Source organism: Hemiscyllium ocellatum, chromosome 15, assembly GCF_020745735.1.
Source record: "Hemiscyllium ocellatum isolate sHemOce1 chromosome 15, sHemOce1.pat.X.cur, whole genome shotgun sequence".
Taxonomy (NCBI): Eukaryota; Metazoa; Chordata; class Chondrichthyes; order Orectolobiformes; family Hemiscylliidae; genus Hemiscyllium; species Hemiscyllium ocellatum.
Window position 1 is genome coordinate 59,054,214 of NC_083415.1, and position 144,179 is coordinate 59,198,392.

The window sequence follows — 144,179 nt, forward strand, 5'->3', positions numbered from 1 at the left end:
TCTTTCACGAAAAAAAAATACAAACAGGGGATCATGTTTGGGCCTGGGTGACCCCGGAGAAACAGCATGTGGTGCCCACCAATACCCTCGAGGTTTTCAGGGAGAAGTGGGCACTGCGGGGTGTGGAGTGTTTTATTCCCCGCTCTGATTTAATCCCTACCCTCCCCTTCACTTTTTCATTCACTTCGGCATTGCCCTTGAAGAGAAGGGCACTGCTTGTCACTGGCCGCTCGGGTATTTTCTCTTTGTCTGGTGGTGGAATGTGAATGAAGTTTTCTGAAAAAAATACATAAACAAGGGATTTTGATCGGGCCCAGGTGTCCCTGGAGAAGGAGCATGTGGTGTCCACTAATACCTTCAAGGTCTTTAGGGAGAGGTAGGCACCATTAGGTGTGCAGTGCTTTATTTCCCTCTTCCAACTCCATTTTGATTTAGTCCCTCCCCTCCCCTTCACTTGTTCTTTCTCATGGGCATTGTCCATGGGGTTCTGTCTGTCACTGGTTTCTTGGCCACATGGGTGTTTTTTACCTCATGGTGGAGTGTTCATAAAATTATTTACACTTGGTGTTTTCACTGTGTCTCGCACCTAGACAAAAGATAAAATAAAGAAATAAAAAAGTAAAAACAGGGGATTTACAATCTCCTCAATTGAGGGGACTGACTCTGAGCTGGCCGGGCACAACCAGTGTCCTGTGCAGAAATAAATAAAAGGTGACTTGGTGAGGGGATGCCATCCTCTGTGCATTACTTCAATGTCAAAGTTTCTGCAAATCCAGTCGCACCCCGTCCCCCAAGGGCAAATCACTAATGTACATGAAAAACAAAAATAAAACATGTTGTATATTAATAACGCTGTGTTGCTTGTGCATTGCTTTTGTCAGGATGGCCTTAATCACTACTTCAGGCCCTTCTTTAGTTGTTGAAACTTCTCTCTGATTGCGAAGTTTTGTACCAGAGCTGATGTCACATGACCCAAAGACCAATCTTGATTTACAGCAAACCTCCAGCTAACACACATCCATTCACTGGTGTTTCGAAATGGATGATTTCAGACTGCAGTTTGAAAGGAACTGAAGAGTGAGTTATTGTTAGGATTACAACAGGAAAGTAATTACTCAAGATGTTAATTATGGGGCTTCCAAGTACTGAAATTGTTTCAGCTGTAATGCTTCCCGTGAGGTTAGCTACAAATAATCAAGGCCTTACATTATTTTGGTTTTGCAATCAAAGCTGGTTTCTTAACATTATGAAAAATGTTACACAATCATATGGAATTAGTTACATGTCATATGAGATTACGAATAGCACACTTTCTTTTTACGAACTTTTTGTCAGTTAACTTAAAGAAGTGTGTTGTTATCACATCTTTAATAGGACTGAAGGTCAAATAAGGCCCAAAACTGATGGCAGATATGATACACACTGCTTCAGTATTTATTTTGATTTAATTTAGCCTCTCATCTCACTTGAAGGTTGTAATCAGAACCCAAGCGGGTAAACAGGGCCCAATGCCTCTAGGGACCTTTGCTGTGTTTCAGTTTGGGTGTGGTGCAGGGATCAAGGGTCAGTAGCTGGTGTTGGGAATTGCCATGGGGCCTGTTACCTTTGTCCCTGTCCCTCGCTGTGGCGATATTCATCTCCTCCCAAAGAGGAATCTATCCAATTTCTCAATTGTTATTGCAAAATTATAAAACCTTAGTTGATGCAGAGGTAAAGTCCTGACCTTTCAGCCAGAAACTGTACGTTCAAGTCCCACATGCTCTGGAGGTGGTTCATAGAATATCTGAGCAAATTGTTTAAATTATATATATAAAGCTGTGGTGAGATCGTATTGTGTCTATTGAGTACAGTTCTGGGTCTCAGACCGTAGAAAGGATAAATTAGCCCTGGAAGGCATGCAGTGCCAGAACTTACCAGGAGTGTATCACATAGATTAGAGCAAATAATCTCAAAAATAGGTTTGTACAGCATTCCCTGGAATATGGGTAAATACAATGGATTGATTTTCTAATGGTGCTGCAAGAATAGAATCTTAAAATAAGAGCAGGCCTTATAGGGAGAATAATAAATACTTGGTCACAAAGTACTGGTAAAAATGGGAAACTCACTCTTATGAAAAGCAGAAGATGCTAGTACTTATTTTAAATCTGAGTTTGATGAAGTTTGCTGGATAAGGGCGGCAGGGAATGTAGAATAGGATGGAAGGCTGATCACATACACAGCACAAAGGAAGGTGGCTGTGGTTGTTGGAAGTCAATCATCTCTGCTCCAGGTCTTCTCCGCAGGAGTTCCCCAAGGTAGTGGCCCAAACATCTTCAGCTGCTTCATCAATGACCTTCCCTCCATCATAAAATCAGAACTGGGGATGTTCGCCGATGATTGTACATTGTTCAGCACCATCCACACCTCCTCAGATACTGAAGCAGTATCTGATACTTTTAGACTTGGACTGATAAGCAGTAAGCCACATAAATACAATGAACACCTCCAACACCAGAGAATAAAACTATTGCTCCTTGAAATTCAATGACACTACCATTGCTGAATCCCCCACTATCAACATCCTGAGGGGTGCCATTAACTAGACATGGAATTAGACTAGCCATATAAATGCAGTGGCTACTAGAGCAGGTAGGCATCTACCAAACCTGTGCTCACTACCATGTAGAAGGACTAAGGTAGCAGATACATGGGAACACAACCATTTATAAATATCCCTCCAAGCCACGCACCATCCAGACTTGAAAATATATCGCCATTCCTTCAAAACCCTGGAATTCCTTCCCAAACAGTGTTGTAGGTGTCCCTTCATCCCCAAGGACTGTAGCAGTGCAGGAAAGTAGCTCACCATCACCTTCTCCATGTTAATTAGGGATGGGAAACAAATGCTGGCCCAATCTGCAATTCGGAGACAGTGAGGACTGCAGATGCTGGAGATCAGAGTTGAAAGTGTGTTGCTGGAAAAGCACAGCAGGTCAGGCAACATCCGAGGAGCAGGAAAATCGACGTTTCAGGCTGGAGCCCTTCATCAGGAATGAGGCTGGTAGCCTCGGGGTGGAGAGATAAATGGGAGGGGGGGGGGCTGGGGAGATGGTAGCTGAGAGTGCAATAGGTGGTTGAAGGTGGAGATAAAGGTGATAGTCAGAGAAGAAGATGGAGCGGATAGGTGGGAAGGAAGATTGACAGGTGGAACAGGTCATGAAGGCTGTGCCGAGCTGGAAGATTCCAACTGGGGTAAGGTGGGGGAAGGGGAAATGAGGAAACTGATGAAGTCCACATTGATGTCCTGGGGTTGGAAGGTCCCGAGATGGAAGATAAGGCATTCTTCTTCCAGGCGTCGGGTAGTGAGGGAGTGGCAATGGAGGAGGCCCAGGACGTGCATGTCCTTGGCAGATTGGGAGGGGGAGTAGGAATGTTCGGCAACGGGGTGGTGGGGTTGGTTGGTATGGGTGTCCTGGAGATGTCCCCTAAAGCGCTCTGCAAGAAGGCATCCAGTCTCCCCATTGTAGAGGAGACCGTATTGGCAGCAACAGATATAATGAGTGACATATGAAAATGCAGGTGAAACTTTGATGGATGTGGAAGGCTCCTTTAGGGCCTTGGATGGAGGTGAGGGAGGAGGTGTGGGCACAGGTTTTACAATTCCTGCGGTGGCAGGGGAAAGTGCCAGGATGGGAGGGTGGGTCGTAGGGGGGCATGGACCTGACCAGGTAGTCACGGAGGGAACGGTCTTTGTGGAAAGTGGAAAGGGGTGGAGAGGGAAATATATCCCTGGTGGTGGGGTCTGTTTGGAGGTGGCAGAAATGTTGACAGATGATGTGATTTATATGGAGGTTGGTGGGGTGGAAGGTGAGGGCAGGGGTGTTCTGTCTTGTTGTGTTTGAAGAAGTGGGGTTTGAGGGCGGAGGTGTGGGATGTGGATGAGAAACGTTAGAGGGCATCTTCAACCACATGGGAGGGGAAATTGCAAAAGGAGGCCATCTGGTGTGTTCTGTGGTGGAACTGGTCCTCCTGGGAGCAGATACGGCAGAGGCGGAGGAATTGGGAATATGGGATGGCAATTTTGCAGGAGGTAGGGTGGGAGGAGGTGTGATCCAGGTAGCTGTGGGAGTAGGTTGGTTTGTAAAAAATGTCAGTGTTGAGTCGGTCCTCGTGGATGGAGATGGAGAGGTCCAGGAAAGGGAGGGAGGTGTCAGAGACGGTCCAGGTGAACTTAAAGTCAAGGTGGAATGTATTGGTAAAGTTGATGAACTGTTCAACCTCCTCATGAGAGCACGAGGTGGTGCGATACAATCATTAATGTAGAGGAGGAAAAGGTGGGGAGTGGTGCCGGTGTAACTACAAAAGATGGACTGTTCCAATTAGCCGACGAAGAGACAGCATAGCTGGGGCCCATACGGGTGCTCATGGCTACCCCTTTCTTCTGGAGGAAGTGGGAGGATTCGAAGGAGAAATTGTTGAGGTTGAGGACCAGTTCAGCCAAATGAATAAGAGTGTCAGTGGAAGGGTACTGGTGGGGATGTTGGGAGAGGAAGAAACAGAGGGCTCGGATGCCTTGGTCATGGCAGATGGAGGTGTAGAGGGATTGGATATCCATGGTGAAGATGAGGCGTTGGAGGCCGGGGAAACGGAAGTCTTGGAGGAGGTGGAGGGTGTGGGTGGTGTCTCGAACGTATGTGGGGAGTTCCTGGACTAGGGGGGATAGGACAGTATCGAGGTAGGTGGGAATGAGTTCAGTGGGGCAGGAGCAGGCTAAGATAATAGTTCGGTACTGTCCTTCCCCACCCCCCCCCCCGGTCCGGGAATTCCCCACATACATCCCACTACCCACACCCTCCACCTCCACCAAGACTTCTGTTTTCCTGGCCCCCATCGCAATTCCCATATCCTGAGAATAAATTTTTGTAAATCCTATAAAATAGTCACATAGGCTCAAGTGGCGAAATGGACACCTTTTTTTGGTATGATCCTACATCTTTTATAAATGCTTTGGACAGGTTCCTGTCTTATGTACTGAGAGTTCCAATTTCGCTTTTCCCTACTGAACTGCAGGATCCCCAGGAATCAAAGATTTCTCTCCAGAGAGAACTCTGATCAGGCTGCTGAAAAATGCATTCACTCTTTGAACGCTTGTATTTACTTGTAAAAAGAAAAGGGGAAGAAAGGTCTTGTGAAAATGGGAAACTCACTCCTATGAAAGGTGCTGGTGATTATTTTAAATCTGAGCTTGACAGCTTTCTCTTAGATCCGGGTAGTCAGGGATATGAAATGCAATGGATGACTGGACAGGATAGAACAAATGGGTGGGGCTAGACCTTCTGATGCAACCTCAGGAAAATACCCAACCAAAACTACTTTCCTGAAATCAGTGACTAACATGCATATTTTATCAAAAATGAAAATAATTTATTGCATACTTGATATTGTTGGCAACCTTGCATGAATGATTAACGTGTTGTGCAACTCTGCACAGTTGAAGGTTACAGATTCATGATACACTTAATTTCATTTGAATTGGTTTTCTTTAGAAGTAGAAGGTTTAGTTACTAAGATACCACCACTTTGGTTAACAGAGTGACTTCCCTCTACTGTTTTATAGAGCTCCCAGTCATCCATATTGATATATTACCAACCACTGAGGTTGGATTACAGCCAACGATCATAGTTATGCTTACTTGATTATCATTTAATACATTGCTGTTAACAAAGCATTTGCTGACACAACAATAATTACCAACTGCACAATCACACATTGATTGCACATACACATGTGCAATTAAAAATGTTTTTTTAAAAAATGAACAAAAATAACTACTTTGCTTGACACGTATTATCATCGAAAAGTGTGGCGCTGGAAAATCATAGCCAGTCAGGCAGCATCTGAGGCGCAGGAGAGTTAATGTTTAGGGCATAAGATCTTCATCAGAAAAATTCAATTCTTTGTATTTTGATTTGCTAGGTGGGGATGTTAGCAGGCTTTATTTTTGTAACCATTTGTTCCCAGGATATGGTCATCATTTACTGATCATCCATATTTGGCATCCAGAAAGTGATGTGAATAACCTTGTTGAAGTGCCGCAGCCCATGTGAGGTAAAATTAGAAACCGCACAACACCAGGTTATAGTCCAACTGGTTAAAAATCATAAGGCACCAGGTTATAGTTCAACAGGTTAGAAATCACACAGCACCAGGTTATAGTTCAACAGGTTAGAAACCACACAACACCAGGTTATAGTTCAACAGATTAGAACTCACAAGGCACCAGGTTATACTTCAACAGTTTCCTGATGAAGGGCTTATGCCCGAAACGTTGAATTTCCTATTCCTTGGATGCTGCCTGACCTGCTGTGCTTTAACCAGCAACACATTTTCAACTAGAAATCACACTACACCAGGTTATAGTTCAACAGGTTAGAAACCGCACAACACCAGGCTATAATCTAACAGGTTAGAAATCACACTACACCAGGTTATAGTTCAACAGATTAGAAATCACAAGGCACCAGGTTATACTTCAACAGGTTTATTTGGAAGCACTACCTTTCAGAGCACTGCTCCTTCATCTGGTGGTTGTGGAGTATAAAGCCATAAGACACACAATTTATAGCAAAAGATTGCAGTGATATACAGAGGAATTTTGATTATCTGGCATTTGATTAACCGTACTTTGGATTATCCACACAAGATCGCAAGGTCCCGATGCTTGGCTAAACTATGTTATCCGGCATATGATTATCTGGCATTTGATCAATGGAACAAAATACAGGGGAACCTTGATTATCCAAATACCAATTATCTGAAAATTAGATTATCCAAAGGAGATCTCTAGGTCCCAATGGAAACATTACATCAAAGACGTGTTTCTAACAGAGATTGCGTCTTTGGTTTACAGTGATTAAACAGGTACCGTCTCCAAATGACTGACCTCCCGCCCCCGCTCTCTCACCCCACACTTTCCCTGCAGTTCCGCAGAAAGGTGTACCCTAAACCCCCCCTTCCCTACATAATCTCTCCAATTTTGTCCTGTCCTGGGCAAAGGTGGAATCTGTCAAAATGTTGCAGTAAAACGTTGTGCATGTTTCTGTGGGCATGTGTGTGTGTATGTGTGTATGTGTATGTCTGTATGTGTGTATGTGTGTGTGTGTATGTGTATGTCTGTGTGTGTGTGTTTGTATGTGTGTATGTGTGTGTGTGTATGTGTATGTGTGTGTGTGTGTGTGTGTGTTTGTATGTGTGTATGTGTGTGAGTGTGCGCTAAATGGAGACTCACCACACAAAGGCAACTGCAGTAGCAGTCCTGGAGTACAGTCCAGCTGCCCCAGACAGGGGGCATGTGGGGAGGCGGTGTTCGATGGGCTTGGGGGGGGGGGCGGGGGTCAGTGTTGGGGCTGTAGCTTGGGGGCACTGTGGGGTTGGGGGGCAGTGTGGGGTGGTGTTGGGGGTGGGGGTCAGTGTTGAGGTTGCGGGATGGAGGCATTGTGGGATTGGGGGGTTGTGTGGGGTGGTGTTGGGGGTGGGGGTTGGTGTTGGGGTTGCGGGATGGGGGGCACTGTGGGGTTGGGGAGCAGTGTGGGGTGGTGTTGGGGATGGGGGTCAGTGTTAGGGTTGCAGGATGGGGGCACTGTGGGGTTGGGGGGGCAGTGTGGGGTGGTGTTGGGGGTGGGGGTCAGTGATGGGGTTGCAGGTTGGGGCGCACTGTGGGGTTGGGGGCAGTGTGGGGTGGTGTTGAGGGTTCGGGTTGCTGTTGGGGTTGTGGGATGGGGGCACTGTGGGATTGGGGGGCAGTGTGGGGTGGTGTTGGTGGTGGGGGCGGTGTTATGGGCAGGGGGCACTGTGTTGGGGGGGAGGGGCAGTGTTGGAAGGTGTTGTGGACGGGGCAGGCAGTGTTGGGGATGGGGGCGGTGTTGGTTGGGGTTGGGGGGCAGGAAGACAGTGTGGGGGGGGCGGAGCGGTGTTGCACGGGGCTAGGGGGGGCGATACCTTGCGTGTTCTGTGCTGCTGCGTTGTCTTCTGAACGGGGAGCAGACTTTAAGAACTCCGAGCCCCAGAGGAAAGGCATTTAACCAATTAACCAAATAATCGATTATCCGAATGAAGTAGTGCCCGGCCATCATGTTCCGATAATCGAGGTTCCCCTGTACTCCCACCCATGTCCTCTGGAGAATTGAGGTTTCTCTGTATTGAACAAACTTGGATTGTTAATTCTTTCATCTTTTAGAATGCAGGTTTTGGTTCATCAATATGTAAATCCCAGAAGGTCTGTGATTTACGTACTATTGAGCCAAAACCTGCATTCTAAAAGATGAAAGACTTAACAATCCAGGTTTGTTCAATATATCACTGTATGACACTGTAATCTTTTGCTATAAATTCTGTGTCTTACAGTCTTATACTCCACAACCACCTGATGAAGGAGCAGCGCTCCGAAAGCTAGTGCTTCCAAATACACCTGTTGGACTATAACCTGATGTTGTGCAATTTTTAACTTTGTCCACCCCAGTCCAACACCGGCTCTTCCACATCATGTGAGGTAAGTGCCCCACAGGGCAGTCAGGAAGGGTGGCACTGAGGGAACAGTGATATATTTCCAACTCAGGACGATCGTGGCTTGCAGGTGGAAGTGATGTTGCCATGTATCTGCTGCTGTTGTCCTTCAAGGTGGTAAGGGGCATGGATTTGGAAGGCATTGTTGAAGGAGTCTTGGTGAGTTGGTGCATCGGGTAGATGGCACACACTGCTGTGCCTGTGTTGGTGGTCAAAGGAGTGACTGAGTGAGTAAGGTGGTGAATAGAGTGCCAATAGGATGGTTGCTTTGTCCTGGATGATGCTGAGCTTCCTGAGAAGTACTGGAGCTACTCTTATCCAGGCAAGTGGGGAGTATTCCAGCCTACTCTTGGCTAGCGCCTTGCGAATGGTAGACAGGCTTAGGGAGTCTAAAGGTGCTTCAGAATACCCCACCTCTAATCTGTCCTTGTAGCCACTATATTATTATGGCTGGTCTAGTTTAGTTTCTGATCAGAAGTAAACCCCAGATGCTGGCAGTTGGGACTTCAGTGATGGTAATGATACTAACTGTCAAGCAGTGATGGTTAGGTTCTTGGTTGTTTGGTCTGTTACATCTAAAACTTCAGGAAAGCAAAAGCATAATGAGTTTAAGGATTTTTCACAATTTACATGAGCTAATCTTGAATAAAACAAAGAACTTTGAACACTGGAGACCTGAAATGAAAACAAAAATTGCTGCTGAATCTCAGTGAGTATGGCAGCATCTGTGGGGAGAAAGCTGAGTTAATGTTTCGAGTCCAGTGACTCTCATCAGAATTAATCTTGACGTCTGTTCTTTCAATGTTGCAATGCATTATTTTAACCACAGCAATAATCTGTGATGATTGAGATTGTTAAATGTTCATATAAGGCGTAAGTAACTTTACAGAGATGCATCCAAGTAAGGAACATCAAACTAGGAGATGGTAACTTAGTGGACAAAGAGATTAGATTAATGCTTCCAAAAGAGGGGGGGGTAAGTGAAATGAGTGGAGAGTTAAGTAGTCATAGAGAGCAACACTTGGCTCTGGCCAGTTGAAGACATGGGTGCCAATGGTGAAGGGGACAGATGAACGAGGAATGAATTCACTTGAGCTTCAAGTTGAAGGATATGAGAGACATAGAGTGCCAAGTTGGGTGGTGGTTAATATTGTGCCAGAGGTGGTTATGAGAGTGAGGGAGAAGACTGAGAGTGAGAGAGAATGAGTGAGAAAGAGAGAGAGAGAGGTGAGCCCAATGAGGGATCTAAACACAATGGTAAAATATTAACACTTAAGACCTTGGAGAACTGGCAAAAGACTTGAGAGGGTACTCCTGATTGAGGTGCTGTCTTTTTGGTGAGAAGTTAAATCGAGGCTCCAATATCTTTTGGGTAGAGGGAGACGCATTCCATGGTGCAGCTTTGAAATGAAAGGTGCCATGGAAAGCCAATACTTTCCAGGTTCCTGTTGCATGGTTAAAATCATTGAGGTGCACATTCTACTCCAACCACCCAACCCATTTTACATTTTAATAAACAGTCACTTCTCCATATAAAATAGCAGAGCCCAGTAAATACATGATTAAACCATGTGATTGGCAGTGATGTGTGCATTTGAACATTGCCAGTCAATTGGTCATTAGGAATTGATTAACTCTATGGGTCCGTTTACTTAAAACAACAAAACATATTGTAAGTTATTAAAGAAACACTACAACAAAGGGACAGATTTCTCTGAGGGCAGCTTCTAAACCCAGAGATAATTGTCAGGCAGAGTGACAATATTGTGTACTTAGAGCACATGGAGTCCTTAAAGGTGAACTCTCTTAAAGGTAAGGCACACACATACAACAATGATCACATTAAAATGTATAAGGTTGAGGGAATTTGACAGAGGAGATGCTGAGATGCTATATAAAATTCATTACTTTTCCACTTCTCTCTTCAGCTCTGAAATGTTAACAGCTTCTGCCTCTCCACAGATGTTGCCTGACTCAATGTGTTTCTCCAGTATTCTGTTTTTATTTCAGATCCACAACATTTGCAGTATTTTATTTTTGTTTGAGATGCTGAGATGACAGTTCCTTTATGGGGCATCGAGAATGAGAGGGCTCCCATTAAGACGGAGACAGGAAAGAATTTGTTTCTTGAAAGGTTGTAAATGCTTAGGACAGTCTTATCGTGTCATAGAATCATGCAACATGGAAACAGGCCCTTCAGCCCAACTCCTCCATTCCGAACAGCATGCATTTCCCAGATGCCAGTCAGCATTACCCAGGCGACTGAGAATTGCACACTGTGCCAAATACCAGCATCTGCCCTCAAAACCCTTCCTATGTATATATCCATCCAGATGCTTTTTAAATGTTATAATTGTACCAACCTTCACCACCTCCTCTGGCTGCTTATTCCATACACGCACCACCCTCTTTGTGAAAAGGTTACCACTTAGGTCCCTTTTAAATCTTTCCCCTCTCACCTTAAACCCTCTAGTTTAGGACTCCCCACTCTGAGGAGAGGATCTTGTCTATTTACCCTATCTATGCCCCTCATGATTTTATAAACCTCTACAGGGTTACCTCTCAGCCTCTGACGCTCCAGGGAAAAGAGACCTAGCATATTCAGCCCCTCCCAATAGCTCAAAGCCTCTAATCCCAGCAACACACTTGTAAATCCTTTTCCGAACTCTTTCAAGTTTAACAACATCCTTCCTATAGCAGAGAGGCCAGAGTTAGATATAGTATTGTAAAAGTAGCCTCACCAATGTCCTGCAGCAGTAAGGTGACATCCTAACTCCTATACTCAATGCACTGATCGATGAAAGCAAGCGTGCCAAATGCCTTCTTCACCACCCTGTTGACCTTCAACTCCACTTTCAAGGAACTGTGCACCTGCACCTCTGAGTCTCTGCTCAGCAACACTCCCCAGGGTCCTACCTTTAACCGTATAAGTCCTACCCTGGTTTGCCTTATTATTATGCAAGACTTTACATTTATCTAAACTAAACTCCATCTGCCACTCCTCAGCCTGGTTGACCCATCTGATCAAGGTCCTGTTGTACTCTGAGGTAACCTTTTTCACTGTCAGTTACACCTCCAATTTTGATGTCATTTGCAAACTTATGAACGACACATCCTAGATTCACATCCAAATCATTTATATAAATTATGAAAAGCAGTGGACCCAGCACCAATTCTTGCTGCATTTGAAACATTCTGAAAAACGAGGGTGGAAACATTGTATTAATGTCTAACAGAAAATTGACATACCTAGTTGCTTAGTGAAAAATGTGAGTTTGATTGGGGGAGTTTAGGAGTTATTCTGTGGGAAGTAACCACAATATAATATAAGAGTCAAGTTCTCCTCACACTGAGTTAACATTTCAAAAATTGAAGTGTCATTAACTCTATTTCTCCCTCCACAGACGCTGTCAGACCTGCTGAGTTTCTCCAGCAATTAATGATCTGAAGTTTGCTGCTGGACAGCGGGCTAAACAATAATTTTCAAAACAAAAAGAATTAGATAAAGAGGAGGAATAATTGCAAGGCTATAGGAAAAGCACAGGAGAGTTAGATTAATTGGACAGACTTTAAGAATATTCTTTATGCTGCAATCAGAATTGAAGTGTTCTCTGTAAACAATAATACTTCACTCTTCAGCTTGGCTTGGTATTTTAAATTCATAGAATCCCTATAGTGCAGGGAGAGGACATTCAGCCCATACCAAACCTCCAAAGAGCATCCCACCCCATCTGTTTAACTCCAATGGCAAGTCCACACATGATGGGCAATTTAGCATGGCCAATCCACATAATCTGCACATCTCTGGATTGTGGGAGGAAACCACGCAAACACAGAGAGAATATGCAAACTCCACACAGACAGAATAGAACAGGGTCCTGAGTATTAATGCATGTAGCCACCCAAGGCTGGAATCAAACCTGGGTCCCTGGTGCTGTGAGGCAGCAGTGCTAACCACTGAGACACCGTGCCATCCTAATAACTGCTAATAGGTTTAACCAGTGTGAATGAAGTGTTGGATAAAGCAGGTTACTGATTAACAGGGCTGACTGTGCAATAGGTTCTCATCTGGGAAACCGTCACAGCTCCTCATTCTTCGCCACATGAGACAGAGCTTCCTCACATCCTGCCCAGGGGCGACTCAGCCCTGTCTCCTCCTGGGAAACTTTGGCAACTTTCCAAAGGCAGAATCTTTCTCTGGTAAATCAGTCTCGGGTCTCTCCGCTCTCCCACTCCCTGCACACTCACATCCTCTTCCCAGATGCCTGTCAGCATCTCCCAGGCCACAGTGGGTTACACAATCTGCTGTGATGAAACGTTAAATCTGTGTACAAACCATAATCACAGGAAGAGGCTGTGTTTACTGAGGTGCACAGCCAGAATCCTGCCTTCTCAGACTCGACGTAATACCTCACCCTCCAGTCACTGCTCACTTGAGAGCAAAAGGAGGCTTAAAAATAACATTCTCCAAAATCAGGAAGGGTTTTGAGAAGTGAAATGTTTCCACCATGGTGGAGTGTCGGTAACTAGAGAAGACTGATTAAAAAACAAACAAGATGGGGGGTGGGGGGGGGGAGGGTGGCGGTTGAAGAGAATTTTTTCCCGCACAGTCAGTTCTCATTCGTAATGGTCAAATTCAAGCAAGATATTGCAGAAATCTGAAATAGAAACAGAAATTGCTGGAGAAATTCTGCAGGATTGGCAGCATCTGTGAAGAGAGAGATTTGGAGATGGTCTACAGCATGGGTTTAATTTCTGCACTGACGAACGGTACCATGAAGGACTCTCCTCAACCTCCTCCCTTGCCTGTGGTGTGGTGACCCTCAGGTTAAACCACCATCTGTTGTTTCTCTCTATGAGAGTCATATCTCTCTAATGACAGTGCAGCCCCACGGTGTGGTAGGACTATGACAACTTCACCTTTTGCAACACAGAAAAAGGCCCTTCAGCCCGTCGAGTCCACGCTGATCAAAATCAAGCACCTAGTTATTCTCATCTATGCTATTTAATCTACTATATCCCTAACAGAATTAATGTTTCGAGAACTGAAAAAGAGTAATTGATTCTGTTTCTCCCTCCACCCTCTGAGTTTTTCCAGCAATTAATGATTGATATTTGCTGCCTGACAGCTGCTTAAATAATAATTTCAAAAAAAGATATTGGGCAAATACTTAAACAGTGGAGGAGGAACAGTTGCCAAGGTATGGGTAAAAGACATTCCTGAAGAAGGGCTTATGCCCGAAATGTCGAATTTCCTGTTCCTTGGATGCTGCCTGACCTGCTGCGCTTTTCCAGCAACACATTTTCAGCCCTATGGGTAAAAGACAGGATAGTAAGATTAATTGGAAAGATCTTGCCTAGGGACAAGATAGGCACATTGGGCCCAATCACTGCCTTTTTCTCCGGGTCAGACTAAGATTCTCAGTGTGCTCAGGCTGCACTCACAATGGAACATTTATAGTGAAGTCTGTCAGCCAGTTCAGTTGCACTTAGTCTAAAACAAGGTTATTGATATTGCCACTTAAGTGCAGTAAACGAGATTTGGCACAACGGTTCCTTTAAGATATGTTTATACAAGATCACATGAGAATTTTAAAGAGACAGTATATGGGTGGACACGGGAAAGAGAAATTAAAGGGATCTTTGGTGGCCACAATAACTTTCATCAAAGTATTACTGAAAAAAGATGCATTTTGTCAAAAGTTTTCATCTTGCACTGATCAGGACATTTTACAATAATACAAAATCAAGAGGAAATTAGAATTTATACTTCATCAGGGGAGAGTGCAAATCGCTTGACAGGTGGACTATAGACGTGTTGCCATTAAGAATGCAGCCGTCAGTGCTGATTGACAGTTAATTGTCAGGTTTTGTTCAATTTATAAACCAAGCAGGTTGACTCTGTTTGGATAGGGCATTGCCAGAGAAACGAACCAGCAAATGCTGTCCCTTATTTAACTGAGGTGAAAGGGGTGAAGTCTGTGTACATGTTCTTTCTGACTGAATAGAACAGGGACCTGTGTATTAATGAATGTAGCTACTCAAATTCAGGTTACCACAAACCTCACTGACTAGATTGCTTGCCAGTGCAATTCCTAACACTTTCAGCATTATCCGCAAATACTGGCCAATTGCAGAATCACAGAGTGATTAGACATAGTGATATGAGTTTTGCAGGTGTATGCCGTTGGGTGTAGTCAATACCTTGTTTGTTACCAACAGCAGAAGGTACACTCTTATGCATTTGTATAGCATCTTCTAACACAGCGAAGCTTGCCAAGGAACATCATGGAAATCAATTTGATGTCGAGCTATCGGAAATATTAAGGTAAGTGAGCAAAGGTTATGTCGATGAGTTAGGAGTGGGAGTGAAGTCAAGGTGCTGAGAGAGTTAGAGGCAGAGAATGTTGGGGGGATGGTGCGGCAGTGAAAGAAAACACCCTTGGCAGCCGAAGACACAGGTCAGAAACAATGGCTGAATGGTACTTTTCTCGACTCAGTCATGAGTTTATTGGAGAGATTCTTGCTGAGAGGCTGAGCAAGATTTCTCATTGCACCTTACTGAACTTTAGCCCCATCTCTGCATACACTCTTCCCAGAACCACTCACAACTCTGTGGATATCTGCCAAAAGGCCAGTACCCTCACCCTGGTGCACACATAGCTAAGCACTATCAATCTGTAATAACAACAGAGGTTGCTGGAAAAGCTCAGCAGGTCTGGCAGCATCTGTGAAGAGAAATCAAAGTTAATGCTGTGGGTTGGGTGACCCTTCCTCAGAACACAGTCAGTCTGTGGCTGTTTCGCACAGGTATACCTGACAGATGGAAATTGGTGACATTGGTGCCTTGCTTTGTAAGCAGGGACCTGGATGTCCTGGTGGAAGGGATGGTGCAGATGCAGGACTTCCTCATCCCCCAGGACCAGAAGTGGACATCATGACACCAGACCATGCAACCTGGTGAGAGGTCGCCATCAAGGTCAGTGCAGTCTCAGCTGTCTGGAGGAATGCCCAGCACTGTAGGAAGAAGGTCAAAGCTCTCCTCCATTTTGCCATCTTCTCTCTGATATCCCACACTCACTCTATCTGTGCCCACCTCCCAGCAAGGTTTCTGATCTACCATTCTCTCTGTTGTCAGCAACATTGTCCTCAATTGATTTCATTCATCCCAACCTTTGACATCACGAACCCTGCATCCCCTCCACACTGCCTACAGCTCCCCGCTTGCAGTGCCAATAACTTTCACCCCAAGGAACAACTACCTCCCTCTCATTCCAGGAAGAAGACCACCCACAATAGGATGGAAAGAGTCACATTGGATTCTGTAGTGCTCAATATTTGGCTCCCCATCTCTTATTTCAAGAGGATCCTGGACTTTGACTGCTCCAAGGGGCTCACTGTCAATGACTGGTATCAGAGGTTGCCGTTGTCTTCCTGTGTTGGGACCTGAAGGCTTTGCCCTTGATTTGAATGAGGACTGATGACGGTCCTGCCACGTGTCCTGGTTTTGCGTCTGTGCTCAGTGGCATGGCAATCCAGCTGTACTCTGAGCCTGGTATCTCTGGCTGAGGGGGCAATGAACACAAAGGCAAATCAAGGCACAGGACTATAGGGACAGGAGAAGGTCATTCAGCCCCTTGAGCCTGTTCCAACATTCAATGAGATCATGGGTGATCTGTGGCCTAACTCAATATATCTCCCTTTATCCTATGTTCCTTAACACCTTTGCTTGACAAAGATTTATCCATCTCAGGTTTAAAATTAACACCTCCTTCACTGCTGTTTGTTTGATTAGATTAGATTTCCTACGTGTGGAAACAGGCCCTTCAGCCCAACAAGTCTACGCCAACCCTCCGAAGAGTAACCCACCCTGACCCATTCCCTTACATTTATTAATGCACCTAACACTATGGGCAATTTAGCATGACCAATTCACCTGGCCTGCACAGCTTTGGATTGTGGGAGGAAACCCACTCAGACACAGGGAGAATGTGCAAACTCCACGCAGACAGTCTGCCCGAGACAGGAATTGAGCCTGGGTCCCTGGTGCTGACAGGCTGCAGTGCTAACCTCTGAGCCACTGTGCCGCTTACAGAAGAGAGTTTCAAATATCTACCACCCTTGTTTATAGAAGTGCTTCCTAATGTTTCTCCTGAGCAGTCTGGCCCTAATTGTTAAAGTATACCCCTAGATCTAATTTGTCTTCATCTACCCTGTCTTTTCCTGTCATATCGGGAAGACTTTAATCAGATCACACCTTAACCTTCTAACTTCAAGAGAAAACTGGCCTAATTTGCATAATCTCTCCTCACGACTTAACTCCTGAAGTATAGGTGTCATTCTTGTAAACTGTACTCCCCCTCCAAAGCTGATATAACCATCCTGAGTTGAGGTGCCCAAATCTGCTCACAGTATTCCAAATGGGGGTCTAACCAGGGCTTTATATAGCTGCAACATAACTTCTGCACCCTTGGCAGGGAAACTGTGAGCATCCAGGTTGGCTCAGAGGGTGTGAGTGCTGTGAGAATGGGTGAAGAGTCCAGAGATGTAGCCTGGCCGAATCCATGAGCTGGTAGAGTAGTCCTTACTGCAGCATTACAATGACCGTTTGCAATGCAGCCCAATGTAAGTAGATCTGAGATGTGCCCTGTGGGTTCCGAGATACTGGGCTGCATGTAGCTGGTGCCCGTAGAGTGTGGCCCGAGAAGGAAGTGCTCAGTGTCCCACATGGAGGTCACAGTGGCGAGCTGTCATTGCCAGGTACCTACTCTGAGTTTCTTGTCAAGAATTCTTGGCGTTGAGCTTGTTTGGTGAGCTTGGAAAGCTGAGTTGCATCATTAAAAAGACAATTAACAAGCAATAACGCCCCCTAAATTAACAACACTGTGTTGCCTAATGAGAAATTTGCCACGGTGTTCATCAAAGTCAAGATTACATGAGATATTCCTAACACCAAGATGGACCTTGGTGGAAGACTCATCTGATTTTGCTATAAATCTGGCCAGAGTAGTCAGGCAGGAGGCTGGAACAACACGGCAAGCCAGGCAGCATCTGGAGGTGGAGAAGTCAACATTTCAGGTGTAATCCAAAACGTCAACTACACTACCTCCTGATGCCACCTGGATTACTGTGTTTTTCCAGCCTCCTGCTTGTCTACAAATCAGGCCAGAACCCACGTCGTTCAGACTCCTGCAAGATTTCACTCACTGGACCACTGACTGCAGAGGGTCAGCCCTGTCTTTTCAGAGAACAGGGAATAACTGAATGCTAACAGAAACTCCATTGTTCCAAGATTAATCCTGATCTTCAGCCAACCTCTGGCTCATCGCACTTTCTGAGAAGATGGTTGTGAAATCTCATGTTTACACGGACGACCAGAGAATAGTGAGTTAATGCCCATGCTCTGTAATGGATTACAACAGTAACATCATTACTCAAGAGGTTAATTTGGCTTCCAATCCCTGAAACTATTCTGAGTAATCAAGAGCTTGCATTATTTTGATTTTGCAATCAAATATAGCTTCTTATCATTAAGGGAAAATGTTACACAATTAAGGACATTGCAAAAAGTCAGTTTTCAAAATGATGTTCATGCTTTATTTAACAAATGCATTTTTGCACATAATTAATATGCCATCTATATTCACGAAGTTGTTTTTTTGATGCTAGAATTCCAGGACTCGGAGAGGCCACTTTTAGAAAACTGCGTACAATTTTGTTCACTCTTGTATCGGAAAAATATTGTTAAACTTGAGAGGATACAGAAAAGAATGAGGGGCATGGGTGAGGTAAATAGACAAGGTCTTTTTTCTGGGGGGAGGGAATCCAGAACTAGAGGGCATAGGTTTAGGTTGAGAGAGGAAGCACTTAAAAGGGACATAAGGGGCAACTATTTTTTGCAGAGAGTGGTGTGTGTATGGAATGAGTTGCCAGAAGAAGTGGTGGAGGCTGGTACAATTACAACATTTAAAAGGTATCTGGATGGGTATGTGAATAGGAAGTGTGTAGAGGGGTATAGGCCAACTGCTGGCAAATGGGACTAGATTAATTTAGGATATTTGGTCAGCATGGACGGGTTAGACCGAAGGGTCTGCTTCCATACTGTACATCTCTCTGACACAATGACTCTATTTACAAGGATGTTGCTGGGACTGGAGTGTTTTGGTACTGGGGAGAGGCTGAATAGTCTGGGGCTTTTTTCCCAGAGCATCGGAGGCTGAGGGGTGAGCCTTTCGAGCTTTATAAAATCATGAGGGGAATGGACAGGGTGAAAAACCAAGGCTTTTTTCACAGGGTTGGAGAGGGCAAAACTAGAGGAAATAGGTTTATGGTGAGAGGGAAAACATTGAAAAGGGACCTAAGGGGTAACATTTTCATACAGAGGGTGGTGCGTGCGCTGCCACAGGAAGTGATGGAGGCTGGTACAATTACAACATTTAAAAGGCATCTGGATGGCTATATGGATAAGAAGATGGACAAGAAAAGTGATTGGAATGGAAATCTGTTGGAGAGAGGAGCAAAACGTTTTCAAGGTGGATATATTGATAGAGAGATGTGGCAATGAGTTAATTACAAAATAACTGAGGATGCTGGAAATCAGAAACAACAACAGAAACTCCTGAAAAGGCTCAGCAGGTCTGGCAGCATCTGTGGAGAGAAATCAAAGTTAACATTTCAGGTTCAATGTTACTTCCTCAGAATAGATCAGTATGGATGTGGAAATGTTTCTCTGTGTGGGAGAGTTGAGGGCCAAAGGACATAGTCTCAGAATAAGGGCTTACACATTTGTGACAGAGATAAGGAAGAATTTCTTCTCTCAGAGAATAACGAATCAGTGGAATTCTTGACTACGGAGTGCTGTGGAGTTTGGGTCATTAAGTGTATTGAAAACAGATTTTTTTGACCATGAAGGGAAAGCAATGGCTATAGGGAAAAGGCAGGGAAATGCAGTTGAGGATTATCAACTCAACCATGATTCTGTTGAAAGGCAGTCCAGTCTTAGTGGACTGAATGGCCTGTTTCTGCTCCTATTTCATACGGTTTTATGATCTGCAAATGGTAGCAACGGATTGTGTCAGCATACATGTCCCAGAGGAGTTAAATACGTATCTTTTTAAATATCTGTGTCAGCCTCAGTCTCAAGAGAGCTCACAGCACGGTCCCTCAAGCCATGAATGAATATACAAATGAAGTATGAATAGGGAGGAGGTGGATGCCAGTGAATCTCTCACACATATTCCCTTCCAGAAGTTAAAAGAAAGACATGTATTTATGCAGAGATTTCCACAACCACTGGATGTCTCCAGTCACCTCACAATCCAATGGAATACTTCTGAAGATGATTTGAAATATTAACTGTATTTCTTTCTCCACAGACGCTGCCAGACCTGCTGAATTTCTGCAGCACTCAGAGCGTAATTACTGTTGCAATGTAGAAAAGATGACACCCATTCTCAAACAGCAAAGCTCCCTCAGACAAGTGTGATACTGACCAGATTAACAAGTCTTTGGGATATTACTTGAGGGATACATCTTTTGGCCAGGTGTAACTTTCTTCTGTGGATTTGTAGCTGGGGGACCTTTCATACCCACCTGAGATCGCAGTCAATGGGGAACGATGACAGAGTCTTCAGTTTAATGTCCCCACCCAAGAAATAGTACTTCCAGTGAAAGCAGCACTCCCTCAGGACTGCATTATGTTTGTACAGGATGTGATGCAGAGGGAATCGACAATATTCCCTGTTAATAATGTTGGGGAATCTCAAAGGTGTGTGCTGACTAACACAGCACACCTGCCATTATGTCACATGATAATTCAATACATTTACAGTCAGCGGTGAACTTTCCAAGCATAACAAAAAGCAATGATATAATGAACAAGTTTCTATAGAATAGTGACTGTGAGATCTTTTACATTCACGAGAGTGGGTACATGGACCTTTGGTTTAATATCTCATCTGAAAACCTGTAGCTGGAGCTGGTGAACATTTATAAACCATTAAACAAATTGGCGCTGTCTGACTTTACTGTCCATAAACTACACATGGTGGCCGTCACAGATTTCATTGTTTGTTTGCATCTCCCTACAGTAAAACAGAGAAGCTCAGTTAATCAGGACTGCAATGTTTACTCCCTCTCCCCCTTCTCTCTAGCTGTGTTAGAAGTACTGAGTCTTCAGGTTAGCATTCTGTGAGTACCAACAGCCCATTTAAGATTGCTTCTATGTCAGTACACTAGCTGGATACCCAGGCTTTAGGAGTTCAAGTTGTGAAATCCAACATGATCATTTACATCTACGTAAAGGAGCAGATGGATCCACAGTTTAAAGTCTCATTTAAAAGAGAGTATCTCTGACTGTGCACCACTGCTCTGGAGAGTCAGCATAAACTCAGGAAGGATCAGTCCTTACCCAGCTATTACCATTGCTCTGGTATATATATATATATTATATATATATATACAACCGATCTGGCTGAGTAAACCAAGACCAATTCCAAGTTTGCTGATGACACAAAACTGAGCAGGATTGTGATTTGTCAGGAAGTTAAAAGTGATATGGACAAGTTGAGTGATGGACAAACACAAGGTAGATGCAGTACAAAATGGTTTAGTGTGAAGTTACCTGCTTTGGTGTGAAAAACAGCAAGGAAGAAAGAAATATTGGGAATTGTGGACATACAAAGGCATTTGGTTGCTGTACACCAGTCAGTGAATGTAAACCGATGCAGCTAGCAATTAACAAGGCAAACTGTATATTGGCCTTTTTTGCAAGAGGACTTGAGTTCAGAAACAGGGATGTTTTACTGTGGTTATACAGGGCCTTGGTGAGTTTTGCTGCGGTTTTGATCTCCCCACCTAGGAAGGGCTATTGAGGGAGCGCAGTGGAGATTCATTTGGCTGAATCTTTGAATGGCAGCATTGTCCTATGAAGAGAGATTACTTCAACTAGGTAACACCAGAATTTAGAATTGTATAAGATTCTAACAAGGCTGGGCAGACTAGATGCCGGGGGAAGGTTATTGGTTGGGAAGTGTAGAAGTAAGGCACACACAGTCTCAGGATAAAGGGTGGACCTTTGAGGACTGAGATGAAAAAAACTTTCTTCACTTGAAGAAGAGTGAACCGTCGAATCCTCGACCACAGAAGTCTTTGGAGCTAAGCTACTGTTTATATTCAAGAAAGTGATCAATACATTTTTGGATTTTAAAGGCATTAAGAATTATGGGAGAAAGCGGGAATATGGCATTGAGGTAGAGGATCAGCCATGATCATAACATTTAAATACTTGAAGGGGAAAAATTACAGGGGAGTAGCATTTATACGAACACGCAAACCAGGAACAGGAGTGGGTCACTCAAGCCTGCCACAGTATTCAATAAGATCTTGGCGGATCTAGTTGCATTCCCACCAACTTCCGATAACCTTTCAACACCTTGCTCACCAGGAATCTATCTATCCCTGTCTCAAAAATATGCAATGACTTAGATTCCGCTAGTTTTGGAGAAAGAGAGCTCCAAATACTCATGACCTTCTGTGAGAGAAAAAAAATTCACCTAATCTCAGTCTCAAATGGGCAATTCCTTATTTTAAAATAGTGACCCCTACTTACAGAGATTTCATGAGGGGCATGGATAGGGTGATTAGTCAATGGTCATTTCCCCAGAGTGGGGGAGTTCAAACCTCGAGGACATAGGCTTCGGGTGAGAGGGGAAAGATTTAAAAGGGACCTGAGGGGTAACGTTTCCACACACAGGGTGGTGCATGTATGGAATGAGCTGCCAGAGGAAGTGGTGGAGGCTGGTACAATTGTAACATTTAAAAGGCATCTGGATGGGTATATGAATAGGAAGGTTTGGAGAGATATGGGCAGGATGCTGGCAGGTGGGACTAGATTTGGTTGGGATATTTGGTCAGCATGGATGGGTTGGATGGAAGGGTCTGTTTCCATGCTGAACATCTCTATGACTCTATTTGCACAGAGATTTTAAGAAATGTTTAAAGTCTGGTTGAAATGCCTGTAGCGCAGGTGGGACTTGAACCAAGGCTACAGGTATGGCCACTACCATGTACCACAAGAGCCCATCTGCTTGAGTTAAGTAATTCCCATCGAAACCTTTCCACCGCTCTCTCCTCCCTTTGGATTCTCTTTAAAACAATCCCTTTGTCCACATTTTTTTGTCACTCGTCCTGGTCACATTGTGTCAAAATAATTATTGACGATATGCTCGTTGATTAGCTTGAAATATTTTATGTAAAACCCAGCACAAATTCAAGTTGTTTTGAACTTGATGATACTTTTTTAAAAAATGTCTCAATATGAATGGTGTGGGGTCAGGGTAAGGGCAAGGTGGAAATTCACATTTTCACTTCTCCCTTCACCCACCCAACCCACTGCTTCCCTTCTTTCGTGTCTTGCTTTCGTTTTGTGCTGTGCTTATATGCAGCACGGAGTCCGTGCTCAAGGGAGGGAGCAGGATGCAGCAGAAACCTCCCAGATTATCCTCTGGGAGCAGATACTTGGTTCGTGTGAAAGTTCCATGGGAAAGCAAGTTGAAAGAAAATGGGAAAAGCCACCAACACTACCCCCTCCTCCTCGGAACAGAGGTCAAAAGAACCACACTGAGGATATCAAGAGGGAAGCAAACAAAAATACATGCCAGCGGCAATTTTCAGAGTCAGAAAAGCAGTATTTTCCTGTGAATTTAAGACTTTTTTTTTAAGCTCTTCACCTAAAGTATTGCAGCAACATGAAAATCACATCTTAGCATCAATTGTTGCCTCTGTCACTGGCCCTGCTGGCTATGGCTCAGTAGGAAGCAGTCTTGTTTCTCCACCACCAAAACATGAGTTTAAATCTCACTCCTCAGAGCTACATCAGTCCTGGCACGCCCAATGCAGTTTTGAGGCAGGTCCCATCTCTCAGTTGAGATGTTGAACTGAGGGTTCTGCCTGTCCTGATGGGTGAAGGTTAAAAAGATATTTAGCTTCCACTGGGTTAAAGAAGAGCAAAAGAGCTCTACCTGGGCTAATATTTGTCATTCCAACAACACCGCACTGCTGTTTGTGAGCGCTCACTGTGCTTAAATTGGCTCTGCATTTCTTACAATGGTGGTTTACAAATCAAAATACAATATCGTTTTCTTTTTCAAGCTTAGAAGTGAGGTAAAGGAAACTGCACTTACCTAGCACCCCTTGCAAGCACTCAATGACTCAAAGCCTTCATGGTGAATGGAGCACTGTTGAAATGTCGCTACTGTTGCTAAGTGTCATGACAACGGATCGAAGCTGTGAACTACTTATGAACATCTCGGTCTTTTAATTCCAACAGGTACTTTTAAAACAGAGCTTTGGTCCAGACGATAACTGACTTCAAATAGTAAATTCAGTGACTGGCATGCTCCTGTTTGGTGAAATATCACACTTGCACAGAGTCAGGGAAATTCAAACCGAAATAACGAAAAGGAAGAGATACCAAGAGAACAGCTATTTAACCCCTTTCCTCCCACCCCATCAGGAAGCCATCTCTTGCAGACGTGATTGTGTTTTATCCTTCCAAGGATATCTAGAAAGTTTGGCTAAAAACTGACTACAACCCCAAATCTGTCTGTTAGTGGCCTAATGTACAGGTGTGCAGATTACTGTACTGCAAGGATCACAGTTTGAGAGCAGCCATTAATCACCCCTGCAATGCAGGTAAAAGAGGAATTATCTATGTTATGCTGAGTGTTACCAGTTTACTACCATCAAAAGAAACCAGGACAAAAGCATTTGAATCAACCTGCAAAGCTAGACTGGTGAAATCAACTGCTCAACAATCAATAATTTTTTATTCTTTCATGGGATGAGGGCATCACTAGGTAGGTCAGCTGTTATTGCCCATCCCTAATTGCCCAGGGGCAGTTATAGGGCATGTAGGTCAGACCAGGTATGGATGAGAGCTTTCTTCCCAACAGGACCAGACGAGAGTTTTCCTGGCAATAGCAATGGATTCATGGTCCTCATGAGAGTCTTAAGTCCAGGTATTTATTGAAGTCAAGTTCCACCATCTACCATGGTAGGATACAAAGCCAGGTGCCCAGAACATTTCCTGGGTCAACAGTCCAATGGTAATAACAGTCCAATGGAGTCCATTGCTTCCACAACATGAATGGTAATGATGCCATCCAATGTTGCAATGTTCTATCATCTACTCTTCACAAAGACTCAGAAACTGATTGTTAAAATCATAAGATTATAAGACATAGGAGCAGAAATTAGGCCATTTGGCCCATCAAGTCTGTTCCACCATTTGATCATGGCAATCAAGAAGTTACCCACCTCTGTTTTAAATGTACTCAATGACCTGGCCTCCACAGCCTTCTGTGGTCATGGATTCCATAGACTCACCTCTCTCTGGTTAAAGAAGTTTCTCCTTATCTCCGTTCTAAAGGGTCTTCTCTTTACTTTAAATACAGTAGCGCCTCGACATACAAACGACCCCGTTCATGAACAAATCGGTTTACGAACAGGATTGCAAGTAAAATTTTGCTTCAAAGTACGTACGAAATTCAAGGTACAAATGAAGGTACGACGCAAAAAGCCTGTGGTTTCATTGTCATTGTTCTGCTTTTCTACACGCGCTTTGAACGCAAAAGCTCTCGGGCCCAGCGTGATCTCATTCAGTTCATCTTTGGCGTGTGCGCGCTGTGAACATCCAACATCCAAGCATTCTTAGGCTTTTTTTTGTTTTTTGCATTAAATTAGCCCTCATTATGGCTGCCAAGAAAGTGAGAAGTGGTAGTGTTAGTGGGGTTAAGAAGCCTAAATGTATTACTGTAGAAGCGAAGAAGGAAATAATAGCTAAACACGAGAATGGTGCTCGCGTATCTGATCTCGCTATGCAATACGTCATGGCGAAATCGACTAACTGTACTATCCTAAAGAACAAGGAGGCACTAAAGGCAGCTGACGTGGCTAAAGGAGTGACTGTTTTAATGAAGCAAAGGCCTAAATTGTTAGATGAGGTTGAAAAATTATTATTAGTTTGGATAAATCAAAAAGAGCTTGCTGGAGATAATGTTAACGAGACTATAATCTGCGAGAAGGCTCTACACATACACTGTGATTTGTTGGCGACACCGCTGAGTACAAATACTGCTAGCGTTGAAGAATTTAAAGTCAGCAGAGGCTGGTTTGATAAATTTCATTGATGAACTGGAATCCATAGTGTAATAAGGCATGGAGAAGTGGCTAGTTTGGACAAGAAGACAGCGGAGGACTTTGTCAAGGAATTCAATAAGTTTGTCGAAGATGAAGGTTGTGCCTCACATCAAGTTTTTAACTGTGATGAAACTGGACTTTTCTGGAAAAAAAATGCCCAAAAGGACCTACATAACCCAAGAGGAGAAGGCACTACTCGGCCACAAACCAATGAAGGATAGATTAATGCTTTTATTGTGCGTGAATGCAAGTGGGGATTGCAAGATTAAGCCTCTATTAGTCTACAACTTTGAAGATCCTCGTGTTTTTAAACCTCGCGTGCTGAAGGCTAAACTCCCGGTAATGTATAGGGTGAATAGCAAGGCTTGGTCATGCAAATGATTTTTATGGAATGGTTGATGGAAGTTTTTGCACCAGCTGTCAAGGAATATCTTGAAACAAATAATTTGCCACTTAAGTGTCTTCTAGTAATGGACAATGCTCCTGCCCATCCTCCAAGTTTGGAAGAAGACTTGAACATTGAACACAACTTCATAAAAGTGAAGTTCCTTCCTCCCAACACCACTCCTCTCATCCAACCCATGGACCAGCATGTCATTGCAAATTTCAAAAAAATTATATACCAAGGCTCTGTTAGCCAGGTGTTTTCAGGTCACCAATGACACAGGTTTGACCCTTGGTCAGTACTAGAAGGACCACTTCAATATCCTCCACTACATAAGCCTTATTGATAAGACATGGAGCAAGGTCTCTTTCCGTACGTTGCAGTTGGCCTGGAGGAATCTTTGGCCAGATTGTGTACCTGAGAGAGACTTTGAGGGTTTTGAAGAGGAGACATCAGTAAATGTAGTGAACGAGATTGTGACCCTGGGCCAAAATATGGGCTTGGAGGTCGATGAAGATGATATGGCGGAGCTGGTGGAGAACCACAGACAATTACTCAGCACAGAAGATCTTGTTGAATTGCAACAGGAGCAGGTGAAGGTTATGCAGTAGGAGCATTCTGGAGAGAAGGAAGAAGAGAGGGAAGATGTATTGAGTGTTCAAGTCAAAGACATTTGTAGCAAATGGAGTGAAGTGCAGGCTTTTGTTGAGAGGCATCACCCTAACAAAACTGTGACCAACAGAGCAGTGAACATTTTAAATGACAATGTGATGTCCCACTTTCGGAAAATTCTGTAACAAAGTAAAAAACAAGTTTCTCTGGATCGTTTTCTTGTGGCATCACCAACCTCCAAGAGACAAAAAAGAGAAAGGACTCCGGAAATATCTGAACAATGGGAAAATTGATTCAGTTCGCGAACTTTTCGGTTTGCGAACCGGGTCCCGGAACGGATTAAGTTCATAAGTCAAGGTGCTACTGTATATCCATTTTCAATCTTTATCTTTTTCTATGGACTCAATTCTTCTTGCTAAAGTCACTCTTTTGTTAACACAAGTAAATCTGGTTAAATTGTTCCTTTAAAAGCAAACATTCATTTGGTCTGGGAGAAAGATATCCACAAGGGAAGGACTCTATCTCAAATTAACCTTGTCCCCAGTGAAGGGGACATGTGCATAAAGAAAGGGATTCAATTCACCCATCCTCAAAGGGGAATGTAAAGATTTGACAGATCCTGCCTGGACCTGTCACACCTTGGGGAACCTTGCCTGCTGACTGGTTGGAACAGATGTGGGTCACTTTGTACAGAGAAGGATCCCACAGACAGCAGCATGATAATGACCGGCTGATTTGTTTCCCCACTGTTAGAAATCGATCAGGAAGCCGAGAAAACTCAGAACAGGAGCAAATACAAACAACGTCTCTGCATGTGCCGATTGATATCCAAAACACCTAGAAAAGGCCATTTGAAAAGATATGATCCCTAGGATTGGTGTGTAGACTTTAGGGCTGATTGCCATTTAGTTTTGTTCAAGTCCAAAAGTTAAAGTGAATAGGCAAGGTTGAATTTCCCATAGTGTTCAGGAATGCATGGGTTAAGTGGATTAGCCATGGACAATGCAGAGTTATAGGGATAGGGTAGAGGGATGCTCTTTGGAAGGTTGGTGAGGACACGATGAGCTGAATGGCCTAGTTCCACACTGTAGGGATTCTATGATTCCAAGTGTGTTCTTTTGCTTTTTCAGGCTCTGTATCAACAATTTGGATGCAACGAAGAATTGCAAGTTCACACAGATTTTTTATTTTTCTTGTGGTACAGAAATAGGCCATTCAGCCCCACGGGTCAAAGTTTGTTCTGCACATGGGCATTCTCCCACCTTATTTCATCCACCCCTGTCAATGTATCTATCTTTTCCTACTTCATGTACATTGCTGGCTTCCCCCACAATGTAATGAATAGAAGTAGGGGAAGGACCTTGTGCTGACTCCACTATTCAATTAGATGCTGGCTGACCTTCCATCTCAACTTTACCTTCCCACCTGATCCCCACCTCTCTTATGGCTGAACGAACATCCATAGTTTTTCGTGATAGAGAATTCAAAAGATTCACAACTTTCTAAGTCAAGAAATTCCTGTGTTTCAATCTCAAAAGGTGCATCCCTTCTCCTGAGGATATAACCCCTTAGATATCAACAGGGAAATGTCTATGCTATTTGTTCTCAGCTAGCTCTATGTTCCCACACTCACTGAAGTTTACACTTGACACAATGGTTTCTGTGAGAACTAGGGTATTAACCTAAATAAATATACTACAACCAGAACTAGATACACTGGGGCAACAGGTTCATGTACAGCAGGTATGTTGCAACATAAATAGCTTCAGCATGATGTATTTAGGTTGGAATCATTGCAAACCTATGTACACCAAACTGGCCTGTACATTTAAGTTTGAGTTTGTAGGTCATGAAACATTGAACATTCTTTTCACACAGAAGGTGCTATGTATACGGAATGAACTGCCAGAGGAAGTGGTAGATGCATGTACAGTTACAATATTTAAAAGACATTTGGACAGGTCCAGGGATAGGGATATGGGCCAAATGCAGGGAAATGGGACTAGTTTATTTTGGGAAACTTGGATGGCATGGACAAATTGGACTGAAGGGTCTGTTTCCATGCTGTATATCTTTATGACCCTGTGATTCTATCTGAAGCCGTACAGCAAGTGGGTGAGACAATAGCATGCGAGGCTAGAATAATCCAATATCAAATTGGAAATGCAATCTTACCATTGCATCATTCTAATGATATTGTGTAGTAACTCTTACATAGTCTCAAGGCACTGCACAGAAGTATGAGCAAAGATTGAATATTAAATTCCAAACACTGGGGCACCGGGAATCAACGTAGGGGACAATACTTATTGAGTTGGGAATTAGTTTGGTATCAGAATTCTAGAAGAACTGGAAGTTGATGGAGTGTGTAAAATAGGAGTCTGATTGGGAGAGTTCAGGAATTGTTATTTCATACTTCAGGAAATAATTCTTCTTGAATTAGATCATGGATTGGTTGGTGTCAATTCCAGTAAACAAGATCTTTTAGATGCAATCTTCTATTCACTTACTTATCGGGAATTTACACTGAAGCATTGCTAAGAGCCTTGCATTGCACAATAATTACAGTGAGTGTGGAGGTGACATACAGTAACATGCATGAGGCTGTAATCTTCATTGAGAATCTTGTCACTCGCTCCCCATAATGGTCCTGTTAGGAAGTGCAGCAAATTGTGTGGGGCAGACAAAGGCAGCCTCATGTTGATTATCAGTTGGTGGCTGAGTTAGCTGTTCACCTAGACAGTGAAAGAAAAATTTACAATAACTTCATTGACTCGGCTTGATAAAAGAGCAGGTCAACCAGAGCTCAGAACTTATACACAGAAACTATAGCAGAAACTCAGCAGGTCTGGCAGCATCTGCAGAGAGGGAAAGAGGGTTAATATTTTGAGTTAAATTCTTTCCTGAAGAAGGGCTTATGCCCGAAACGTCGATTCTCCTGCTCTTTGGATGCTGCCTGACCTGCTGCGCTTTTCCAGCAACACATTTTCAGCTCTAATATTTTGAGTTCCAAAGTTTCGAATTCAGAACAGACTCGAAAAGTTACAACTCTATTTCTCTCTCCGCGGATTCTGCTCGACCTGCTGAGTTTCTCCAGATTTCAGATTTCCAGCATCCGCAGCATTTTGCTTTTATTTGAGAGAGACTCTGTGTTCTCCTGACACTATTGTTTGAGAGAATAATGCTACTCAGGTACTGCCCAGGGTGTGGACACAGTGACTTGTCATTGTAAATGCTTCTTTCATCTTCAGATGGATGTATCCAGAAACATAGCACTTGCTATTTTTTCACTGTTGTTTTAAATCCATACCTTGCTGTTTATTTTTGAAAGTTGCCCCCTAATAACATTGCCCTCACGCACTCGCAGTAACAGCAAAGACGAATACATTGAATTTCAGAAACGACCCACATGTAGGTTCTGCCAACCCATAATTGTACTACACCGCCACCGCTTGGCGAAACACGAATATTGCAGATTGCATTGCATTTCGTCGACCTCTGTCATTGATCAAAACTAAATTAAGACGCAGAGTTTTCCATTTGAGAATGTGAGCAAACACAAAATGCCGTGCCTCAGACTTTGTTAAAAGTTCTTGATTGTTTTATAAAAGTCAGATCTTGTTTCCTCAAATCATGAAAACAGCTGGAGACCTAAAATGTTAATTTATGCAGTCTTATTGTTATTTCTGCAGACATACCACTGACAGCACATCAGATTATACAGATGGTACTGAGAATACACCAAGTAAAACACTTCAGTAATTGACCAATGTAAATGCTCCCTGTGTCCCCTCAGAATTATAAACAGCATTGCATACGACATTTGGGACTTGTTAGTTCAGTTGGCTGGATTGCTGGTTTGCAATACACCACTACACCAACAGCATAGCTTCAATTCCCACTCCAGCTGAGGCTACCATGAAGGAATTTCCTTCTCAACCTCTCTCCTCAACTGAGGTGTGGTGACCTTCAGATTAAACCACCCTCAGTTTGTGTGTAGTCTCTTTCTCTAATATGAGAGAGATTCCCACACAGTCTGGAAAGGCGTTAGTGTCTTTGCACTTACATACATTCCACACATCAGTATTGATCTATGAGCTCAGGCCTAAGTTACCTGAGGGGCAGCAATGTGGAGGACATGCCTCCAATGTTGAGGACATGTCTGTATCAATGGTGCTGAGGTGGAGATGGTTGATAGCCTCAAGTTCCTAGGCGCAATGATCACCAATAATCTGTCCTGGATATCCATGCCAACGCTATGGTCAAGAAAACACACTCAAAACCTCTACTTCCTCAGATGGCTCAGGTAATTTGGCATGTCCACAATGATTCTTACCAATTTTTATAGATGCACCATAGACAGCGTCTTATCTGGATGCATCAGAGTGTGGTATGGCAACTCCTCAGCCCAAGATCAAAAGAAATTACAGAGAGTTGAGAACACAGCCCTGTCCATCACGAAAACCATTGACTCCCTCTGCCTCAGTAAAGCATAATCAAAGACCTCTCTGACACCAGTTATACTCTCTTCCACCATCTCCCATCGGGCAAAAGATACAAAAGTTTGGAAACATTTCAAAACAGCTTCAACAATAGCTTCTTCCCCACTATTATCAAATTTCTGAATGGACCCTTCATGTATTAAAGCTGATCTTTCACTGCACCTTCTCTGTAGCTGTAACACCACATTCTGCAGTCTGTTCTATGACCCTGGTGTACTTATGTAAGGTAGGATTTACACACAAAACAATACTTTTCACTGTATCTAAGTACATATGACAATAATAAATCAAATCAAATCAAATGTTCCTTGTGATAAGATGAAGAAGATGCTCATCATTCTGCAGCATTCTGTAATTCACGATTTTTAACACATAACCCAGAGAATGCTGGAGAGCCTCAGTAGGACTGGCAGCATTTGTGCAGAGAGAAATGGAGTGATATAGGACTCAAAACGTTAACTTTGTTTCTCTGCACAGTTACTGCCAGACCTGCTGAGTTTCACCAGCATTCTCTGTGATTGTTGCAGATACCCAGCTTCCTTGTAATTTTGCTTTTATTTGTTTTTTAAAATGACTGCCCATGGACTGACCTGATTTTAACTCTGCCTAACCGAGGTTCCAGCATGGAATCCTTCATAGTGGAGTTTGATGCTATGTTCACTCAAATTGCAGCAGACTGAAGGGCAGAATCTGCATTTACGTAGCACCATTTATATATTGAGGCATCACAAAGCTGTTTGCAACCAAAGAAGTGTAATTACAAATACAATTTTGGGAACACAGTCATAAAATTGTGTACAGCAAGCTCCCATAGAGAGCAATGTGACCACGACCAGATCATCTGATTCACTGATTGGTCACAGGGTAAATGTTGGCCAGAACATCAGAGAAAGCTCACACGGCATTGCTTTGAATTATGAATTGTGTGGTCTTTTAGATCCACTGCAGATGGCAGACAGGATCACAGAGGAACACTGTATTGCTTTAAAGGACCAACTTGGATCTTGTCATGTTGCCCCTGTGGGACTCTGCCCTTCAGAAGGGTGAGACTGGCAGAATGCCCAGCAGTGATGTAAGGATGATTCTTGACTGAATTGCCTCTCCTGAGAGGTGCTGAGGCTAATGGCACCAGCCTGATTGCTGCTCTAGCTGAGTTGAATGGGCTCAAGCAGGGGCTGACATTTAAGAGGGGCACCTTCATGCCTTGTCTGGCTCTGTATCACCCGGGTTGATATGTCTGAGCTTGAGTTGTGTGGTCATACTTGAACACATCCAAAATAATGCCAACGGCAAATAGACACACAAGGGGCAGATAATGTGGAGAGGTCCAAGCCAGAGAGTAGACGAATTCCCCTAAGTGTTCAAGGTTTGTGCGAAGATTTGTAGCTCGGGTGCTCGTTGTTGTGGTTCTGTTCGCCGAGCTGGAAGTTTTTGTTGCAAACGTTTCGTCCCCTGCTAGGCGACATCATCAGTGCTTTGGAGCCTCCTGCGAAGCGCTTCTTTGATGTTTCTTCCGGTATTTATAGTGGTCTGTCCTTGCCGCTTCCGGGTGTCAGTTTCAGCTGTCCGCTGTAGTGGTTGGTATATTGGGTCCAGGTCGATGTGTTTGTTGATGGAGTTTGTGGATGAATGCCATGCCTCTAGGAATTCTCTGGCTGTTCTCTGTCTAGCTTGCCCTATGATAGTAGTGTTTTCCCAGTCGAATTCATGTTGCTTGTTGTCTGCGTGTGTGGCTATTAGGGATTCCCCTGTCAATCATTCCCTGAAACATCACAGTTGAGATCACCTTTATACCCATAATATGCAAGGGGATATGCTGGCCTAGGGTATTATCATTAGACCATTAGACCCAAGACCCTGCAACTTTAGGGAATCAATATGGATTTCACCAATTTCCTCATTTCCTCTGTACCCACATTATCCTAGTCTTAAGCCTCCACACTCTCGATTTGTCCACCATCTTTCTCACTTATCCGCACCACTCTCCTCTCCAAACTATCACCTTCTCCCCCTCCTTCTCTCTATTGCATTGTCAGCTACCTTCCCCCCAACCCCACTCCCCTCCCACTTATCTCTCAGCCACTCGGCTCACAAACCTCATTCCTGATAAAGGGCTTATGCCCGAAACGTCGATTCTCCTGCTCCTCAGATGCTGCCTGACCTGCTGTGCTTTTCCAGCACCACACGATCGACATTAGTCTCAAGACCCAAGAAATGCTCTTGGGACCTGAGTCCCAATGATTGAATTTGAATTAAACAAAAATACTTGGGAATTAAGAGATTAATGATGACCATGAAACCATTGTCGATTTTTGGGGAAATGCCCATTTTGCTCACCAATGGTGTTTACTGAAGGAAATCTGCCATCCTTACCTGGTCTGGCCTACATGTGACTCCAGACCCACAGCAATGTGGTTTACTCTTAACTGCCCTTTGGGCAATTAGAGATGAGCAATAAATGCTGGCCTAGCCAGTGACGTCCTCATTCCATGAATGAATAGGAAAAAAATATAACTATCCTCCAACTGCAATTTGTTGGGGAAGTTTTCTTCCCCTGCGAGATGCTACTGCAGTTTCAGTCCCGAGTTCAGTTTCCTATTGTGTCAAAGTGTTCTTTTTAAATAGACTGTGTAGACTGTTTGCAGAGTAAATAGACAAATTGCTGTAAAGTGGACTCCTTTTGTTGGAAATTCCCTCCCTCTTCCTTCAGATTGAAGGCAATGGACACATCCTACCCTCTCCATTCTTTTACTCAAATGGACAAGGCAAATAATTTGGTTCTTGCTCTCTAGAAATGAAGTTATGGGAGGTGGTGGTGACTGGGGTCCCAATCGCACGTGGTCATTTTCAAGCTTATTCTTCCAGTGAAACCTCAGAGTGGGGAATAGTTACATGATATTGTGGATGCCTGTGGAATCCTACACACTTACAGCAGTGCTGTGTCAGGACATGAGTGACAGAGGATTTACACAAGAGTAAGTATAACATCTATTGTAAATCCCCCATACCTCTCCATCCCTCCTCCCCCCCAGCCCACTGTCAGCTGCCTTGAATCTGAAGGGAGAGATGGAATAACACAGAAAGAAAAACATGGAAATAGGACTTACAAACAAGATTAGGGAGAATCCTAAAATAGTTTATAAATACATTAAAAGGAAGAGGTTAACCAAGGGTTCATTAGGCAACGTGTGTGTGAAGCCACAGGATTTTGAAAGGATTGACTAAATATTTCCCTTTGATTTTACACTCTGGAAAAGGAGAACGTAGGTTCTGGAATTCAGGAAAAGGGACTACGAGGAATCTACACAGTTTGACAGAGGAAATTGGAGGCTCTGTTGGGCTTAAAAATGGACAAATCCCCTGGCCTTAATGAATTGGAGAGGCTCTAACACAAATATTTAATTCCTCTCTGGCCACAGTGCAAGTTCCAGAGGACTGGAGGACAGCTAGTTGGTTCCACTTTGTAAGAAGGGTGATAGAGGTGAACCAAGAACTGACAGACTGGTGAGTCTCACATTAATGGTAGTGAAACTATTGGAGAAATTCCTGGAGGAGAGAACAAATATCCACTTGGAAAGGATTGGGATAATTAGTGATGGAGTCAGCGTGGCTTTGTCAGAGGGAGGCCATTAGATTTTTTTCAAAAATGTGGTCAAGTGTATGGATGAGGGAAGTTCAGCTGATGTAGTTTATATGGATTTTAGCAAAGCTTTTGACAAGTTTCTGCATGGGAGCCTGATTGAGAAGGTTAAAGCACATGGAATTCTGGGAAACACGGTGAGCTGGATCTGACACTGGCTTAGTCAAAGTGTAGTGGTAGAAGGCTGTTTGAGTGACTGGAGGCTGGCGTCTGGCAGGGTACCACAAGGATCAGTACTGGGACCCTTATTGTTTGTTTTATACATAAATGGTATAGATGAAAATGTGGGGAGAATGTTAAGCAAATTTGCAGATATCACCAAGATTGGTTAGTAGCGAAGAAGACGGTTGTAGGTTACAGGAAGATGTGTTAGATGAGTTGGCAAAGCAATGGTAGATGGCATTTAACCCTCGTAAGTGTGAAGTAATGCACTTTAGAAGAAACAAGATGAGTGTGCATTCAATGAATGGCAGAACACTTGGGAGCTGGAAGGAACATAAGGATCTTGGGGTAATTACTCACAGATTCATGAAGTTGACAGACAACGTGAATAGGATAGTTAACAAGGTATATGAGACACTTGCTTTCATCAGTCGTGGCTCAAGAGTTTAAGAGTAAGGAGGTCATGTTGGAGTTATACAGCCTGCAATAAGTGTACTGTGAGCAGTTCTGGTCACCTCACTGCAGAAGAATGTGATAGTGCTAAATAGAGTTCAGAGGAAGTTCTCCAGGATGTTGCCTGCGTTAGAGTAATTGAGCTATAAGGAGAGACGAGATAGGCTTTGATTATTTTCTCTAGAGCAGAGAATACTGGGGGTGTGGGGGCATGACTGGGATGATTGAGATTATGAGGGATATGGACAGGGTGGATAGAACGCAGCTGTTCCCCTTGGTTGAGGGGTCAATCACGAGAGGGCATAGTTTTAGTGTAAAAGACAGCAGATTCACAGAGGATTTGAGAAAAAATCTTTTTCACTCAGCAGGTGGCGGGAATATGCAATGTACTGTCTGAGAGAGTAGTGGAGGCTGGAAACCTTACAACCTTTAAAAGATATTTGGATGAGTATTTGAAATATCATAATATTCAAGGATAGGGGATAAATGCAGGAAATTGGGATTAGTGTGCCTTTGTGGTAGTTATCACAGACTCAATGACTGAAGGGCCTTTTCTGAACATTTGAATCTGTCTTCATGAAAGTTCAAAATACAAGTGGAACAAGGAAAGAGAACGATAAATAAATGATTAAATCTCAGTAAATGTTCACAATGAAAAAAAGACTCTGCAGTCAGCAGCAACACAGTTATTTTTATTTTATGTTTATTTTCATGAAGGTATGCCAAGAGCAATTTTAGAATGAAGGTGGAGTCTGTTGCGATTGGTTTGTTTAAATACACCGTCTGTCAGGAGGTGGGTTATCAATGAACATCTCTAGCTGAGAATTGGTTTCCCTTCATGGAACAGGTCAAGTGGTGAACCCTGAAAGCAGCTGTTTGGATTATACATGCTGCATTGATCAGAAACCCATTTAATTCAGGTTGCCTGAACATTTATTGAACTCAAGGCAGCCCTGAGGTGTTTAAGGTTATGGGGATATGAGATACAGTGGGAAAAAATGGAGGTGATGTAACATTGTGCCTCTAGAGTAACAATCTTCCAAAAGTGTCTGGGGGGGGGGGGGGGGGGGGGTGAGGGGTCCAGGGACACTAAAACAAATTAACACAGAAAACAAAATTCTGAATGTTTTTATTTCTTAAACTGTAAGATATGGGCAATTGATGGCAGTTTGACTGCCTAATTGAACCTGGAATGATCCGATCAGATAACGAAGAGTCTTCTTTGCTTTCCAATTGGTTTGGGAGGATAGGATGTCACAAAGAGGGATATCTCAGGCAACCAATGGTGGGAGAGTGAGGGTAGGGCTGTTGACACCTGGAGGTCATGTGATGACATCTGCATGAATAAATTGTGACAAAATTGGTGACCCAAATATGCAACTCTGTTCTGCAACTATATTTTCCGTCAGTGGGTCCATTCTTGAGATGAGGGGGTGTGTCTGATGAAGAGAGTTTGTGCAGTTTGGGCCTACTCTTTCCGGATCTAATTGAGACATATATGGTGCTAAAGAGGATTGACAAAGAATATGTAAAGTAGATGTTTCCCCTTGTGGGGCAATGAGAAGTCATTGTGTTAGGATAAGAGGTAACAGCTTGACAGTAAATGTTGAAGAGGATGTTTCCTCCAATGGGAGAGTCTGGGACCAGAGGACACAGTCTCAGAATAAAAGGACACCAATTTAAGACTGAAATGAGGAAGAATTCCTTCTCTCAGATGGTTGTGAATCTTTGGAACTCCTTGTCACAGAGAGCTGTGGGAACACAGTCCTTGTGTATATTTAAGGCTGAGATAGGTTCTTGATCAGTCGTGGAATCAATGGTTATGGGGGAAAACACAGGAAAATGGGTCTGAGGAATGTCACTGGATCAGCCGTGATCCTATTGATTGGTGAAGCAGGCTTGAGGGCCTACTCCTGCTCCTATTTCTCATGGTCTTAGTTAAAACAGAGATGAGGGGAAATTACTTGTCTGAAAAGATTATGAATCTGTCAAGGTCACTGCCCTAGAGTATAGTGCATGCTGGAGCATTGAGTAAATTTAACGAGGAGATAGACAGATTTTTAATTAGTAATGGGTTGAAGGGTTGTGGAGATCAGGCAAGAAAATGGAGTCGAGGCCGAGATGAGATCAGCCATGATCATAATAAATAGCAGAGTAGGCTTGTGGGGCTGAATGACCCACTCCTGCTCCTAATTCTTATGCCTTTTTAATTCTTTTTGTCTTCTAACCAGAATGAGAAACTTTCTTGAGGTGAAGGAAGTTCACACAAACACACTGAGATGGGGGAGCACATAAGAAATAGGCCATTTGGAGCCTGCTTTGGTATTAGTTAGATCGCAGTAGATTTGATTGTGGCCTTAACTTCACTTCCCTGTCTATCCCTCATAAACCTTGACTCACTTATAAATCAGAAATTTGTCAAACTCAGCCTTCTACAATCCACTTCCATTACTATCTGTGGTAAAGAATTCCAACCACGCTTGATAATCTAAGAGGAGGAGTTTCTCATCTCTGTTTTAATAGGGAGACCCCTTATTTTTAAACCATGCCCCCAGTTCTAAATTTCCCATAAGGGAAGCCTCTACCCTGTCAAGGTCCCTTGAATTCTTACATGTTTCAATATGATCACCTCCTGTTCTCCCAAACTCCAATGAGCATAAGCCTAACCTGTTCATCTTTCCCTCATAAGCCAACCCCTTTAACTCAGGAATCAGTCTTCCCAACCTTCTCTGAACTGCTTCAAAAAATGGAGAAAGTTTCTAGTCTCCTTGCCTTGACTTATTGGCTATCTTGGAATAATGAAGGGACAAAGATTGGATGTGAGTAAAGGGCACCATAATTAGATTAGATTACTTACAGTGGAAACAGGCCCTTCGGCCCAACAAGTCCACACCGACGCGCAACCCACCCATACCCCTACATTTACCCCTTACCTAACACTACGGGCAATTTAGCATGGCCAATTCACCTGACCCGCACATCTTTGGATTGTGGGAGGAAGCCGGAGCACCCGGCGGAAACCCACGCAGACACGGGGAGAACGTGCAAACTCCACACAGTCGCCTGAGTCGGGAATTGAACCTGGGTCTCAGGCGCTGTGAGGCAGCAGTGCTAACCACTGTGCCACCGTGCCGTCCACTAAAGTCCAATTTTGTGCAGTCTAACTTTACATCCAGTTTGGTGACTTGATGGTGAATCGGACAAGCTCTCTGCGATGTTGGGAGAACCCATTGGAATTTTCTCTGTGTCAAAGACCCTTTAGTGCAGGAGCTGGAAAAGAAAAGTCTCAGTTTTCACAAACCGATCAATAGGAAATTGCAACCTTGGAGAAAGGGTGCAAAAGATACCTCTGTGACATTTGTGCAACTTCAGTTCCATAATGAGACGAGAAAAGAAGGAATTGTTCCCTGCATGGAAAAGTTGGTGAGGCCACAGCTGAGACCGTCGTTCAGTTCTGGAATCCACATTATAGGAGGGTTGTGACAGTACTGGGGAGGATGCGGAGGAGATTTACCAGAATGTTGCCTGGACTGGAGAATTTTAGTTATGTTGAGGTATTGGAGTTGTTTTCCTTAGAGCAAAGGAGACTGAGGGGTGACATGACTAAGATGTATCAAATTACAATGGGTGTATGCAGGATAAACAGGAAGGAACTTTTCCCATTGATAGAGCCATCAATGACCAAGGGCATAGACTTATGGGCAGGAAGTTTCGAGGAGAAATTTTGTTCCACTCAGAAAATGGTGGGAATTTGGAACTCACTGCCTGTAAAGCTGGTAGAGACAGAAACCATCTTAACACTTAAGAAATATTTAAATGCGCACTTGTGATGCATACAATACTATGGGATAGAAAATGGGATGAGAATAATGAGGTGCCTGTTTTTGGCCATTGCAGATGCGATGGGCTATTGGGTCTTCTTCGGTGCTGGAAACATTAATGACTTCAAGCAGGGCTACTCAAAGTTGTGTGGGTTTTCTTAAGAGTGTATCTAAAGAGGTGTTTCCACCGGTGAGAGGTCAGTAATCACAGAGAGATTTCAAATCAAAACAGAGGGACGATGAAGACTGTGTTTTAAATTGTGAATTGGAATGAGCTGCTCAAAAGCAGCACTTCCAAAGGGAATTCAATAAAATAACAAAAGGGGGAATGAAATCACCTCATAATATTGAGATGGCCTCTGACACAGGCCTCAGAGTTGACAACATGTTTAGATTAGATTAGATTAGATTACTTACAGTGTGGAAACAGGCCCTTCGGCCCAACAAGTCCACACCGACCCGCCGAAGCGCAACCCACCCATACTCCTACATTTACCCCCACCTAACACTACGGACAATTTAGCATGGCCAATTCACCTGATCCTGCACATCTTTGGACTGTGGGAGGAAACCGGAGCACCCGGAGGAAACCCACACAGACACAGGGAGAACGTGCAAACTCCACACAGTCAGTCACCTGAGGCAGGAATTGAACCCGGGTCTCTGGCGCTGTGAGGCGTTCTGATCTAATAAAGGGCACAGTCAGTTCAATCCAATCATTTCTTCGATAGATCTCCACATGCCTCACAGTTTGTTCAGATGAGAGGGTTGCACATGTTTGTTCCTTAGTTCTGGTTTATATCACTGCTGCGTTGCTGGAATATTCAGCACTCTCAGTGGTCACTCATGCTGAGGAAGTGATATGTCAAACTGCCACCATCCACGCAACAGTTCACTGAGGTGAGTAAACGTTACACAGGATGCCAAGCCTAATCATCTCTCACATGGCACAAGATATGTAGTAACTTGGATCTTCACATGCACAGATCAAACACTTTGAACAGCAGTAAGTGCTCTGAAATGGAAAACTAGTCATGGATCATGGAATTCTGGAGTCATGGAAGCAGTGAATAACAGACAAAAGGAGGTTACTCCATCCATCTTGTCTGTGCTAACACATAAATATAGAGTAAGGGATTGCACACCTAAGACAGAGATAAGGAGGAAAATCTTCTCTCAGAAGGTAGTGAATCTGTGGAATTCTTTCTTGCAGAGGACTGTCCAGATTAAATATATCCAAGACTGAGACAGACAGATCAATAATCAGCAAAGGGAATGGAGAGTTATGGGGAAAATGGCAGGAAGTGTTGAGGGTTATTGGAATAGCCTCACTGGACGATGGTTCAGACTTGATTGGCTGACTGGGCTGATCACTGCTCCTGTGTATGTTTTAGGAACAGTTTGATTTGACCCAAACTCCTGCTGTTATCCCAGAGCCCTGCAAATGTCTCTCTTTCAATTATATATCCCATTCCTTTTCCCAGAGAAGTAAACAGAATCATTCCAAAATTGGACTCAATGCTCTTGCTCGCTGAGAAAATAAATTTATCCAGAATCCTTTATTGGATTTCTTAGTAATTATATTTATGGTAATCAAGTTTTTGGTCACCCAGTCCAAATGAAAACATTTTTGGAAAATTACAAATTAATCTGCTTCCACCATGTTTTCAGGCAGTACAGTCCAGGTGCTAAGAGATTGATAGATTCTTGTTGTCTCGAGGAATTAAGGGCTACGGGGAGAACGCTGGTAAGTGGAGTTGAAATGCCCATCAGCCATGATTGAATGGTGGAGTGGACTCGATGGGCCAAATGGCCTTACTTCCACTCTTATGTCTTATGATCTTATGGTCTTTAAGGGCAAGCCTGTCATTGATCCAGAGCAGCATTGTTTTATCATTCCAAGCCACTTGCTTGCATTATGTTGTGTCTTTCCCAAAATTTCTATTTGGAGTGGGGAGGGGAAGAGATGTATTAAAGAATCTGAGGCTCCCAAGCAAAAAAAATCTGGATATATTTCCTGATCAACTTGTTCACAGATGCTCTGACATACTTTTGAAACAGGTGGGACTTGAACCTGGGCTTCCTAGACTCAGAGATAGGGACACTACCACTGCACCACAAAGCCCTCAGCAAAACCCAGACTACATTTTTCTTGTCTCAAAAGCTAACTGATTTGCCAATGGATTTAGTTCCCATTTCTGTCTCCTGAATTACCACATGGGTAGCAATTACAACTGGTAATTGAAGAGGGCAGCAGCTTGTTAAAGGCTGAGCTAAGTTCCCAGAACACTCAAGGAACATATGGGAATGTCATGACTCAGAGTGTCATTATACTCTTCTTCTTGCCAAAATCTTCTCCTCAACAATGTTGCTGACAGGAACTAAGGAAATCAGCAGCAACAACACTAAGTTCTATTATGTAATGTCTTAGCATTGTTAAAATTCCTGAAGCATTTCAAAGAAGTCTGATTGCAACAAGATTGAACACTGAGGCACATAAGGAGATATGAGGACAGGTGCTTGAAAACTTTGCCCATGAGGTAGATTTTAAAGCAATGTTGTAAAGCAACAAAGGTATGTGGAGATTTTTAGAAAGGGAAGTCCAGGGTTTAGGAGAAAAAAGAACAGAGAATGTTGGAGAAACTCAGCAGGTCTGGCAGCATCTGTAGTAAGAGAAACAGAGTTAATGTTTCACGTTGTGAAGAAAAGTCATATTAGACTCAAAATGTTAACTCTATTTCTCTCTTTCAGGTGCTGTCAGACCTGCTGAGTTTCTCCAGCACTTTCAGATTACCAGCATTAGCACAGGCAGTGGAAGGAATGAGTGTCAGTGGTGGAGTGATGGAAATTAGAAATGCACAAGAGGACAGGAAAAGACTCAAGGTGGCAGGTTTTACTGATATAGACCTTCAAATGAAACACCCCTGGATAAGTAAAATGCAGGATTTTGGGTTAGGAAAGGGCTGGGGCCCTAAATATTCAGATCAGCCAGAAATCTTTTCACATCAGTAAGGAATCACCTCTTAAAGCCAATCTATGGAAGTGGGACCATTTGATTAAGACTTCACACTGGAATTCACATTATAAAGGAGACCTGTTTCATAAAGGGCTTAGGCACTGGTCCCTCAGGTTCCCGTTTTGGGTTGGATACTCTGTACTCTTGACAAGCTAACAGGGATTTGGGCATCCCCTGGTGACCCAGTTGTTAGAGACATTTTGTGCTTTGTTTCAGGTGGGCCTCGTTTCAGGATGGGTGAAAATTGTCTCTCTTCATCTTTGGGGGGATGCCTGGAAAGGGTCAGAACCAGAATGCATGCTGCAATTGCTGTTCCTCCCACGCTGAAAAGGATGGCGCCCACCAGCTTGCTGACCTCCAGCGCCTCATTGTACTCGATGGCACGCCTGTCCACCACGAGGAAATCAGCCTCCCCGATACCTTCGATCTTCGGGGGCACCAGGTAACCAGTAGTGACTGTTGCTAGGCCAACGAGGAAAAGGATGGTCCCTGCTGACAGACCCACCTAAAAATGCAAACGCAAAGAAGTCTTTGAGCTATCAGACAATCTGGTTAATGTTCAAGGAGAAACAATGAGGCTAACTTCCACAAGTCGGCCTCCCAAGCTAGAGCTTTTCCCAACAGGAACACATTCCCAGCAGGAATTCATGTCCTTTCTCCCTGGACGAATTTCTGCCCATAATGAATATAAATTGTGGAGGGGAATGAGTGAGTCATGTTCTCCAATAGACTCACTTCACTCTGGGAGCAGAGGAATGAAGGAAGCATGTGGAATCAGAGGAACCCTAACAACTTGGCGAACATTGTTCCCCACCAGTCCCCTGCTGCTGCCTTATGTCCTGGGCAAGCTTCTCCAGCAACAGGGAAGTGTCAGTGCATGCAACATGCTTGGGTGATGTTGTTGTCTTAGCAGAATAGTTGGAAGTGTGTGGAGGCTGTGAGATGTGGGTAGGAGTGGTAAATGTGCAAGCTGAGCTTGATTTCTGACTACTGACTGATGGAGTGTGGTGCATTGAGCAGCATGTGAAACTGATGGTGTGGTAGTGGGAGATAACAGTTGAAACTACATCCATTGACCATGATGACTGAAGAGAGGTCTTTTAAATTCCTGCAGGCAAGATTACCAGATCAGGTTAATGACTCACATTGTTTTTGGCAGTCTGAGTCTTCAGGGTCTCCTGGCCTTCTATAGAAACATCATTTCCCTCTGCCTTTCTACCTCATGGACTCAGGCCTCCACTACAACCATCTTATTTGGCATTACGATGGCAATTTATTTAGCTGCAATGTCTCTTTTAATTTTTTTGCATGGTCATGGAAGTAGTAACTTGAAAGGGCTGCGTTGTGCATGACCAACTTACAGTAGCTAACTATGAAACAACTTAGAGGAAACACTGTCCAACATCACAGCAAAGATTAGATTAGATTCCTTACAGTGCGTTAACAGGCCCTTCGGCCCAACCAGTCCACACCGACCCTCCGAAGAGTAACCCACCCAGACCCATTTCACTATGACTAATGCACATAACACTATGGGCAATTTAGAATGGCCAACTCACCTGACCTGACCTGCACATCTTTGGACTGTGGGAGGAAAGCGAAGCACCTGGATGAAACCCATACAGACACGGGGAGAATGTGCAAACTCCACACAGACAGTCACCCAAGGCTGGAATCGAACCTAGGACCCTGGTGCTATAAGGCAGCAATGCTAACCACTGAGCCACCATGCCACCCCTCTCTCACTATCTGCTACATCATTGTCCATCCAAATTGTGCTCTGACGTTGACAGTTCCAGCACTTGCTGCAGTCTGAATGTACCTTCTGTTTAAGAGATACGGACTATTTTTAGCAAACATCAGCAAATACATTTGGATCTCCTGCTGAGCGTGCAGCCAGTCAGTAGTACATTTCACACTGGGGTCAAGCTCTAATCTGGAATATTGTGCACAGCTTTGGGCCTCATATCTAAGGAATGATGTGCCGGTGTTGGAGGAGATCCAAAGGTTTACAAGAATGATCCTGGGAATGAAGGGTTTGTCATATGAGGAGCAGTTGCGGAGTCTAGGACTGTACTCCATGGACTTTAGAAGGATGATTGAAACTTACAGAATACTGAGAGACCTGGATAGAGTGGACATGGAGAAGATGCTTCCATTAGTAAGAGAGACTAGGACCTGAGGGCACAGCCTCAGAGTGAAGGGACAATCCTTTAGAACGGAGGTGAAGAGGAAGTTCTTCAGTCAGCGTCATAGAGATGTACGCACAGAAACAGACCCTTCAGTCCAACTTGTTCACGCTGACCAGATATCCCAACCCAATCTAGTCCCACCTGCCAGCACCCGGCCCATATCCCTCCAAACCCTTCCTATTCATATACCCACCCAAATGCCTTTTAAATGTTGCAATTGTACCAGCCTCCACCACATCCTCTGGCAGCTCATTCCATACACGTACCACCCTTTGTTTGAAAAAGTCACCTCTTAGGTCTCTTTTACATCTTTCCCCTCTCACCCTAAACCTATGGTTATTCTGTGGAATTCATTGCTACAGAGAGCTGTGGAAGCCAAGTCATTGAGTGTATTTAAGACAGAGAAAGATATATTTTTCATTAGTAAGGGGACCAAGGGTTATAGGAAGAAGGCAGAGTTGAAAAATATATCAGCCATGATCGAATGATGGAGCAGAAGCGATGGGCTGATTGGCCTAATTCTGCTCCTAAATCTTATGGTCCTATGTGATGAGAAAGTGCAAGGAGTGTATGTGCTGCCTGCATCATGTCAATCGAGCATATGGCAATTGTGTATTATGATACCCATGCTGCAAGGGGTTTGATTGAATGGAGGCAGGCTATCCCATAATTCATAGCTGCAGTGAAAGCCCTCTACCATAGCTGCAGCTAATCCACTCATGTGTCCACTCGTTTAATTCCACTCACACATTTCATCATTGGGCCACTGTGAAGAGAAACAGCAAGATACAGAAGGAGGAAGTGAAATGAATGCTGAAGATAAACAGAAAAGTCTACAGCCATATAAAATATCCACAGAGAATGTAGGTGAAAATCTGAGAACCGGCAGCATCTGTGGAGACAGAAACAGAGTTAATGTTTCAAGATTCATGGAGGATACCATTAGCCATCTCTTGTGTCTTGTACACTAGTCATAGAGTTTAACTACATGTCCTCAATGTTGCTCAAGTTTCCAGGTCCAGCAAAAATGACAGTCATTATATCAGACATGGAATCATGGAATGATTTCAGCACAGGAGGCCATTTGGCCCATCCTGTCCCTACCTGTTCTCTGTCAGAGTTGCTTTGCCTATTCCATTATTTCCTCAAAATTCTGAAAGCCTTATTTTCTCTTTGGATAAGTATCCAATTCGTGTCTGAAAGTGCCAATGGAACCTCTCTCCACTGCACTATGAGGCACTGCATTCCAGACCCAAACAATTTGCTGTATAAACTCACCATTGCTTCTTTTCCCAGTCCCCTTAAATGATATCCTCTGCTTCTCCATTTTGCTGCCAATGGCAACAGTTTTTGTTTCGATTTACTTGTCTAAACCACTCATGCTATTTTTTTCTTTTATTCTTTCACAGCGCATGGGTCTGTTTAGAAAGACCAGCATTTATTGTCCATCCCTAGTTGTCCTTGAGCTAAGTGACTTGTCAGGCCATTTCAGATAACAATAGAGAGTCAATCACATTGCTGTGTGTCTGGAGTCATATGTAGGTCAGGAGGCAGGAGGCCAACTGAAGAACCCTCCAGGAATAGACAAATCTCCCTCCATTCTCCAGGAATTCTACAAGAATTCTAGACTTAGGACTTTGTCTTAGGACTTGATATCAAATTTCCTTTAACAACTGTCCCTGCAGAATGCCCAGGAAAGTTCCACTAAATTATATCTGCCAGATAAAAGCACTTTGTTGTCGTACAGCTGCCTGACTAATGTCAGCAATTTGTAGTAACGGCGTCTTTTGGACTCTGAGCTGCATTTTAATTCATTGCAAGTACCATCTCCTCAATGAGATGAGTCATCGTGGAACACTGTGCGTCTGGAACTGAGGGCCGTTCACAAGTGAAGCTCACCCTGTCAAATGCTCTTTTGCCCTTGGATCTGTTGCCAGCGATTGCAAATGGCTTCACCAAATTATAAGCAGACACACCTTCCCATCTCCCCATCCTCCACTGTCTTTGCCGCCACCCTTCCCCCACTACCCAGAGGCTGGACCCTGTCTCTTCCCTTCCCCCCGCAACAGATCTAGAAAGCTCTATTTCCATGACGTTGCCTAGCAGCCGAGCTGCAAGCTGACACATCCCATTATGTGAATGATTTAATGGTCCTTTCATCTTTAAAAGCGCAAACAATGAATGCGTGACCAGAAGGCATCAGTTAAGACATCATTTGACTTAGCACTCTTAACTGTCCTTGCTCTCCGATTCGGAGTCCAGGAATTAGTGCGACTCCCTGGTGAGGGTAGAAATAGGAGGATAGAGCAGATGAATGCAAGGCTGAGAAGCTGGTGATGGGGAGAAGGATTCACATTTTTGGATCATTGGAATATCGTCTGGGGTAGAAGTGACCTACAAAAGAAGGATGGATTGCACCTGAATTGGAAGGGGGCTAATATACAGGCAGGGAGATTTACTAGAGCTGCTCAGGAGGATTTAAACTAGTAAGAGGGGTGGGCGTGATGGGAGCCAGGGAGATATTGAGGAAAGATATCAGTCTGAGACTGTTAATGAGAAAGAGTAAGTCAAACAGACAGGGCAGGAGGGAACTAAGTAGAGATCAAAACAGCACTGATAAATTAAACCGCATTTATTCCAATGCAAGAAGCCTAACAGGTAAGGCAGATGAACGGAGGGCATAGTTTGAAACATGGGACTGGGAGATCATAGCAATTACAGAGACATGGCTCAGGAATGGACCGGACTGGCAGCTTAATGTTCCAGGGTTTGGAGCTATTAGAAAAATCGAAAAGGAGGGCAAGTAAGGGGAGGAGGCATGGTGTTTTAGATTAAGGATAACATTACATCAGTATTTAGGGAGGATATTCATGGGAATAAGTTCAAGGATGCTATTTGGGTGGAACTGAGAAATAAGAAAGGGATGAACACCTTATTGAGATTGTACTATAGACCCATCAATAGTCAGAGGAAAATTCAGAAGCAAATTTGTAAGGAGATCTCCATTATCTGTAAGGAAAATAGGGTGGTTATGGTAGGGATTTTAACTTTCCAAACATAGATTGGGACTGTTAAGGGTTTTGATGGAGAGGAATTTGTTCAGTGTGTACAAGAAAATTTTCTGATTCATTATGTGGATGTAGCAACTAGAGAAGGTGCAAAACTTTACCTACTGTTGGAAAATAAGGCAAGGCAGGTGACTGAGAAGTCAACTGGAGAGCACTTAGTCTAGATTAGTGCTAGTGCTAGTCTAGACTAGCACTTAGTGGGCAGTGACCATAATTCTATTAGCTTTAAAATAGTGAAAATTCTAGACGATAAAGTTCTAAATTTGAGGAAGGCCAATTTTGATGGTATTTGGCAAGAACTTTCAAAAGTTGATTGGGGCAGATGTTCACAGGTAAAGGGATGGCTGAAAATGGGAAGCCTTCAAAAATAAGACAATGATAGTCCAGAGATAGTATGTTCTTGATAGGGTGAAGGGCAAGGCTGGTAGGTGTAGGGAATGCTGGATGATGCCAAAAGTAGAGGTTTTGGTCAAGAATAAGGAGGAAGCATCTGTTAGGTATAGACAGCAGAGATTGAGAGATTCTCTAAGAGAGTATAAAGGCAGTAGGAGTATGCTTAAGGGAAATCAGGAGAGCAAAAAAGGACATGAGATAGTTTTGGCAAATAGGGTTACGGAGAATCCAAAGGGATTCTACAAATACATTAAAGGACAAAAAGGTAAGAAGGGAGAGAATAGGACTCCTTAAAGGTCAGCAAGGCAGCCTACATATAGATTCGCAGGAAATGGGGGAGATACTAAATGAGTATTTTGCATCAGCATTAATTGTGGAGAAGGAAATGGAAGACAGAGAACGTGGGGAAATAAATAGCAACATCTTCAAAAATGTCCATATTACAGCGGAGGAGGTGCTGGATGGCATAAAGATGGTCAAATCCCTGGGACCTGATCAGGTGTACCCAAGAACTCAGTGGGAAGCTAGGTAAGTGATTGTTGGGCCCCTTGCTGAGATATTTGTATCATCAATAGTCACAGGTAAGGTGCCGGAAGACTGGAGGCTGGCAAACGTGGTGCCACTGTTTAAGAAGGGTGGTCAGGACAAGCCAGGGAACTACAGATCAGTGAGCCTGACGTCAGTGGTAGGCAAGTTGTTGGAGGGAATCCTGAGGGACAGGATGTACATTTATTTGGAAAAGCAAGGACTGATTAGGGATAGTCAACATGGCTTGTGCGTGGGAAATTGTGTCTCACAAACTTGATTGAACTTTTTGAAGAAGTAACAAAGAGGATTAATGAGCAGTGGACGTAATCTATATGGACTTCAGTAAGGCATTTGACAAGGTTCCTCATTGTAGACTAGTTTGCAACATTACTTCACATGGAATACAGGGAGAACTAGCCACTCGTATGCAGAACTGGCTCGAAGGTAGAAGACAGACGGTGGTGGTAGATGGTCAATTTTCAGAGTGAATTGTAAGGTCCTGGGGAGTGTTGCTGAACAAAGAGACCATAGAGTGCAGGGTCATAATTTCTTGAAAGTAGAGTTGCAGGTAGATAGGATAGTGAAGAAGACATTTGGTATACTTGACTTTATTGGTCAGATTATTGAGTATAGCAGTTTGGAATCATGTTGCAGCTCTATAGGACATTGGTTCGGCCGCTACTGGAATACTGCATGCAATTCTGATCTCCTTCCTATCGGAAGATTGTTGTGAAACTTGAAAGGGTTCAGAAAACATTTACAGGGATATTGGCAGAGTTGGAGGTTTTGAGCAATAGGGAGAGGCTGAATAGACTGGGGCTGTTTTCCCTAGAGCATCAGAGGCTGACGGGTAACCTTATAGAGATTTATAAAATCTGGGGACATAGGGAGGGTGAATAGACAAGGTCTTTTTCCCTGGGTGGGGCAGTCAAAAACTAGAGCTTTAAGGTGAAAGGGAAAAGACTTAAAAGGGACCTAAAGCACAACTTTTTCATGCAGAGGGTGGTGCGTGTATGGAATGAGCTGCCAGAGGGAGTGGTGGAGGTTGGTACAATTACGATATTTAAAAGGCATCGGGATGTCATTTAGGAAATGTCGATACAAATCTCTCCGCAATAAACACAAACATTGAGCAGGGGTAGGCTACTTAGTGCCTCCAGCCTCCTCTATTTACTAAGATCGGATTTTAGTCTCAACTCCATATTCCTGAATATCCCTGATAATCTTTCATCCCCTTGGCCATCAAGAATTTATCTACTTCTGCTTTAAAAAGATTTAAAGTTTCTACCTCTCAAGGAAGGGAATTCCAAAAACCATAACCCTCTTTGAGAAACAAAAGCTTCCGAATTTCTGTCTTATATGGGTAACTGATCATTTGTAAATGATGACTTCCTTGTTCTCGATTCTGCCAGTAAAGGACATCGCAGCGGCTATGTGAGTTCCTTTAACTCCTGCAATCTCAACAGGTAGCAATTAGAATCACACAAAGAAAGATACCCATTGAGTGACCTCCCCCATGATGCAGTTGGTATCTGGGGGAAAGTGGTTACAACAATGGGAAGACTTGTGGATGGCTTGCCCACCGCGTCATTAATTGTGGACCTTAAGTGCACTTCATTAATACCCACGTAAAGTCCAATCCCACCACGACACCTCCTGATGCTGCCTGGCTCGCTGTGTCCCTCCAGCCTCAGGCCTGTCTACTTTGGATCCCAGCATCTGCAGTTTTTTTGTCTCTAATCCTGCAGTGGGCCAGATGCCTCACCATGCGGGAAGCCTGAAGAAGAAACCCCTGTGGGGTTGTTTGCAGACTATCAGGGTGTTGTGGGGGGGGGGGGTGGATTTGGTTCCTTGACCACAGGCCTATCGAGAGAATGGGGGAGCCATGCTGATTCCTTTCCCTTGCTGTTGCTTCCAACCACTCCTTGATCACCCCTCACCACTGCAACGCAACCCGTTACATCCCATTCTGCCATCACTGTCAGCTGTGGCCTGGTTTTAACCTGGCTCCTATGCCTGAGCTCGGTTTGTTAACAGCAGCACTTTCCTGGTGATGCTGCCATTGAATATTCCAGCCTCTGATTTGGTCAGTTCTCAATTGGTGGAACTTTGACCCCAAGGCCCTGTCGACCAGGGGTAAGTCAGTCACTGCTGCAAATGTGTTGCTGGTCAAAGCACAGCAGGCCAGGCAGCATCTCAGGAATAGAGAATTCGACGTTTCGAGCATAAGCCCTTCATCAGTCACTGCTCTGTCAAAGTGCCTGAGACTTCTCAAAAGGCTATTGCTGACTCTCTAATCAACAGGTGAGACCCTCATCACCTTCAGGTGGGGAAGCAATGGCTTAATGATATTATCACTGGATTATTAATGCAAAGATCCAAGTAATATTCACTGGACCCAGGTTCAAATCCCAACAGGGCAGAGGATGGAATTTGAATTCAATAAAAATCTGGGATTAAAAATCTAGAGATGATCATTTGATTGACAGAAAAACCCATCTGATTCACTAATGTCCCTAAAGGAAGGAAATTTGCCACCTTTACCTGGTCTGGCCTACATGTGACTCCAGACCCACAGCACTGGGGTTAACTCTCAAATGCCTTCTGGGCAAATTAGGTTTGACTGGCAACATCCAATGTGAATGAATAACAAAAAATGCCACTCACAATCAAGATTCAGACTTAATCAAAAACATTGACTCATACACGCACATTCTCTCATTATTATATTTTGACTGTGTTTGATTGTCTGTAGGAAGTGAGCATTAACAGAGGATTGACTTGTACTTTTATATAAGGAAAATTGGGAACTCTTGTGGGTGCAGTGGTAATGTTCCTACCTTTGAACTCAGAGACCCGATTCAAGTCCAAACCTACGCAGATGTGTTTAATAATGTCAGTGAATAGACTGATTATAAAACATACATAAAGGAATGGTTTGAAATTAAGCTAGCTGGATTTGAAATGTTTGTAATGTCTACATTTGTAAGTAAATGCTTATACTTACTCCGGATTATTGTTTTTCACCCTGGCTTTCTGGTGTACAACATGCATGAATTCTCACATGCCCACGCTTGTGTATAAACTCACATGAACACACACACATACATTTGCACATTCACACTCTCATATGTGTACTTACACAAACTTCTGCAAATAGCACTTACACATATGAACAGACTGGCTTAGATTAACAATGAGGCCCATGTTCAGAAGAAAGTATTTGGAGGAAAGATTTGAATAGTATTGGAGAGAGTACAGAGGAGAATTCCCAGTACATTACTGAAACTCTCCAGACCAGGCAATGTAGAGAGATTTGACAGTCTGGGGTTGTTTTCCCTTGAGCAGAGGAAGCTGAGAGGAGACATGATCGAGATGTATAAAATTACTAGGGGCAGGGATAGGGCAGACAGGAAGTAACTTCCCCTTTGGTGGAGTTATCAATGACCGGCGCCATAGATTTAAGGGAAGGGGCAAGTGGTTTAGAGAACATGTGAGGAAAAACCAATTCACCCAGAGGGTGGTGGGAAACTGGAACTCAATGCTGGTCAGAGTGGTAGAGGCAGAACGCCTCATTACATTTAAGAAACATTTAGATATGCACTTGGGATGCCAAGGTACCCAAGGTTATAGGCAAAAGCTGGAAAATGGGATTGGAATAGTTAAATGGCTGTTTTTGACTGGCACAGATGTGATGGGCTGAAAGGCTGTAGATCTCTATGATTCTATGATAATGAACATACACACACTAGGCTATAGATCTCTATGATTCTATGACAATGAATACACACACACACACACACACACACACACACACACATGCACAGACTCACTCAACTCAGGACACGAATGACCCTTTGTGATGGTTCTGCAGAGAATGGGTTTAATCTAAGCAGAGCCACACTCAACACAGGTCTGGAAATTGACTCAATGAGTGGGAACAAAGATGGGAAGGAAATTACCCCTTTGGATAGCAAACCTGGCTATAGAAGTAAAGCACCCAAACCCCTAGAATCTGACAGACTCATTGAACCAGCAATAAGTTATTTAGAGACGAAATTATCCAGATTCATGACCATTTCCTGGAATGATAAACGCTGTGTGTTTGTGCACAGCCATTTGTATTTTCACATCATGTTTTGTTGCCTGAGATAATTTGTCAGATAAATTGTGCTGATGTAATATTTAACAGGCAATGTCTACAGTGTTCTAAAATAGAACTGACTGAGAGACAGCTCAGTTTAGTACATCAGGAGCAAAACTGAGTAGGAATAGTAAATAACAATCACATTTTCCTGACATTCTGTCAACAGGAATTGATGGTTGCGTTGTTTACCATCCCAAATTGCCCAGAGGGCATTTAAGATTCAGCTGTACTGCTGTAGGTCTGGAGTCACATGTAGATCAAGTTCTCATCCAAGCCACTCGTCATCCTGACTTGGAAATATATTGTCGTTCCTTCACTGTCGCTGGGTCTGAATCCTGGAATTCCCTCCCTGATGGCATTGAGGATGAGCTGTGAACTGCAGCGGTTCAAGATGGCAGCTCAACACCACCTTCTCAAGGGGCAACTAGGGACAGGCAACAAATGCTGGCCCAGCCTGTGGCATAAATGAATGAAAGAAAAAGGTCAGACCAGGTAAGAACTTCAGATTACCTTCCCTAAAGGGCTTTAATTGAACCAGATGGGTTTTTCCCTGATAAATGATTCCTTGGGCACCATTAGACTCTTAACTGCAGTTTGTGTTTTAAAAAGTGAATTCATGTTTCACTGTTTTTTAATGAACCAATGCGCCCTGAACATTTTCTGGGGTTCTGAATTACTCGCCCAATAACATTATCACTTGGCCATCACCTCCCACTCTCTGCTTCAACATACCAACTTTAGTTTAATAAACATTGCCAGGCACTTCACAAAAGCAAATACCAGCAGGCAGGCTTTGGCACAACGATATTGTAGCGATTGGAACCAGGTTAGCCAGGTGCATCTCACTGGGGCCAATTAGGGATCCCAAACTCAGAGATCCACCTGGCTCTCATTCCAATCGCTGCAGGGATCAAGTGAGTTATTAAAGGAGGTGACCACAAGATTGATTTAAAGGAGATTCTAAAGTAGAGGACAGCAAGGCAGAGAGGTTTGGGGAGGTAGTTCTAGCAGTGGACTCAGACAGCTTACTACCAATGGAGGAGTGATCAAAGTCACTGATACCAATGAGGCCAGAATTAGAAAAACACAGTGGATAAAACAAGCTACTCTAAAATGTTATAATGCTAATCTATTGTGAGGAAGAAATAGTTTGGTCATGGTTTGCGAACTAGAGTTTAGTGCAGATGTATAATAGTTCCAAAAAGGCACATGCTGTTGAGGGGCCTAGGTGAGATCCTAAATCCACCAAAGAAAGGTTGCTAGTGTTTGTGCAATAATTCAAGTAAGGGAGTCTTTTGACTCTTTTAGGGGCTCCTGGGTAGACCTGAATCTCAGTCTGCTCTCACAATTCACACCTCAGCTGGTGCACAGGCAAAATCAGGTTTTACAAACCCACTGACTCCCACAGCTAACTGGATTATACACCTCTTCCCACTCTACCTCCTGCAAAATGCCATCCTGTATTCCCAATTCCTCTGCCTCCGCCGTATCTGCTCCCAGGAGGAGCAGTTCCACCACAGAACACACCAGATGGACTCCTTCTTTAGAGATCACAATTTCTCTTCCCACGTGGTTAAAGATGCCCTCCAATGCATCTCGTCCACATCCTAACCCTCCGCTCTCAAACCCCATCCCTCCAACCATAACAAGGACAGAACGCCCCTGGTGCTCACCTTCCACCCTACCAACCTTCGCATAAACCACATCATCTGCCAACATTTCCACCACCTCCAAACAGACCCCACCACCAGGGATATATTTCCCGCAAAGACCGTTCCCTCCGTGACTACCTGGTCAGGTCCACGCCCCCACAACAACCCACCCTCCCATCCTGGCACCCTCCCTTGTCACCACTGGAATTGCAAAACTTGCGCCCACACCTCCTCCCTCACCTCCATCCAAGGCCCCAAAGGAGCCTTCTACATCCATCAGAGTTTTACCTGCACATCCACAATGTCATTTATTGTTTCCGTTGCTCCTGATGCGGTCTCCTCTACATTGGGGAGACTGGACGCCTCCTAGCAGAGCGCTTTAGGTAACATCTCTGGGACACCCGCATTAATCAACCCACCTCCCTGTTGCTCAACATTTCAACTCCCCCTCCCACTCTGCTGAGGACATGGAGGTCCTGGGCCTCCTTCACCGCCGCTCCCTCACCACCCGATGCCTGAAAGAAGAACGTCTCATCTTCTGCCTCGGAACACTTCAACCTCAGGGCATCAATGTGGACTTCACCAGTGTCTATCTGCCTGAGTTAATATGTATCTGCCTGTGTGTGTGTATTTCTGTGTGTGGCTGCCTGTCTGTGTTAATGTGTATCTGCCTGTGTGTGTGTATTTCTGTGAGTGTGTCCGCCTGCCTGTGTTAATGTGAATCTGCCTGTGTGTGTGTATTTCTGTGTGTGGCTGCCTGCCTGTGTTAATGTGTATCTGCCTATGTGTGTATTTCTGTGTGTCTGCCTTCCTGTGTTAATGTGTATCTGATGTGTGTGTATGTTTCTATGTGTGTCTGTCTGCCTGTGTTAATGTGTATCCGCCTGTGCATGTGTGTCTGCCTACCTATATTAATGTGTATCTGCCTGTGTGTGTTTCTGTATGTGTCTACCTGCCCATGTTAATGTGTATCTGCCTGAGTGTGTGTATTTCGGTGTCTGCCTGCCTGTGTTAATGTGTATCTCCCTTGGTGTGTGTTTGTGTGTGTGTGTCTGACTGCCCATGTTAATGTGTATCTGCCTGTGCATGTGTGTCTGCCTGCCTGTGTTATTGTATATCTGCCTGTAAGTGTGTGTTTCTGTGTGTATCTGCCTGCCTGTTTCAATGTGTATCTGCCTGTGTATGTGTTTCTGTGTGTCTGTCTGCCTGTGTTAATGTGTATCTGCCTGTGTGTGTGTATTTCTGTTGTGGCTGCCTGCCTGTGTTAATGTGAATCTGCCTGTGTGTGTGTATTTTTGTGAGTGTCTATCTGCCTGTGTTAATGTGTATCTGCCTGTGTGTGTCTGCCTTCCTGTGTTAATGTGTATCTGCCTGTGTGTGTGTGTTTCTGTGTGAGACAGCCTGCCTGTGTTAATGTGTATCTGGTGTGTGTATGTTTCTATGTGTGTCCGTCTGCCTGTGTGAATGTATATCTGCCTGTGTCTGCCTGCCTGTGTTATTGTGTATCTGCCTTTGTGTGTCTGTCTGCCTGTGTTAATGTGAGTCTGCCTCTGTGTGTCTGCCTGCCTGTGTTAATGTGTATCTGTTCGCTGTGCTAATGTGTATCTGCCCATGTATGTGTTTCTGCGTGTGTCTACCTGCCTGTATTATTCTGTATCTGCCTGTGTATGTCTGCCAACTGTGTTAATGTGTATCTGCCTATGCGTGTGTGAACGTGTCAGCCTCTAAGTAAGTGTGTGTATATCCGCCTGTGTGCATGTGTGCCTGTGTCTCAATCCTAGAAGGGAACTGAAACAGTAACAATGTTTGTACAATGATGACAACAGCTTGGTTGAATGTGGCACCATTAAGAGTTAGCTGTATCAAAGCACCAGGCCACAGAAGTCACTAACTTGGACAAAGATGTATGTTTTAAGGAGCACCTTAACTCAGGTTGCTTGCACATTTGAGTTCAACTACTCCACCAACATCGGTTGTGCTTTCACCCAGGGTCTAAGTCTTGGAATTCTTTCCGAAGCCTTTTTGCGTTGCTGCTTATCACTCTTCTCCTTTGACAGGCTCTGTCAAATCTATCTCTCTGAGCACGCTTTTGATGGGCCCTTCTAGGATCTCCGACGATGCATCACTTGGATGTGGACGTACCCTGGGGGGTGTTTCCCTGTTTTAAAGGCAAATTGTTGATGATGCTATATTGGGGTCAGATGGAGCACATTCTAATGAAGCATCTTACCTTCCAGAGGGCTGACCGCCAGCCACTGGAGGAGCGCTGCCTGTTCAGCTCATCCGGTTCATCATCCTCCAGCATTGAGCCAGTGCAGTCCTCATAGAATAAGTGCAGGTAGGATCGTACCCCATAGCGCTGCTGCTGCTGCTGCTGCTGATCCCCTCTCATTTGGGTCATGCACAAATCTCCGCAGCCCGCCATGGAGTTGGTCTGGAAACCAAAAAATATTAACAAGCTATTTGATCTGCACAATAAAGAGAGAGGGGCAAAGAGACATCAAGGCCACTCCGTGTGCGTAGTGCCTACTATTGCACACACCACTGCCTCTTCTGTTTAACTGTGTAAGGAAACAGGCTGGGGATTTTCTCCTTCATTAAAAACTCGAAAACGCTCACTCACTCACTCACACTCACACACACACTTTTACACTAACACACACATGCACATTTTCACACACACACACATTCACACTCTCGCACAAACACACACATTTACACACACACACACACACACACACACACACACACAATCATAATGAGCATTAAAAATCACTGCCTTTTATGCAATGTTCAACTGGACCATGAACCTTAGCCTGAGCTCCATGGTCACACTGATCTCTCTGCATGTGAAGAAACATAGAATGATGTAGTACCACAGCGTCCCTCCAGCCGGGGAGTCTGTACCGCCAAAGTTACACTGCCACCTTCACTAGTCCCACTTCCCAGCACTGGGCCCATAGCCCTGAATTTTAAGACACCTCAAGTGCTCATCTCAAATACTTTTTAAAATTGTGAGGTTTCCTCAACTACCCGCCCGGGCAGTGCATTCCAGATTCCCATCATCCTCTGAGTGAAAAGTTTTTTTCCTCAAATCTCCTCTAACTTCCTGCCTTCCACTTTAAAATTTTGCCCCTTTGTTTCTCTTCTCTCTCTCAATTGCCTTTCATCACCTGTCCATCACCTCCTTTGATGAAGTCTACTCAACAATCAGAAGCAATGTGCACCAATCAACTAATTTCGTTATTTTAGTTGCTTCTACTATATTGCCACGCAGTATTGGCCCAATTTACTTCTTCATCCCAGGCAACCTCTTCGTAACTCTGTGTTGTGTCCTCAAAAACTCTCAATATCTTTCTGATAACATGAAGCTCAATATCTCGGACAGTGTGTCAACTGCAGGCTTCCCAAACTCAGAGATTTGACTTTCTCGCTTTCCCACTTTCCCATTCCAATTAAAATTCACAATTCCTGTAGTGTGGCCTATTATAAAACCCTTCTGTTCAAACACAAAGGCTCCATAACAACCTTCCTCCCCACTTCCATTGCCATTAACCCAAGAACTGAGACACAAAGTTGGACACAGGGAGTCTTCAAAATTAATTTTCACTTGTGGGCATTTAGCATTACAATTGCTTTATTTTATTCAGTGCACCATCATTATTTATGAAGAGCAGCTTTTCCGGGAGTGCTAAATGTACTCGGCCAAGCCTTGCGGTTGGCAGCCATTGATGGTTACAGAAGAGTGAGGGACATTTTCTTTATTGTGGAAAAAAACAACACGGTTTTGCATTCATTCTTTATAAAATCTTCATATTCATCTCTAGTATTACAGTTGCCACTCTGTAAGGTGGATTCAGCTTACCCTTTCTTCTATGCATTATAAAACATAGAAAATAGGAGCGGGAGGAGGCCATTCAGCCCTTCGAACCTAGCCCCCATTCAATGTGACCATGGCTGAGCATCCAACTCAGTCTTCTGTTCCCACTTTCTCTTCAAACCCTTTGATCCCTTTAGTCCTGAGAACAATATCTAACTTATTGAAAACTTTCAATATTTTGGCTTCAACTGCTTTCTGTGGCAGAGAATTCCGGAAGGCCACCACGCTCGGGATGAAGAAATTTCTCCTCATCTCAGTCCTAGATGGTCTGCCTAGCATCCTTAAACTGTGACTCCTTGTTCTGGACTCCCCAGTCATCAGGAACATCCAAAAAGAGCAATCTCAGTGAGGGCATTTAAGATACAGATGAACCGAAAGTCCTGCAGGCAGAACGGAATAAGAGGCCTTTTGGCCCCTTGTTCTCTTACCTTGAATGATTCATTCTGCTACATCTCCCCCTACCCTCCCAAACATTCCCAGGGACACCAGGGCCTTCCATGCTCCTGTATACCTACTCCACATGCCCTCTCCAGCCACAAGCCTCTGTGCAGAGGCTAGTCTTGTGGCTGTCCCCTCCCTTGTGCTTGTGGAGTTAAATGACTTTGCAATTGCTCACAGCCGACTGGTGCATGGCTATTTCAACCGATTATGAACCGGGGTGCTGTGAGATTCGTGTGTTTGGTTTCCCTAATGCCCCGAGGAAGGATTCTCATTTACGGTTCATTCTGCATTTCCATAGAGCCAAGAGGAAATATGGCATCAGTCAGGCTGGAAGAATGACATAGCAGGAACAGCAATCCCACAGGTACATACCTGGAGGGTTCAGACCATTAATTCAGCTCCTCTGTTACTGAATTTTTTATTCAGTAATCTGTTGCCTCCAGACTGAATAATTCCACTGCAATTCTACTTAGTCTTCCTTGCATAAACCCCGAGTCATCCAAACAGCCAGATTTTAATTTCCTCCAAATCTCTACACCACCCCCGCACCCCATCTTCACTGACCCACAAGCCGGTTTCAAACACACTGGGACAGTATTCCAACACATGGTGCCAAGCCTGTGGGAGGTTAGACCACAGTTCCACCACTCTCTCTACTCCCTCGTTCCGATATTAATCATTTCAAGGACATGGCCTCTGGTTGAGCTGGAATGGTATAACTATAGTGCTCTTTTGTGATCTGATGTCCTCTCTATGGTTTCTTGCTCTATCCCGTGGAGTACTGTGAGCAGATCTGGGCACCACAACTTTGGAAGGATACACTGGCCTTGAAGGAAGTAGAATATAGGTTAACAAAAATGATACCTGGACTTCAGAGGTTATGAGGAGAGGTTACATTGAACTTAGAACAATATAACATAGGACAGGCCCTTTGGCCCTCGATGTTGTGCCTGCCTTTTATCCTACTCTACGGTCAAGCTAACCTACATATCCTTCATTGTACTATCTTCCATGTGCCTATCCAAGAGTCGCTTAAATGTCCCAAACATATCATTCCTGAAGAAGGGCTAATGCCCGAAACGTCGAATTTCCTGTTCCTTGGATGCTGCCTGACCTGCTGTGCTTTTCCCGCAACACATTTTCAGCCCCAAACATATCTGACTCTACTACCACTACTGGCAGTGCATTCCACATACCCACCACCCTCTGTGTAAAGAACCTACCTCTGACATCTTCCATAAACCTTCCTCCATTCACCTTAAAATTATGCCCCCTCATGATCACCATTTCCACCCTGGCTATCCACTCTATCTATGCCTCTCATCATCTTGTACACCTCTATCAATTCACCTCTCATCGTTCTTTGCTTCAACGAGAAAACTCTTAGCTCCCCCAACCTTTCTTCATAAGACATGTCCTCCAGTCCTGGCAGCATCCTGGGAAATCTACTCTGCGCCCTCTCTAAAGCTTCCACATCCATCCTATATGAAGCCTTTTTTCTCTAGAATTTAGAAGATTAAGGGGTGATCTGATTGAAGTCTTCAAGAGATTAAGAGGCAAAGCCATGGTAGATAAAGATAAATTATTTCCACTGGTTGGGGATTCTAGAACAAGGGGGTGTGGTCTGAGAAATAGAGCCAGACTGTTCAGGAGGCATGTTATGTAGCTCTCCTACACACAAAGGAAGGTAAACTCTCTTCCACAAACAGCAATGTTGGATCTGTTGTTCATGTTAAGTCTGAGAAATTAAATATTTTGTTAAGCAGTAATATTAAGGGATATGGGCCACGCTTTATGGAGTTAGGCCACAGATCTGCCATGATCTCATTAAATGGTGGACCAGGCTGGAGGGGCTGAAGGGTCTACTCCCTTTCCTATGTTCCCATGTTTACAGTATCCCTTACTGTAAGATTATGGAGTGTAGGGGGTTAACAGCTATGGCACTGACTGTTGGAGTGCATCATCAGTGATGTCAAGTGATGTCAGATCCACTGGTAGCTAGGACCTGAGACTTAAAGGTTATGACGAATTCCTCGAATATTCTATCCTGTCAATCATATAAATATTCAATGTTCAACTCTTTGCACCAGAATGAATCATAGACATCACAGAAGCATAACAATGCAGAAGACAGAACTCTGTGGGAAGCTAGGGAAGTGATTGCTGGGCCCTTTGCTGAGATATTTGTATCATCAATAGTCACAGGTGAGGTGCTGGAAGACTAGAGGTTGGCTAACATGGTGCCACTATTTAAGAAAAGTGGTAAGCACAAGCCAGGGAACTATAGGCCAGTGAGCCCAATGTCTGTGGTAGGCAATTTGTTGGAGGGAATCCTGAGGGACAGGATGTACATGTATTTGGAAAGGCAAGGACTGATTAGGGATTATCAACATGGCTTTGTGCATGGGAAATCATGTCGTACAAAGATGATTGAGTTTTTTGAAGAAGTAACAAAGAGGATTGATGAGCGCAGAGTGGTAGACATCATCTATATGGAGAAGGTGAGGACTGTAGATGCTGGAGATCAGAGCTGAAAACGTGTTGCTGGAAAAGCGCAGCAGGTCAGAAGCATCCAAGGAGCAAGAGAATCGATGTTTCAGGCATGAGCCTTCCCTCATTCCTGAAGAACGGCCCATGCCCGAAACGTCGACTCTCCTGCTCCTTTGATGCTGCCTGACCTGCTGCGCTTTTCCAGCAACACATCATCTATATGGACTTCAGTAAGGCATTCGGCAAGGTTCCCTATGGGAGACTGATTAGCAAGGTTAGATCTCACGGAGTACAGGGAGAACTAGCCATTTGGATACCGAACTGGCTCAAAGGTAGCAGACAGAGAGTGGTGGTGGAGGGTTGTTTTTCAGACTGGAGGCCTGTGACCAGTGGAGTGCCACAAGGATCGGTGCTGGGCCCTCTACTTTTTGTCATTTACATAAATGATTTGGATGTGAGCATAAGAGGTACAGTTAGTAAGTTTGCAGATGACACCAAAATTGGAGGTGTAGTGGACAATGAAGAAGGTTACCTCAGATTACAACAGGATCTTGCTCAGATGGGCCAATGGGCTGAGAAGTGGCAGATGGAGTTTAATTCAGATAAATGAGAGGTGCTGTATTTTAGGAAAGCAAATCAGAGCAGGACTTATACACTTAATGGTAAGGTCCTGGGGAGTGTTGCTGAACAAAGAGACTTTGGACTGCAGGTTCATAGCTCCTTGAAAATGGAATCGCAGGTAGATAGGAGAGTGAAGAAGGTGTTTAGTATGCTTTCCTTTATTGGTCAGAGTATTGAGTACAGGAGTTGGAAGGTCATGTTGCGGCTGTACAGGACATTGGTTAGGCCACTGTTGGAATATTGTGTGCAATTCTGGTCTCCTTCCTATCGGAAAGATGTTGTGAAACTTGAAAGGGTTCAGAAAAGATGCAGAAGGATGTTGCCAGGGTTGGAGGATTTGAGCTACAGGGAGAGATTGAATAGACTGGGGCTATTTTCCCTGGAACGTCAGAGGCTGAGGGGTGACCTTTTAGAGGTTTATAAAATCATGAATGACATAGACAGGGTAAATAGACAAGGTCTTTTCCCTGGGCTAGGGGAGTCCAGAACTAGAGGGCATAGGTTTAGGGTGAGAGGGGAAAGATATAAAAAAGACCCACGGGGCAACTTTTTCATGCAGAGGGTGGTGCGTGTGTGGAATGAGCTGCCAGAGGAAGTGGTGGAGGCTGGTACAATTGCAACATTTAAGAGGCATCTGGATGGGTATATGAATAGGAAGGGATTGGAGGGATATGTGCCGGGTGCTGGCTGGTGGGACTAGATTGGGTCGGGATATCTGGTTGGCATAAACGAGTTAGACCGAAGGGTCTGTTTCCATGCTGTACATTTCTATGACTCTATGTCTGCAACAGAATAATTTCCAAATCTCTCCTATCAAAGACACCCAGAGCCCAGTCATGATAATAACACAGATAACACTCACTTGATCATTCAATTTGTTGGTCCTGCAGGCTGCGAATCACAAGAATTTATACTAATCTCCTCTTACAATATTAATCATACAGATTCTGTATCTACTTCTTTCATATTTACTCATTCACTGAATCTAGCAATTAGAAATTCAGTTTTCACCACCGATATTTTCTTTTGACATTTCATACATCCCTCTGTCTCTTGCAGTTTCCCATCCCTGGGAGACGGTGAAGGTTTGGAAAAGGATAGGCAGTATCTGACCTGTGTCCCTTATAGTGTTGTATCATTAGCCACTTAGGAAATTAAGGGAACAACAGTATTTGTCTTTATCAGATACCATCTGGGATATCCCAAAGTGCTTTGCGTTGAATGATGTGTTGTCATTATTGTGTAGTGTGAAATGAAGCAAACAATTTGTGCAGGACATGAATCAAACAGTGAGAGAGACTACAGAATGTTGTGGTGCAGAGGGAGTCAGGTATTCCCAACAATTAATTAGAGAGTTAGTGTGCAGCTATGTTTCCTCATTTCCCTTCCCTTTGTGGGACCTCCAAGGTCTGTCTGTGGCAAAGACTTCCGAAACTGGAAATCAGTGCTGGGAATGGCATCAGCACAGACCCTTAGAAAGGCTGCACAACTGCATGGAAGGTATGGCAAGGAATACAAGCAATTTAGATTTGGAAACAAGGGTGAGAATTTTAAGATTGAGAATTGAGCTGATATGGATCAGTGAGCCCAGGACGGATAGATGAATGGGGTTTACTTTGAGTTAATAAGACCATGAGATCATAAGATATAGGAACAGGAGTAGGCCAATCATCCCCCTGAGCTTGCTCTGCCCTTCAACAGGATCATGGCTGATCCAACACTTTCCTGCCCTTTCCCCAATAACCTTGATTCCCCAGCTGATCAAGAATCTATCTATCTCAGCCTTAAGTGTACACAAGGACTCTAACCCTCCACCCACCCACCTGCACGCACACGCACACACACCCACCCACCCACCCCTCTCTGTGGCAAGGAGTGCCAAAGACCCAACCCTCTGAGAAAAGAAATTCCTCCTCATCTCAGCCTGAAATTGATGGCTCTTTACTCTGAGATTTTATCCTCTGGTCCTACACTCTTCCGTGTGGGAAAACATCCTCTTGGCATTGACCCTGTCAACTCCCTGAAGAATCTGATATGCTTTAATGAGGTCACCTCTCAATCGTCTAAACTCCACTGAGTAGAATCCTTGTTTAGCCTTTCTTTGTAAGACAATTCCTCTATACTAGGATCATCCCGGTGAAACTTCTCTGAACTTGCTGCAATGAAAGTGAATGCTTCCTTAAATGTTAGGAGATAGGCAGTGCTAGATGGAATTATGCTAAAGGAGAGAAGAAGGAGGGACTGGCCATGAGATCAATCCAGTGGAATAGTCAAATTCAAAGGTACCAAAAGCATGGGTAAGGGTTCCAATAGCAATTGTGAAGAAGTAGCTGCATAGACAGGCAACTTTTCGAAGATGACAATCTTGGTGATGGAGCTGATATGGGGTTGGATGCTCACTTCAGGGTCTAGAACTATGGGTTGACTAATTCAGCCTCAGTCATTAGCCAGAGAGAGGGGTGTAGTTGGTGATTAGGGGAGAGGAAGTGATGGAGACCAAATACAGTCACGGATTTGGACGTCTCTTTTGGTTTCTTTCCAAAATCCTAATCTTGTTCCATGAGGAAGGCAGCACCAAGGGTGTGACCAGGCTGTGTTAGTCACTCAATTCAGCATGAAAACAAGAAGGCGCACCCCCCCCCCCCCCCCCCCCCCCACCCCCACCCCCCAGGATGAAGAAAAGATTGCAGGGTCAGGAAAATTCCCATCTCCCAACATCGGTCTCTAATGAAAGTCTCTGCACAGAGGGTTTGTGTTTATAGAGCAACATTAATGTTAGAAAATCATCTCAATGTAATTTGTCAGACACAAACCTATCACTGAACTCTGTTAGCAGATGACAGAAGAGCTTGATCCAAGGTAAGTTTTAAGTAGTGGCTTATAAAAGGGGACTTTCTTTGGGTGTACAATTTGACTTTGGACAGGCATAACCTGGACTTGTGTTGATACACTGCCTCAATTAGGTCTCTTGTTCATAACAAGGTCCCAGCGAGCTGCAGCCATTATTTACTCATCAGTTCCTTTGGCATCTCCTTTGCAGACAAATCTAGCATTCTAGAACATTTGTACACCTGTCTGGAACATGTGGAAACAAAGAGTTTGGAAATTACTGTAAGTGATGTTAACGCACGATTACTTAATAAATTAATGTGCGATGACTTTGTCAGTTCTTTGATTCAAAAAGCTGTGCATTTTATTTTACAAGCTGGCTAATAGATTCAAATTAATTTACCAAACGGAACAGCAAAATTAGTCATTGCAACACATTCATTTGAAAACTAATTTTAGAACCAAGGGCAACTAAACATGCTACATGGACTGGAAGCAGAATACTAATACTGCCCAAGAATATTCTACATTTTGTAAAGCATTGCAGATTGAGCAATTAAGATTTGCAAGATGATATCAGAGATGAGAGGTGCTACTATTCAGATAGATTCTTGTGGTGTAGCGGTAGTACAGTCAAGATTAGAGTGGTGCTGGGGAAAAAAAAAGGCCTTCATCAAGATTTTGTTGATTTTTACTGCTCCTCAGATACTGTCTGACCTGCTGTGCTTTTCCAGCACCACTCTAATCTTGACTCTAATCTCCAGCATTTGCAGTACCCACTTCCAACCAGGGTTTTCAAGTCCCACCTGCTCCACGTAACAAGCTTGGGACAGGTTGACGTCTACAACAAAAAAACATAAAGCTTTCAGAGGGAGAGACACTGGGGCTATTTTGTCGCGGGGATAGAAGGTTGAGTGGTAACCTGATACAGGTTTTCTAGAAATATGAAGGGATTCAATAGGACAAGCAAAGTGAAAATTTTGGGAGAGGTGAGGACAATGTCAAGATATCCATGATCAAATTCAATAAGTAACTCAGCAAAATCTTCTTTACAGCAAGTGGTTGGATTGTGGAGTTCACTACCACAAGTTCAGGCAATGCATTTGAAAACTAGGTAGGAAATTTAGGGAGAAATTACAATGGAAGGAGAGTTGTGTGAAACTTTTGGGCCAAATGGCCTGATTCTTCACTATAAACTCTAAGTAACAATATCTGATTTTACGGCCTTTGACATTGTATTTATATCTTTCTGAAGCTTCGTTCTTTCAAATTTTTGTCCCTTCTCAGACCTATAGTCCTTTCAAATAGCTACACTCCTACAACTCAAGCCTCTTGAATGTCCACCACTTTCTTTGCTCCAGTAGATATCCTCCAGCCCTTGAAGGAACAAGCATTGAAATTCCATCACTAAACCTCTGTCTCCCTCACCTCTTTTTAAGCCATTTCTTAGAAGTTTTACCAAACTCTTGGTCACCTCTCTTGATATCGATTTTGGCTCAGTGACGAATGTTTGTCTAATGAAACAGGTTGGCATAATGTTGTAACATCAAAGGTTCTATATAAATGCAACTCTCAGTGTCATATATTTATCAAGGAGGTAGATATCCAGAGTCAGAAGCTTTCCCAACCTTGCGCTGTTCCCTCCATCCTGGAGATACCTGTCTCTTCTATTTTCATGTCAGAAAGACGACTATGGGCTGGAGATGGGCACAAGTTGGCAATGGAAGTAGACAGCTGAAAATGTGTTGCTGGTCAAAGCACAGCAGGCCAGGCAGCATCTCAGGAATAGAGAATTTGACGTTTCGAGCATAAGCCCTTCATCAGGCATTCCTGATGAAGGGCTTATGCTCGAAACGTCAAATTCTCTATTCCTGAGATGCTGCCTGGCCTGCTGTGCTTTGACCAGCAACACATTTTCAGCTGTGATCTCCAGCATCTGCAGACCTCATTTTTTACTACTTAATGGAAGTAGACAGGTGGGCAAGCTGACATGTTACATGGTTCCATCTCCATTTATTGGGACATTGGACCAGTTATTCATTGTTTTGTTGTTGATACAGTTGCCTCATCATGAATGCTTGGCTAAGCTCTGAGACTAAGAGCAAGCGAGGACTGCACATATTGGAAGTCAGAGTTGAAAGGTGTGGCGCTGGAAAAGCACAGCAGGTCAGGTAGCATCCGAAGAGCAGGACAGTCAATATTTCGGGCATAAGCCCTTCGTCAGGAATACTGATGAAGGGCTTGATGAAGGGCTTATGCCCAAAATGTCAACTCTCCTGCCCCTTGGATGCTGCCAGACCTGTTGTGCTTTTCCAGCACCACACTTTTCAACATAAGCTCTGAGATTGATTAACAAAGTTAGTTTGTGGGATAAATTGATCCATCTTTCAGGGGAGTGATAGTCTTGCCTGACTGACATCTTCATTACCTTGTAATAACTTGTCTTTCTTTGAATAGTTTCTTTTTCCCCAATGTCTGCATGTTTATGTGGTTAAGACTAAGATTTGTGAAGTCTGATGGATGGAGGTTTTGTTAGTAGGTCTTAGATGCCTGTGGTAAGTTGACAACTTTATGAGAAGATCAGGGAGATATTCTTCAAAGAGAAACCTCAACATCCTTTTTTTTGAGGGGGATAAAGGAGCATTCTGCTCAGGGCTAAGCTGGTTCAAAAATCCTCTGGGGTGGTGTGAACCATGCCTGCTCATCAAATGGCTCCATTAACATTGAGACAGGAGGGGAGGTTGGTGGGCATGATGAATCACCAATCCCGCCCAGAGCTGGCAAATGTGGAAGTGCAGCATGGGCACACAATGCCCGACCCTGGGAGGAAGTCCTGGAAATGGGAAGGGAATCCTGGAATCGAATCACACCCACCCACCCGATTCGACGTGACTTCCCGAAAATCTAAGCCTTTCATTCTATCATTACTGGGTCACGTCCAAACCAGAATCAAATATCCTCCTATCTCTTTGGTGTTTAGAAACCTATAAGGATGATATCATGTCACACAGATCAGACTATTATGATTGTACACCCATCCAGCGAGAGAGCAACTCATTCAATTTTTTATGGTGCATTAGTAATTCAAAGTTTTTCTTGCTGCTCTCCCTATAGCTGTGGGTGACTGCAGTAAGTGAGTCAAAACACAACTCGTCTCAACTGTGTCGAGTTGAAGCTACAATCTAATCTGTCATGATCTTACTGAATGGTGCAGCAGGCTAGAGGGGCTGAATGGCCTACTCCTCCTCATTCATAGGAATGATTTTAATTGCTCCACCAATGCTGGCTATTCCTTCAGCTGCTTCAGCTCCAGAATTTCCCCCAAACACCTCTTCACCTTTCTTTCCTCTTTCGATCGAATGTTTGAAGACTTTAAGCCAGTTATTGGCCAGCTGTCCTTATGCTGTTCAGTCCCAAATTTATACTGCCCCATATTTTACAATGTCCATCCTTACCTGGTCTGGCCTAAATGTGACTTTAGACCCACAGCAATGTGGTTGCCTCTCAACTGACCTTTTGAAACGGCCTAGCAACTCACATAGTTCAAGGACAATTAGGGTCAGACAACAAATACTGGACTAACCAACAACACCCACGGCCTGTCTGTCAATAAAAGACATAGCGACCAATGGTAAAGCAATTACAATTGAAGGTGCTGTAGAGACCAGAAACAGAGGGGCACACATACCACGGAGGATTGTGGGTCTGGAGGACAGTGCAAAGGTCAGGAGAGACAGACAAACCAGTAAGCTTAAAGCTAATTATAGTATCTTCACCAGAGGAAGGGAAGAGAGCCAAGATGCTTTATAAACTAGAGATTGGGTGATCCACAAATGGAAGGAGAGAATGGCAGAAAGAGAATGGAATAAAGAGAGAGAGAGAGGTTAGGGTTACAGAGAAGACATGACCCTGTTCCATCCCTTCAGGTCACTTACAGCACAGTTTAGATACATCTCCTCAAAGCTGTCTCATGAATTGTTTCCCAAGTGGATCTTGATCACCTGGGCCAGTGGGCCAAAGAATGGTAGATGGAGTTTAATTCACATAAATGTGAGGTGTTGCATTTTGGTGAAACAAACCAGAGCAGGACTTATACAGTTAGTGGTAGGGCCCTGGGGAGTTTTGTTGAACAAAGAGACCTGGGTATGCAGGTACATAGCTCCTTGAAAGGGGCATCACAGATAGACATGGCAGTGAAGAAGGCATTTGGCATCGTTACCTTCATTGGTCAGAGCATTGAGTACAGGAGTTAGGAGGTCATGATACAGCTGTATAAGACACTGATAAGGCCACATTTGGAGTACTGGGTACAATTTTGGTTAGCCTACTGTAGGAAGGCTGTTATTAAACTGGAAATGGTGCAAAACAAATTTACAAGGATGTTAAGGAGACTGAAAGGTTTGAATTATAAGGAGAGGTTGTTTAGGTTAGGACTGTTTTCCCTGGAGTGCAGGAGGGTGAGGGGTAACCTTATAAAGGTTTATAATATTATGAAGGATATAGATGAGGTGAATAGCCGAGGTCATTTCCCCATAGTAGGGGGATCCAAAACTAGAGGACATAGGTGAGACGGGAAAGATTTAAAAGGGAGCTGAGGGGTACCTTTTTCATGCCAAGCGTGGTGTGTATATGTAATAAGCTGCCAGAGGAGGTTGTAGAGGCGGGTACAATTACAACATTTAAAAGAGATACATGGGTAGGAAAGACTTATAGGAATATGGGCCAAATGCAGGCAAATGGGACTAGTTCAGTATAGGATATCTGGTCAACATGGATGAGTTGGGCTGAAGGGCCCGTTTCTTGCTGTATTACTCAATGTGACTCTACGTGTGGCAACACTATTTAGATCCAGAGTAAATATCCCACTACATTAATACTCTGTAATGAACCTCATCAGCTCAGGCTACACTGACTTCAAACAGAGTTCTTGCTCGACATTAACACCTATGATGACATGCATTTATGAGATAAGCTTTGAGCTGTTTAGCTGCTCTATATTCCTCCACTTAGTGATTTGTTGAGGCATTGGATACTATTGTTTTGATGGGAGCTGGTCCTATTTTTTTATAGTTATTTCATGTTCGAGTTCTGCTCTGTCTTTATTTTGGCTTCTTGACAAGTAACTAAAAATAAAACTGCAATGTTCCCTGTGTATTTATTACTCTGGGCTTCAGTTTTTGCTGAGCTGGTGATGTATCTCTCTACACCTTGGTTAATACACAACAAGTGACTTTAAATTACTGCTGCCTGTCTCCATCAACATAATATGGTAGTAGGAAAAGTGATCACATACATTTATATGGATACATTTAATGGGAAAGGAGAAGGATATCTGAGGGAACAAGGGAGAGAAGGAAAAGATCATGGATGAGATATATTCACATGGCTGGAGTAACAGTACAGTAGCACAGCAGAGCAAACCTGGGCTGACCAACAGCAGGAGCTACCAGATAAATACCTGGGCACTGGGGTCAGTCAGAGCGAGACTGGGGTCAGTCAGAACGAGTCTGGGGTCAGTCAGGGCAGGACTGGGGTCAGTCAGAGTGAGCCTGGGGTTAGTCAGAGCTTTTGCCAGAAACGTCGATTCTCCTGCTCCTCGGATGCTGCCTGACCAGCTGTGCTTTTCCAGCGCCACACTCTCGACTCAATCTCCAGCTTCTGCAGTCCTCACTTTCGCTCAGTCGGACCGGGACTGGAGTCAGTCGGAGCGGGACTGGGGTCAGTCGGAGCGGGGCGAAAGTGAGGACTGCAGATGCTGGAGATCAGAGTCACGATTAGAGTGGTGCTGGAAAAGCATCTGAGGAGCAGGAGAATCGACGTTTGGGCAGGAGCCATTCCTGATGAACGGCCTTTGCCCGAAACATCACTTTTTCTGCTCCTCGGATACTGCCTGACTTGCTGTGCTTTTCCAACACCACTCTAGCCTTGACTCAGAGGGAGATTGGGGTCAGTCAGAGCGGGACTGGGGGGTCAGTCAGAGCGAGACTGGGGGGTCAGTCAGAGCGAGACTGGGGGGTCAGTCAGTACAGGACTGGGGTCAGTCAGTACAGGACTGGGGTCAGTCAGTACAGGACTGGGGTCAGTCAGAGTGAAACTCTGGTCAGTCAGAGCAGGAGCTGGGTGAGTCACAGTTGAGGACGTGTGGGGAGTGGAGGTGAATCCACAGGTGGATCTCGATGTGAACGTAGGAGTTATAGTTAGTAAGTTTTCAGATGACACCAAAATTGAAGGTTTAGTGGACAGCCAAGAAGGTTATCCCAGAGTACAATGGGATCAGTCAGAGCGAGACTGGGGTCAGTCAGAGTGAGACTGGGGATCAGATGGGCCAAAGGGCCGAGGAGTGGCAGGTGGAATTTATTTTAGATAAATGCAAGGTGCTGCATTTTGGAAAGGCAAATCAAGGCAGGACTTATACACTTAATAGTAAGGTTCTGAGGAGTGTTGCTGAACAAAGAGACGTTCGAGTGCAGGTTCATAATTTCTTGAAAATTGAGTCGTAGGTAGATAGGACAGTGAAGGTGTTTAGTATGCTTTCCATTATTGGTCAGAGCAAATTTAAAAGGGACCTAACGGGCAACTTGTTCAAGCAGAGGGTGATGCTGTCAGAGGAAGTGGTGGAGGCTGATATAATAACAACATTTAAATGGCATCTGGATGGATCTATGAGTAGGAAGGGTTTGGAGGGATATGGGTCGGGTGCTGGCAAATGGGACTAAATGAGGTTAGGATATCTCATTAGCATGGATGAGTTGGACCAAAGGGTCTGTTTCCACGCTGCACATCTCTATGACTCTATGACTCTATGACTCCAAAGGTGGTGTCGGTTTGGCTGTTCAGGACCAGGTCTACAGGGTGAGTGAGTAGTGTCAGGAGGGCGATGGAGTGTAGTCTGTTCTGATATAATGTGATAGTTCTATTCCTGTGCAATCCCACATTATAAGAATATTGTGTAAGAGCATCACCATTTAAACTAACAGGGCCAGAGTCACATTATTGCTAATACAAGTAAGAAACATTCTTGTTCAACAAATAACAGCCTAAATTTTTCAATCACATTATTGTTAATTTACATGGAAGAAATACTTGTTAACATGGAAGAAGTACTTGCTTCTGTTGATGTAGTTTGGCAGGAATAGAACGCAAGAGCGAGAAGTCTGATTTTGGGAGTAATGGGCATGGTTGTGTAATTGGTTTGCAGGTTATATATCACTGATGCCAGGGTCAAGGGTCTCTCTAAGCAGGCACAAGATATTCTAAATGGGGGAGGGTGAGCAGCCAGATATTGTGATCCATATTGATACCACTGACATAGGGAGAAACAGAGATGAGTTTCTGCAAAGGGAGTTCAGTAAATGAGGTAGGAGGTTGAACAGCAGCACCTCTAAGGTTATAATCTTGGGATTACTCTGTGTCATGTACTAGTCATAGAGCCATGGAGTCATAGAGAATGTACAGCATGGAAACAGACCCTTTGGTCCAACCAGTCCATGCCGACCAGATATCCCAACCCAATCTAGTCCCACCTGCCAGCACCCGGCCCATATCCCTCCAAACCCTTCCTAATCATATACCCATTCAAATGCCTCTTAAATGTTGCAATTGTACCAGCCTACACTACATCCTCTGGCAGCTCATTCCATACACGTACCATCCTCTGCATGAAAAGGTTGCCCCTTAGGTCTCTTTTATATCTTTCCCCTCTCACCCTAAACCTCTAGTTCTGGACTCCCCAACCCCAGGGAAAAGACTTTGTCTATTTATCCTATCCATGCCCCTCATAATTTTGTAAGCCTCTATAAGGTCACCCCTCAGTCTCTGACCCTACAGGGAAAACAGCCCCAGTCTGTTCAGCCTCTCGAGATTTGATTTTTGATTAGACTTACAGTGTGGAAACAGGCCCTTCGGCCCAACAAGTCCACACCGACCCGCCGAAGCGCAACCCACCCATACCCCTACATTTACCCCTTACCTAACACTACGGGCAATTTAGCTTGGCCAATTCACCTGACCCGCACATCTTTGTGACTGTGGGAGGAAACCGGAGCACCCGGAGGAAACCCACGCAGACACGGGGAGAACGTGCAAACTCCACACAGTCAGTCGCCTGAGTCGGGAATTGAACCCGGGTCTCAGGCGCTGTGAGGCAGCAGTGCTAACCACTGTGCCACCGTGCCGCCCACTCTCCCTGTAGCTCAGATCCTCCAACCCTGGCAACATCCTTGTAAATCTTTTCTGAACCCTTTCAAATTTCACAACATCTTTCCGTGAATAGGAAAATAATACAGTTGAATGTGTGGCTAAAGAGCTGGTGTAGGATTGACAGCTTCAGATATCTGGATCATTTGGATCTCTTCCAGGCAGGTGGGACCTGTACAAGAAACACAGTCTGCACCTAAACTGGAAAGGTGATCAATATCCTAGTGTGTGCGTGTGTGTGTGTGTGTGTGTGCGCGCGCGCGCGCGTTGGGGGAGGGGGTGAAAACCAGAGTCGTTGGCCAGCATGTGGAGTGTTTGAAAAGGACAGAATAGCTAAATCAAGAAAGTTTAATTGGAAGAATAAGTATGGCCAGTTTAATCAACACAGCGAGGACTGGTGGACTGAAGTATATTTATTTTAATGCAAAGAGTATAACAACTTATAACAGGCTAAACATCCTTAGATCCTGGATGAGCACATGAGATTACGATGAGGTAGCCATTACAGAAAGCTGCTTGAGAGAAGGGCGGGGCTCAATGTTCCATGGTTTAGATGTTTCAGGCATGATAGAGAGGGATGTAAAAAGGATGAGGGAGTGTTGCATTACTGATGACTAAGGGAGAGCATCTTGGAGGGCTCATGCAGCGAGGTAGTATGGGTAGAACTCAAGAATAAGAAAGGTACAATCACTAGGATGGGGTTATATATAGGCCTTCCAATAGCCAGTGGAAGATAGAGAAACAGATATGTCAGCACATCATGGAAAGATGTAAAACAGCAGGCTTGTTGTAGTGGGATTTTAATTTCCCCAATATTCACGGGGAGGTCCTTTAGTATCAGGGACATAGATGGCACAGAATTTAATAGGTACATCCAGGAAGAATTCTTGAAACAATATGCAGGTAGTCCTACTAGGGAAGGGTCTGTATTAGACCCAGTATTGTGGAATAAGCCTAGCCAGGTTATCGAAGTTTCAATGGGTGAGCATTTTGGGATCAGTGACCATAATTCTTTAAGTTTTAAGATAGTTATGGATAAGGATAAAACTGGTCCTGGGGTGAAAGTGCTAAATTAGGGAGAGGCTAATGACAACAGTATTAGGCAGGAACTGGGAGAATTGTTCCTGTGTTGCACTGGTCTATGTTCTGAAGTTTTCACACTTGTGAAAATGCAAATTAATTAAGATAATGACCAGACGCAGGCTTCCAGTGCAAGCAGTAAAAGCCCACTGGACAACTGGGTGAAATAAATAGTGGGGGAAGGATGTTTGTGTGGAGTGAAAACAACATATCAATAGGTTGGGCTGAATGGCCTGTTCCTCTGCTGTAAACTCCATGTCATTTTACACAACTCCCTTTATTGTAAAAAAAAACTCTGGAACTTCACAGACAGCTAACTGGGAAGGACTTGTATTGGAAGAAAGACCAAGAGGTGGAAATTAACATGACTCCTAAAGGGAGGGAGAAACACAGGAGTTTGAGGTTAGGGTTGAGATGAGATGGTGACCACCTCTATACAGACAACATTCCAATCAGTTCAGGAAGGAGGAGCTGGGAATGTATTGTGGCAAGTTGGTGGGATTCCACTGTCAAAGCAAATCTGACTTTCCACGAGGGAAGACAGAGATAGATGGTAAGCATGTTGTTATTTTATAAAACTAATGCTAAAAATGTTCCAGATTGTTAAGCTGCCTTCAGCTGACTGTAGATTGTTGAGAACGTGAAAGGGTGGCATGACTCCTGGCCAAGATACCACATTGATAAATCCTGATAGCCCTATCGCTATTGCCCAATGTAAAAGAAATGCAATATGTTGGACAGGAGGACTTCAGGTCGTTCTGCCATAATGCTCATTTTGTCAATGCAAATTCACTGTAACACGATCGATGAATTTGGGACCCTGTTTCTAAAGTGCAAACTTTTAAAACTTGTGTTAACTGAAATGCAATTAGATCACCAACACTTTAAACGCTGTTTCTCTGGTACGATTCTCCTATACTGCGGGGTTGCACAAGAACACAACCATCGTGTTAATGGAGAACTGACTGTACTTAGCCATAATTTAAGTTTTATTACTTGATTAATTTATTTTGAAGCAGTTGAGCAGTTTTCCTGAATTGACACATATTCTGATATACCATATGCATATCAATTTGGTAGCATTCTGCAGACAAAGCCTATGGTAGGCAGATTAGAAAAGATGCTTGTGTGCTGTAGATAAGGAGATATACATAGCACACATCAGTTCGAGGTTAACTCTATATGTGCATCAGGCAGTGTTGTTGGATTATGTAGGTCTGACATAACATCACATGCTGGGGAACACGGGGCATGTTGTGTACAGATAACAGCACAGGACAAGTGGTATTGGTGATAGATGAGCTGCTATTCACCCTGAGGTTGACAGAATGTTGACCAGGCACAATAACAAAACAAAGTGACAAAAATTGAATATAACACTTTTCACACTCTCGTGCTTCACAGCGTTCATTTCTGTCATTGCAGGGATACATCACACCCATTTACACACAATCAGCAATTTAAGCACATGCTGAATACTGTTTTGTGAGGAATAAATATTGGACAGGGAGAACTTCTCAGCTCATCTTTCAAGTTGTGCAATGACATCCTGTAAATTCACATGAGAGGGAAGCATTTTATCCTCAGGACTGTGAGTGCCCTCTGCGGTTCTGTGATAAAGTTGCCACTTGAACCCCCAACCTTCACAATCCCAGAATGAACATGTTACCCAGAGCCAACAAAGTAAGGATGTTTATGGTACATTTGGCTCTCTGTATGATGCATGAATATCAAGTTTAAAAGATTTGTACTGTGCATGCACGTGGAAAGCAAGGGCTAAATAGACATCATGAGATTACAGCAGATGACTGCTGGAACTATTGCTAAGAGAAAAGATTTCAGCTGTCACACCTTTACATGGGTTGGTGCCAGTATGAGATATAATTTTCCGTTTTCTTTCTCTTCCAAAATTATCAAACAGAAGGATTCTTATTGCCAAGATGTTAAAAAAAATGAGTGTGTGCAACTGTGAATGAGTCAGACTTGACAGCCAGAGACAGACACATTTAGACATATCAAGTTACAGATACAGACAGACAATTATATTTATGTCATGCATCAATATCAATAAAACACGCACGTACAAATACAGACATGTTTTATGTATACTTATAAAGGTGAATATTGAAAAGCACATTGTTGAATACAGTAAATAATATACCTGCTATTTGATATCACTCACAATACTGGCCCCCGTCCATAATGTCCCCTTATATAATTAGAAGGAACTGGAGAGAAAGAAAGACGTGGAGGTGAAGTAGCAAGCAAAACACAAACAGCTGGTGGGGTCAATTGACACAATTAAAATGGAAATAATGAAGGAGCAGATTAGTGCAATCAAAATCAACAAGAGGCCATTGGAAAGGAGAAATGAAACAGATCATTTGTGAAAAGGTGTCATGTGGAGCTGAATACAGAGGAAGGAGAGATGAGGCGTGCACCTGAGTGCAGAACAGAATGTACAAACACAAATCTGTGGAGAGCTTTAACTCTTACTGGGGTGCAGTGAATGGTAAGGCTAGCCTTTGTTAGTTAGTTTCTGCAAACAAGTGCATCTTGTTCAGTTATTCCAATTCCTTCCTTTGCCAAGAAGAAGTATTTCAATAAAGAGATGCAGGAGTTCAGTGAGAACCAGCTTTCAGGAACCCTGAACTTTAGCTGATGTAGGCACAGGGAGAGGCCATTCAACCCTCAAAGTTGATTCAGCCATCACTGTGTGGCCCCCAAGATAGAGATTTGGAAACGTGGGTTTGAGCCCTCACCATGGCAATTGGTGAAATTTGAATTCAATAAAAACCTTAGCTTGATTGCAATCATTTATTCCATGTTGATTGTCAAACCAAAAGGGGTTCACAAATAGGGAAGGAAGCTGCCCCTCCTTCCTTGGTCTGGTCTACACGTGACTCCAAGCACACATCAATGTGGTTGATTCTAACTCTCCTCTGCATAATCAGGGATGGGCAATAGAGGCTGGCCCAGCCTGGAACACCCACATCCCAGAACCAAGTATTTCCAAAATTCCATTCATTCATGGCTGGTCTGTATCTTTAACTCCATTAACCCTCTTTGGTCCCATATTCTTTAATGGCCTTGCCAAGTAAAAATCTCCCTCCACTCACTTTTGAAATTTTCCACAGAACCCTAGCCTCACAACTTATTGGCAGGGAGCAAGTTCCAACTTTCTCATTGTGTGAATGCAAGTGTACTGGGGGGGCCCACTGGCTCAGTGGTTAGCACTACTGCCTGGGTACTGGGTTCGATTCCAACCTTGGGTGACTGCCTGTGTGAAGTTTGCAGGTGCTCCTGTGTGGGTCTCCTCTGGGTGCTGAGGTTTCCTCCCACAGTCCAAACATGTGCAGGTTAGGTGGATGGGCCATGTCTGGGGATGTGAAGCCGAGATGAGTTAGCCATGGGAAATGCAGGGCTATAGGGTGGGTATGGATGGGATGCTCTTTAGAGGGTTATTGTGAACTTGAAGTTACAACTTTCTCATTGTGTGAATGCAAGTGTACTGGGGCAGCACAGTGATTAGCACGACTGCACTAGGGTCCCAGGTTCGATTCCAGCCTCGGGTGACTGTGTGTGGTGTATGCACATTCTCCCAGAGTCTGCATGGGTTTCCTCCGGGTGCTCCGGTTTCCTCCCACAGTCCAAAGATGCGCAGATCGGGTGAATTGGCCATGCTAAGTTTCCCATAGTGTTAGGTGCATTAGTCAGTGGGGAATGGGTTTAAGTGGGTTACTATTCGTAGGGCCGGTGTGGACTGGTTGGGCCGAAGAGCCTGTTTCCACACTGTAGGGAACCTAATCTAATCTAATCTAAAGGCCTGTTTTCACACTAAGGATTCTAAATACATCACCCCTAAACCAGGTGAGTCTGATTTCAAGTCTTAACTCCCCCTGTTCTGTTCTCCTCCACCAGCAGAAGAAACAGTTTCTCTCTATCCACCCTGACAACCTCTGCATTCATCTTCAGCATCCTGATTAGATCGATTCTCAATCTCCTACCCTCGAGGGAATACAAGCCCAGTCGGTGTGACCTTTCCTCATTATTTAATCCATTTAACCCTGGTATAATTCTGTCGAATCTTAGGACAGCGTCCCCTCGAAGGCCAATGCATCTTGGAGACACACTGAGGAAGAGAGGGAGGGGCGAGTGGAGGCCGGGGAATAAACAGTTTGGAGGGAGAGAGTTATAACGAGAGAGAAAATGATTGGGGTGGGGGAGGGGTAGGAAAGACGGGAGGAACATTGGATAAAGAACAAAAAGAAAGAGTGACAAAAAGCCTCAAGATATTAGACAGTTAAAAAATATCAGCTGCAAATGTTGAAAATATCAGGAGCCTTTCAAACAGAATTTTAAAGCCATTACAGTGAGGAGTTACAGGCGAGAATAAAGTCAAAAACGAAAGGACAGAAATCTCAGACCTTCATCCAACAAGACTTGTCGATCTTTCTATAGAAGAAAAAAATCATTTCAACTACAAGCACAGACTTAAATCTAAGAAATGTAGTTCAGAGCCGCATACCTTTCACGCTGGCTTATTTTGCAGAGAGATATCAAAATTAAAACTTCCACATTTAGACTGGCGCTGCTATGAAGTGACAGAGACAGACATGGAGAGAGACAAAGACAAGCTAAAGAGAGGATGTGTGAGAGGGAGCGAGGCAGTGGGAGCTCACTCTCCCGCACGCTTTACCTGTTGCAGCGCAGAGCTTGAGAACTGCCGGCTAACGCAGCGGTTCCATCCACCAGCCGCCGAATGTCAGGCGAGGATCAGCCCTGAACTCGAGCTGGGGATGAATCTTTCCTGTGGCAGACTGCACCTGCAATCTGGTAGCTCCACACTGGGAGGACACATTTGCATCCACACTCACTCTCACACACACACCACAACCCTGAACACCGTGCAGACGTACAGGAAGCACCCGAACTAATTAGGTTATGCAATTCCTGTCCCCTCGGCTCTCTCCTCCAGAACTGGGCGCGTTTATTGGAGAACGATGCCCATTTTTTTTCATTCCAAGGGAAGATGCAATGGATTAATCATGTTCGGACAAAACCCCCGACTTCTGGAAGCTAACTAAGACAGGATTGCAAATCCCCTCATTCCGTTTTCTCCCAGACAGCTGAGATTCCGTCCTCAATATTGTCCCAAACACGGGCATCGTTCTGTAACATTATCCCAGTCACCTTATGCTACAGAGGGAGAGAACTGTTAGGGTGAAGAAGGAGACCATTCGGCCCATTGTATCTGCGCCAGCTCTTTAAAGGAACAGCACGATCGAATACACATCTGCTGTCTTTTCCGCGGACCCTTTGCACGCGTTATTTCTAAGTAATCATCCACTGTCTCCCTGGAATGCTTCATTTGACCATTTACATTACTATCCTGTAAACACCGAATGATTTCAACAGCAATCTATATCTTAAGTTAAGACATTGGCGTAGCAGTAGGCCATTCAGCCCATCCAATCTGCACTGTCATTCAATGAGAGCATGGCTGATCTGATAATCCTCATCACCACTCTCCTGCCCTTTCCCATAATCCTTCATCCCCCTACAGCTTAAAATCTATCAATCTCAACCATGAACATACTTAGTGCAGTCTGCAGAATCACAAAACTCTGAAGGATGAAATTCTGCCTTTTCTCAGGACTAAATAGGTGATTATTATTCTGATGTGGAGGTGCCAGTGTTGGACTGGAATGGACAAAGTCAGAAGTCACACATCACCAGGTTATAGTCCAACAAGTTTATTTGAAATCACAAGCTTTCAAAGCACTGCCCCCTTGTCAGGTGAAGTGGAGGGAAGTGCACAGGTACAGAATTTATAGGCAGAGTCATCATTGCGAGGTAATTGCAGATAATTAAGAATGTCAGAAGATAATACAGTTGGTGTGGGTGGAGTGTCAACAACCTGAACAACAGGTCTCTGCAGGTGATCAAAAGTGTCAAATGGTGTGAGTAAAGTGTCAACAATTGAGCATCAAGTGAAGGGATGACTATGATCCAATTAATTGAGGCAGAGGGATAATTATAAGAAAACAAAAATAAGATGGTGCTGGAGACAAACCAAATGACCACTTATTGTGAGATTACAGCCTCTGGTCCTAGACAGTCCCACAAGAGGAAACAACCTCTCCACATCTATCCTGTTGAGTCTCCGAAGAATCTGTATGTTTCAATAATGTCACCTCTCATCCTTCTAAACTCCTATGAGTTTAGGGCCACCCTACTCAACCTCTCCACATAAGACAGTCCATCCATACACAGGATAGGCCGAGTGAACCTTCTCTGGACTGCCTCCAATGCCAGCTTGGATTCTTTGGATAAGGGGTCCAAAACTGTTCGCAGTATTCCAGTTGTGCTCTAACTAAGGCCTTGTATAGTTTTAACAATACATGTCTTTTTTTCTACTCCTTTCTCTTTGAAATAAAGAACAACATTTTATTTGTCTTCCCTATTAGCTGCTGAACTTGGATGTTGACTTTTTGTGATTTATGCCTAAGGATTCTCAATTCTCCATGTTCTGTTGCTAACTGTATTTTTTTTCTTTTTAAATAATATTCAACTCTTCTTTTCTTCCTGACAGAATGCATATCCTCAGACTTTTATCTAAATGATATAGTTTTGCTCAACACCACATATGGGTGCAACTTTATTTATGAAGCCAACCTGTTCAGACAAGTTATGGTACACCTTTGTGGCAGTTGGTACTTGAATTCAAAAGTGAGGACACTACCACTACATCACAATTCAAGTGTCACCATCCACCATGGTGGAAGTTGAAGCCATATCCCCAGAATATTAACCTGGATCTCTGGATGACTAGGCCAGCGACAGTATCACTATCACATCACAGTTCCCCAACGTAAATGGCAGAGCCAGGCAATGTCACCAGGCAATGTCACCAGGCAATGTCACCTCCCAGCGCTACACGTCAGCATGTTATTCCATCCAATTATATATATTCACTGAAGAAAGAAGATTCACTTTTATAAGCCTCCTTTCACAACTTCAAGATCCCAAAGTGCTTTCCAACCAAACATTATTACCACAGACGTGGTGTTAGATACACTGCAACTGATTTGTCCACAGCAAGTACCCACACGTAGGAGCATATTAATTACCTGACAGAACATTGTTGTCCTGTTTCAGAAATTATCTAGCCACTGCTTTAGTTCTTCGTCCTCCCCCCCCCACCAAGAGAATTGCTGCCAATTTTATCAACATTTTCTCAAATTAATTCTGACAGCTCAACATTTAACTTGTTGATATAATACTCAACTGACAACAACAACCCCTTATATTTATACAATGCCCATAATACAATAAAACACTTTGAGGTGTTTTGTCCAAGTATTTGGCCAAAGGATGTTTCAAAAGGAAGGGATGTGAGGTAGAGGCTGGAAGATACGTGGAGGCAATTCCACAGTTAACCTTAACTGACCAGGTAACTGAAAGCACAATGGTGACGATACGCAAGAGACCAGAATGAGAGGAGAGTGGTGGAACTGGAGGAGATTACAGAGATAGGGAGGTTTAGAGGTGTGGATGGATTTGAAAACAAGGCTGAGAATTGTTTTAAAAAGACGTCACTCGACTGGAAACCAATGTAGGTCAGTGCAGCCAGGAGTGATGGAGAAAAGAGGACTTGGTACAAATGAAGACACAAGCAGCAGAGTTTTTGATTACTTGCAGTTAAAAAAGGATAGACTGTGGGATACCAGCCAGGTGCGCATTAGAATAGTTGAATCTCGAGGTAACAGAGACAGGAATGAGTATTTCAGCAGTGGGTGAGCAAAGTTGTGTGATATGACTGAGATGAAGATAGATGGTTCAAATGTCATCCCGAGGTTGCAAACAGATTGACAAAATCTCAGTTTGTTTCTGGGTGAGGGATGGAGTTGGAGTTTGGTGAATGGAGTTTGGAAGTGGGTCTGAAAACAATAGCTTTGATATTCCCAATTTTCAACTTGAGGAAGTTTCTGTGTATCCAGGACTGGATGTTGGATAAGAGATAGGAGAATATTACCCTATTTACAATGGCCATAGACCCTCATTACAGTTGCTATTTCAGTGGGTTTAATGATCACTTTAGCAGGAACCTTCTTTAAACCCTTTCCCATTGTAGTGTAATGAACTTGCAAAGGCATTTACTTGTAAAGGATGAGTGCTTCTGGGATCCCTTTAAGAGATTCCAGTTTTGCATTGGCTGATGCCAGCCAATCCCCATGTTGGCTACAGTGAGGTAGACCTTTAGTATGAATGCTCTGAAAGATATGACTGAACTGTCTCATAATTGAGTTCACCAAGTTGTTACCCTGGAAACCTGTCCAGTTGTTTGACATGAAAGCATAACAGAATGGCCTTTGGCTGAATGGTTGGCATTCCCATGTCTCAGGAGATTCTTCAAACGTCAACTTGAAGCTTCAGCTCAGGATTGGCACCCAGATGTATGTTAGCTTCTAGTGTGGAAGAAGGTGAACTCTTCTTTGTGGTTTGTTGGTGTCTACATAGCTCTCCTGTGATATGAGGCTGGCTTCTGTCCAATCCCATCCTCCACCCATGAGGTTTTTAAAAATTGGCTGGTCCAAGGTGTGAAAGCTAGCATGCAATTGCAGGAATCTCTTCAGAAGGCAAATGGTATGTTAGCCTTTATTGTAAGAGGTTTTGAGTACAGGATCAAAACGTTTTCAACATCCAGGGCTTCCCATTGACCAGAAGCAGAGCTGGAACAGCCACATACATACACAACACTATATACATATATCTACTGTGTTAACCTCAGTAGGTCAGAGGCTAGGAATTCTATGGTGTCTAACTCACCTCCTGACTTCCCAGTGCCTATCCAGAATGTTCGAGGCACAAATCAGGAGTATGATGGAATAGTCTCCACTTGCCTAAATGAGTTCACTTCCAAAAGCAATCCATAAGCTTGACATCCCTTAAGACAAGGCAATCCAATTGATTGGCAAACCATCCATGATCTTCATTCCCCTCACTCTCAATGCATATTGGCAGCAGCATGCACAATCTATGAGATGCACTGCAGTAATTCATCACACCTCCTTTGACAGTTCCTTCCACACTTGTAATCTCTACATTGTGAAGGACAGAACAGCAGATACATTGGAGCATGAGCAACTGTGGGTTTTCCTTCAAGCCACACGCCATCCTGACTTGGAAGTATATCGCTGTTCCTTCAAAATCACTGGGCGTCCCTTCCTTACAGCACTGTGGGTGCCAAGGATCATAACACCTCAGAAAGACAGCTCACTGCCACCAGTTTGAGAGTAATTAGGGATGGGCAATAAATGTTGGCCTAACCAACGATGCCGTATATCTCATGAATTAATAAAAAGAAAGCCTTGCTCCAATTCTACAGAACACTGGTGAGACTGGACCTGGAGTATTATGTGCAATTCTGAGCTCCTTGCTATTGAAAGATGTACTTGCCATTGGAACAGTGCAGTGCAGGTTCACCAGACTAGTTCCTGAGATGGTGGGAGTGCAATGTAATGAGAGCTTGAGGAGACAGGACCTGTACTCTCTGGAGAAAGTGAGGACTGCAGATGCTGGAGATCAGAGTCCAGAGTGTAGTGCTGGAAAAGCACAGCAGGTCAGGCAGCATCCGAGGAGCAGGAGAATTAACGTTTTGAGCATAAGCCCTTCATCAGGAATGAGGCTTGTGGGTCGAGGCTGAGAGATAAATGGGAGGGGTTGGGGGGGGGTGGGGAAGGTAGCTGGGAAAGCAATAGGTGGATGAAGGTGAAGGAGAAGGTCAGAGGGGGCAGTGATGGATGGGTCCGGAGGACTGTGCTGAGTTGGAGGTTGGGACTGGGTTAATGTAGGGGGAGGGTAAATGAGGAAGCGGTTGAAATCCACTCTGTGGATTTTAGAATAACGAGAGGGAATCCACAAATTCTGTAGGGCTAGACAGGGTGGATTCAGAAAGGATGATTCCTGGCTGTGAAGTCTTAAAAGTCAAAGAAATGTGGTGCTGGAAAAGCACAGCCGGTCAGTGACACCTGAGGAGCAAGAGAGTCGATGTTTTGAGCGTAATCTCTTCATCACGAATGTGGGGGAGGCCCAAGGGGGTTTAGAGATAAATGGGAGCTGGGTGGGACTGGGAGGTGGGGGAGTGGGGTGGGGGGGAGGTGGCTGGGAATGGGATAGGTGGATAAAGGTGGGGCGGGGTGATGGTGATAGGTCCGAGTGGAGGGTGGAGCGGACAGGTAGGAAGGAAGATGGACAGGTGGGACAGTTCAAGAGGATGGTGCCGAGTTGGAGGGTTGGATCTGGGAGAAGGTCATGGGAGGGGAGATGAGGAAACTGGTGAAATCAACATTGATCCTCTGTGGCTGGAGGGTCCCAAGGTGGAAGATGAGGCTTTCTTCCTCCATATGTCGGGGGGCTAGAATCTAATGGTGGAGGAGAGAAACAAAAGCTCTTAATAAAAGGCAAGTCATTGAGTGTTGAGATGAGGAGAAATATCTTCACACAGAGAGTGGTGAATCTTTGGAGGATGGTGAAAGATCAGTCATTGAACAAATTCAAGACAGAGATTGATAGATTTCTAACTATTAATGACATCAAAGGATAATGTTGAGATGATGGTCACCTATGTTCAAGCATTGAGGAGCCAGCTTGAATGGCTTACTCCTGCCCCTATGAACAATGTACCCTGTGCCTCCCAGATCAATCGAGTGATCAAGTAGAAGAACCAGAGATGTAGGAAAAAGGGCAGAAAAGTGGGTGTGAGGAGTGTTGGATCAGCCATGATCCTATTGAATGGTGCAGCAGGCTCGAGGGACTGAATGGCCTACTCCTGCTCCTATTGTAGCCGGTCAGACTGTTCATCAGCCTGAAACCTCTTCCAGAGCTTTACATAATACTTCCAGAGATGGGAGTGGAAGGAGGCAGTGCTGGTTCCTGGTGGAGTTGAAGCATGAAGATGGGTCATCAGATGGAGTCCCTCCATGTTCCTGACTTGTTTGGAAAGGTATAGAAGGTAATGAGATGATCCCCTGACCATAACCTGATACACTCTGGAAGAACTTTTATATTTGCAATCTGATTTTAATTTTCTGGTGTGTCCAACCATTTGTCTTGCCCTCGAATCTTCAGAAGGTTGTTGTGAATAACTCCCTGGAGGCAAATAATTATTAGCTATAAGGGTATTGCTGAAGCTTCCAAAAATAGAAGGTGACTCGAGACATGATGTCTTATTGGGAAGCCTCTAGGATTGGAGTTACCAACTCTAGAAAGTGGGTGGGTGTCTGAAATTTGTCAATATAAGCCTGATTATAATGTTTAGAGTTGTTTGTTTGGGGTGGGGTAGATCAGAGGGGACCTGTAGGATATGACCCGCACTCACCTGGTTATGAACTGAATGGGATCACAATGCTTTGATCTCTGTGTTTCCCCCACAGCTCAAACAATGTGGATGGTACTCTCATGGAAGGAGCTGCCTGGCTTCAGATGAGTTCAAGCCCTTCCCCTCCTGGCTCTCATTGATATGTCCTTAGCCTTTTCAGGGAAAGCTTTTATGTGACAGGCTGCATTGAATGTATCTGAGTTGTACACATTGAAGATGTCTAGCCTCAAAGTCTTAACATCCATGGTCTACACCAACAAATGTTCCAATTGCCTTTTAAATGTTAGACCCCAACAGCAGTAAACAATCTTTAGACCTAAAGTAGAGCTCAGCTCAAGAAATAGTTGAGGTACCCCTCACTACCAAGATACCAAGAAAAGCTTTGATAGCTACTTGAGAAGAGTTGTTGACAGAAATATTCATCTGTATATCCACTTCTTTTTCAAGTGACTAATGGGCTTGCTTGACAGTTGGTTAGCTCCGTTGGCGGGACAGCTTGTTTGCAATGCACTGTGATACCAACAGCGTGGATTCAGTTCCTACACTGGCTGAGGTTACCATGAAGGATTCTCCTTCTCAACCCCTCCCCTTCACCTGAGGTGTGGTGACCCTCAGGTTAAACCACCATCGGTCATCTCAGTTCAGATTGGAAGAGGGTAACAGGCATCAGTGCTGGGCTTTCAACTATTTCTGATCCATATCAGTGATTTAGATGAAGGGACTGAGTGTATTGTAGCTAGATTTTGTGATGGTGACAAAGTTAGGAAGGAAAGCAAGTTGTGAGGCAGATACAAAGTCTACAAAGGGAGTTAAATAGGTTAAGTGAGATGGAGTATTGAGTGTGGGAAACGAAAGAATAGAAATGTTGAATATTGTTTGAAAGGAGAGAGACTGTGGAATGTAACATTACACAGGGACATCTTAGCAGGACTTATACATTAATGGTAAGGTCCTAGGGAGTGTTGCTGAACAAAGTGACCTTGGAGTGCAGGTTCATAGCTCCTTGAAAGTGGAGTCGCAGCTGGATAGGATAGTGAAGAAGGTGTTTGGTATGCTTTCCTTTATTGGTCAGAATATCGAGTACAGGAGTTGGGAGGTCATGTTACGGCTGTACAGGACATTGGTTAGGCCACTGTTGGAATATTGCGTGCAATTCTGGTCTCCTTCCTATCGGAAAGACGTTGTGAAACTTGAAAGGGTTCAGAAAAGATTCAGAAGGATGTTGCCAGGGTTGGAGGATCTGAGCTACAGGGAGAGGCTGAACAGGCTGGGGCTGTTTTCCCTGGAGTGTCGAAGGCTGAGGAGTGACCTTATTGAGGTTTACAAAATTATGAGGGGCATGGATAGGATAAATAGACAAAGTCTTTTCCCTGGTGTCGGGGAGTCCAGAACTAGAGGGCATAGGTTTAGGGTGAGAGGGGAAAAATACAAAAAAGTCCTACGGGGCAACTTTTTCACACAGAGGGTGGTATGTGTATGGAATGAGCTGCCAGAGGAAGTGGTGGAGGCTGGTACAATTGCAACACTTAAAAGGCATTTGGATGGGTATATGAATAGGAAGGGGTTGGAGGGATATGGGCCGGGTGCTGGCAGGTGGGACTAGATTGGATTGGGATATCTGGTCAGCATGGACGGGTTGGACCGAAGGGTCTGTTTTCATGCTGTACATCTCTATGACTGTATGACTCTATGACATGAATCAAAAGTGGTTGATAAGCAGGTTCAGCAAGACAAATGGAATGTTTGCCTGTGTTATAGAGTTGATGGGTATTAAATGTCAAACTATGACTGCACAGTGTATTGGTGAGTACATAAAAAGTGTACTTTGTTTCTGTCTCGTTACTTCCATATGTGCGCTGGAAGAAGTTCAGAGAAGGTTCCCTGGTCCACTTCCTGGGACGAAGGAGCTGTTAGTGAGGAAAGATTGGGTCCATGCTGGATGGAATTTTAAAGAATTAGAGATGATCTTATTGAAGTATCTAAGATTCTGGGTGAAGGATTAATGCTGAGAGGGTGTTTCTGCTTGTGAATGCAGAACTTGGGGACACAGTTTCAAAATAGGGGATTTCTGTTTAAGATGAGAATGAGGAGGTATTTGTTCCCTCAAAGATTCAGTAATCTTTTAAGTTAACAGAGGGGGTTGGGTTATTGAACAACTTTAAAGCTGCATTACACAGGCTTTTCACTTCCAATGTGCCGAGTGTTATGAGGAAAAATGGATGGTGATGTACCTGAAGCCAGGATGCTGAGTATTAACATGTTGATCCTGCAAGGCTGGTTTCAATTATTCAGTAAGTAATTCTAAAGAGTTAAATATCAAATTGCAAATACTGTAATCAAATCATCCATGATCTTATTGAATGGTGGAAGCACCTCAAAGGGCTGAAAGGCCAATTTCTGCTCCTACTTCCTATGATCTTGCATTCTCAATATCGTTCAGTTCACGTTGCCATAACTCATTGCTCCCAGTAGAGCAGTACACGCGTTAGTCAGAGCTGTATAACCTAAAGCCTCTCACAGCTTATTTTTCAGTTTCCAACTTCACAGTCCACATTTACGAACAAGGGATTAATGTGCCTGGTTTCTATGGTAATGCAATGAATGACGTCTGTGAGTCACCCACAGCTCACAGGAGGATGTGATGGGAATATCAGCATTGAAGAACAATAAAAGATGAGTTCTTGGGTAGTGTAAATGGTGGAGAGGGATGGTGATGTACCTGAAGCCAGGATGCTGAGTATTAACATGTTGATCCTGCAAGGCTGGTTTCAATTATTCAGTAAGTAATTCTAAAGAGTTAAATATCAAAATGCAAAAGTCCTGTTTTCCAGTTTAAAAAACATGAAATGTACCTTAAGGCTGTTAGCTGTTGGATCATCATCTGATACAGCGATGTTTATTCAGGTGATCAGTCCTGGGATCTTGTGGTGTTCTCCTTCACCAGTAAGTGCTATCAGGTAAAGGTTACTAGAGGAAATTCACTAAGTCATAGAGTCATATAGCAGGAAACAAACGCTACAGTACACCTCATCCAGGTCGACCAGACATCCCAATCTGACATTGCCCTGTGTGCCAGCCTTTGGCCCATATTGTCTCTAAACCCTTCCTATTCATATACCCATCCTCTTGCCTTTAAAATGTTGTCAGTGTACCAGCCTTCACCAGTTCTTCTGGAAGCTTGTTTCAAACGCACACCACCCTCTGCGTGAAAAAAGTTATCTCTCATATCCCATTTAAATCTTTCCCCTCTTACCTTAACCCATGGCCTCTAGTTTTTGACTCCCCCATCCTCGGAAAAAGACTTTGCCTGTTCATCCTATCCATGCCCCTCATGATTTTATGAACCTATATAATGTCACCCCTCAGCCTCCGACATTCCAGCGAAAACAGCCCCAGCCTATTACTGTACTTATGTACATGTGACAATAACAAATCAAATCAAATCACATCAATTTATTAGCACTTTTTACGATTATTTAGCAAATGTCTAATGGCAGAATCACATTTAATTTTGGACATTGCGCTTTGAGTTTGCAAGTCTAGTTTATCTGTTATGGACAGCCAAAGGAACATGTTATGTGATATGATCCACCAATCTTTACGATGTACAGCCTACAAAGCTAGCATCACACTGACATTGACATTCTTGCTCTATATTGTTTCATTGTGTGATAAGCAAAATGTCCTTTCTGCTCGAAGACGGCATCCTGTTAGTGACAAACACCACACAACTTGCTATTGCACAGTAGCAGGATTGAGCGGTTTGCACAAATGAGTAATATTGCATGTGCATTTTAGTGCTAGTGTGATGCTAGATATACAGACAGCACATTCAAAGACAGGAAATTCATTGAACTGCATGTCTGTTTGGCTGATCACAGCACAAAGAACTCAAAGCGCAATGTACATTAAATGCGATGCTGTGATTGGACAACATTTGCTAAATAAACATGGTGTCCCAAGAATTGTGATGACCTCAAATTATTGTGACAATTTAGGATTGTCAATTGGTCTTGTAGTGTGATGCAGTTACATTCACTTGCAGTTACCTATACTAATTCACGGTGCCCTGTTGTTTAGAGACAGAAAGGACACGTGCACACATCGCACCTGTCACAGCCTAATAAAATGGGCACAACCTTTCTCTGAAATAAAACACAAATTGCTGGAGAAGCTCAGCAGGACTGACTGCATCTGTGGAGAGAAAGCAGAGTCAGTATTTCAGCTGTAGCGATTCTTTGGTTCTCTGGTTCATTCTCTAGTTCATTTCATAGAGCCTATGCAGCCTCTCTCTATAGCCCAAACCTTCCAACTCTGGCAATATCCTTGTAAATCTTTTCTTCACCCTCTCAAATTTAACTCCTCCGTTGTCTTTGTTTTGTCTTGGACCCATCTAGTGATTAAAGTGGAGGATACACCAATGTAGAGCATCTACAGAAAGGTACTGTTCTTAGACAATAAAGTTTATTGCATGATGGCAATAAATCCAATTAAACGTGGTCAGGCAGAATTACTAAACCCATGGGAACTGGAATATATACATCTGCTCCCTCAGAAACTGGAGTAGAACTCTTGTACCCGCTCACAAATTGTGCACGACCTCCATAGAATGGATGGAGCCAATGTAGCAGTGACATGAACCCATTCAGGTTTATAAACAATTGTCTGCATAAGATGGCAAACAGCATCTGAATTGTGTGTCACTTGGTTCCTTGGTGACTCTGGGATCTTGCTGTGCATGAACTAGAGGCTGTGTTTCCCCACATTATGGCAGTGACTGCTCCACCAACCTGCTGGGTCAATTGTGAAGTCTTGAGGATGCAAAAGCCTTCACCTCGATCTGTCTCTCGTCTTGTACCACGTCAAAATATGCAGTCCCTGGAAATCCGAAATAAAGACTGAAAATACTCAGCAGAACTGTCCATCAATTATTTGCTCTCTCTCCATAATTGCTGTCCGATATGCTGAATACTTCTGGCATTTCTCATTTCTTAAACCATCCTTTTGTCGGTAGAACTATTTCAGCCACATCCGAAGAAAATATTTGTTGATCTCGATAATTGTTTTTTGAGTGATTATGTTTTGAACTGCAGTTCTGATTTTGAAATGAAAATTAGTTTGTCTGGGAATGCCAATGTTAAAATAAAGTCTTCATCAACAAAGTGAGAAAGCACAGTGTGATTAAAATATTTGAATGTACGGTGACTATATTATCTGTATACCTTGGCCAACATGGACTCGATAGTTCAAATAGCCTCTGTGTGTATGGTAATTTCTCCAATAACTTTAAACATGGACATGTACTGCACCGTATTGCACATTGGTTGGGTAATGTCATTTGAAGAGCAGCTGATTCTGAATCCTGGTTTCCACATTCTCAATGTTCCAGTGACAGCCTTCCTCAACGATGGTGTTATAGATATTGGACCCATCTTAGTCACAGAGTCGTAGAGATGTACAGCAGGGAAACAGACCCTTCGGTCCAACCCGTCCATGCCAACCAAATATCCCAACCCAATCTAGATTCACATGCCAGCACCCAGCCCATATCCCTCCAAGCTCTTCCTATTCATATATACCCATCCAGATGCCTTTTAAATGGTGCAATTGTACCAGCCTCCACCACTTCCTGTGGCAGCTCATTCCATACACATACCACCCTCTGTGTGAAAAAGTTGCCCCGTAGGACTTTTTTGTATCTTTCCCCTCTCACCCTAAACCTATGCTCTCTAGTTCTGGACTCCCCGACCCCAGGGAAAAGACTTTGCCTATTTAACCTATCCATACTGGTTGCCCATCACTCCCCTGCCCTAGCTCTCCTACTGCTGAAAATGTCTCTTGTGTGTTTGTTACCTCCAGAGCTGCTTAATCCATGGCTGGCAGGGTGGACTAGATTAGTTTAGGATATCTGGTCAGTATGGATGAGTTGGACTGAAGAGTTTTGGAGGGATATGGGCCGGGAGCTGCCTTGAACTCTGTGGGAAGCTGGGGAAGTGATTGCTGGGCCTCTTACTGAGATATGTATAGCATTGATAGTCACACACATGGGCAGCTAATCCAGACCACTGCTGTCTCGAGATTGAATCCAGTTCACTCACTTTCCCTGTTCTCATTGAGCTACACTGACTCCCAGTCAAACAACACTAATTTTATCATATTCATTCCTATTTCCAATCCCTTCATGGCCTCACCCAATTTCTGTAACCCCCTCCAACTCCACAACCTTCTGTGATCCCAATTCCTCTAACTTTGGTCTTTGGCACTTCCCAGATTTCATTGCCAGCCATTGACACTGTGCTCTGGGGTCCCCTTCCTGGATCTCTCCAATTACTTTTCAAATGTTCCTCAAGATTTACCACCTCGACTGTATCTTTTGGTGGCCTACCCTACAACCTCTTCATGTAACCTGATATTTAGCTCCTCTCTCCCTCTCTCTGATAATGTATCTTGGGATGTTCTTACTGTGTTTGAGGTGCAGGATTTCATACTGTGAAAGAGCTATGGTTAGGGTTACAAATGCAATTTTGTGTTGCAAGATGAAAGAATATATACAGTGATAAGCCCACCACTGCAGGCTTGTAAACAACGGGTCAGGCACTCCCAAAAACAATTACATCATTACGTTTTCCCCCAAGGAGCAAAGTAATGCGTCAGTTATGAAATGTTGTCCTTCCAAAACCGTGAGCAACAAGTCAGTGTAGTGCATGGCTTCCCATTTCTGACTCATACTGGAATGAACTGGAGGAACATCCATCCAAACTGAGAATTGTGTAGCGCCAGTCTGAAAAGTACAGCACAGGGGAGGACCTTCAGCCCACCTGCTTGTGCAATGAGACTTTGTACTCAAGAATATTCAGTGAGCGCAGGGGTGACCCCATTGAAAGAATACGAGCTCTGTTGATACCTTATCTCAGAAAATTTCATTTTGCTCTGCCAGATTGTTCTCTTTGGAACCCAGAAAGATCAATAAAAACACACAATTGAGTTAGTTTTTGTTTTCACATTACCACAGCCGCTGAACAGTTTTAGAACGACAGTTTATGGTGATGATGCTATTGAGTTGCTGAGGAACTGTCCACTTCATCCCCTTCCCCCAAAGCATCTCCATTTAAGTTGCTGTTCAACGTTTGTTTTGCTTCAGGCAAAAGGAAACAAGTGAGATTTTCAGTAATAAATGTGGATCTTGTCGTGTCCTGAACTGAGATTATTTGTAAAACAGCAGCCACAACTGTCCTCTACTCTGTCATAATAACAAACACTCTTCCTCCAAGGCCACACCCAGTTGAGGACAAAGGACATAGAACATAAAACAATACAGCGCAGAACAGGCCCTTCAACCCTCGATGTTGCACCGACCTGTGAACTATTCTCAGCTCGTCCCCCTACACTATCCCAAAATCATCCATGTGCTTATCTAAGGATTGTTCAAATCTCCCTAAATCAGCTGAGTTGACTACATTAGCAGGTAGGGCATCCACGCTCTTATCACCCTTTGCGTAAAGAACCTGCCTCTGATATCTGTCTAAAATTTATCACCCCTCAATTTGTAGTTATGCTCCCTCATACAAGCTGACGTCATCATCCTAGGAAAAAGTCTTTCACTGTCCACCCTATCTAATCCTCTGATCATCTTGTATGTCTCTACCAAATCCCCCTTAGCCTTCTTCTTTCCAATGAGAACAGACCCAAGTCTCTCAGCCGTTCCTCATAAGGCCTTCCCTCCAGACCAGGCAACATCCTGGTAAATCCCCTCTGCACCTTTTCCAATGCTTCCACATCCTTCCCAAAATATGGGGACCAGAACTGTACACAATATTCCAAGGGTGGCCGCACCAGCGTTTTGTATAGTTGCAGCATGATATTGAGGTTCCGAAACGCAATCCTCTCCGAATGAAATCTAACACACCGTATGCCTTCATAACAACACTATCCACCTGGGTGACAACTTTCAGGTATCTATGCACATGGACTCCAAGATCCCTCTTCACATCCACACTACCAAGAATCTTTCCATTGACCCAGTACTCTGCCTTCTTGTTATTCTTCCCAAAGTGAATCACCTCACATTTAGCTGCATTGAACTCCATTTGCCACCTCTCAGCCCAATTCTGAAGTTTATCCAAGACCCCTGCAACCTGTAACATTATTCCAAACTGTCTGCTACTCCACTGACTTTAGTGTCATCTGCAAATTTACTAAACCATCCACCTATGCCTGCGTCTAAATCATTTATAAAAATGACAAACAGTAGTGGTCCCAAAACAGATCCTTGTGGCACTACTAGTAACTGGACTCCAGACTGAATATTTTCCATCAACCACCACTCGCTGCCTTCTTTCAGAAAGCCAGTTTCTAATCCAAATTGCTAAATCACCCTCAATTCCATGCCTCTGCATTTTCTCCATCAGCCTGCAATGTAGAACCTTATCAAAGTCTTTACTGAAGTCCATGTATACCACGTCAACTGCCCTATCCTCATCTACATGCTTGGCCACCTTAAAAATTCTCAATGAGGTTTGTGAGACACGAAACCATGTTGACTATCTGAAATCAAATTGTTGCTTGCTAGATGATTATAAATCTTCTCTCTTATAATCCTTTCCAAAACCTTTCCTATAACAGAAGTAAGGCTTACTGGTCTATAATTACCTGGGTCATCTCTACTGTCCTTCTTGAACAAGGGCACAACATTTGCAATCCTCCAGTCCTCAGGTACTGAATCTGTAGACAATGATGACTCAAATATCAAAGCCGAAGGCTCTGCTGTCTCCTCCCTATCTTCCCAGAGAATCCTTGGATAAATCTCATCCAGCTCAGGGGACTTGTCTAATTTCACTCCTTCTAGAATTGATAACACCTGTGCGTAACTAACTTTGCTCCTTTCTAGTCTAATATCTCGTACCTTATTCTTCTCCTCTACAACATTCTCCTTTTCCTGAGTGAACATCGCTGAGAAATGTTCATTTAGCGCCTCTCAGCTCTCTACAGGGTCCACAATCAACTACCCACTTCTGTCTTTGACTGGGCCTATTCCTACACTAATCATCCCTTTATTCCTCACATACCTAGAGAAGGCTTTAGGGTTCTCCTTTATTCTATTTGCTAAAGACTGGCCACGTCCTTTCTTTGTTCTTCTTAACTCCATCTTTAAATCCTTCCTGGCTGATCTGTAACTCTCCATCACCTCATCTGTACCATCTTGCCTCATCAACACATAAGCCTCCTTCTTCTTCATAATAAGAGATGCAATTTCTATTGTAAACCACAGTTGCCTTACCTTATTAATTCCTCCCTGCCTGACAGGGACATACCTATCAAGGACATGCAATATCTGTTCCTTAAACCAGCTCCACATTTCGATTGTCTGCATCCCCTGCATTTTGCTACCCCATTCTATGCATTCTAATTCTTGCCTAATCGCATTATAATTGCCCTTGCCCCATTGATAACTCTTGACCTGTGGCATGTACCTATCCCTCTCCACTGCTAAGCTAAACATAACTGAATTATGGTCACTCTCTCCAAAGTGCTCACCTACAACTAAATCAAACACCTGGCCCGGTTCATTACCAAGCACCAGATCCAGTGTGACCTCCCCTCTTGTCGGCCCTTCGACATACTGTGTCAGAAAACCCTCCTGTATACATTGGACAAAAACTGATCCATCCAACATACTAGAGTTGTAGCATTTTCATTCAATGTTGGGGAAGCTAAAGGTCCCCATAATGACAACCCTGTTCCTTTCACTCCTACTCAGAATAATTTTACTAATCCTCTCTTCCACCTCCCTGGAACTCTGTGGAGGCCGATAAAAAACTCCAAGCAGTGTGACCTCTCCTCTCCTGTTTCTAACCTCAGCCCACACTACCTCAGTAGATGAATCCTCATCAAAACTTCTCTCAGCCACCATTATACTATCTTTGACAAACAAGGCCACACCTCCCATTCTTTTACCGCCTTGCCATTCCATTCTCTGTACCCTCTCCATTCCCTTTAAATGGCCTCATTTTACTCATGAACCCTTCAAGCTACTTTGACTGAAAACAAATGTTGGAGATCACAGTGGAGCAGCCAGCATTCATGGGGAGAGGTACGCTAAATCTAGATGACTTCATCAGAGCTAACATGAAGTATAGAGGGGGCAGCATTTATACTATAGTTGGAGGGAAGGTGGGCAAATGCAGTGCTGGCAGAGAAAGGATATCGATAATTCAGATTAAGTGATCAGAATGTGAAAACGGCAGAACAATGGTGTGTCTAACTGCCAGACTGGAGCGGCACAGTAGCTTAGTGGTTAACACTGCTGCCTCACACTACTAGACTCCTAGGTTCGATTCCAGCCTCGGGCGACTGTCTGTGTGGAGTCTCCCTTGTGTCTGCGTGGGTATCCTCCATGTGCTCCGGATTCCTCCCACTGTGCAGGTTAGGTGAATAGGCCATGCTAAATTGCCCACAGTGTTAGGTGCATTAGTTAGAGGGAAATGGGTCTGGGTGGGTTACTCTTCGGAGGGTTGGTGTGGACTGGTTGGGCCGAAGGGTCTGTTTCCACACTGTAAGGAATCTAGTCGTAACTAATCTTCAATGTCTTTAATATCTCTATGACTCTATAATATTGCTCTGGAGTTAAGAATTCCAAAGACTCGCAACACTGTGAGGGAAGACTAACTCGTTAATCAGAATTTGTGGCACCTACTTAGATTCTGTACCCAATGGAACAACGCAACAGCATCAAACTCTCGAGGAATTTCCTACATTACAAGGAGGTCACTCACTGCACTGAACACTTAAGTCCTGAAGCACTGCACTTAGAGAACTCGAATGATATTTCCAACTGCCAGCATCAAGCTTGGATGTTGTCCAGTTTTTCATGGCAAGAGTTCAGTCATTAATGGAGGAGTTGTAAATGGAGATGGCAACAGTGAAATTATGAGTGAACAGCCAAAGCTTAATATTCAGGATGCTGCTGTGTGTAACACCTCTAAGAAAAGAAATACTGATGTATCGCTTATAAACCTGAATGTCTACACATTCATACACAGACGAGATGGGAAGATTATTCAGCTCTGAATAGTTATTATGGAGATAGCATTGGATTTATTAAAAATCTTGTGTATCAGCAGCCTAATCCATACGGTTAGAGAGAGGTGACCTTCTATCAATTCTTTTGTTTTCCTTCTACAAGACTCTGCTGCTGTTAATTGCAAGGTGATGGAAGGTTCTCAGTAGGTAGTGGTCAGTTTGACCCAGGTCTTTTATTGAGTTTAAGGCTCAGGTTTTAGAGTCTTTAACCTTGTCTTTTACACACAGAGTGAGAGAGGGAGGACATTCTCTGACATTCCCTGAACATTGCTAGAAACTTCCAATTCTCCAAAATGAAACGTGGAGCATGAGGATGATAGACCTGAGCAATCAATTGGAGGGACTGTGGTGATAGGAGGGAGAAAGTTATGTGAAGGCATTACCAGGGGTCTGTCCAATCAGAGCTGGTAAACTTTAGCAGGAGCCATGCACATATGAATGTACATAGATAGCCCCTCACACACATCTCTGCCTGCAACATTCAATAGGATGCCTTGACAGATACCTCACCAAGTTGACATCCAAGTCTGTTTCAAGGCAGTGCTTACATGGTTCTGTCATCTAATCCTCATTGTCATTGGCCCTCTGCATGTGAGGAGCTGATTGGAAGAAATCTGCCAAAAACATAATGACAACCATAACTCAAGCCTTGGTGATGACTGGAAGGTTCACAAAATGGTTCTGATCCAGGATTAACAATCCAGAGACAAGATGTCAAATAACACCACTGGAGCTGGGCTATTCAAATGTAGTTAGTTAAATCATCATTGTCATTGCCAATCCCCTCAAAATGAGGGCGACATCCTCCAAGCCTCATGATTTGTGCATCTTCAGCTGATTCCTACGCCAGTCCTGGGGCCTGTGGGCACACAGGCCTCCTGCTATCCTGAGGAATTGAGGGGAATCGATAGGGCGTTTTCGAAGGAGTGACAAAGGAGATTGATGAAGGCTGAGTGTTGGATGGTGTCTATATGGGCTTCAGTAAGGCGTTTGACAGGATTCCGCATGGTTCTTCAATTGTCCACTGCAGAGTTAACACACTCACGCAGACCATGCTGTGGTTTTTTTGGAATGAGGCACAATGTGGCACACTGTGTGACAGGTTCCTGTCAAGTATGTGCACCAGCTTACTCCCTTTACACTGAGGCCTTCTGAGTGTCCATTAACCTGCTATCTCTGCCTCCCTTCGAGGTTGGGGGCCATCCTAAAGTTGTGGAAAGGGCATCTGCTTCAGAAACCAATGGACGCAGTTTCAGGAACAATGAATACAAAACAACCAGATTGTCATTAAAAACCCAAGTGGTTGATTACGGGAGCAAACCTGCTGTCCTTACCTGGTATGGCCTGTACATGAGCCCAGACCCACAGCAACGTCTTAGCTACCCTCTGAAATGGCCGAGAAAGGCATCAGTTTTTGAGAATGCAGCTCAGCATCCGCCTTTCAAGGGAATTCGATGATGTGGAAGAAATGCTGCTTATTTCAGTGTCATAGAGCTATCGGGTCATATAATACAGAAGCAGAACGTCCTACCCAACTCATCCATTCTGACCAACTTTCCTAAACTGAACTCGTCCCGTTTGCCTGCATTTGGCCATTATCCCTCTCCTATCCATGCACCTGTCCAAATGTCTTTTAAGTGTTGCAATTCTACCACTTACACTCTGGCAGTTCATTCTATATATGCACCACTCTCTGCATGAAAATATTGTTCCTTTTTAAATCTTTCCCCTCTCACCTTAAACCTATGCCCTTTAGTTTTGAACTCTGGGGAAAAGACCTTGTTGATTCACTCTATCCATTTCCCTCATGATTTCATAAACCTCAATAAGGTCACCTCTCAGCCTCGGATACTCCAGGGAAAAATGTCCCAGCCTGTTCAGCATCTCTTTATAACTCAGATCCTCCAGTCTCGGTAATGTCCTTATTCATCTTGTTTGTACCCTTTCCAGTTTAATAACATCCATCCTACAGCAGGTAAAATGAATAAAACTGAGCCTGATAACTAGATAGGCCTCTGTCGATGGATCACCTTTACTGACCTCATCTTCCAAAACATCAGCCATGGTTTAACATTAATGTAAGGGAGTTGTGTGGGAATTTTGAATGAAAGGCAATTCCGAGGTTGCATACAATTTCCATTCCTGTGTCATTGAGAACAGGGTCCATTGACTGATTAAAGTGATTAACTCCGAACATGACTTTGCACCATCTGCTTATGATAAAATCGAACAAGCGTCTTCTCATCTGCTTCTGAAAAATTCACCCTTAAAAATTAAAAAAAAACACTGCAGCTAGCAAAGGGGCCCTTGTCTCCTCCCAATCTTTGCAACTTCATCCAGCCCTACAACCCCTCAGGATCTCTGGACCCTCTGAATTCTGTCTACTCCTCATTTTTCATTGGTCCACCATTGTTGGCCACATCCCCAGATGCCTAGGCTCCAAGCTCTGGAATTCCCCATGTAAATCTCCCCTTATTTTAGATGTTCCTTAAAGCTGATCCCTTTGACCATCTCTTGGTCACTTTCCCTATTATCTCCTTACACAATTTGGTGTCAAATTCTCTTTGATAACCTTGCTGCCCCCACCCTATCCACTGTATCGCTCCTTCAGCTGCTCCACAGCGTGAAAGGTGCACTCGAAATGTAGTTTGTTAGAGTTATTGATGGGTTCCATCCCACTCTTGGGCGATGGTCTGTGTTGAGGTTTCATATTCTCCCCATGTCTGTATGTGCTCTGTTCTCCTCCCACAGTTGAAAGATGCACAGGGTAGGTGGAGTGGCCATGCTAAATTGCCCATAATGTCCAGGGATATGCAGGCCAGGTGAATTAGCCACAGGAAACGCAGGGTTCCAGGGATAGGGTGGGTCTGGGTGGGATGCTTTTTGGGTGGTCAATGTAGACTCGACAGCCCAAATGGCCTCTTTCCACACGGGTACATATCCTGCAATTCTATGCTAAGTGTACTCAGAGTGGGAACACAACAGGTGAAAAGCACGTTCACTGCCCAACATTAGAAAATGCAGGTAAACCTTAATCATCCTCCAGCCAGCCAGAATGGGTTTTGACCAAGTGACGATGAAGGAATGCTGCTGTGTGTCCATTTGGGACAGAGTATGCTCTGATGTCGAAGTTGTTGCCTCTTGTTTCTAACTGGTATAACACCAATTTGTGATAATTAGGTCTATCAGGGGAAGGAGGGTGAATTTAAGTGTCTCTAGCTAATAGCTTCACTTGGAAAATACATTTTGTATCCCCACCACGCTCCTTTAATTGGTCTCATAACAATGAATCGGGAAAGCAAACAGATTACATTAGCTGCTGCAAGACCAACCCACACTATAGAACCAGAATGAATCCCTCGATGACTGCAGACTATTTGATTCACACCATTTTTAACACCAACGGACGAAGAAGCGTGGGTCATGTCTGACTCAGCTCTGACTCAATCCTTTTATCTTCGCATCACCCAGCATCTCTGTCATGTTCAGTTAAATATAGAACAAGAGGTGGAAGTTTTTTTTTGTGTTTCCACCCCCCTGCTGCCTCACTCTGGGACTATTTCTCCATTCTGTGGGTCCCGCTATTGTGTTTCCTTTTTCACAGAAGAGACGCCAAATAAATTAAAACACAAACAGCAGTGACATTCATCCGCAGAGATTTAGATAACAGCAGCCAGTGAACTGAAACCAAGCCCCAAATAATTGCCAGCTTTTGACAGGCTCATAATGAGAGCAAGTATGAGAAAGAGTAAACTGCGATATTTGTGATATTCATCAACTGAGGCAATGACACACAGTGCTTTAAGATTAGAAACTTCAGGAGCAAAATCAAGACAATTGTTTGTGAAAATATGTGCAATGACGTCCGTGCACTCACTGGATTGCAATGGATGTGGGCTGGCATTTGCTCAGTGGCAGTGAAAAGCTGGATCTCAATCTCGTCACCTCTACCATCCATTGCCCCAAGTATCCCCCACCACCCCCCTCAAGTGGCACCTACCATCCTTTGAGTAGGTTACATGAGAACGAACAGCTTACCCAGGTACGAGCGAGTGAAATAGGAACAGGAGCATGGATTCAGCCATCTGAATCCACTCTGCTGTTCAATAGCATCTGATTGTGGCCTTCTGTCTACACTTTGCTGCTTTCCTGTCACCACTCCAGCGCTAGCGCATACATCAGGCCTCCCTCATTGCTCACCTATCTGTGCAGCTCAGTGGTCACAGCGGGTCAGACAGCATCCATGGAGAGGGAGCAAGATAATGTTTTGAGTCTAGATGACTCTTCGTCAGAGCTTCAGTCCTAGCTCAGTGATCTGTTGCGTTCTAGATTGTCGATGTTTCGGGCAAAAGCCCTTCATCTGTCGTTTCTGATGAAGGTCTTTTGCCCTAAACGTCAATTTTCCTGCTCCTCGGATACTGCCTGACCCGCTGTGTTTTTCCAGCACCACTCTAACCTTGACTCTAATCTCCAGCATCTGCAGTACCCACTTCTGCCCTGCGTTCTAAATTGGTTAGAATTCACATTTGGTGCAGCAGTACCTCTTAACAGGCTTGCCACATGCCATCAAGTGGCACTTTGGGGCTGCATGGGGGCACAGTGGTTAGCACTGCTGTCTCACAGCGCCAGTGACCTGGGTTCAATTCCAGCCTTAGAAGACTGTATGTGTGGAGTTTGCACATTCTCCCTGTGTCTGTGTGGGTATCCTCCCACAATCCAAAGATGTGCAGGTTAGGTGAATTGGCCATGCTAAATTGCCCACAGTGTTAGGTGTATTAGGCAGGAATAAATATAGGGAATGGGTCTGGGTGGGTTTCTCTTCAGAGGGTCGGTGTAGACTTTTTGGGCCAAAGGGCCTGTTTCTACACTGTATGGAATCTAATCTAATCAAAGTGCTCCCAACAAATCCCTGTCCTCTGGGTCTCAGCAAAAGGGGGCTAGGTCTTGCACCCACACTCACTAGCATCAATTACTTTGCCAACGTATTCCACTCTTGCCTTTGTTGTTGATAAGCTCAAGATCAAACCTGTAGGAAGTGAGATCACTAGAGAATCAGCCTTGGTACTGAGGGATTGGTTCCTCACCCATCCTGTCCACATAATTGTTCATCAATTAACTGCCTCCACACTATGGTCGAATTTTCCCAGGAACTTTGACGTTGAGGCGTGAACTTTCAAACTCCCTCCCCCCACCCCCCACCCTCACCCCACCCCACCATCACACTCTGTATTGTGTATCTTGAGGCCTACTTCATAGCCTTCAGTGAATATGGTGTCCAAAACCTTAACAATATTCCAGCTGAGGCTGAACCAACTTTTACAAAGATTCGTCATCACTTCTGACTTGACATAGGAAGCCGATAATTGCCTCTGTTTTAATTTTCAACATCTTGCATAGGAATAAAAATATCACAGTGACGCAATGTATTTAAGATTTTGTGTGAAGACAGTCATAGTGACTTAAACTGAATGCATATCCTTTCAAATTTCTTCAATTATTAATTGGCAGTTCCTCAGGGCAGAACAGAGTCACTTCCTGAAATTCCGATGTTTTAGATCAAAAGGGTGATTGCATCAGCGTCAGGTTTGTGACAATGTGAGGTAGCAACAATGAAGGAGACGTGTCAGCATCGAGCTCTGCCTAACTCAGGATTGAATCTTCCCCTGAATGTTGAACATTACCCAATGTATTAGTGACTCATTTCAGGTTTTGGGCTTAAGCACAGATCGAAGCTCTGATTCTGGTGGAGGCCCAATCTCAGACAGCAGTCGAAGTCTGTGCCCATGACCTGAGACTTCGTCCATGCAGCCTACCCTCCTCACACTGGCCAATGAATGTCAGTAGGATGGTACATGCTGTTTAGTCAGACTTAACTTTGTCAACCCTGACTCATTGATTCACAATCTCACTGACAAGTGACCACTCACCTAATCACAGTCTCACTGAGAGACTGTGGATGATGCAATAAGTGGATTTATTGGTGACATATTTACGACTCTTAATTTTGAGGTTCCCCCACCCAACACCCCAAATCAATAGCATCCCCCTCCGCACACACTGACACATGTGCGTACACCTCTACATGCACTGACACACTTACTTACAGATACACACATGCACGCACACAGACACAGACACGCAAACACACACTCACAGACGCAGAGATGCGCATGCGCACATAGATGCACACATGCACACAAACACATACACACATGCATGCACATAGACATACACATGCACACAGGCTGATACACGTGCACACACATGCAGACACACATGCACACACAAACACCTGCACTAAAACACACTTACATATTTGCACATATGCACACACACGTGCGTGCAAATACACGTGCACACACACATGCACACACTTTTGTGCATGCACACATGCACAGACGCACACATGGGTACACAATCAAATGCATACATACCCAGACACTAACACATACATACACACAGACTCAGACACACACACAACACACACACAGACTCACACACGTGCAGGCACAAATATGCAAAGAAGGAATGTAAAACCATAGTCCTTTGTTAATGTTAACCCTGTCTCTCTCTCCAAAGATGCTGCCGACTTGAGTTTCTCCAGCATTCTCTGTATTTGCTCCATCTCCTCTCTCAGGTCAACATAGGCGATTCCATGATGATATTTCATCGAAGAGCTGAGGAGTCCCAGCTAATATTAATCCTTCAATCAATCTGTGTTAAGAAAAAGTTATATTGTAATATAGTTGTCAGCTTTGATTAGATTCCATTCTCTACAGTATGGAAAAATACCTTCGGCCCAACAAGTTCACACCAACCCTCTGAATAGTTACCCACCCACCTATCCTATATTGACCCCTGACTAATGCACCTAACTCTATGAGCAATTTAGGATGGCCAATTCACTTAATCTGCTTACCTTTGGATTGTGGGAGGAAACGCACGCAGACACGGGGAGAATGTGCAAAGTCAACACCAACAGACTCCCAAGATTGGAATCGAACGCGGATCCCTGGTGCTGTGAGGCAGTGCCATGGAGTGAGACTGGAGCTCAGTGGTTAGCACTGCTGCCTCATAGCACCAGGGTCTCAGGTTTGATCCCATGCTGGGTGTCTGTGTGGAGTTTGCACATTCTCCCCGTGTCTGCATGGGTTTCCTCCAGGTGCTTCAGTTTCCTCCCACAATCCAAAGATGTGAAGGTCAGGTGAATTGGCCATGCTAAATTGCCCGTAGTGTTAGGTGCATTAGTCAGAGGGAAATGGGTCTGGGTGGGTTACCGTTTGGAGGATCAGTGTGGACCGGTTGGGCCAAAGGGCCTGTTTCCACACTGTAGGGAATCTAATCGAAATCTGGGAGCTTTCTGTGTGAAAATTGGCTGCTGATTTTCCTACATTCTTATATTGACGACACATCATTAGCTAACAGATGCTGTGTGGTGCCTTGAGGTTATGTATGGTGCTATATCAATGTAAGGCTTTCATTTTCTCCAAAACTACTCTATTAAGCCCATTTGTAATCTTAAAGTCATTCTACAAATTTTTCTATTGAATTGAATGCAGTATATCATTTGGAGTGATAAACTTATCTGTGATGATACAAGGTACTACAAATTCTCATGCTTACACTGAGTCTGGCTATGTTTAGCACACATTAATGCATTCTCTGAAATGTTATGCGTGGGCTGTTGTAACAGGGATACTCACTCATTAATCTAAATGCTAATTTTAAAGGAAAGCAATTTAGTGGGTTTGAAAGGAAGGAGGCAGGAAATGGAGCGTATTAAATAGCTTTCCTCAAACTGAAAACACAAATAAGTAGATTTATTTTCATAAGGTATCTTCAGGATCTTTTTTCCATCCAGTGCAATAATCCTGAATGAATCTTTGATTAACGAGTTTTCAGTATGTGGAGTTCGAGTGGCCAAGCACTGACCTCCAGATGCAGCCTGAGACCTAGCCGTGTAATAATGCAATGACAGTCCCCATTCTCACTGGTCTGCTTCTGAGATGGGCGATTTGGTACATTGTGGGTGCAGTGGGAGGCCATTCATCCCTCGTATCGGTTACCGGACTCTGTTAGGTACAGTCCATTTACATTTTGCATTTCTTCGTATACTTAATCAACACAAGTCTGATTTCAATTTAGAGACTATCAATGGGATCCCAATCTCCGCCATGGTGGGGAGAAGAGATGGTCCCAAACCAAGCCAGCCATAACAAAGATGGCACTCGGTGTGGTTGGGAGCTGTCTGATCTGCATTAGTTGTCTAGACAACAAAGCCAAGCCTTGTCTCCACATCCCCACCTCATATCCACAGCGCCCAACCCCCTCCCCCAAAGGGTTTGGGCAGTATGATGGCTCAGTGGTTAACACTGCTGCCTCACAGTGCGAGGGACCCGAATTCGATTCCAGCCTCGGGTGACTGTCTATGTGGAGTTGGCATATTCTCCCTGTGTCTGTGTGGATTTCCTCCCATGGTCCAAAGATGTGCAGGTTAGGTGGTTAGCTGTGCGACATGTAGGGATAGGATAGGGTAGGGAACTGGGTGGGATGCTCTTTGGAGGGTCAGTGTGGACTTGAAGAGCCAAATGGCCTGCTTCCACATTGTAGGGATTCTATGATTCTGTGGTAACATACACTTTCTAGGTCACAGTCTTAGGACACTAGGTCATTAAGGATTGAAATGAGGAGAACTTTCTTCACCCAGAGAGTGGTGAGCCTGTGGAACTCACTGCTTAAGAATGTGGTTGAGGCTAAAACATTGAAGGTTTTCAACAAAGAGTTGGATATATTTCTTGGGGCTAAAAGGAGGGCATGGGGAGAAAGCAAGGGGCTGAGTTGGATGATCTGCTGTGGTCATATTGCATAGTGGAACAGGATTAATGGGTTGAATGGCCTCCTGTTTTCTATGTTTTTAAGTATGTTATCCAGGAAGAAACTTTTGTGAGACACTGAGGTGGTCCTGATATGTTCTCTGGGAGTCTGGTGACTTTGCCTTCTGAGATTCAATTAAACTTGAGTTGGTATCTCTGCATGGCATGGGAGTGTGGAGCCAGACCATAAGGGACCACAGGATTCTCACTCCATTCCCAAGAGACAATTGGTTATGTATAGCTTGAGGGTACCACTTCCACAAGTGTGCAGTGAAGTGAGGAATTAGGCCTCACTCTCCACCAGTGTCAGCACAAAGATGGAACCCAGACTGCTGGGTTTATACTGTCCTACATGGCAGGCAATGAGTCAGCTGAGCTCATGAACACTCCACATGGTGGGGCTCACCAGCTCTGAAAACAAACGGACTGAACAAGGGATTTTGAAGATACTTGACACGACTATTTAAAATAATATTATCGGTCCTTTGCCTTGTTAAGTTAATCTCTCCAGGTGATTATCAGTTGTTATTACCAGGAGCAGTGTGTACTATCAGGAGCAGGGTCTATTATCAGGAGCAGTGTGTATTATCAGGAGCAGTGTGTATTACCAGGAGCAGAGTCTATTATCAGGAGCAGGGTCTATTATCAGGAGCAGTGTGTATTATCAGACCAGTGTGTATTAGCAGGAGGAGTGTGTATTGTTAGGAGCAATGTGTATTATCAGGAGCAGAGCCTATTATCAGGAACAGTGTGTATTTTCAGGAGCAGAGTCTATTATCAGGAGCTGTGTGTATTATCAGGAACAGAGTGTATTGTCAAGAGCTGTGTGTTTTTTCAGGAGCTATGTGTATTACCAGGAGTGGAGTGTATTGTCAGGAGCTGTGTGTATTATCAGGAGCAGTATGTATTATCAGGAGCTGTGTGTATTATCAGGAATATGTGTATTACCAGGAGTGGAGTGTATTGTCAGGAGCTGTGTGTATTATCAGAGCAGTGTGCTTTTGCTCTCTTTTACTCTGAGCTAACTTTGGAACAAAGGAAGAGGATTAGGCCATTTGGCCCCTTGATGCTGTTCTGCCATTCAATGAAATGGTGTCTTTTCTGTAGCCTACCTGAATAAACATATTTTGATTAATTTTTTGAAAATCTGTCTAGTTTACACCTTACATATTTCCTGACTGGGAAATATATGGCTGTTCCTTTACTGTCTGGTTCAAAATCCTGGAACTCCCACCATATATCATCACTCCACTAATCTGCAGTGGCTCAGAACAGCCGTTCACCACCACTTCCTGTTGGCCAATTTGAGGTAGACAAGAATTGTGGCTCAGCCCTTAGCACCCACATCACTCCCGTGAACGAATGGAAAAATCAATTAAAGGGAATTTAGGAGGTATGGTTAATAAGTTTGCAAATGACACGACAGCTGGGTGAGAGTGAACATTAAGAGTGGAATTTTGAAATGAAATTTAAGCCTGAACATTTCATAGAGGCTTTTGAAGAAATGAAAAGGATAGATTTCTATTAGCTGTTATGGACCAGGCCAGACCCCCTCAAAATATTTCAAGAACGTAGACCAGATCCTAACTTTCCTGGTTGTTTTAAACAGGTGTTATGCAGATATTCCAGGAGAGATGCAGCTGGTCAAACCACTTAGTTTTAAACAAAACAGAATTTATTTACAAGATTACTGAAAGAAACACAAACAAAAGAGAACAGAATACAGAATAACTCAACCTGTCTGAAAACCCAACAGATTATCCCAGCTTAACGATGCTGCTCCCGATACTTGCAACAATCTCCATAAACACCTCTTGGCACAAAAGGTAAAATCAAATCCAGGGTCTTACAGGAGGGAGAGGGAGAGATGGCAGCATGGAACACCCTGTTCCATGTAGCTTTTACGTGGATCAGCAACCTCAAACTGCATGACTGCTTTCAGTGAATAACCAGACTGACAAATCAAACCAGAGAAAAACTGAGCTGGGAGAGCTGGCCACTCCCTTTTCATTGTACAAGGGTGGTTTTAAAAAAAAACTTGCAAGCCTTTTACCCCAGGCAGTATCTGTTAGCTATAATCAAACTGGTCCTAAAACCCATCGAATGCCAGACCTTTCGGAATCACTGCTTTTACAATCTCTCTTAAAAAAAAAGCGAAGGACAGCATAACCTTGTTAAAGGAGCAGCATCCTCACAATCCCATTGCACAGCCTGAGCTATCCCAAACAACTTTCTCACAATAAAGTTCTGGTGTGATGTGGGATCCGGGTGTGTGAACTTGCACACAGCATGATCCCATAAATCAGAGTCACAAGCAAATAATCTACACTTTGCTTTGCCTTCCAAAGAATACAAATGGAATCTTTTCTGTTCACCTCAAAGGGCTGATGTGATGAGCTGTCATTGACATTGCATCTGAAAGACAACACCACTGACAGTGGAGCACTCCCTCAACACTGCCCTGCACTCCTGCCAATGCACAACATCCACACAAAACATTGACATTTAGATTAGATTAAATTCCCTACAGTGCGGAAACAGGCCCTTCGGCCCAACCAATCCACACCAACCCTCCAAAGAGCAACCCACCTAGACCCATTTCCCTCTGACTGATGCACCTAGCACTATAGGTAATTTAGCATGGCCAATTCGCCTGGCCTGCAAATCTTTGGACTGTGGGAGGAAACTGGAGCAAACCCACACAAACATGGAGAGAATGTGGAAGCTCCACACAGACAGTTGCCTGAGGCTGGAATTGAACCTGGGACCCTGGTGCTGTGAGGAAGCAATGCTAACCATTGAGCCACTGTGCCACCCCACATAGTGCCTTTCACAACCTCAGCATGTCCTGCAGTAGTTTCTGAGTAATAAATTAATTTTGGAAATTATCATAGAGCCATAAAGTCATTCGGCATGGAAACAGACACTTCGATCCAACCAGTCCATGCTAGACATAATCCCAACCCAATCTAGTCCCACCTGCCTGCTCTTGGCCTATATCCCTTCAAACCTTTCCTAATCATTTATCCATCCAAATGCATTTTAAATATTGTAATTGTACCCACATCCACCACTTTCTCAGGTATTTCATTCTGCACATGAACCACTCTCTGTGTAAAAAATTTGCCTCTTATGTCTTTTTTAAATCTCTCTCCTCTCACCTTAAAAACATGCTCCCAGCTTTGAAAATCCCCATCTTAGGAAAAAGATAACTACCATCAACTTTATCTGTACCCCTCATTATTTTACAAACTTCTATCAGGTCACCTCTCAACCTCCTACTCTCCAGTGAAACAGGTCCAGCCTATCCAGCCTTTCTTTACAATCTAAACTTTTCACACCCGGCATCATCCTGGTAAATCTCTTCTGGACCCTCTCCAGTTTGATAATAGTGCAGGAAATACAACAGCCATTGTGCACACTGCAAAGTGCATTTTGAGGACCGCGGTAGAAGGATAAATAGAACAGCAGGAACAGGCCCTTTGGCCCACCATGTCTTGCCCAACCATGATACCATTCTAAACTAATCCCATCTGCGTACACATGGTCCATATCCCTCTGTTCATAGAATCACTACAGTGCAGAATGAGGTCATTTGACCCATTGAGAGTGTACCAACTTTCCAAAGATCAGCCCACCCAGACTCAAACCGCCAATCCTATCGCCATAACCTTATCTTTACAAAAGCTAATCTACCTAGCCTGCACACTATGGGACAGTTTAGCCTGGCCAATCTATCTATTCTGCACATTTTTGGACTACAAAGAAAGAACAATGAACATTTACAGCCCAGGAACAGGCCCATCGGCCCTTCAAGCCTGGGTAATCCAAATCCACTGTCTAAACCTACCACCCAATTCCTAAGCATCTGTGTCCCTCTGCTCCCCACCTACTCATGCATCTGTTCAGATGCACCTTAAATGAATCTACCATGCCTGCCTCTACTACCTCTGCTGGCAACGCGTTCCAGACACCCACCACCTTCTGTGTAAAGTACTTGCCACATTTATCCTTCTTAAACATTTTTTTACCTCTCACCTTGAACTCGTGACCTCTCGTTATTGAATCCCTCACCCTGGGAAAAAGCTTATCTCTATCTACCATGTTCATACCTTACATGATTTTGTAAACCTCAATCAGTCCCCTCCTCAATGTCCTTTTTCACTAATGAAAACAATCCTAACCTACTCAGCCTCTTCATAGCTAGCACCTTCCGTACCAGTGGGATGGGACTGGAGGTGGAACAGTGGGAGGAAACCCACAAAGACACATGGAGAACATACAATCTCCACATAGACAGTCACCCAAGGTTGGAATCAAGCCCAGGTGCCTGTGTCACTGTACCACCTGCTCAAATGTCTGTCTGAATGCCTGTTAAAAGTTGTAATTGTATCTGCTTCGACCACTTTCCCTGACAGTGCATTCCAGGCACCCACTGTCATCTGTGTAAAAAACCTTCCTCACAGATCTCCTTTAAACTGCTCCCTCCCACCCCTCACCTGAGCCCCATTGGCCAGGAACACTAGAACAAGCTTCCCTGCTCCTTTCTTTGCAAAGCTTCATGAGAACCTTTTACATTTTCCTGAAAGTGTAATAGGAGACTTGTTTTAAAGTCCCATTTGAAAGATGGTCCTTCTGAAAGTGAGAACTCCCCTCGGGTACTGCACTGAAATATCAGCCTGGATATTCAAGTCTGGGCAGTGAGCTCATCGTTCTGCTTCTGAGGTGAAACTGCTACCAACTGAGTTACACTGGCACCTACAAGTAGATGTCTTTCATGGTTTTGTATTGCTGGAGCTCATGTAATGGGTCTTACTCAGGAACTATCAAGTCCCACTCTCCTGCACATCACTCCTCAGTATTCCTCTCAGAAAATCAAAGCTTTATATGTGCATTAATCATAGAATCCCTACAGTGTGGAAACAGGCCCTTCAGCCCAACAAGTCCATACTGACCCTCTGAAGAATATCTCACCCAAACACATTCCCCATTACTCTACATTTCCCCTGACTAATGCACCTAAGCTACACATCCCTGAACACTATGGGCAACTTAGCATGGCCAATTCACCTAACCTACACATCTTTGGATTGTGGGAGGAAACCAGAGCACCCGAAGGAAACTCACGCAGACATGAGGGGAATGTGCAAACTCCACACAGTTGCCAGAAGCTGGAATCGAATCTGGGTCCCTAGCACTGTGAGGCACCGGTGCTAACCACTGAGCCACCGTACCGCCCATTAAGTTCTGACATTTTTGTGTAGGTAGTGTGGCTTTACGAACATGTTACAGGATGGACCTATTTCTCTTTTAAATTCTGCTGTGAGCCCTGTTGGCAAGATGGAGTTGATAGGTTGCTTGGCCATTTCAGAGAGCAGTTAACTCACCCACATCACTGTGGGTCTACATTCACAGGTAGGCCAGATTGGACAAGGAGGGCGGATTTCCTTCTGGAACGGTATGTAGTGAACCAGTTGGGTTTTTAAGATAGTTGATAGAGTCATAGAGATCTACAGTCATAGAGATCTACAGTGCAGAAAATGGCCCTTTGGCCCATCAAATCTGCATTAGTCAAAAGCCACCACCTAAATCTGATCCTATTTTCCAGCACTTAGCTCATACCCTTGCACACCTTGGCATTGCAAATACACATTTAAATACTTCTTAAACATTGCGACGTTTCCTGCCTCTCCCACCTTTACAGGCAGTGAGTTCCAGATTCTCTGAGAGAAAATGTTTTTCCTCACATTCCCTCTGAACCTCCTTGATTTAGTTTGATTTATAATTGTCGCATATACCTAAGTGCAGTGAAAAGTTTTATTTAGCGAGCATTACAGGTAGATCACAGCAAGCTGGGCCATACAGGTGAAAGAGTGCTTAGACAGAGCAAGGCATATGGCTGCAGAGGAGGTGAATAAAAGCAAGATCAACATTAGAGAGGTCCATTCAGTACCCTAACAGCAGTGGGGAAGAAGCAGTTCTTGAACCTTTAAGCTTTTGTATCTTCTGCCTGATGGAAGAGTTTGAAAGAAAGTATAATGTTTCCACGGCAACGAGACGCCCTAGTAAATCTCCTCTCCCCCCTCCCCACCTCCTATAATGTGGGTTCCAGAACTGCACACAATACTCTAGCTGTGGTCTAATCAATAGTTCCAGCAAAACCAAATCTGTTCTTAAAATCAGAAACTAAAACAGAAACTGCTGGAAAGTCTCAGCAAGTATGGCAGCATCTGTAAAGAGAGATCAGAGTTAACTGTTTCGGATCAAGGGTCCCTTCCTCAGGACGCCTGAGTCTTATGGAAGTGTCTCTCGACCTGAAACGTTAACTCTGATTTCTCTCGACAAATGCTGCCAGACTTGCTGAGCTTTTCCAGCAGTTTCTGTTTCTGATTTACAGCATCTGCAGTTCTTTCGGTTTTTATTCTGTTTTTAAATCTATGCCTCAGCTAATAAAAGAATATTTCATATGACTTCTTAACCACTTTATCCATCTGTCATGCTGCCTTGGAGGATTGGTGGATGTACACACCAATGCCCCTCTGATCCTCAGTGCTTCTCAGAGCCATAACATTCACCATGTATCCCCTTGTTTTGGTTAGCCTGCCCAAATGTATATCTCAAATTTATCCAGATGGTTTGATGGTCACCATTACTAAGGCTAACTTTTCTTTTTAACTCCATTGGTTGCCCTGTGGGCTTTAGAATCCATGTTCCCAGAGCATTAACAGGGGCCCTCACCATCTTCTCTCTATTAGTCCTCGGCAGAAATGCAAGAGCATAGTGGCATGATCATTAAACTTTAAATTCAGAGACCTATCTAAAATCCTGGTGACCTGGATTCAAATCCCACCAAGTTGACAGTGGAATTTGAATTCAATAAAAACAATCATCAATTGTTGGAAAATCCAGCTGGTTCACTAATGTTGTGGTTCTGTTCGCCGAGCTGGAAGTTTTTGTTGCAAACGTTTCGTCCCCTGGCTAGGAGACATCATCAGTGCTCTGGAGCCTCCTGCGAAGCGCTTCTTTGATGTTTCTTCCGGTATTTATAGTGGTCTGTCCTTGCCGCTTCCGGGTGTCAGTTTCAGCTGTCCGCTGTAGTGGTTGGTATATTGGGTCCAGGTCGATGTGTTTGTTGATGGAGTTTGTGGATGAATGCCATGCCTCTAGGAATTCCCTGGCTGTTCTCTGTCTGGCTTGCCCTATGATAGTAGTGTTTTCCCAGTCGAATCCATGTCCACTACAGCGGGCAGCTGAAACTGACACCCGGAAGCGGCAAGGACAGACCACTATAAATACCGGAAGAAACATCAAAGAAGCGCTTCGCAGGAGGCTCCAAAGCACTGATGATGTCGCCTAGCCAGGGGACGAAATGTTTGCAACAAAAACTTCCAGCTCGGCGAACAGAACCACAACAACGAGTACCCGAGCTACAAATCTTCGCACAAACCTTGTTCACTAATGTCCTTTAGGGAAGGAAATCTGTCAACTCTCCCTGATCTGGCCCACAAGTGACTCCAGACCCACAGCAAAGTGGTTGACTCTAAGTTGTCCAATGAGGAATGAGTATTTTTTTTATGGGCAGTGCGGTGGCACAGTGTTTAGTATTGCTGCCTCACAGTGCCAGAGACCTGGGTTCAATTCCTCCCTCACGCAACTGTCTGTGTGGAGTTTGCGCATTCTCCCCGCATCTGCGTGGGTTTCCTCTGGTTGCTCCGGTTTCCTCCCACAGTCCAAAAATGTGCAGGTTAGGTGAATTGGCCACGCTAAATTGCCTGTAGTGTGAGATGTAGGGGAATGGGTCTGGGTGGGTTGCTCTTCGGAGGGTTGGTGTGGAACTTGTTGGGCCGAAGGGCCTGTTTCCTCACAGTTAGTAATCTAATCATTAAATGCTGACCTACCCAGTGACACTCTCATCCCATTACTAAATTTTAAAAAAGAATATTCTTGGTAATATTGGTGGGGAACCAAGTGGAATTCTAAAGATAATTAGCATACTTCAGTGGTGACCAATGAGCAGGTTGGCACCTCTAGTGGTGAGACTGACCTGCACTGGAGTGTTGGTCTCTCATTCTATGCCTTTCAAATTCAAAATGGCAAACTTTGGAGTTGAAGGTGAGAGTTCCCCCAACTTGCCATGGCTCAGGGAAGGTATGCAGGCAGGGTGCTGTGAAAACACTGCAGTGGTTACGTTTATACAGAATTAATTTGAATATGTAGAGATCGTGTGGGGTGCAGTGCTACATCCCCAGCTCTGAGCCCGAAACTCAATGACAGGATCTGTGGGCCGTGGATGGGGCCTTAACAGACCGTGCTCAATCAGTTGAACCTCCTTCCATCATCTAATCCTCTCACTATAGCAACACGTGTCAGACCTGGCCTTCACACAAATCGCCTCAATCACTCCCTCGCAGTGGTGACCTTTACACACACGCAGCATCCTTCAGAAGTTCCTTCCTAATTGGATTTCTTGGTGACCATCGTACACAGGACCTACCGAAAACCTTCATCACCTTACGGCTCGATTCCCCATTTTGTCTGCTGTTTGCACATTTGCAAATTGCATTTCTGTGCCATGTTAGCACAGCTGCTTCCTCATCTCGTATAAATTTTACAGACAGTTTTGTGTAAATGAGTTTAGCAGTGTGGAGCTAACTCCCCTCCAGACAGGCATTTCTCACAATCATCCATAGAGGTCACTGTAACCATTCCTTCCTCTTGGTAGGTGATATTTCAGCTCTATCTGCTGGGTTTGAATGAAATAGGCAGGATTTCCACATGCTGTTTACCCAAGCTTTGTACTCTATCTGGATCAGCAACCTCATGATGCCATCTTTTAAAATCAGCTGCTCTGCTCTTGAATTAAAAGTCTGCTTTACTCCTTGCTTCTTGCCAGACAGAGTTAACCGTCCCAGGGAAGCAACATTGCCACAAGACCTGCCTCATCTTGATCCTTCAGGACTTTGTTGGAAATGTCAGACATTGCGTAGAAATAGAAAATATAGAGCAGGAGTAGGCCATTCAGTCCTTCAAAGATGAAAATGTGTTGCTGGAAAAGCACAGCAGGTCAGGCAGCATCCAAGGAACAGGAGAATCGACGTTTCGGGCATAAGCCCTTCTTCAGGAATGCCCGAAACGTCAATTCTCCTGTTCCTGGGATGCTGCCTGACCTGCTGTGCTTTTCCAGCAACATATTTTCAGCTCTGATCTCCAGCACCTGCAGTCCTCACTTTCTCCATTCAGTCCTTCAGGCCTACACGACAGGTCAGTGTGATCATGGCTGATCATCCTACCCACTCCCCTGCTCCCACTTTCTCTCCATGTCCTTTGACCCCTTTAGCCCTAAGAACTAATTCTGCATCTTTCTTGAAGGTCTTCAATGTTTTGTCTGCAACAGTTTTGTTTGGCAGAAAATGAAAGATTAAACTCTTGCAGGCTGCTATAGGATTGTCCTGGGAGAAAGATAACAGCATTTTTAGCTTTATAATATTCGAACATCTTCATTGATTGATGTGGGGAGTAGAATGAAACCATGTTTAACTGGACAGATAGGAGAGGTCAGGAACCAGAAGACAGAGACAGAAGGTGATTGACAACGGTAATGTGAGGTGAAGTGTTTTGCATACTCAGTGAGTAGCATCTGAATAACAAGACATCAGATGACATCAGACTCCTATTTATTAGGCCTTAGCTCCTTCAACATCATGATTCCAGCCAACCCATCTCTAAACTCCAAAAGCTAGGATTCTGCTCCGCCCTCTTCAACTGGATTCTCGATTTCCTGACCTGCAAACCTCAATCAGTAAGGGTAAGACCACAAGACATGATAATGAAAGTAAGGCCATTTGGTCCATCAAGTCCACTCCACCCTTTAATCATGGCTGATGGGCATTTCAACTCCACTTACCCCCACTCTCCCCGTAGACCTTAATTCCTTGCGAGATCAAGAATTTATCAATCTCTGCCTTGAAGACATTTAATGACCCGGCCTGCCAAACAAGAGCACCTCCTCCCCAATAATCCTCAATACTGATGCCCTGCAAGGCTGTGTACTCAGGCCCCTACTATACTCCACATACACTCACAAATGTGTAACCAAATCCTGTTCTCACTCCATTTATAAGTTTGCTGATGACATCAGCACAGTGGGTCAGATCAAATAGCGACAAGACAGCGTACAGAAAAGAGATAGACAGCTTACTGGCTCTATGTAAAGGCAGCAATCTTTCCCTCAATGTCAGCAAAATGAAGGAGCTGGTCATTGACTACAGGAAGTGGTAGACACTCCCTTGATCTGGAGATAGAATTCCTACAGTGTGGAAGCAGGCCATGCGAGCCTTCAAGTCCACACTAACACCCAAACAGCGGCCCATCCCGTCCCTGTAATTCCCATGGTTTATCCACCCAACTTGCATACTATGGGCAATTTTGCATGGACAATCCACCTGACCTGCATATCTTTGGACTGTGAGAGGAAACTGGAGCACCTGGAGGAAACCCACGCAGACACAAGGAGAATGTGCAAACTCCACACAGAAAGTCACCTGAGACTGGAATCAAATCCAGGTCCCCGGCGCTGTGAGGCAGCGGTGATAACCACTGAGCCACCGTGACATCAAGAGATCAAGAGCTTCAAGTACCTAGGAGTGATGATCACCAACAATTTGTCTTGGTTCATCCACACTGATACTATAGTCAAGAAAGCACATCAATGACTCTACTACCTCAGAAGGCTAAGGAAATTTGGAATGACTTTTGCTGATTTTTATAGATGCATCATAGAGGGCATCCTATCTGATGTATCAGAACTTGCTATGGCAACGGCTTTACCTAAGACTGCAAGAAATTACAGAGAGTCGTGAAAGCAGTCCAGTCCATTATGAAAACCAGCCTTCCATCTGTCTATACTTCCCAATGCCTTGGGAAGTCAGACAACATAATCCCAGACCTCTTCCATCCCAATTATACTCTCCTCTACCTTCTTTCATCAGGCTGAAGTTACAAAGGTTTGAGAACACGTACCAACAGATTCAAGAACAGCTTTGTCCCCACTGTTATCAGACTTTTGAATGGACCTCTCGTATATTACAGTTGATCTTTCTCTGCACTTGTAGCTGTAATGCTATATTCTGCACTTGTTCTATTACCCTGCTGTATTTATGTAAGTTTTGATTTGTCTGATTAACAAGCAAAATCATACTTTTCATTCTATCTCAGCACATGTGACAATAATAAATCAAATCGAAACAAAACAAATCAATCTGGAATATACTGTGTTAGAAATAGGTTCAACTCTGATTTTCAATAGGGAATTGAATAAGTTCCTGACTGGAAAAGAGATGCAGGATTATGGGGAAAGGACAGAGGTGTGTGACTAGCTTAGTTGCTCTTGCAGAGTACTGCACAATGGGCCAAATGGCCTCTTGCTGTTTGTCACTGTTTTTTGTGAAATGCCCAGTAGAAAGTGAGGGACTGCAGATGCTGGAGATCAGAGTCAAAAAGTGTGGTGCTGGAAAAGCACAGCCGGTCAGCACAAGCATAAGCATTCCTGATGAAGAGCTAATGCTCTGAACGTCGATTCTCCTGTTCCTCGGATGCTGCCTGACTGGCTGTGCCTTTCCAGCACCACACTTTTTGACTCTGAAATGTCCATGAGTAGATTTAACAAGATATTGGCTGCACTAGTTCTCAAGGTCTCTGATTCTTGAGATTAATTTACCTTTAATATCTTTTATTATGGCAGCTAAAACCTGCCACAGAAAATACAAAAAGGAATATGTTGGAACATGGAAAGACATTTGAATCATGAATTCTTCCTGGTTTGGGATGAGGCCCAGACTTCATAACACAGTGACCTCGAAAGAGCAGTGTTGGCTTAAGGGAATGATAACATTTCAGAGCCAGGCCATGAGGAACAGGATCAACAATGGCTGAAAGGCTGAGGGGCAAAAAGAATTAATACAACTTTGAACTTTGTAGTCAGATCTCTGATGTGGATTTTACCTCCAGCAGGGTATTTTTAGCTGATGTGGCAACATTTATGTTATCCCTCATTAAATGCTAGACATACATATTCTGGTATTAAAGAATCAGTAGACATTTGTTGCAGCTAATTTGTGTATACAACATTACATTTCTCAGACATCTAAGTGCCCAGGCTAACATTAAGCAATTATGTTCTTGATGATGCGCTTATGCTCGATACTTTGATTCTCCTGCTCCTCAGGTGTTGCCTGATTGGCTGTGCTTTTCCAGTACCACATCTTTCAACTATTACATTACAGTACAGCAGTAAGTTTCGTGTAGTCCATGATGTTTTAAGTGATTCCCAATTGTAAACTGCATGGAAACTTTACAGGTAACATGGTATGACACAGTAATGATGTCGTGAGGCTGTGTCCTAAAGGCATACTGACACAGTGTGTCTGTTAACAGACATACTGACCATGGGGTGTTACACAACAGCTCCCTTTTCCAAAGATAGAAATATATTTCAACACATACATGGTATTGACAAGTATTGTTGTCAATTCCATAATTATTCATAAATAGAGTTTACAAAACTGCCATTTCAAGGTTCCTGGTAACTTTCTGGAGCTTTGAAAACTAGTCCTGATCTATTGATCATCCCCTGCCTGGAGATATACATGTTCCCTGATGTTTAATGATTGGGTTGCCTTGCTGCTAATTGTTGTCAGTCTGCAACACCAAATAATCATTAAAGTCAGAGCGTGCTTCCTCACTCTGTTTGTTCATGACTGGTACACCATACATAACATAAGAACATAACAGCTACATGCAGGAGTAGGCTATCTGACCCTTTGAGCCTGCTCCCCCATTCAATAAGATCATGGCTAATCTTTTTTTTGGACTCAGCTCCACTTACCCACACTCTCACCATATCCCTTAATTCCTTTATTGTTCAAAAAAAAATCTCTTAGCGTTAAAAACATTTACTAAAATAGCCTCAACTACTTCACTGGGCAGGGAATTCCAGAGATTCACAACCTTCTGGGTGAAAAGGTTCCTTCTTAATTCAGTCCTAAATCTGCTCCCCCTTATTTTGAGGCAATGTCTCCTTGTCCTAGTTTCATCCACCAATGGAAACACGCTCTCTACATCTATTTTATATTGGCTGAACTGACTTCTGTTACTTTTCCATGTAGCACCATAATCAATGATGGTGTTGCATGATCTGGGCTGGTTTCATAGATGAGAAATTTTTGCTGGTATCCCTGTAGTTATATATGGATGTCTGCCTCATGTTGCCTAGGTAAAAACAGATGCTGGAAACCAGAGTCTAGATTAGAGTGGTGCTGGAAAAGCGCAGCAGTTCTGGCAGCATTCGAGGAGCAGTAAAATCGACCATCGGGGAAAAGCCCTTCATCAGGAATACATGCAGAGAGCCTGAAGGGTGGAGAAATAAGTGAGAGGCTCATGTGCATTAAATAAATAAAAGCAAGAATTCCAGAGGCTGGAAATCTGAAACAAAAGCTGAACTTACTGGAAAAGCTCAGTAGGTTTGAAAGCATGTCTGGACAGAAAGCATTTTGAGTCCAATGACCCTTCATCTGAACTATCAGCACCTAGAAAATGGTGCTTTCTATGCTGATATGGATTAAAGGGGCAGAGGTATAGATGGAACCCAGAGGGAGAGAAAGATAGGCAGTCAAAGGGGTGGACAATGCCAGGGAAAGACAAAAGATTACTTACAGTGTGGAAACTGGCCCTTCGGCCCAACAAGTCCACACCGACCCACCGAAGCGCAACCCACCCATACCCCTACATTTACCCCTTACCTAACACTATGGGCAATTTAGCGTGGCCAATTCACCTGACCTGCACATCTTTGGACTGTGGGAGGAAACCGGAGCACCCGGAGGAAACCCACACAGACACGGGGAGAACGTGCAAACTCCACATAGTCAGTCGCCTGAGTCGGGAATTGAACCCGGGTCTCAGGCGCTGTGAGACAGCAGTGCTAACCACTGTGCCACCGTGCCGCCCACAAAAAATTTATTAGATTAGACTTACAGTGTGGAAACAGGCCCTTCGGCCCAACAAGTCCACACCGACCCGCCGAAGCGCAACCCACCCATACCCCTACATTTACCCCTTACCTAACACTACCGGCAATTTAGCTTGGCCAATTCACCTGACCCACACATCTTCGTGACTGTGGGAGGAAACCGGAGCACCCGGAGGAAACCCACGCAGACATGGGGAGAACGTGCAAACTCCACACAGTCAGTCGCCTGAGTCGGGAATTGAACCCAGGTCTACAGGCGCTGTGAGGCAGCAGTGCTAACCACTGTGCCACCGTGCCGCTGATATTGGGGACCATTAGGCAGGTGAAAATGGTTGTCTGTGCTGACTGTGGTTTCATGATAAAGCCTGGGGTGTGGTGGTGGAAACAGATGCTGGAAGAGCAGCATCTCACTTTCTGCTTGGGGACTCTATCGTCTTCAGGATCCAATATCGAGTTCAATCATTTTAGGACTTGATAAGCTTCTTCCATGTCTTTTCCCCCTCCTGTTTTATAAGCTATACCATGGACTATCACTCACTGACTGTATATGCTTTTCACATGGTGTAGTGGTAATATGATTGTACTAGCTCCTGTGTCAATTCGGGTTTTTGGAGTTTATCAGCCTATGGTTGAGTTAGACCGAAGGGCCTGTTTCCGTGCTGTACACCTATGACACTATAATCTACAATATGACTGCATACCTCCAGCATTTTCACTGTTTATTACTGATTCCCAAGTAAAACCCAGTTGATTTTGGACTTTTGCTGTTATTGTGTAAGTATCCTTGTTCTTTTGGAACCAATTTCATTTGTAAGGCTCTTCAGCTGTCAATATTTTCTTCTTCAGTGTTGGCTGTTGTAGTGTAGCAGGTGTGGATTCCCATCTGTGATTCCCTGAGGAAATTCCCAAATGCAGTGGAAGATGGTGAGCCAACTTGCTTTTTTTCTTTTAAAAAAGAAGGGGGGATATTGGTCAGTGAATCACTGAGGTTCCCACAGCCTTTTCAGCAGAGGCACTTCTGCTCTAAGGCACGGCATTAAGTAATTGTTAAAGTAAGGTTGAATTCTAAAGTAACTTTGTGCTTTAAATTCACACTCGACAGGAGCGAGACTGAGAATTCCGTGAGCAACATGACATTGACGGTGACTTGGTGGATGACTCTGAAGCAGATGGCTATGGGTTCGTCTCCCACTCAACAGTTTTGAATCTCAGCTGACACTGCGGTGCTGAGGCCGTGGGCCACACTGATGCTATGATTCAGGCTGAATGTTAAACCAGCCCTTGTCCACCCTCTGAGGGGAGTGTAAAAACATTCCCCTGGCAAAGGATTCTCCCTGATCAAACAGTCAATTTTCACCCCTCAACAACCATGTTGCTGTTGGAGAGAGCTTGCTGCGCACAAATTAGCTGTTGCATTTCCTACATCACAATACTCCAAAAGCACATCAGTGATCAAAATAACTCCATAGGGGCTGGCATCCTGCCACCATTCCTGATGAAGGGCTTTTGCCTGAAACATCGATTTTACTGCTCCTCGGATGCTGCCTGAACTGCTGTGTTCATCCAGCACCACTGATCCAGAATCTGGTTTCCAGCATCTGCAGTCATTGTTTTTACCATTTATTGCCCATCCCTAATTACCTAGAGAGCAGAGTTAAGAGTTAACCACATTGCTGTGGGTCTGAAGTCACAGGTAAGGATGGAATTTTCCATTCCTAAAGGACATTAGTGAACCAGATGGGTTTTTCCAACAAACAGTTGTCATTTATTTTTATTGAATTTTTTATTGAATTCGAATTACACAATCTGCCATGGCAGTATTCAAGCCTGGGTCCCAGAATGTGATCTGGGTCGCTGGATTAATCGGGTCAATAGTGATACAACTAGGCCATTACCCTCCCTAGTGCACAGTGCACTGGCTGTAGCCAGCCAGCTCAGAGTCAGATCCCTGAACAGAGAAGATTCTAAATATGATTAGATTAAATTACTTATAGTGTGGAAACAGACCCTTCGGCCCAACAAGTCCACACCGACCCTCCGAAGAGCAACCCACCCAGACCCATTCCCCTACACCTAACGCTACAGGCAATTTAGCATGGCCAATTCACCTAACCTGCACATGTTTTGGACTATGGGAGGAAACCAGAGCACCCGGAGGAAACCTATGCAGACACGGGGAGAATGTGCAAACTCCACACAGACAGTTGCCTGAGGTGAGAATTGAACCCGGGTCTCTGGTGCCGTGAGGCAGCAGTGCTAACCACTGTGCCACTGTGCCGTTCTCTCCTTTTTACATTTTTTTCTTACTCCTGCACTACCACCTAACTGCTTATTTCTCCTCAGCACCCACGTTGTGCGTGTGCAGGTGTAGGACGCAGTGAAAGGTAACAGGTGTACAAACCGTTATTCAATTTCCATCACCAGGAGGAAAGGAAACACCCGAGTGGCCAGAGGCGAGCAGTGCCCTTCACATCAAAGGGCGACACTGAGTGATCAAACAGTGAAGGGGAGGACAGGGATTAAATCAAAATAAAGTTGGAGGGGGAAATGATGCACTCCACTCCTTGCAGCGCCCACCTCTCCCTGAACAACTCCAGGGTGTTGGTGGACAGCGCGTGCTCCTTCTCCAGAGCCACCCAGACTTGGATGTAGCCAAGGAAATCCCATGTTTATTTTTTTAAGGGCAATGCTGTGTGATCAAACAGTGAAGGGGAGGGCAGGGACTAAATCAAAATGGAGTTGGAGGGGGAAATGATGCACTCCACTCCCTGCGATGCCCACCTCTCCCTGAACAACTCCAGGGTGTTGGAGGACATTGCCAGGTTTTTTTTTATATACTTTTTTTCCCCACCTATCCCTGAAACACTCCCGTTTATTTATTTATTTATTTTTTAACCCACACACTAATTTTCTTTATTTTCTCCATGGTGTGTGTGTGTGCAGGTGGAGACTCCTATTTATTTTTTTTTCCTTTTTTTTTCTTTGTCTTTGCTTATTTTTCCCCAGCACCCATGGTGTGTGTGTGTGCAGGTGTGGGACACAGTGAGAGACATAAAGTGCATGAATCTTTATTTAATTTCCACCATCAGGAAGAAAGGAAACACCTGAATCATCCAGTGACAAGCAATGCCCTTCACATCAAAGGGCAATGTTGTGTGATCAAAACAGTGAAAGGATCCCATGTTTATTTTGGTCAGCCAGGACTTCCTGATGGTCCAGGTTAACAACCCCAATAAAGGATCTCACAGTCAATGAGATCCACCTGGTTCCAATCACGAAACGATCATAAAGCACTCCCCGCAACTGATAAAATGCACTTCATATTACTACCATTTCGACATGGACGGTGTAAACTGGGAAGTTAATCAAAAATTAGCCATGTGGTTGAAACCATTAAAGTGAAAAGGTAATTTAGCCTTGATACTGAGAGATTCTTCACAAAGCCAATGGTTCTGACTGAATAAATATGATGAAAACCCTGGACTGACCTGAAGTGGCATATGGGCTGTTTGCTGGAAGTTGGGATTTGATTGGGAGGCTAGTTCTTAATTCTTTATCAACCAGTATGGCATATGGGTGGCATGGTGGCTCAGTGGCTAGTACTGCTGCCTCATGGTACTTTCCTCATTCCTGATGAAGGGCTTGTGCCCGAAACGTCGAATTTCCTGTTCCTTGGATGCTGCCTGACCTGCTGCGTTTTAACCAGCAACACATTTTCAGCTGCTGCCTCATGGTGCCAGGGACCTGGATTTGATTTCAGCCCCAGGCAACTATCTGTGTGAAATTTGTACATTCTCCCCATGTCTGCATGAGTTTCCTCTCACAGTCCAAAGATGTGCAGGTTAGGTGAATTGGCCATGCTAAATTGATGTCACAAGGAATTAAGGGCTACGGGAGAATGCTGGTAAGTGGAGTTGAAATGCCCATCAGCCATGATTGAATGGCGGAGTGGACTCGATGGGCTGAATGGCCTTACTTCCACTCCTATGTTTTATGGTCTTATGATCTTAAATTGCCCATAGTGTTCAGGGATGTGTAAGTTAGGGGTATTAATCAGTGATAAATGTAGGAGTACAGGTCTGGGTGGGATACTCTTCAGAGGGTCAGCATTGGCTTGTTGGGCCGAATGGCCTGTTTCCACAATGTAGGGATTCTCTTTTTCTCTTCTCTTCCTCTTTTCTTCTCTTCTTGTTCTTGTTGGTGTACACTAGGTGGGCTGAATGGCCTTCTTCCAATTTATAACCTTTCTACGATTCTAATTAAGAAGCAATTAGAAACTCCCCACTATCAGCATCTTAGAGGTTACTATTGACCAGAAACTGAACTAGTCTAGCCATATAAATACAAATGGCTACAAGAGCAGGTAAGAGCAGCAAATACTCACTTCCTGACTCCCACAGCCTATCCACCATCTACAAGGCACAAGTCAGGAGTGTGACGGAATACTCCCCACTTGCCTGGATGGGTGTAGTCCAACAATACTAAAGAAGCTTGACACTGTCCAGGATAAAGTAGCCCACTTGATTGGCATGACATCCACAAACATTCACTCCCTCCACCACTGACTCTCATTCGCAGCAGTGTGTACCATCTACAAGATGCATTGTAGGACTTCCCTCCCTCAGGGCATTGTGGTCTACCTACAGTAGGTACTGCAGTGGTTCAAGAAGGCAGCTCACCACCAAATCCTTCCAGCCAGGGGGACTGAGGATCTTTCAGTGGGTTAAAAAAAAACCTGCTTTAATTGCTTTATTTTTGGCTTGATCAACCTACGACTGGATTTAATGCCCCATGAGACGTTATTCCTGAATCTCACTGGTTTTGCATGCCATTGGGTTTCAGAACTGTCACAGCGGCCGTCAGAAAATTCTGTGTTCAAACTACTGAAAATTGGAAATTCAAGTTGACAATCCAGGAGTAGTACTGTGACAGTGCGGCAATGTTGGAGGTGCTGTCTTTCTGATGATAAGTTACCCCTGACTTCCCTTGTCATTACTATACAAGATTCCGCAGCACATTTACAAAGAAGAGCCAGAAGAATTAACACAGAAAACAGGAGCCAGGCTAGGCCATTTGGCCCATTGAGTCTGCTGTACCATTCAGTATGATCATTGTTGATCATCCAACTCACTGCCCAGTTCTTACTTTCTCTCCTGTACCCTTTGATCCCTTTGACCTTAAGAACTACATCTAACTTCTTGAAAATGTTCAATGTTTTGACCTCAGCTATTTTCTATGGCAGAGAATTCCACAGGCCCACCACTCTTTGGGTGAAGACATTTCTCCTCATCTCAGTCTTGAATGGCCTGCTCCATATTCTTAAACCATGACCCTTGGTTCTGGGCTCCTGGTCATCAGAACATCTTTCCTAGGTTTGTTTAGAATGTTTACGGTTTTCTACGAGATTCCCCTCCCCCATTTTTTAAATTCCAAAAAATATAGTCCTAGATAGTTCAGCCAGAACATCCTTCCTCAGATAAGGAAACCAAAACTCATTCAGTATTCCAGGTGTGGTCTCGCCAAAGCCCTGTATGATTGCAGCAACACATCACTGTTCCTGTTCTTGAATCCTCTTGTGATGAAAGTCCAAAATCATCATCTGCTGAACCTACATGCTTACCTTCAGCAAACTGTGTACAAGGACATCCATGTCATGTTGCACCTCCCCTTTCCTTATCCATTGTCATTCCGACAATAATCTGCCTTCCTGTATATGCTACCAAAATGGATAACCTCACCTTTATTCATATTATACTGCATCTGCCATGCATTTGCCCCATTACTCAACTTTTCCAAGTTACACAGAAGCACCTCTGCATTCTCCTCACAGTTCAACCTCCTACCCAGCATTGTCTCATCTGTTATATTTAGATCCCTCATCTAAATCAGTAATGTATATCATAAAAAGCTGGAATCCATGTACTAGTCCCTACAGTCCCTCACCAATCACTTTTAGCCACTTGGAAGGAGATCTGCCTGTTTTGCTTCATTGATTCATGCCTGCCAACTAATTATTTAAACATGTCAGTGCACTATCCTAAGTGCTTTCATTTTACAATATTCCAGGAACACAGGAATAGGAGTTGGCTATTCAGCCCAATGTGCCTACTGCACCCTTCTGGGTCATGGCTCATCATCTTCACCATGCCATTTTCTGGCACTGTCCCCTATACCTTAATGTTATTCCCCAGGCTCTCACTCACAGTCTGAAATGTTGGTTACCTGGCTGCATTTATCACTCAAACAAAATCACAAACATAGAGTAGCTGCAAATTTCGAGTAAAAAATGAGGTCTGCAGATGCTGGAGATCACAGCTGCAAATGTGTTGCTGGTCAAAGCACAGCAGGCCAGGCAGCATCTCAGGAGAGATGCTGCCTGGCCTGCTGTGCTTTGACCAGCAACACATTTGTAGCTGCAAATTTCCCCCATTGCTCTTTGTAGAACTTTGCTTTGCACTTTTGCACGGTTGATGGCCTTTTGATATTATCGCTTGGCGCCTCATCTTCCACCTGGGAACCCTCCAACCACAAGGGATGAACTCAGATTTTTCCAGTTTCCTCGTTTCCCCTCCCCCCCACCTTGTCTCAGTCGATTCCCTTGAACTCAGCACTGCCCTCCTAACCTGCAATCCTCTTCCTGACCTCTCCGCCCCCACCCCACTCCGGCCTATCACCCTCACCTTGACCTTCTTCCACCTATCACATCTCCATCGCCCCTCCCCCAAGTCCCTCCTCCCTACCTTTTATCTTAGCCTGCCTGGCACCCTCTCCTCATTCCTGATGAAGGGCTCTGGCCCGAAACGTCGAATTTCCTGTTCCTTGGATGTTGCCTGACCTGCTGTGCTTTAACCAGCAACACATTTTCAGCATTAATCCAGAAACCCAGGTAATATTCTGGAGACCTGGGTTTGAATCCCACCATGACAGATTTGGAATATGGATTCAATAAAAATCTGGGATTAAGAATTCTAATAATGACCATCATTGATTATTGGAAAACGCCACCCTGGTTCACTAATGTCCTTTGGGAGGGAATCTTCCAGCCTTACCTGGTCTGGTCTACATGTAATCCCAGACCCACAGCAATGTGTCTGACACTCAGGTGCCCTCTGGGCAATTAGGGATGGATGATGAATATTGGCCGAGCCAGCAATGCTAGCATCCTGAGGATGAATGAGAAAACGTCCCTCATTCTAATAGGCTGTGAGATGTTCTGAAGGAACAAAAGGTCTACATAAGTGCCAATTCTTTCTTTTGCACTGACTTTGGTCTGGATTAAAACCAAAGTCCCACAGATAAAACAACATCCTGCAAAATATTAACTCCTATTCAGCTTCTACTGGGTCTGCTATTCTCTGGCTGCAGAGTTTCCCATCAGGATCATTCAAAGGGTTAAGCCATCTGTGAGCTGACCTTCAAGGTCAGATCAGTTCACCATCCAATTAACTAATCTCCTCGTTAGCCTTTGCAATCATTGCTAGAAATCCCTGTGTACACTCAGATTGTTAGGATGCAATTAAAGGATGCTTTTGGACTTAGACCTCATTCAACAAACTCTTTAGTACTTTTCCGACAACACACAGCTTGAAATGGCCTTCATTAACACCACTTATTGGAATTTATTGATCAGATCAGTTGAAAAGCACTTCAGTGACATCAGCAAGATATGAACTGAGTTGAACTGAGTGTCCCAGCAATAAATTCACTTGCTCACCATGCGCTTAATCATTGACTGTTTGCCTATATAATAACAACCATTAACATTTCACAAAGTAAGTCATTGTGTGAGGACCTTTTACATAGTTTAGTAGTCAACAATGTTTTGAAAATTCTGAGTAGTCAAAACAAAGCCTTTCCACCTGGCCTGCGAAGGAACTCAGATTTGATTCCAAATCCTCCATCATCCCATCCCAATTCTGTAACCTCCTGAAGCCCCTACAACTGTTTGTGATACTAGAAGACCTCCAACTTTAGCTCTTGCACAACCACAGCATGCTTTTCTCCAACATTGTTATGCTTTCAGCTTTTTGGACTCCAAGCTCTGGAATTTCCTTTCAAAACCTCATCACATCTCTACCTGCTTTCCTTTCAGATGTTCCTTAAACTATAGCTCTTTTAGTTACTTATCCAAATTCCTTTGGGGTCCAGTTTGGTTCCATAGCATCTTGTGAAACATCTTAAGAGATTTCACCACATTAAAGGTTGTCACTTTGTTGTACAGTCTTAATTATTGCTCAGAAAGAGAGACATGTGACTTCAGCTTTTCATTCATTTCACTCTTACCAAGACAATTTCAATAAATTTTAAACAGTCACAACAATCCGTTCTACAGGAGAAGAGGATGCTGATTGATGAGCAAGTCACCTCAGACTGACCATGACATTGTCATTGAGAATTCACAAGGGAACTATGTGCTTCGTCAGCAGTGGTGTGATCATTTGATGTTTGGCATTCTTGCATTTGTCCTGATCGGTACAAAAAAACAAAGCTTCTGCGACATATTTCCTTTCCTCAGAAAAATACAAGGAGGGAGAATATAAATGCACAATGTTGTTATTAACAATGACATTAATCTCACAACCTAGTTTAAGGAGAATGGAATTATTCAGATTATAGGATGCTGTTGCAATATTGTGTTAGCCTAAGAATCACGACGAAGACTGAGTCGGTGTCAAGTCTAAGGCTTGAGCCTCTGATTCAGGTTACCACTAATACTGAGGGTAACATTATTGGAGGTATCATATGTTGGCTAAAATGTCAAACCAAGACAAATGTAAAAGTTCTCATGGCACTATTTCACAGGAGCTGGCCCAGTGTTCTCATTCACCGAAAACAGATTAATTAGCCACAATCTAATTTTAGCGTGTGAGAATTTCCTGAATTAAAACAGCCTCTTAATTTCAAAAAAATACAAACTCAACACAAAGCTCCTGAAAGCTGTTTTATAAAGGACTGATGCAGGGATAGAATATCACTGCTTTCCTCACAATGGGTTTGATTGCAAATGTTTCGATTTGACTCCAAATTAGGGTTTCATTTTGTGTTGTGGCCCCCCAACATTACACCAAAGAGCTTTATTCATAATCTTATGAATTGGATTGCACCTCAAGTCAATTTATGAAATCCAAGCAATGTTTAAGTACTGACTCCTGATCCTTCAATGCCTCGAATTTATAATTCTCATCCTGGAGTTCCTCCCCTTCCTATTTCTAAAATCTTGTTAGGTCCTTTAATTTGACAAGAAATATCCACTTCTTTGTGTCTGATTTCCTGTACACCTCCTTCCTTGACTCCATCATTTGAAGTCACATTTTCAGTCACTGAGACTCTGGATTATGGAATTCCAGCTGTAGGTAGTTGTGATGCCAGGTATCTACTGATAGTGTTTCATGGTTGGGGCACTGTGCTAGGACAGGGGACTACACAGCAAGTTGTGATGGAGGATGGACCACAAAATAAATCACAACAGAAGGAACACTTGTCTCAGATAATTAGGCATGCTTTATTACATCTCAATGGATGGATGAGTTATTGTAACTTGTGCATTTGCAATGAGGCACTTAACTAATGCTAACATGAGGAGTGTTCCTCTACCTGAAGGCCATTCCAGAATCCACTTGTAGTTACCAACATCAACAGCCAAAAGCCTGAGAACATGCTACCACAACCTTCCCAGTCTCCGCTTGGTAACTGTGTAATTTATTAGACTGGATGGAGCTTCTGCGTTGCCCATACCCAAATTTCTCCATAGTCATCACTTTGTATTACGGAAGCCTATCTACAATGCTTTCCTTCTTAAAGACCCTCTTTAAAATCCCCAGAGTTCACCCTTCCTAAGTACAAAACAATCCCAGGACAGAAACAGGCCCATGTTTACACTCCATGTGAGCCTCCTCCCTCCCACCATTCCATCCCATTACCTTCGATCCTCCTTGTGTTTATCGAGTATCCTTTGAAGTGCAACTGTGTTATTCATCCCAACTATTCCTGTGGTAGTGAGTACCACATTCCATATAGTCTTTCATTCTTCGGCTCATCGTTTACTCACCTTACACTTTGTTGAAATACATTATAGAATCATAGAATCCCCACGCTGTGGAAGCAGGCCTTTCTGCCCATTGAATCCATACTGACCCTCTGAAGAGCATCCCATCAGGATCCTTGTAACCCTGCATTTCCCAAAGCTAACCCATCGAGCCTGCACATCCCTGGATACCCTGGGCAATTTAGCAAGACCAATCCACCCTAACCTGAATACCTTTGGACTGTGGGAGGAAACCAGAGCACCTGGAGGAAACCCATGCAGACGTAGGGAGAATGTGCAAACTCCACACAGACAGTCGCCTGAGGCTGGCATTGAACCAGGGTCCCTAGTGCAATGAGGCAATAGTGCTAGCCATTGCACCACTATGACATTTTCTCCCCATTAAACGTGCTATAGACAATTAAATAGTTTCTGTTATACCCGCTCAGTTTCACACTGGATCCAAAAACCAGATCTACCTTGCATGCAACAAAACTAAAAATAGCTGGAGAAACTTAAAAGGTCTGGCAGCATCTGTGGAGAGAAAGCAAAGCCTGTGACCGTTATAGAATAGAATTGTAAAATCCCTACAGTGCAGACAGCGGCCATTTGGCCTATCGAGTTTGCGCTCACCCTCTGAAGAGCATCCTTCCCACTGAGGAGATCTTATAGCTGAGTGGGTAATATTGTTGCCCCTGTGTCAGAAGCCCTGGGTTTAGGTCCCTGGGGTGGGGACTGAAGTGACTGCTTCATGATGTTATGGTTGGACTGTTAACCCAGAGACCTGGGTTCAAATCCCGCTTTCGCTATGAATTCAGTAAAGAAATCTGAAATTAAGAGTTAATATTGACAATGAGTCTACTGTTCAAAAAGCCTATTTGGTTCATTAATGCCCTGTAGGGAAGGAAACTGCCATCCTTACATGGTCTGGCCTACATATGACTCCCGACCCACAGCAATGGGGTTGGCTCTTTACTGCCCTCTGGGCATTTAGGCATGGGCAATAAATGCTGTCCTGGCCAGTGACACCCTCATATCCTGAATGAATTTGAAAAAGTCCCACTCCAGGCACTCAACGGCCAATGAACAGCAAAACAGGTTGAGGAGCAACTTGTGAATTTGAGGCAGGAAAGATCATTGATCAGCCATGTGATGGAGAGAATATTGGAATGCCAGCCATCACTATCCTGAGCTCTGGATTATAGCGTGTATGTAAAAGTCCACGATCCCCTGATGACTTTGACTCCTGGGTTATACTAGAAGGGTTAGATTGGTGTTGGGTGTTCAATCCCCATTCAGGCAGAATGGGTTTGGTACCTGCCTTTGTGCCTAACCCATGGTGAATACTGTGACACTTCAGGCAGAGAACTGTAGAAAAATAGCAATTCACATAAAATACTTTGAGAATAGCAGGCTGTATTATATTGTGCACAATATATACCTGTGTGTGAGATTTACATAAGATGTAATGCAACAACATACACTGTAATGTTAGAAATGCTCATGCTTGGCTATAAAGATATAGCATTCCTAAAATTCAGGGTCGTTGAGAGTTGAGAACAGAAAGGTACAGTTTAGATTTCAGTTTAGATAGACACACAGCACAGGAAATCCTGCTCACTGTAAACATTGCTGACAAGACCCCTTCTTATCTTCAAACTGAGTGAAAACATCAGGTGGAAACTGTGATAATGATAAGAGGTCAAATGGTGAAGAATGAGCTGAAAAAAATCCCTTTACTTGCTCATCAAGTTACGCACAGAACACGTGCTTCAGTGTGCTATCTCCTGGACTCACTTAATGTCCCTCTTTATACTCATCAAATAAACATTGAATTAATAAAGTAACTAAAGAGCCAACCCTTAAAGAGATAATGTACAAAATAAAAATCTATGGAGACTTTCAAATTAAAATGTCATTTTGGGAGCTGGAAGAGTGGGAGAGGTTTGAACTGTTACAATATTTAAGAAGTATTGACTTAAAATGTCATAGTGTTCAAGGCCAAGGGCCAAATGCATGAAAATGAGACTAAAGTAGATAGGTGCTTGATCACCAGCATGGAAACAATGAGCTGAAGGTTCTCTTTCCAAGCAGTAAAAACTCTGACTCTCTAACTCTAGTAATCCTCACTCAAATTCAGGGAGATATCCTTTAGTGATAAGATGCCAACACACTAAATCAAGGTCAACACCGATGTAAGTCCCAGGGGCTTGGGTACGGTCAGTCTGCTGCTCAGGACAGACCGGGTCAGAAGGTCCATAGCTCGACAGTCTGGGGAATGGATAATGGTCAGGACTGTGGTTCAAGGGAAAGCAGTCTGGGGACTCCTGGGGAGACAGTCAATAAACTGCACAGATATCAGTCAGGGATCCGATCACTCAATGATCAGGTGGTACAGTGGCTCAGCGGTTAGCAGTGCTGCCTCACAGCATCAGAGACCCTGGTTCAGTTCCAGCCACAGGTAACTATGTGGAGTTTGCATGTTCTCCCGTGTCTATGTGAGTTTCCTCCACGTAGTCTGGTTTCCTCCCACAGTCCAGGGATGTGCAGGCTGGGTGGATTGGCCTTGCTAAATTACCTATAGTGTCCAAGGATGTGCAGGCTAGGTGGATTGGTCATGCTAAATTACCCATAGTGTCCAAGGATGTGCAGGCTAGGTGGATTGGCCATGTTAAATTGCCCATAGTGTCCAGGCATGTGCAGGCTAGGTGGATTGGTCATGCTAAATTACCCATGGTGTCCAATGATGAGCAGGCTGGGTGGATTGGCCATGCTAAATTACCCATAGTGTTCGAGAATGTGCAGGCTAGTTGGACTGACCATGCTAAATGCAGGGATAGGATTGGAGGGTGGGTCTGTGTGGGATGCTCTTTGGTGAATTGGAGCAGACTCGCTGGGCTGAATGGCCTCTACCCACACTGTCAAGATTCTGTCAGGGTGTGTTGCTCAAGGGGGTTGGCCATTGTCAATCCTGTGGGGTCTGTCAGGGTGGGGTTGTCAGGCACCACTGATGCTGGAGGGAGACAAATCCTGGGAATCAGAGTCGGAATGCTGCAGAAGATCCTGCAAAAAAGAGGTGGGCAAATCAATTTTTCAGGGGGAGGGTGATGATACAGCATGGAAGTGAAAGGTGTACTGTTGGGGGTGTGTGGTAGGCATTGAAAGCGAGCAGTGCCCTGGCCTCAGGGGGTGGGGGAGGCACAGTGGGCACCAGGATATGCCAAGATTATTTGATGGACCTATAACTGGGATTGAAGGGGGTGGTGAATGGTAAAATAGACTGATGAAGATTTGGACTGACAGGATGAATGTAGACTGGGGTGCAAGTTCAGAACCTCTAGGATTGGCGGGCAGGCCTACTGGGAGAAGATTATTTACATTTGGGGCCTTACCAATGTGGAGAAACTGAGCCTGAGACTCACCACTTGAGGAGCGCTCACTGGTGCATTCTATCCTGCTGTGAGTAGTGAGAGGGAAGTGGAGGCTGCCATATCCAGAGATGGATGGGGTCTTCACTTTCCAGTGATGAGATGCCCCTCAAAGACAAATACCATTGCTCAGGCACCCACATACTAGAACTGAGGTCAAAAGTCACGTGACACCAGGTATATTTGAAGGCACCAGCTTTTAGAGCAACGCTGAAAGTGTGAGTTTGTGTTTATGAGAATGTGAGAGTGTGTGAGTGTGAGTTTGTGTCTATCAGAGTGAGAGTGCGAGGATTGCGAATATGAGTAAGTATGTGACAGTGTGAGAGTGAGGGTGTGAGAGTGTGAGAAGGTGAGATGGGAGAGTTGAACATACGAGAGTATGAGTGTGAGAGTGTGAGATCATGAGTGTGTAAGAGCAAGAGTGTGAGAATGAGTGAGAGAGTGTGAGAATTACAATTGTAAATGTTTAACTGTGTGAGAGTGACAGTGTGAGAGAGTTGAGAGTGTGAGAGTGAGTGTACGAATGTTGAGAGTGTTAGAATGTGAGTGTGAGAGTCTGAATGTGTGAGAGTCTGAGTGTTCTGTGTAAGATAGTGTAAGGGAGTGAGAATCTGAGAGCAAGTGTGGATGTGAGAGAGTATGACAGTGTGAGAGTATGAGTGTGTGAGAATTGAGACTGTGAGTGTATGAGAGTGTGAGTGTAAGAGTGAGTGTGAGACAGTTTGAATGTGTGAGGATGTGAGAGTGTGAGCTCGTGAGAATGACAGCGTATGAGTATGTGACAGTGTGAGTGTGAGTGTATGAGTGTGAGCATGTCAGTGAGTGAGATTGTGAGTGTGTGAGTGTGAATGTGAGAGAGCATGAGTGTGAGACAGTGTGAGCATAAGCGTGAACATGTGATTGTGAGAGTGTGAGCATGAGAGACTGTGTGTGTGTAAATGTGAGTTTGAGTTAGTGTGAGTGCGTGAGAGTGTGAGAGTGAGAGTGTGAGAGAATGAGAGTGTGAGCATGAATGTGAACATGAGAGTGTGAGCATGTGAGAGAGTGTAAGTATGAGTGAGTTGAGTATGGTTGTGGTAGTGTGAGTGTGGTAGTGTGGGTGTGGTAGTGTGGGTGTGAGAGTATGAGTGTGAGAGTATGAGTGTAGCAGTGTTGGTGTGAGAATGTGAATGTGAGAGAGTGTGAGCGTGTGGATGTGAGTAGAAGTTTGTGATGTTCTGTGTGTGTACAGATTTGGTTACTCACCCTTGGCAGGTGAGACCAGTGAGGCACAGTCTCTAACTCCCTGAGGTCAAGGGAAAAAGGAAATTGCGAGGTAGCAGGAAGCAGAATGACATGTTGCTTGCATCTGTTGATGTTGCTTCTTTAATGTGGCTCTGAAGATTTTCTTCTGTCTGTCTGGGATTTTTGATGATGCTCTGTTTAGAGTTACTTCTGTCTCCTCAAGCAGGCCAGAACTTGCTTTGTGTCTTAACATCTAGAGTTTCGCCTTTGGCCAATATTACACACAACGCAATCAGATTTTTTGATGCTATTTAAATTTGTGATTTTGTTTGGGAGGGGTGAGTGCAGGTATATCTTGGAATTTGTTTCCTAAGCTACTAATCATTAAAATCAAAAGATGAAATGGGAAAGAAAGACCAAATGGAAATTATTGCCCTGTGTCTACACGTGGAACATGGCCCTAGAGGCCTTCACTGATCTAAGCTTCACTGAAGATGAAGTTTCAGTCTCATTTGTAAAGAATCAGACAAAGATGAGACCATTCAGCCCCTCAACCCTGTTCCAGTATTCGATTAGGTCATGGTTGATCTGCATTTGAACTCCTTTCATATGCTTACCCAATAGAAATCTACCAATCTCAGTTTTGAAACTTTTAATTTATCCCTACTCTTGACAGCACTTTGAGAAGAGCGAGTTCCTCTCTGTGTGAAGAAATGCTTCCTGTCATCACCTCTGAATGGTCTATCATTTATTTTAAGGTCCGAGCCCCTTGTTCTGTGTGCCCCTCCCCCATTAGATGAGATCGTTTTTCTCTCTAACATCCTGATTGCTGATTTGGAATGAGGTGGTGAGAGTCAGGTGAAGCGTTAACCAAAAGGGGTTAAAATTTGAAACAAAAACAGAGAATGCTGGGAAAGCTCGGCAGATCTGGCAGCATTTGTGGCGAGAGAAATAGAATTAATCCTTCATTTCTAATCTGACTGTTCTTCAGAACTTCAGTGGCCAGACCTACTGAGTTTCTCCAGCATTCTTTGTGTTTGCTCCAGATTTCCATCATTTGCAATCTTTCATTTTCATTTGGGGGTTAAATTGCAAGATCGAGTTGCATTGACCAAGTGTGTACTCTCTTGAATATTGATTGTGGAGTGATCTAATCTGTCTTAATAACGGGCCCCTTCATTTTCTATAATCAAGTGAATACACACCTAACTCTCATAAGTCGATGTTTTCATACCAGCATCATTGTTGTGAATTTGCACTATGCACCCTTCAAAGCCAATATACCATTTGTTAGGTCCAATGCTCATAACCAAATACAATAGCCCAAACTGAGTCTCAGCAATGCTTTATGTAACTTTAACACAACCAGTTATAATTCAACTCTATTCAGATAAAAGGGTGAAACTAGAAACCCACGGACTCAAATTAATGCTCCAGGCTTTCAAATCCTGCCAGGACAGTTGGTACAATTTAAATTCGGTTAATAAATCTGGAATCGACAGTTAATCTCAGTGATAGTGAACATGAAACTACCATCATGAGAACCCATGTGGTTCACTAATGTCCTTAGGGGAAGGTAATCTGCCACTCTGCAATACAGAATGGACTGGAAATACTGCCATTGCCAGTAACACATGCATATCCTACAAAGGAGTATGTTTTTAAAATTTTCATTAGTGACATGAAATTAATATTTGTATCTCTCCATTACCTCAAACGCGCCACTGACCTGATGTGGTTTCCTATACTTTAGTCCATGTAACACTAACCAGAGATACCCAAGTTCTTTTTTAGTCAGATATCTGGAAGTTTATTAACAATTAACTATGCACAATTATGTGATATCTCAGGCTTATATGTAGTCCTATTTGATTCTTATTTATGCCCCTATTACATTATATACATAGTTAACTGGCTAACTGTCAGTCTATACAGAGTATAAGGTGTTATGAAGTCATTTAAAAGGTATAGCAGCGTTTAGAGATCTTTGCAATGACACAGTCTCCTTCTTACCCTTTTCAATTAATCCTATCACATGGTCTTCTGTTCTTTTTTCCCTCACGTGTTAAATCTTACTCGTCCCTAAACGCAACTATTTCACTTGCCATTGTGATGGGGACTTCCATTTTCTCATCACTCGCTGGGTAAGGAGGTTTCTTCTAATTCCAGATGGGAAATGTAAGGGCTACCTTTTCTCCCCCTGATCTCGTCCTCTAATGGAAATCTCTATCTATCCTACTAGTGAAGCCCCTCATAATTTTGAAGCTTTCTATCTGGTTACTCTCAGCTCATCAAGAAAAATATCTTCAGTCTGTTCATTAAAACAGAGATACACCCATTGGTACACACACACAAATGCAATGCAATTCACATGGACGCAGACTCAGTACTTTCCAATCAGGTTTTGCATTTTACTTCTGCAGAGTGCTTTATCTGCTCATTTGCTCATAATGGAGAGGTGCTGGGGCACTGGTTTTCAGTTTGTGAGAACACGTGTTTTAACCAGGCTGGTTAGAAGCTGGAAAACAGCTGAGTAAACAGTCACAGTCTCCATCTTCTTTCACTAAGAATGAGGAACAAGGTCGGGGACGTGTGATAAAATTGACATCACACTGTGACATTGATTATTTCACTGACTGCCTTCACAGCAAATGGAACTTGATAAATGTGTGAAGAAGTTGAATTGAAGCTTCCCTCATGTCAAAACTAATGTCAGCCCTAGCTAATAGTTCGATTTGTTTTCTTCATAATCAGTTTAATATTGGATTGGGCTGTATTTGATTGCTAGCATTGATTGATAAAAACCGATCTGGTTCACTAATGTCCTTTAAGGAAGGAAATCTGCCATCCTAACCTGGTATGGCCTACATGTGTCTCCAGAGCCAAAGCAATGTGGTTGACTCTGAGCTGTCCTCTGGTATGGCCCTAGCAAGCCACTCAATTCAAGGACAATTGAAGTTACTCAACAACAGCTGGCCTTATCAATGGCACACATCCTGCAAACAAAACAACAAAAGGGACACAGAAATGGCAGTAAAGTCAGAGACATTGTCGAGTTATAATGTATTTTTCTCCGGTGACCTGAAGAGGGAATGTAGCAAGTAGTGACAACCTGCTCTTGTTTCAGTAAACATGACTCTACCAAGGTTTGATGTTTGTTTAGATTAGGTTTTGGGCAAGTCACGACAGAGGAATCTCAATTATCTGGCATTCGATTATCTGAATATCGGATTATCCGGAAAGAGTACAAGGTCCTGATGCTTGGCTAAACTATGTTATCCAGCATTCGATTATCCGGAATTCAATTAATGGAATGAAATACTCCCCACCCGTGTCCTTCAGATAATCAAGGTTGGTCTGTAGTTGTCACCACAGCTTGGTAACCAGCAGATAATCTACATTGAGCGTCCCTGGTACGTTCAACAGAAAAGATGACGGGCATTCACTGTGCAAAAGAAGGAAGGGTTTGTCTCTATACAGCACCTCTCAGAAACATATGATGTCCTAATGCTCTTCACAGCCAGGAAGTGGAGGAACTAATGTGTGTACAGCAAACTCCCACAAACACATGTGATCATGATCAGATAATCTGTCATAGCAATTAAGATTTAGCAATTGGAATGGCACCAGGGAGAACCCCCGCAAAGTTCTGCTGCATTAGAAATGCCAGTCTATAGCGAATTCTATTCATTCCATGTTATACCACGAAATGGTTGAAGACAATGGGTACTGCAAAGGCTATGGGCCCTGACAACATTCCAGCCACAATACTGAAGGCTTTTTCTCCAGAATTTGCTGTGCTCCTGGACAAACAGTTTGGCTATTATTACAACGATAATGTGAAAAATGGCCCTGGTAGAACAAATCCAGTCTAGCCAATTAACCCCCAAATGTCTACTCTCGATCATCAGTAAAATGATGGAAGGTGTCATTAATAGTGCTATCAAGCAGTAACCGCTCAGCAGTAACAGTTTGGGTTCTGCCAGGGCCACTCAACTCCTGACCTCATTAACAGCCTTGGTTCAAATTTGGACAAAAGAGCTGCTTTTCAGAGGGTGAGGAGAGAGTGGCTGCCCTTAACAACAAGGCCACAGTTGATTGATTGTGGTTTCAAGGAGTCCTTGCAAAACTGGAATCAATGGGAATTGGGGAAAGACTTAGTGCTGGTTGGAATCATTCCTGACATATAGGAAGATGTTGGAGGTCAGTCATCTCATCTCCAGGATATCTCTGCAGGAGCTCCTCAGGATGGTGTTCTAGACCCAACCATTTTCAGCTGCTTCATCAATGACCTTCCTTCCATCATAAGGTCAGAAGTAGAGATGTTCACCGATAATTACACAATGTTCAGCGCCGTTTGCGACTCTTCAGATACTGAAATAGTACATGTCCAAATGCAGCAAGACCTGGACAATATCTGGGTGATAAGTGGCAAATAACATTTGCAGCTTGTAAAGGCAAGGCAATGAACATCTTCAACAAAATATAACCAAGCCCTTACCTTCTTGATAGTCAATGGCATCACCACAGCTGAATCCCCCACTAGCAACACCCTGGGGGTTACCATTGGCTACAAGAGCTGATAGGAGGCTCAGAACACTGTGGTAAGTAACTCATCTCTTGTCTTCCCAAAGCCTATCCATCTACAAGGCACACGTTGGGCATATGATGCAATACACCCCACTTGCCTGATTCAGTGCATATCTAACAACACTCAAGAAGCTTGACACCATCCAGGACAAAGCAGCCTGTTTGACATCTGCAACATCTACTCCATTCACCACCGATGCTCAGTAGTAGCAGCGTATACTATCTACAAGATGCACTACAGAAATGCATGAAAGACCTTCAGACAGCACCTTCCAAACCCGTGACCATTTCGATCTAGAAGGACAAGAGTACACCACTACCTGCAAGTTCCCCTCTAAACCACTCACTATCCTGACCTGGAAATGTACCACCATTCTTATGGAATGAGCTGCCAGAGGAAGAGGTGGAGGCTGGTACAATTATACCATTTAAAAGGCATCTAGATGGGTATATGAATAGGAAGAGTTTAGAGGGATATGGGCCACATGCTGGCAAATGGGACTAGATTTATTTAGCATATCTGGTCAGCATGGACGAGTTGGACCAAAGTGCTCTTTCTATGCTGTGCATCTCTATGATTCTATAATCTTCTGACTCTGATCCGATCCCTGTGCTAACTACAGAACAAATGATGTATGGTGTCACCCTTAGTGAAGTTGACCCACCGCAGTAGAGGAGAGAAACCTTGTATTTGTTGAGGGAATGATACCAAAATTGCTGCACAATTCCGAAGAAATGATTGTTCAGCAAACAGTCAGGATTGTGCTGAGCAGCAGGAATCACAAGTATTTTAATTGATTTTGAATGTGAGAAGTGAATAAATCCAAACGCATACTCAATGAAACATCTGTTTTCACAAAAGGCTAAGCTGGGCTGTAGATCTCGGCTTACAGTCCAAGTGTGGCAGCACACTTGTCAGGACCCTGTGTCCTTTCACACTTACAAAGCATTGCCCTCATCCGCATTCTACACCCTGCGGTCTCCAATGCATCAACAATAAGCCTTCTTCCAGACCTGGGTTATTAAACATTCCAGGCTGTGCTGGTCTGTGTTTTTTTTTGCTGGATTTACCGAGGTTTTGTCATGTGGGATTCAGTGGCGGTCCTTCACAGACAAGGATGACTCTCTTGCACTCGCAGATTGAGTCTGTAGATGGCTGTATAGACCGACGGGGCTGCCACAGGACCTGTTACACTTGGCATGGATGGTGGTTCATGGGAAGGGGTGGGTGAGGTGTTGGTATGGCAGCATGCTCTTTCGCACTGTTTTCACCTGGCTTCCGCTTACTCCTGACGGCAAGTTTTGAGGTACTCAGTGCCTTCCCAATTGGTTTGGTCTTGGGCCAGTGACTTGTCTGGTGTCTGTGGGAATGCTGCACTTTGCCAGTAAGGTCTTGAGGGATCCCTGAAGTGCTTCCTCTGTCCTGGCCCACGGCTGCCATTACGGAGCTGAGGGTAGAGCACCTGTTCGGGCAGTCTCGTGTCGATCATGTGGATGATGTGCCCAGCCCTTTGCAGCTGTTTGAGGGGGGTCATTGCCTTAATGGGGGATAATGGCCCAGTCAACTGGTGTTGGCACGTCTTTCCTCCTGGTGGGTTTGCAGGGTTTTGCGCAGACAGGTGGGATTAAATGCTGATGGCTATACGCTGTCTCCCAGCAGGGAATCTGTACTCAATTCTGTCCAACTGCATTTGCTCCATCTCCTTCGCTGCTCCAACCGTGATCAAAACAATTTCAGATTCCTTTAAATCTCAGTACAAAAGCTTCAACTGACTTCCAGCATCAACAGACTTTAGCAGTGGCTGAGAGTTCCAGAATGTGATGTTAGAATTTACCATCAGTGTGTCGTCCACCTTTAAGAGACACAAATCAGATTTCATCATTGCGTCCCAACATGTGACCTGAAGGTCTAATGATGTTGTACCCCATCTTACTTTGAATCACTTGAAGCATGACACTCTGTGGGAAGTGTGCTCCTTTGTATTAGCTATTAGTCCAGATACTCATGTATCTGAGGAATGTGATGTTTTAGCATAATAGTTAGTTGTAATTAATGTCTTTGGATTCTTCGATACCATGATCCCACAAGCAGTTTCTGACGTTATGAGGGATAATGTAAGCATTGCCATATTGGATAACGGACAGGTCGGAGATAAATTCAAAACTCAAACATAAACGGGATCGATAGAGTGGACAGGGAGAAACTGTTCCTGTTCGTAAATGGAACAAGAACAACAGGGCGTCAATTTAAAGTGATCTGCAAAAGAAGCAAAGCTGAAGTGAGGAAAATGTTTTCATTCAGCAAGTAGTTAGGTGATGGGTATGGTCTGGTGGAGGCAAATGAGTTTTCTCCACATCATTCCCTTGCCTTCCCCCATAACCTTGACCCTTTTGCTAATCAAGAACGTATCTACCTCTGGCTTAAAGACACTCAATGACTTGACCTCCTCAGCTTTCTGTGCCAGTTCGTTCCACAGAGTCACCACCCTCTGGCTGACGAAATTCCTCACATCTCGGTTCTAAAGGGTAGTCCCTTCACTCTGAGGCATTCAAGAGGGCATTGGATGTGTATTTAAATACAAATAATATGCAAGGCTATGGGGAAAGCAGGAGATTGGCACAAGTTAATGCTTCTCGTTTGAACAGGCAGTGCAGGCATGAGGGGCCAAATGGCCTCCTTCTGTGACAAAACACTTCCCTGATTCTGTGAACTCAGATTTCTACTTCTCTTTATCTGAGGAAGTGCTCCATGAATCCCCTCCTGAATGGATTAGCTCTCATTTGAATACATTGTCCCTTCATTCTTAACTCGGTCTACCAGATTCTCTCAGTCTAACTGGTTACACTTGCTTAAATATGGCTGAAAAGTGAGACATATTGTTGAAACTTTTCATGTTGCACTCATCAGGACAAACGCAAGAATACCAAATAATTACAACAAGTCACATTACAAGAGAAAGGCAGTGCTGATTGGTTAGCAACTGAAAAATGTGTTGCTGGAAAAGCGCAGCAGGTCAGGCAGTATCCAAAGAGCAGGAGAATCGACGTTTCAGGCATGAGCCCTTCTTCAGGAATGAGGAAAGTGTGTCCAGCAGGCTAATATAAAAGGTAGGGAGGAGGGACTTGGGGGAGGGGCATTGGAAATGCAATAGGTCGAAGGAGGTCAAGGTAATGGTGATAGTCCAGAGTGGGGGTGGGGGTGGAGAGGTCAGGAAGAAGATTGCAGGTTTGGAAGGCAGTGCTGAGATTGGTTGGCAAGTCAATGCTGACAATGTGGAACTGCAGACTCCCAAAGCTCCTGGGTAATTTGAAAAAGTCACAAGGCCATGGCAGTACAAGCTTAATGGACCAAAGGCTCCTCCTGGACTGTATGATTCTATGAAAGCGAACAGAATGTTCCCTTGGTTGTTCAGAATAGGCAGAGCACAGACTGTATTCAACTAGGCCATCCTATCAAAACCAAGGACAAAACGTCTACTATTCATGGTCACTTTGTTCCTTTATGATTAAAGTCAAAGAGTTATGGTGAAGAGAATGAAAGACAAGGGGGTAGGCTGAGACATTTAGTTTGGGGGACAAGTGGTCACATATTGATAACACCCTCAAGGCTGTTTGACCCTCATTAAGATTCACATGGTAAACAGCATACAGTAGATCTCAACCATAAAATATAGGAGCAGAATAGACAATAGACAATAGGTGCAGGAGTAGGCCATTCTGCCCTGCGAGCCAGCACCACCATTCATTAAGATCATGGCTGATCATCCTCAATCCGTATCCTGTTCCTGCCTTATCCCCATAACCCTTGATTCCACTATCCTTGAGCCCTGTATCCAACTCTTTCTTGAACGTATCCAGGGACTTGGCCTCCACAGCCTTCTGGGGCAGAGCATTCCATACACCCACCACTCTCTGGGTGAAGAAGTTTCTCCTCAACTCTGTTCTAAATGGCGTACCCCTCATTTTTAAACTGTGTCCTCTGGTTTGGCACTCACCCATCAGCGGAAACCTGCTTCCGGCCTCCACATTGTCCAATCCTTTAATAATCTTATACGTCTCAATCAGATCCCCTCTCAGCCTTCTAAACTCAAGGGTATACAAGCCCAGTCACTCCAATCTTTCAATGTTAGACAGTCCCGCCATTCCGGGAATTGACCTTGTGAACCTACGCTGCACTCCCTTAATAGCCAGAATGTCTTTCCTCAAATTTGGAGACCAAAACTGCACACAATATTCCAGATGTGGTCTCACCAGGGCCCTGTACAGCTGCAGAAGAATTAGGCCACTCATCCCATTGAGTTGCTCTGCCAATCAATCATGCCCGATATGTTTCTCAGCTTCATTCTCCTGCCTTCACCCCATAATCCTTGGTCCCCTTACTAATCAAGAACATATCTATCTTTGTCTTAAATATACTCAATGACTTGACCTCCACAGGCTTCTGTGGCAATGAGTTCCACCAATTTACTGCCCTCTAGCTGAAGAAATTCTTCCTCACCTCAGTTCTAAAGGGCTGTCCCTTCACTCTGAGACTATGCCCTCGGGTCCTAGTCTCTCTTACTGCTGGAAACGTCTTCTCCACTCAGTACTGGCCTCTCAGTATTCTGTACATTTCAATCAGATCTCCCCCCCCCATCCTTCTAAACTCCATTGAGTACAGACCAGGAGTCCTCAAGTGCTCCTCATATGACAAGCCCTTCATCCCTGGCATCATCCTGGTACAAAGTTAAAAATCACACCACACCAGGTTATAGTCCAACAGGTTTAATTGGAAGCACACTAGCTTTCGGAGTGACAGTCCTTCATCAGGTGATTTTTAACTTATTACAAGTTTAGATGCAAAGCCCATTATGAGCAGTGTAGGCCATCAAAGTGGTGGCTCAGTGGTTAGCACTGCTGCTTCACAATGTCAGGGAACCCAGGTTCAATTCCTGCCTCGGGTGACTGTCTGTGTGGAGTTTGCACGTTCTCCCTGCGTCTATGTGGGTTTCCTCCGGGTGCTCCGGTTTCCTCCCACAGTCCAAAGATGTGCAGGTTAGGTGAATTGGCCATGCTCAATTGCCCATAGTGTTTGCTGCATTAGTCAGGGGTAAATATAGGGAAATGAGTCTGGGTGGATTACTCTTCGGAGGGTCAGTGTGGGCTTGTTGGGCTGAAGGGCCTGTTTCCATACTGTAGGAAATCTAAATAAAAAGTGAGGGGAAGGTAGGGACAGAGGAAAGGAGGTTAAATTGAAATGGAGTTGAAAGGTGAAATAAAGTATCCCCCATGATACCCACCTCTCCCTAAAATCATCGAAAGCAAGAGGGTCTGCTTTACTTTTCATTTTCAAATCAATCTGATCAGAGATAGAATCACACACCCATGGAACAGGCGGTCCTTGAACCTGCGCTTCCTGGATCAGAGGTTGGGATCCTATACAGTATCTCAGGAGCACTTCTGGGTCAGTTCATTTCATGTTCTATACGCTGCTGTGATATCACATACAACTGAATGACTTTCCCACTGCCAAATCACAGCCACTTTCTTTTTAAAACTACAAAGCATCACCAGTAAAACACTGTAACCAATAAGGTATTTTACAATCAGAGATCCGTTATGGGCAATGCAGGCTGTTAAAAGTGAAGGGGAGGCAAGGAGAGAGGAAAGAGGCTAAATCAAAATGGTGTTGGAGAGAGAAATAAGGCACTATATTCTCCA

General features: G+C 44.0%; 1 protein-coding gene across 2 annotated transcripts; it reads right to left on the bottom strand.

The window, feature by feature from the left end:
- Positions 1–29,201: 29,201 nt before the first annotated feature.
- On the bottom strand, positions 29,202–78,753 carry LOC132823002 (neurensin-1-like). 2 transcript variants are annotated; one of them, XM_060836526.1, is made up of 4 exons: positions 78,552–78,753; positions 56,546–56,749; positions 42,691–42,840; positions 29,202–29,476 (listed from the first exon to the last, which is right to left on the bottom strand). In XM_060836526.1, exons 2-4 carry the CDS (start codon positions 56,738–56,740, stop codon positions 29,465–29,467), a joined length of 357 nt encoding a protein of 118 aa, XP_060692509.1. In that variant the 5' UTR covers positions 56,741–56,749; positions 78,552–78,753; the 3' UTR covers positions 29,202–29,464. The 2 variants fall into 2 exon arrangements, with proteins under 2 accessions (XP_060692509.1, XP_060692508.1); XM_060836525.1 differs by lacking the exon at positions 29,202–29,476 and having other exon boundaries at positions 41,789–42,840.
- Between the last annotated feature and the right edge of the window lie 65,426 nt (positions 78,754–144,179).

Bases quoted from the DNA above. Each gene is read 5' to 3' on its own strand.
- LOC132823002 (XM_060836525.1), bottom strand. From the start codon at position 56,740: ATGGCGGGCTGCGGAGATTTGTGCATGACCCAAATGAGAGGGGATCAG. The intron at 42,841-56,545 runs GTAAGATGCTTC...TTGCATTTTTAG, and splicing joins GGCGGTCAGCCCTCTGGAAG to GTGGGTCTGTCAGCAGGGAC.